The sequence below is a fragment of the Carica papaya genome, chromosome 9 (assembly GCF_054855325.1).
Source record: "Carica papaya isolate Zhongbai chromosome 9, ASM5485532v1, whole genome shotgun sequence".
Lineage (NCBI taxonomy): Eukaryota > Viridiplantae > Streptophyta > Magnoliopsida > Brassicales > Caricaceae > Carica > Carica papaya.
Genome location: NC_142317.1, coordinates 5,709,862 through 5,810,873, shown reverse-complemented (window position 1 = coordinate 5,810,873; position 101,012 = coordinate 5,709,862). Strand labels below are relative to the sequence as shown.

The 101,012-nt window shown below is 37.3% G+C and overlaps 8 protein-coding genes across 13 annotated transcripts; 3 read left to right on the top strand and 5 right to left on the bottom strand.

The window, feature by feature from the left end:
• Positions 1–443: 443 nt before the first annotated feature.
• Positions 444–26,865, bottom strand: LOC110820366 (uncharacterized). 3 transcript variants are annotated; one of them, XM_088212186.1, is made up of 10 exons: positions 20,173–26,865; positions 18,294–19,722; positions 13,693–18,203; positions 12,786–12,840; positions 12,587–12,660; positions 12,366–12,467; positions 1,252–11,651; positions 1,010–1,118; positions 840–893; positions 444–709 (listed from the first exon to the last, which is right to left on the bottom strand). In XM_088212186.1, the coding sequence occupies exons 4-7, from the start codon at positions 12,792–12,794 to the stop codon at positions 11,585–11,587; spliced, it is 252 nt and encodes an 83-aa protein (XP_088068312.1). In that variant the 5' UTR covers positions 12,795–12,840; positions 13,693–18,203; positions 18,294–19,722; positions 20,173–26,865; the 3' UTR covers positions 444–709; positions 840–893; positions 1,010–1,118; positions 1,252–11,584. The 3 variants fall into 3 exon arrangements, with proteins under 3 accessions (XP_088068312.1, XP_088068310.1, XP_088068311.1); XM_088212184.1 differs by having other exon boundaries at positions 1,252–12,467; positions 12,587–18,203; positions 18,294–19,561; ... (2 more) ...; positions 20,384–20,457; positions 21,471–26,865; XM_088212185.1 differs by having other exon boundaries at positions 12,786–18,203.
• Positions 26,866–27,006: 141 nt separating this feature from the next.
• LOC110820383 (Protein kinase superfamily protein) lies at positions 27,007–30,358 on the bottom strand. Its single transcript, XM_022049831.2, is given in 6 exon segments — positions 27,007–27,511; positions 27,513–27,610; positions 27,710–27,821; positions 27,972–28,060; positions 28,139–28,280; positions 28,411–30,358. Coding segments are annotated over 6 exon segments (1,938 nt in total). The 5' UTR covers positions 29,829–30,358; the 3' UTR covers positions 27,007–27,432.
• Positions 30,359–31,349: 991 nt separating this feature from the next.
• LOC110820361 (O-fucosyltransferase family protein) lies at positions 31,350–34,167 on the bottom strand. Its single transcript, XM_022049807.2, has 5 exons — positions 33,408–34,167; positions 32,839–33,007; positions 32,540–32,629; positions 32,072–32,355; positions 31,350–31,977 (listed from the first exon to the last, which is right to left on the bottom strand). Exons 1-5 carry the CDS (start codon positions 34,061–34,063, stop codon positions 31,476–31,478), a joined length of 1,701 nt encoding a protein of 566 aa, XP_021905499.1. The 5' UTR covers positions 34,064–34,167; the 3' UTR covers positions 31,350–31,475.
• Positions 34,168–46,593: 12,426 nt separating this feature from the next.
• Positions 46,594–57,620, top strand: LOC110820360 (Zn-dependent exopeptidases superfamily protein). The gene is made up of 11 exons (XM_088211112.1): positions 46,594–46,772; positions 46,935–47,070; positions 47,438–47,516; positions 47,638–47,840; positions 54,547–54,616; positions 54,824–54,946; positions 55,050–55,205; positions 55,514–55,687; positions 56,408–56,482; positions 56,567–56,707; positions 57,257–57,620. The coding sequence occupies exons 1-11, from the start codon at positions 46,679–46,681 to the stop codon at positions 57,476–57,478; spliced, it is 1,473 nt and encodes a 490-aa protein (XP_088067238.1). The 5' UTR covers positions 46,594–46,678; the 3' UTR covers positions 57,479–57,620.
• Positions 57,621–58,612: 992 nt separating this feature from the next.
• ADK1 (adenylate kinase 1) lies at positions 58,613–62,417 on the bottom strand. The gene is made up of 6 exons (XM_022050099.2): positions 62,182–62,417; positions 60,952–61,097; positions 60,705–60,824; positions 60,425–60,592; positions 59,844–59,933; positions 58,613–58,960 (listed from the first exon to the last, which is right to left on the bottom strand). Exons 1-6 carry the CDS (start codon positions 62,291–62,293, stop codon positions 58,862–58,864), a joined length of 735 nt encoding a protein of 244 aa, XP_021905791.1. The 5' UTR covers positions 62,294–62,417; the 3' UTR covers positions 58,613–58,861.
• A 15,433-nt stretch (positions 62,418–77,850) lies between these two features.
• LOC110820498 (uncharacterized) lies at positions 77,851–81,689 on the top strand. 2 transcript variants are annotated; one of them, XM_022049980.2, is made up of 3 exons: positions 77,852–79,529; positions 79,678–79,801; positions 81,301–81,689. In XM_022049980.2, the coding sequence occupies exon 1, from the start codon at positions 78,077–78,079 to the stop codon at positions 79,439–79,441; it is 1,365 nt and encodes a 454-aa protein (XP_021905672.1). In that variant the 5' UTR covers positions 77,852–78,076; the 3' UTR covers positions 79,442–79,529; positions 79,678–79,801; positions 81,301–81,689. The 2 variants fall into 2 exon arrangements, with proteins under 2 accessions (XP_021905671.1, XP_021905672.1); XM_022049979.2 differs by having other exon boundaries at positions 77,851–79,801.
• Positions 81,690–93,701: 12,012 nt separating this feature from the next.
• LOC110820410 (Leucine-rich repeat protein kinase family protein) lies at positions 93,702–97,716 on the top strand. Of its 2 annotated transcripts, XM_088211114.1 has the most exons (8): positions 93,702–93,972; positions 94,092–95,636; positions 95,818–95,951; positions 96,058–96,301; positions 96,513–96,724; positions 96,820–96,845; positions 97,004–97,115; positions 97,259–97,716. In XM_088211114.1, exons 2-8 carry the CDS (start codon positions 94,331–94,333, stop codon positions 97,478–97,480), a joined length of 2,256 nt encoding a protein of 751 aa, XP_088067240.1. In that variant the 5' UTR covers positions 93,702–93,972; positions 94,092–94,330; the 3' UTR covers positions 97,481–97,716. The 2 variants fall into 2 exon arrangements, with proteins under 2 accessions (XP_088067240.1, XP_021905551.2); XM_022049859.2 differs by having other exon boundaries at positions 93,702–95,636.
• A 192-nt stretch (positions 97,717–97,908) lies between these two features.
• LOC110820411 (putative adenylate kinase 7, mitochondrial) lies at positions 97,909–100,724 on the bottom strand. Of its 2 annotated transcripts, none has more exons than XM_088211115.1 (5): positions 100,247–100,724; positions 99,615–99,755; positions 99,374–99,455; positions 99,220–99,296; positions 97,909–98,268 (listed from the first exon to the last, which is right to left on the bottom strand). In XM_088211115.1, exons 1-5 carry the CDS (start codon positions 100,619–100,621, stop codon positions 98,125–98,127), a joined length of 819 nt encoding a protein of 272 aa, XP_088067241.1. In that variant the 5' UTR covers positions 100,622–100,724; the 3' UTR covers positions 97,909–98,124. The 2 variants fall into 2 exon arrangements, with proteins under 2 accessions (XP_088067241.1, XP_021905552.1); XM_022049860.2 differs by having other exon boundaries at positions 99,220–99,260.
• Between the last annotated feature and the right edge of the window lie 288 nt (positions 100,725–101,012).

Genomic DNA, 101,012 nt, shown 5'->3' with positions numbered 1-101,012 from the left:
AATCTAAAATAAAAATTAAATAAATACAGTCTCAAAATGTAGAATTTCTAAACTCTCATAGAATTTCTATTTCTTGCATCTTCATCTTCTGTCTTCTGTGTAAGTTTTGGTTTTATTTTATTAAATTAAAGAAAAAACTTAAATTGTTGAATACAAATGCAACAAAAATATTATGATTGTTCTATATATTAAAATCTCAACACAGATTATTTCATACATAGAGTATACATTAAGCAATAAAAAAGCAAAATAAAATTATAAAAAAAAAAAAGAAACATAAGAAAAATGAAAAACAGGAGACTAAAAAAGTTGTGGAAAACATGCAGTTAAGAGGAAATAGTGTAAAACAAGACTTCTCTTGGTAATTTTTCAGTTTTAATAAAAAAATTATGAGACAAAATACAATAATTATACTGTAATTATATATACATATTATAAAAAAATAATATAAAATCTATCTATCATTTTATATATTTATCAGATGTTCTACACTGTTTAGTATTTTTACATAAACAGTGCAATCCAACACTATATTAAATTATTTTCACATCGTTTACAACAAAATATTCAACTGCTAAACTTCAATCAATTCTCAACCAGTTTGTAACTTGTACGTGATTAATAAAAAAAAAAAAAAAAATTCCCACTTAATCGAGACTTCCGTCTGCCCTTTCTTTTTCCTTCTGGCTGGTCTTACATGATTCCTTTCCTGCAAGTCCAAGCAAAAGATTAACGGATTTCCATAGCCGCATCTAACCCACATAAAATTTTACTGACAAGAGCAAAAAGATAAAAATAACAACCCAAGTAATTCAAGGAAAGAAAAATTGTGCACATACAGAGCTGTATAAAATTTCTCGTAACGTGAACAGTAATTAGCTAACCATTTGTTCCTGCAAATAGAATTAGTTAAACAGCTTAGCAAGTCATCGTATACCAGGGTAATGCACTACACTGAACTATTACAAAAGATATAGAAGCAAACCATCTATAGCTTAGTTAGACGAACCTTTTGCAGGCTCTTTTATTTACTGACCAGGTTCGAACAAAGGGGCATAAGAGAATGCCGGTCAAATGGCTTAAACATCCAATATATGCATTGCGGCTTGAACCATATCCTATGTATAAAAAAAAAAAACTAACACAATAAGATCAAAGAAAGGATGTTATCGAGGGAACCGCCAGCAGAAAACTTATCAAGAGAAAGGCAATATGAAAAGCTGACTAAACATGTTATATAATCTCACCCACATCTTAATATATCAACAGCACACCAGCAAAGAATAAAAGGATCTTTTACTTTTATCGGGCTCCATCAACACCTACTATAGGGAGAAGAACATATTCCTTGGAGCAAACGGAACTTTTCGCTGCATTCTAAGCATCTAATTCTTCCCCAGTTGATCCGGCTGCCACACGAATCACAAGCAAAATGAAAGGGAATCAGCGTTTAATTGGTAACAGAAAAACTTCTCGTCATGAAGTGATTCCACCACCTTCAAGTATCTAACTCGTTTGCTATCTCATAAAGCATCTTCAACGGCAAGGTAATTCTACACTACATCATTCATGTCTTAGCTGGAACCAATTTTGGACTAAAGGAATTTCATCTTTTCTAATCCACCATTTAACTAGATCTCCTCGAGCAAACACATGAAGTAAAGAGCACCAATGGCATAATAGGCATGCCAATCAAAATGGCTTCATCCTCGAATGTATGTAATAATATCTAAACCTAACCAATATTAAAAAAAAAAAAAAAAAAAATCAAGGCAAACAAGATCAAACTAAAGATATCAGTGGAACACCCTTCAAAAGTGCGAAAGAGAGAGATATTATAAAAGTGAACCTTCAGGAAATCAAAAGAGACAACTGTCCGGATTGAGCCAAAATACAATATACTTAAAACCAGTCCTCTGAATTCCAAATCCACCTACCAGCTATTAACTTATCACGAGAGACAATTATAAAATTGACAGTAATTGGTTGTTATAATCATACCAACAGTAACAACATAACCAGTCACCACCAGTACAGGAATCTTTTATTTGTATCACCCCCTCTCCATCGCACTCAAATCATTTGGGCACCATCAAATCATTCGCCAAAGAAAATATCATTTGGGTCGAATTGGACAAAACCGATTTTTTATTTTTTTTTATTTGCGAAAATAAAAAGTGTAAAAGTTGGACAAAGTAGATTTTAGAACTGAAATAAACGAAGAATTTGAAAATGAATTGTAAAGTGGAAAAAATTCAGATATGAGATATTCAATAAAACTTAGAAAGACTTCCTTCTAATTTCAACCTCTGCTCTTCAATAAGTTTGGTTCACTGTACTAGAGCAACAAACAAAATGAAAGAAAAATAAAGGGTTTAGTCGATGATAAAATAACTAGCACAATATTTTAAGCAAGGGAAGAAATTGATTACAATTTAAGCATTGAATTCATGCCTCTATAAGAGGTTCAGTTTTCTCCACCATAAGCATATTTTTCCTAAAGATTTCGCTGCAGCAAGCGTCACAAAGAAATTGCGAGCAGAATTAAGGGTGATAAGATCACAGAAAAAACGCCTGAGTTAGCTCAACCGAAGGGGAAGGCATTGATGAGAAACTCATGTATACCTATGAAAAACTCATTAAATTGTTGATCTAGATGAAATCATAAGTTTTAACTTAAATCATAAAGGAAAACAAACTCCTAACACGAGATATTCGAGTATAATTTAGAACATCTTCCTTACTTAGAGGTCTAGCGTTTCAATAAACGGTTCAGTTTGCAACAATATATGTAAGCATCTTATTCTTCCGCAATGATCTGACTGCAGCACAAATCATAAACAAAATCTGAATCACAAACAACATGCAAAGAGAAGAAGGGTTAAATGATCATAAAACAAGTAGCAGAATCCATTCAGCCAGAGGAAACGCATGAGCAAATCCAGGAAACCAATTAATTTCTCATCATGCTAAAAGTGATGCAGCTGAGTATTTTGTTCCTGTCCACACAGTTTGCCGTGTTAGCTGGAACCAATTTTCAACTACACTGTCATCTGGATACGATTAATTGAAACATACACCGAAAATTTCTCAAGCTTTATCTTTTCTATCCAACTTCTAATTAGATTCGTCAAGCAATTGCACAAAGCAAAGGGCACCAACAGCATAATAGACATGCCAATCAAAATAGCTTAAACTTTAAATATATGCAATAGTATTTAAATATAATCAATGTTTTCGAAAAAAATTTGAAGCAACTAAATCAAATTAAGGGTATCCATAGAACAAGTCTTCAAATAAAAAAGAGGGAGAGATGATTAAAGTGACAATTCAGGAAACCAAAAGATATTAGAGACAACTGTCCACATTGAGCCCAGCTGCTCACTATACATTTAAAACCAATCTAACGTACTCCAAATACCACCAGCTACTAACTTATCAATAGATTTATAAACGTAGTTTTCCCAATCTCATCAAAAATTAAAAACATACCAATCAACCAAGTGAAGAGGAATTTCTTATCTCTGCCATCCCTCCACCGCCCTTGATCAGTTGGTATCATCTAATCATTTGGTAAAGAACATTTCATTTGGGTTGAACACGACAAAGTAGATTTTAGAATTAAAACAAACGAAGAATTTGAAACTGAATTGTAAAGAACTAAAAAAAAAAAATACAATATGATATATCCACTAAAGCTAGTTAAGTTCAATAAGCTCAAGTTCTGTTCGCTTCATTATCCCACTTGATTTGGCTCCACTAGGTGAGAGCAACAAATTACAAAAAAAATTAAGGGGACTAGTAGATGATAGAAAAACTACCAAAGTCAATTCAAGCAAGGGGAGATACTGATATAATTTAAGAAGCATTCTTCTCATTTCCAGCATAAGAAATTGACTATAATCTAGAAACTCTCCGCTTCTATTGACTCCCTGCTTCTATCAAGTTCAGTATCTGATTGAGAAGTTCAGTGTGTCCCAGCATAAGCATCTTTTTCTCCCTCAATTATCCATCTGCTCTCTGCAGCACGAGCAACAAATAAATTGCATGGAAGATAATGGGTGATAAGATTATAAGAGAACTACCAGAGTCAAACCAAGACAATTGAATGCACGTCAAACCCGAAATGATCAAATCCACATGCTGCTTAAATTTCCAATCCAATTGAGAGAGAGAGAGTTCAGAATGTGTTTCAATAACTTGTAAGCATCCGTGGAAAACTCAAACCTAAAAGAAACCAGGAGTCTAACTCGAATCATAAAGGAAACAAGCTCCCAACATGTGTGCCTTCTCTATTTGAACTCCAGCATGTCAATGAAAAGTTCAATTAGCTGCAATACAAGCATCTTATTCTTCCCCGATGGTCTGGCAGCACCATGAATTAAAACAAAATGCAGAGAGAACAAGGGTTAAATGATCATTGAAAAATTACTAGAATCGATTCAAGCAGACGGATGGCCTGAGCAAATTCTGGAAGAAAAATAAACTTCAATCATAAAAATTCCCGCACCTAGAGGTATCCAACTAGTTTCCCGTGTTATGCATCTTAAACCACGAGGTACTTTTACAGTACAACATTAGTGCGTTATAGGTGGAACCAATTTTGAGCACTGTCATCTGGAGACCAAGTAACTAAAACATATATCCAGTTAAAAGCTCACTTCTTAGGCTTTATCTTTTACTTTTCAGCGTCTAATTAGATTCCCCAGCAAACAAATGAAGCAAAGAGCACCACTGACATAAGAGACGCGCCAATGATAATCACTTAAACCTCAACCTCTTACCTAACCAATGCATAAAAGAAAATCGAAGCAATGAGATCATTAAGAATATCAATGAAAAAGTTCTCAAAGTAAGAGAGAAAGATAATTACCGTGAACCACAAAAGATAGGAAGACACTAGAGACCACCATCCACATTGAACCCAAACATAATACACTCGAAACTAATCTGCTGATCGCCAAATCCACCAACTAGCTACTAACTTATCAAGAGATAGACAATTATAATATCAACTATTAGCAATATATCAGTCACCACATGCGCAGAAATCTTTTATTTCAATCATCCATCCACCACCCTCGATCATTTGGCACAATATAATTATGGAACGAGGAATATTTCGTTGGTTTGAATAAAAGAATAAATTTGGACCTAAACGAAATGAAGAATTTGAAAATGAATCATAAGGCAAAAGTTCCAATTATGTTATATTTAGTAAAACTTAGAAAGCCTTCTTTGTAATTTGAACTCCTACACCTCGGTAGGATCTGTCCTCTCCAATATAAGCACCAGTTATCCTCTATCTGATTCCAGACAAATTGCAACAAAAATAAAGGGTGATAGAAAAACTACCAGGCTAATTCAAGGGGAGATATTTAGTAAAATTTAAGAAGCGTGCATCTTATTTCCGCTTGTGCCTCTCCGTGTCATAAAAGATGCTGCAATTAAAATAAAGGTTGATAAGATCAGAGCAAAATCACCCGAGTCAGCTTGGTTGAAGGAAAGGCATGTTGTACCCAGATCAATCAACTCCAGCTAGCAGTGTAAATTTCTCATAATATAAACATATAAAGAGTGGAAAAATGACTGGATATGAAAACTAACTCCCAATATGAGACAGTACAGTGACTGTAATTTAGAAACTCTGTGCTTATATCAACTACAGTATCCGGTTGAAAAATTGGTTTGTCCTCGTGAAGTAAGTATCCCCTTCTTCCTTTATGATATGTCTGTTCAATGAAGACGAATTCCCAAACAAACCGAACGTAAAAAAATGGGGAATAAGATTGAAGGAGAACCACTAGAGTCAAACCAAGCAAACAGACCACATGTCGGATCCAAAATGATCAAACCCGGAAGTTTCTGATCAGATGAGAAAGAGAGAGTTTAGAAAGCCTTCTGATTCTGTCCCACGTAGATCCATGAAAAATTCAATAAATTTGTGACCTACAAAAAAGCCCCAGACACGAGATTTGAATGAAACATTGAAAGCCTTCCTCATTTGAACTCTAGCAATTTAGTGAAAAGTTGAATCTGCAGCAATATAAGCATCTTATTATTCTTCCCAACGATCTCGCTGCAGCACAAAACACAAACGAAATGCGACGGGAATAAAGAGGAAATGATAATATGACAACTACCAAAGTCCATTCAAGCGCTGAAAAGAGCTGAGCAAATCTGGGAAGAAGAGTAAATTTCCCATTATGCAAAAAGTAATCAATCATTGGTTACCGAGCGTGCAAGCATCCAACAAATTTGTTGTGTCACAGTGCACATTTCTCATACTTTTTCTTTTTCTTTCCAGCATCTAATTAGACATCCTCACACAAACACAAGTTAACAGCACCATGGCATACGATATGGCAATGAATATGCCAAAAATTTTGCCTACATATAATATAATCAACGTCCTAAAAAAGTTAAGGCAAAGAGATCTAATCAAGGATATGTACAGAACAATTTCTCAAAGTACGAGAGTGCAAGAGCTGATTAACATGGACCATCAAAAATCGAAAGATTATAGAGACCACCATCCACATTGAGCCTCGACACTACACCTGAAACCAGTCTCCTGAACTCCAAATCCACCCACTAGCTACAAAATTATCCAGAGGCAGACAATTAAAATTTTAAATTAATTGATTTTCATAATTTTATCAACCATTAGTAACATACCAGTCACCGAGTGTACAGGGAATCCTTAATTTCTATCATCTTTCCACCGCGCTCAATCACTTGTCGCCATCTAACTATTCAAGAACAAAACACATCATTTGGGCTAAACCCACCATGTAAATTTTAGACCTAAAGAATTCATGAATTCAAAATAGAAGCATACAGGAAAAGGAAAAGGACCCAATATGACTTATTCACTTAAAACTTAGAATGCCTTCCTTCTAATTTCAACTCTTGTACTTCAACAGGTTCTGTTTACTCAAACATAAGCACTGTTTATCCCATTTTATCTCGCTGCAGCAGGAGTGGCAGAAATATTGCAAGAAAAATGAAGAATTCTAACTGAAGATAGGAAAACTACCAAGGTTGATGCAATCAAGGGAAGATAAATCTACCAAAAAAGGCTTCCTTCTTACTTCGATTTCTGCCTCTCTAGGAGTTAAATTTGCTCCAATATAAGCATCTTTTTTCCACAAAGCTTATGGCTGCAATATGAGTCACAAAAGAACTTGCAAGGAAAACAAAGGGTCACAAGATCACAGAAAAATCATCCAAATCAGGTCAACCAAGGGAAAGACATGTTGTATCCATATTGATCAACATCAGCTAGCAGTGTAAACTTCTCGAGATATCAAGAATATTTCAGCAACCTATTATAGCCATGCGCCCAGAAGTTCTCAACTTGCCTCCCATACCAAACTAGGCTATCTTGAACGATCTCTAGAGCTTTAATAATATTGCATCATTCACGTGTTATCTTAAAATAAATTGTTAACCGTATATGATTAAGAACAACCTGACATACAAGTCCAGTGAACCTTCCAAAGTTCCCTCCCTTTTCCTTCCCGAATTAGACATTTGAACATGTCCAACAAAATCAAGAAGACCAAAAAGCAGAACCACCAAGTAAGATGTGTCTTAAACCTCCAATTTATGCATGGTGGTGCGTAAACAATAACCTATATACAATTAAAAAAAATTTACAAAACAAAATTATTTAAGAATTTCCAAGGAATCATTTTACAAGAAAGGTATGTAAACAATAACCTATATAAAATGGAAAAAAAAAATGACAGAACAAAATTATTTAAGGATTTTCGAAAAATTATTAGAAAAAATGATAAATCTACAGGTATATAAAAAGAGAAAGGAAAAGTTGAGAAACAAAAAGCCGATATACCACTCAGTTGAAACCAGCCTCTGATTGAAAGTAATAATTAGCGGAAGAATTATCATTATGGATGAGTAAATGCAAAACATATAAAGAGTATCAGATTGAATGAATAGGAAAGAAAAATTAACCCCCAATATGAGACATTGACAGTAACTCAAACTCCCTACTTATATATAGTATAGTATATGAGTGAAAAGTTTAGTTTGCCCAATGCAATAAGCATCCCCTTAATCAATGATATATCTGTTCTATGAAGCATGATTCCCAAACAAATCAAATGGAAAGTAATGGGTAAGGTAAGATTATAGGAGAACCACCAATGTCAAACCAAGCATATGGGCCGCACATCAGATTCAAAATTATCAAAACCAGAAGCTGCATAAGTTTATGATCAAATGAGAGAGTTTAGAAAGCCTTCTAATTACACCACCTATATATCCATGAAAAATTCAATAAATTTGTGACCTAGAAGAGAACTCCCAACACAACCGATTTGAGTTCAATTTTGAAAGTCTTTCTTATTTGAACTCCAGCGATACAATGAAAAGTTCAGTTTGCAGCAATGTAAGTATCTTATTATTCTTCCCCCATGATCTGGCTACACCACAAATCATAAACAAAATGCAAAGGGAACAAAGATCAAATAATATGAGAATTACCAGAATCCGTTCAAGCAGAGAAATGGCTAAGCAAATCCAGGAAGACGAGTAAATTTTCCGTCATGCGAAAATGACCAATCATTCATTCATGGGCCTGCAAGTATCAAACGGGTTGGCAGTGTCATAATGCACATTTCTCAAGCAGACACATGAAGGAAGACCACCAATGGCATAGAACTTGCCAATGAATATGCCTTAAACTTCACCTAAATGGAATAAAATTAATGTTTTTTTGAAAAAAAACAACAACAATAAGATCTGATTAAGGATACCAATGGAACAATTTCTAAAAGACTGTGTGCGAGAGAGAGAGAATTGATTAACATTGACATAAAAAATGAAACGATATTAGAGACCGCCATCCCTGCTAAGTATAGACACTATACGCTTGAAATCAATCTCCTGTAACTCCAAAATCCACTCACCAGCCACCAACTTATCAGGAGGTAGACAATTAAAAGTTGAAATTAATTGATTTTCATAATTTAATCAACCATTAATAGCATACCAGTCAAGGCGTGCACAGAGAATCTTTAATTTCTATCAACCTTCCACCGCCCTCAATTATTTAGCACTATCTAATTATTCACGAAAGAATACATCTTTCGAGTTAATAGCATACCAACAATGTAAATTTTAGACCTAAAAGAAATGAAAAATTCAAAAAGGAAACATATAAGAGGGAAAAAAGGACCCAATATGAGCTATTCACTAAAACTTGGAATGTCTTCCTTATAATTTCAACTCCTTTTTTCAATAGGTTCCACTCGCTCCAATATTAGCACCATTTATACCTATTTGAATTCACTGCAGCAGAATGGCAGGAAAATTGCAAGAGAAATATCATGTTAACTGATAATAGAAAAACAAGCAAGGTCGATTCAAGCAAGGGGAGATAATCCAACCTAAGAGTTTCCTTCTTATCTTGACTTATACCTCTCTAGATTCGCTCCAATATAAACATCTTTTCTGCCAAAGCTTATGCTGCAGCACGAGTCACAAAAAAAGTTGCAAGGAAAATAAAGGATGACAAGATCACAGAAAAATCACCGAAGTCAGCTCAACCGAAGGGAAGGCATGTTCTTATCCAGATCAATCTACTCCAGCTAGTAGTGCAAACTTCTTGTAATGTCAACAATATTTCAGCAACATATTATAGTCCTGCACCTGAAGTTCTCAACTAACCTGCCATACCAAACTACACGATCTTTAACAACTCTAAACCCTTAACAGTACCGCATCATTCACGTGTTATCTTAAACCAAATTTTAACTGCTTATGATTCAAAGAAACCAGACATACAAAGTTCAATGAACCTTTCAAAAGTTTTCTTTCCCAGTGGTCTTAGTTTGATTCTTCTAACAAAATCAAGAGCAAAGAGAAGAACCACCAGCTAAGATGTGCCCTAAACATCCAGTTTATGAATGGCGGTAACTATAAAAAATAACCTTTATACACCAAAAAATCACAGAATAATAATAAAGGATTTACGAGGAACCATTATTCAAAATGATAAATATACAGGTATATATATATGTAGAGAGAGAGAGATCAACAGAGAGAAAACTACATGAGACCATCTTCCACATAAAGCCAATGCACCATACAGTTGAAACCAACCTCTGAATTTGACATCTGCATGCCAACTACAATTATTATGAAATGGGCAACAGCAAGCAACAACAAGAGATTGACGATGCAATCAAATAGTTTTTATCATCCTATCAATGTTTCGATATACTTACTAACAGCACACAAGCCACGTGCATAGGAATCTTTTGCATCCATCAACCCTCCCCCACTGCAACCATTTGATAAAATGTAAATAATTTTTGGAAGAATTACGAATTTGGATGAGTAAAGAGTGGAAAGATGAATCGGAAAGGAAAACTAACTCCCAATACGAGATTGATTGTAATTTAAGAACTCCCTACTTATGTCAACTATGGTATCTGATTGAAATGTTTAGTTTGTTCCAATGCAGTAAGCATCCTTTCATTCAACCACGACCTATCTGTACTACAAAGCACAAGTTACAAACAAATCGGAAAAAAGTAATGTGTGATAAGATGATAGAACTACCAGAGTCAAACCAAGCATCCTTTCATTCAACCACGACCTATCTGTACTATAAAACATGAGTCACAAACAAATCGGACAAAAGTAATGGGTGATAAGATGATAGGAGAACAACCAGAGTCAAACCAAGCATACAGAATGCACATCAGATCCAAAATGATCAAATCCAGAAGTTGTGTAAGTTACTAATCCAATGAGGGAGAGACAGAGTTTAAAAATCCTTTTAATTTCGATTCCTGTATATCCATGAAAATTCAATAAATTTATGAATTACAAAAAGCTCCAGACACGAGAGTAAAATTTTGCAAGTCTTATTTGAACTTCAGCAATTCAATGAGAAGCTTAGTTTGCAGCAATATAAGCATCTTATTATTCTACCCTCATAATCTAGCTGCAGCAAGAATCACAAACAAAATGCAAAACGAACAACCATCAAATGATGCTATGACAACGACCAAAGTCCATTCAAAGGCAAAAGAAAGGAATGAGCAAATTCAGGAAGACAGATAAATTTCTCATCATGCAAAAAATGAACAATCATTCATTCCTAGGCCTGCAAGAATCCAAATTTTGCCGTGTCATAACGCACTTTACTTGTACTTTATCTTTATCTTTCCCACGTCTAATCAGATACCCTCAAGCAAACACATGAAGCGAAGAGCACCAATGGCATAAGACATGCCAATCAATATACCTTAAACCTCACCTACATAAAATATAATCAACATTTTTAAAAAATTTAAGACAGAGATTTTATTAAGAATAGTTACAGAACATTTTCTCAAAGTGAGAAAGAGAGATGATTAACATGGACCGTCAAAAATCGGAAGATATTAAAGACCACCATGCACATTGAGCCTAGACGTTGTGCACTTAAAACCAATCTCCTAAACTCCAAATCAACCCATCAGCTACAAACTTATCAAAAGGTAGACAATTAAAAATTCAAATTAATTGATTTTCAAAATTTTATCAACCGTTAATAACGTACCAGTCATTGTGAGCACAAGAAATCTTCAATTTCTACCATCCTTCCACTGCCCTCAATCATTTGGCACCATCTAATTATTCAAGGAAGAACACATTATGGGCTAATACCGCAATGTAAATTTTAGACCTAAAAGAACTTATGAATTCAAAGAGGAAGCATACTGGAAAAGAAAAAGGACCCAATATGAGCTATTAATTAAAACTTAGAAAACCTTCCTTCTAATTTCAACTCCTGTACTTCAATTGGTTCTATTTGCTCCAACATAAGCACCATTTATCCCTATTTCATCTCGCTGCAGCCAGAGTGGTAAAGAAATGCAAGAGAAGTAAAGCGTTTAACTGAAGATAGAAAAGCTATCAAGGTTGATTCAATCAAAGGGGAGATAATTCTACCTAAGACACTTCCTTCTTACTTAGACTTCTGCCTCTTTAGAAGTGCAATTCCCTTTAGTACAAGCATGTTTTACCCCAAAGTTTAGTCTGTCATACAAGCCACAAAAGAACCAGCAAGGAAAATAAAGGGTGACAAGATCGCAGAAAAGTCACCATCAACCATGTTGTATCCAAATTGACCTACTCCAGCTAGCAGTGTAGACTTCTCGAAATGTCAATAATATTTCAGCAACCTGTTATAGTCCTGCACCCAGAAGTTCTCAACCAGCCTTCCTTGCCAAACTACACTATCCTGAACAACCTCTAGAACTTTAATAGTATTGCATCATTCATGTGTTATCTTAAACCAAATTGTTAACTGTAAAGTCTGTCGTTTTTCCTTCCCGACTTACATTTGACCCCTTCCAACAAAATCAAGGCGGCAAAGAGTAGAACCACCACGTAAGATGTGTCTTAAATCTCCATATTGTGCATGGTAGTACGTAAACAATAACCTGTATATAGTTAAGAAAAAAAAAAAGACACAACACAATTACTTAAAAGGATTTCCAAGGAAACATTACAAAAAACGGATGAATGTACAGGTATATAAAAAGAGAGTGAGAGGAGATACAAAAAGCTAAGAAAACCACTGTCCACGTAAATCCGATACACCACACAGTTGAAACCAGCCTCTGAATTCAACATCTGCACACCAGCAACACTTATTACAAAATAGGCAACAGAAAGCAAAAACAAGAGATAGATGACTATAAATTGCAACCAAATAGTTGTTATTATCTTATCAATGTTTGAATATACGAACAACACACCAGCCACATGCCTAGGAATCTTTTCCATATATTAACCCTTCCCCGCTGCCACCACCTGAGAAAATGTAATAACTAGTGGAAGATATGAGACATTGACAGTAGCTCAGAAACTCCCTGCTTATATCAACTATAGTATCTGATAGAAAAGTTTAGTTTGTCCAATGCAGTAAGCATCCCCTTTTTTCTCAATGATATGTCTGTTTTGTGAAGTACAAATCCCAAACAAATCAAACAGAAAGTAATGGCTAACATAAGATTATAGGAGAAGCACCAGTGTCAAACCAAGCATAAGGACTGCACATCAGATCCAAAATGATCAAAACCAGAAGCTGTATAAGTTTCTAATCAAATGAGAGAGAGTTTAGAAAGTCATCTAATTCTGCCTCCTGTATATCTATGAAAATGTCAATGAATTTGAGACCAATAAGAAAACTCCCAGCACCGAGAGATTTGAGTACAATTTTGAAAGTCTTCCTTATTTGAACTCCAATCATTCAATGAAAAATCAGTTTGCAGCAATATAAGCATCTAATTATTCTTCCCTCATGATCTGGCTGCACAAACGAATCACAAACAAAATGCAAAGGAAACAAAGATCAAATGATAATATGACAACTACCAGAGTCCATTCAAGCAGAGAAATGGCTAAGCTAATCCACTAAGGCAAGTAAATTTCCCGTCATGCTAAAAGTGACAAGTCATTCATCCTTGGACCTGCAAGTATCCAACTGGTTGGTGGTGTCATAATGCAAGTATTTAATAGATTCTGTTCGCCCCAACATAAGCACCATTTATACCAATTTGATCTCACTGGAGCAGAGTGGCAGAAATATTGGAAGAGAAAATCGCATTAATTGATAATAGAAAAACTACTAAGGTCGATTCAAGCAAGGGAAGATAGTCCTACCAAAGAAGGCTTCCTTCTTATCTTGACTTCTGCTTTTCTAGAAGAAGTTTGTTTCGCTCCAACATAAACATCTTTTTCCCCAAAGCTTAGGCTGCATACAAGTCACAAAGAACTTGCAAGGAAAATGAAGGGTGACAAAATAACAGAAAAATCACCCAACTCAACTCCAGTGAGGGAAAGGCATGCCTTATTCAGATCAATCTACTCCAACTAGAAGTGTAAACTTCTTGTAATGTCAATGATAATTCAGCTAGCCGGCAAACAAAGTTCAACCTTTCAAAAGTCTCTCATTTTTCATTCCCGGTGATCCAATTCGATCCTTCCAACAAAATCAAGAGCAAAGAGCAGAACCACCAGTTAAGATATGCCTTAAACATCCAGTTTATACAAGGCGGAATATAAACAATAACCTGTATACCAAAAAAAAAGATTGACAGAAAAATATATTATTCAGGATTCCTAAGGAATCGTTACTCAAAATGATAAAAGTACTTTTGTATAAATAGAGAGAGAGAGAGAGATATAGACAAAGACAAAGCTGCATAAGACAATCATCCACATAAAGCCGATACACCACATAGTTGAAACCAACCTCTGAATTCAACATCGGCATGCCAGCTACACTTATTTCAAAATGTGCAACAGCAAGCAAAAACAAGAGAGAGACTATGATAAGTTGCAACCAAATAGTTTTTATTCTATAATCAATGTTTCAATATACCAACAATGTACCAGCCACGTGCATAGAAATCTTTTGCATCTATCAACCCTCTCCCGTTGCCTCCATCGGACAAAATCTAATAATCTGTAGAAGAATTTATCAATTTCGATGAGCTAAAAAACATAAATTTTAAGAGTAGACATATGAAGAGTGGAAAATGAACTGTAAAGGAAACCTAACTCCCAATACAAAACATTAAGTGTAACTTAAAAGCTCCCTGCTTATGTCAACTACAATATCTGATTGGAAAGTTTAGTTGGTTCCGAAGCAGTAAGCAATTTTCCATTCAACAATGAACTATCTATACTATACAGCACAAGTGACAAACAAATGCGATGGAAATAACAGGTAATAAGATGACAGGAGAACTACTAAGGTCAAACCAAGCATACGGAATGCACATCAGATCCAAAATGATCAAACCCAGTAGCTGTGTAAGGTATTGATCCAATGATGGAGACAGAGAGTTCAGAAATCCTTCTAATTCCAACTCCTGTATATTCACGAAAAATTCAATAAATTTGTGAATTACAAGAAGCTCCAAACACCAGATATTTCAATAGAATTTTGAAAGTCTTCATCACTTGAGCTCCAGCAATTCAATGACAAGTTCAGTTTGGCAGCAATATAAGTATTTTATTATTCTTCCCCCATGATCTGGCTGCAGCAGACATCACAAACAAAATGTAAAAGGAACAATGATCAAATGATACTATGACAACAACCAGAGTCCATTAAAAGCAGAAGAAAGGGTTGACCAAATCGAGGAAGATGAGTAAAAAGATCAGTCGTTCATTCCAGGGCCTGCAAGTATCCAACGGATTTGCCATGGAATAATGCACATTACTCGTACTTTATCTTTTTCTTTCCAGCGTCTCATTGGTAACCTCAAGCAAAAACATGAAGGGAAGAGCACCAACAGCATAAGACATGCAAATGAATATGCCTTAAACCTCACCGACATATAATATAATCAACATCTTAAAAAAAATTAAGGCAAACAGATTTACTTAAGGATATCAAAAACACAATTTCTCAAAGTGAGAGAGAGAGAGAGAGAGAGAGATGATTAACATGGACTGTCAAAAATCATATATTAGAGACCACCATCCACACTGAGCCTAGACACTATACACTAAAAACAAGTCTCCTAAAATCCGAATCCACCCACCAACCACACACTACCTAAGAGGTAGACAATTAAAATTTCAAACTCATTGATTTTCAAAGAATTATTCAACCATTAGTAACATACCAGCCACCGCATGCACAGGAAATCTTTAATTTCTACCATCGTTCCAATGCGCCCAATAGTTTGGCACCATCTAATTATTCAAGGAAGAACACATCAATTGAAGTAATACTGCAATGTAAATTTTAGACGTGAAAGAATTGATGAATTCAAAGAGGATGCGTACAGACGAAAAAAAGAACCCAATATGAGCTATTCAATAAAACTTAGAAACACCTTCCTTCCAATTACAACTTCGGAACTTCAATAAGATCTGTTCACTCTAACATAAGCACCAATTATCCCCATTTCATCTTGCTGCTGTAGGACTGGCAGAGAAATTGCAAAAAGAGTAAAGCGTTTAACTGAAGATAGAAAAACTACGAACGTTAATTCCATCAAAGGGAGATAATTCTACCTAAGAAGCTTTCCATCTTATTTCTACTTCTGTCTCTCTAGAAGTTCAATTCGCTCTAATATAAGTATCTTTTTCCCCAAATCTTAAGCTGTTATACAATTCACAAAAGAATTAGCAAGTACAATAAAGGATGACAAGATCACAGAAAAATCATCCAGATTGACCTGCTCCAGCTAGCAATGTAGACTTCTCGAAATGTCAACAATATTTCAACAACCTGTTATAGTCCTGCACCCAGAAGCTCTCAACCGGCCTCCCACACTAAACTACACTATCTTGATTTACCTCTAGAACTTTAATAGTACTGCATCATTTATGTGTTATCTTAAACCAAATTGCTAACTGTATATGATTAAGAAAAGTCCGACATATAAAGTCCCTTGTTTTGCCTTCACAAATTAGACATTTGACCCCTTCCCACAAAATCAAGAAGAACAAAGAGCAGAACCGCCAAGTAAGATGTGTCTCAAACCTCCAGAATATGCATGGTAGCACAGAAATAATAACCTGTATATAATTAAGAAAGAAAAAAACATAACAAAATTACTTTAAGGATATTCAAATAATCATTACAAAAAAAGATGAATGCACAGGTATATAAATTGAGAGACTGAAATGTAGAAAAACAAGAGCTATAGAAAACCATCGTCCGAATAAATCCGAAACACCACACAGTTGAAACCAGCATCTGAATTCAACATCTGCACAGCAGCTACACTTACTACAAAATGGACAACAGCAAACAAAAACAAGAGATAAACAACGACAAATTACAACCAATACAGGACATTGATTGTAATTTAAAACTCCCTGTTTATGTCAACCACGTTATCTGATCAAAAAGTTTAATTTGTTCCAATGCAGTAAGCATCTTTCCTTTCAACAACGATCTATCTGCACTACGCGGCACAAGTCATAACAAAATCCGACAGAAGTAACGGGTAATGAGATGACAGGAGAACTACCGGGGTCAAACCAAGCATATGAAACGCACTTCAGATCCAAAATGATCAAATCCAGAAGCTACGTAAGTTACTGATCCAATGAGGGAGAGAGTTCAGAAATTCTTCTAATTCCAACTTCTGTATATTCATGAAAAATTCAATAAATTTGTGAACGACCAAAAACTCCAAACACGAGATATTTGAGTAAATGTTTGGAAGTCTTCCTCATTTGAACTCCAGCAATTCAATGACAAGTTCAGTTTGCAGCAATATAAGCATCTTATTATTCTTCCCCCATGATCTGTGGCTGCAGCAGAAATCAAAATAAAATGCAAAGTGGACAAGGATAAAATATACTATGAGAACAACAAGAGTCCATTTAAAAGCAGAAGAAAGGGTTGACCAAATCGAGGAAGATGAGTAAATTCTCCATCATGCAAAAAAGATCAGTCGTTAATTTCAAGGCCTGCAAATATCCAACGGATTTGCCGTGTCATAACACACATTACTTGTACTTTATCTTTTTCTTTCCAACATCTCATTAGATAACCTTAAGCAAACACCTGAAGGGAAGAGCACCAACAGCATAATATACCTTAAACCTCACCTACATATAATATAATCAATGTCTTAAAAAAATTAAGGGAAACAGATCTAGTTAGAGATATCAAAAGAACAATATCTCAAAGTGAGAGGAAGAGAGAGATGATTATCATGAACCGATTAAAATCGATTGATATTAAAGACCACCATCCACAGCTATACACTTAAAACCAGTCTCCTGAAATCCGAATCCACCCACCAACCACACACTACCCAAGAGGTAGACAACTAAAATTTTAAATTAATTGATTTTCAAAGAATTATTCAACCATTAGTAACATACCAGCCACCACATGCACATGGAATCTTTAATTTCTACCATCCTTCCAGCGCGCTCAATAATTTGACACCATCTAATTATTCAAAGAAGAACACATCAATTGGAGTAATACCGCAATGTAAATTTTAGACGTCAAATAATTGATGAATTCAAAGGGGATGCATACAGAAAAAAAAAAAAAAAAAGGACCCAATATGAGCTATTCACTAAAACTTAGAACACCTTCCTTCCAATTACAACTCCGGCACTTCAATAGGATCTGTCTGCTCCAACATAAGCACCATTTATCCACATTTCATCTTGCTGCTGCAGGACTGGCAGAGAAATTGCAGAAAGAGTAAAGCATTTAACTGAAGATAGAAAAACTACCAACGTTGATTCAATCAAAAGGGAGATAATTCTACCTAGGAAGCTTCTTTCTTATTTTAACTTCTGCCTCTCTAGAAGTTCAATTTGCTCCAATATACGCATCTTTTTCCCCAAATCTTAGACTGTCATACAATTCACAAAAGAACTAGCAAGAACAATAAAGGGTGACAAGATCACAGAAAAATCATCCAGATTGACCTGCTCCAGCTAGCAGTGTAGACTTCTCGAAATGTCAACAATATTTCAGCAACCTGCTATAGTCCTGCATCCAGAAGTTCTCAACCGGCCTCCCATACCAAACTACGCTATCTTGAATTACCTCAAACTTTAATAGTACTGCATCATTCATGTGTTATCTTAAACCAAATTGTTAACTGTATATGATTAAGAAAAGTCCGACATACAAAGTCCAATGAACCTTCCAAAAGTCTCTCATTTTTCCTTCACAAATTAGACATTTGACCCCTTCCCACAAAATCAAGAAGAACAAAGAGCATAACCGCCAAGTAAGATATGTCTCAAACCTCCAGAATATGCATGGTAGCACAAAAATAATAACCTGTATATAATTAAGAAAGAAAAAAACATAACAAAATTACTTTAAGGATTTTCAAAGAATCATTACAAAAAAGGATGAATGCACAGGTATATAAATTGAGAGACTGAAATGTAGAAAAACAAGAGCTATAGAAAACCATCGTCCGAATAAATCCGAAACACCACACAGTTGAAACCAGCATCTGAATTCAACATCTGCACACAGCTACACTTATTACAAAATGGACAACAGTAAACAAAAACAAGAGATAAACAACGACAAATTACAACCAATACAGGACATTGATTGTAATTTAAAACTCCCTGTTTATGTCAACTACGTTATCTGATTGAAAAGTTTAATTTGTTCCAATGCCGTAAGCATCTTTCCCTTTCAACAACGATCTATCTACACTACGCGGCACAAGTCATAACAAAATCCGACAGAAGTAACGGGTAATGAGATGACAGGAGAACTACCGGGATCAAACCAAGCATACGAAACGCACTTCAGATCCAAAATGATCAAATCCAGAAGCTGCGTAAGTTACTGATCCAATGAGGGAGAGAGAGTTCAGAAATTCTTCTAATTCCAACTCCTGTATATTCACGAAAAATTCAATAAATTTGTGAACGACAAAGAGCTCCAAACACGAGATATTTGAGTAAATGTTTGGAAGTCTTCCTCATTTGAACTCCAGCAATTCAATGATAAGTTCAATTTGCAGCAATATAAGCATCTTATTATTCTTCTCCCATGATCTAGCTGCAGCAGAAATCACAAACAAAATGCAAAGAGAACAAAGATCAAATGATACTATGAGAACAACAAGAGTCCATTTAAAAGCAGAAGAAAGGGTTGACCAAATCGAGGAAGACGAGTAAATTCCCCATCATGCAAAAAAGATCTGTCGTTAATTCCAGGACCTGCAAGTATCCAACGGATTTTCCGTGTCATAACGCACATTACTCGTACTTTATCTTTTTCTTTCCTGCGTCTCATTAGATAACCTTAAGAAAACACATGAAAGGAAGAGCACCAACAGCAAAGATATGCCAATGAATATGCCTTAAACCTCACCTACATATAATATAATCAATGTCTTAAAAAAAAATTAAGGCAAACAGATTTACTTAAGGATATCAAGAAACACAATTTCTCAAAGTTCTCTGAGAGAGAGAGAGATGATTAACAAGGACTGATAAAAATCGATTGATATTAAAGACCACCATCCACACTGAGCCTAAACGCTATACACTTAAAACTAATCTTCTAAAATCTGAATCCACACACCAACCGCACACTAATTAAGAGGTAGACAATTAAAATTTTAAATTAGTTGATTTTTAAAATATTATCAACCATTGGTAACATACCAGCCACCGCATGCACAGGGAATATTTAATTTCTACGATCCTTCCACCGCCCTCAATCATTTGGCACCATCTAATTATTCAAGGAAGAACACATCGTTTGGGGTAATACTGCAATATAAATTTTAGACATGAAAGAATTGACAAATTCAAAAAGGATGCATACAGGAAAGAAAAGGTCCTAATATTAGCTATTCGCCAAAATTTAGAACACCTTTCCAATTTCAACTCTTGTACTTTAATAGGTTTTGTCCGCTCCGACATAAGCACCATTTATCCCCATTTCATCTTGCTCCAGCAGGAGTTGCAGAGAAATTGCAAAAAAAGTAAAGCGTTTAACTGAAGATAGAAAAACTACCAACGTTGATTCAATCAAGGAGAGATAATTCTACCAAAGAAGACTTCTACTTTTGACTCTATTCATTAGCTCCAATATAAGCATTTTTTTCCCCAAAACTTAGACTGTCATACAAGTCACAAAAAAACTAGCAAGGAAAATAAAGGGTGACAATATATTTCAGCAACCTGTTATAGTCCTGCACCTAGAAGTTCTCAACCGGCCGCCATACCAAACTACCCTATCTTGAACGACCTCTAGAACTTTAATAGTACTGTATCATTCATGTGTTATTTTAAGCCAAATTGTTAACTGTATATGTTTAAGAAAAACCCTGCATACAAACTCCAATGAACCTTCCAAAGTTTCTCCTTTTTCCTTCCCGAATTAGACATTTGATCCCTTCCAAGAAAATCAAGAACAAAGAGCAGAACCACCAAGAAAGATGTGTATTAAACCTCAAGATTATGCATGGTAGTACGTAAACAATAACCTCTATGTAGTTGGGGAAAAAAAAAACATAACAAAACTATTTATAGGATTTCCAATGAATCATTACAAAAAGAGATGAATGTACAGGTATATAAAGAGAGAGACCAAGATGCAGAAAGACAAAAAGCTATAGAAAACCATCATCCAAATAAATCCAATACACCACAAAGTGAAACTAGCCTCTGAATTCAACATCTACACGCCAGCTACACTTACTACGAAATGGACTACACCAAGCAAAAACAAGAAATAGACGATGATAAGTTGCAACCAAACTAACTCCCACTACGAGACATTGATTGTAATTTAAAAACCCCATGTTTATGTCGAATACGGTATCAGATTGAAAAGTTTAGTTTGTTCCGACGCAGTAAGCATCCTTCCTTTCAACAACAATCTATCTATACTATGCAGCACAAGCCACAAACAAAGCCGACATAAGTAACAAGTAATAAGATGACAGGAGAACTACCAGGGTCAAGCCAAGCATTCAGTTCGCACATCGGATCCAAAATGACCAAATCCAGAAGTTGTGTAAGTTACTGATTCAATGAGGGAGAGAGAGCTCAGAAATCCTTCTAATTCCAACTTCTGTATATTCATGAAAAACTCAATAAATTTGTGAATGACAAGAAACTCCAAACACGAGAGATTTGAGTAAAATTTTGAAAGTCTTCCTCATTTGAACTCCAGCAATTCAATGTTCAGTTTGCAGCAATATAAGCATTTTATTATTCTTCCCCCATGATCTGGCTACAGCAGAAATCATCAATAAAATGCAACAGGAACAAGGATTAAATGATACTATAACAACAACTAGAGTCCATTCCTGCAGAGAAATGCCAAATCATATCCAGAAATGGGAGTAAATTTCCCATCATCCGCTAACAACATACCAATCACCATGTGCATGGAGGGATCTGTTACTTCTACCATCCTTCTGCCGCCCTCAATCATTTGGCAACATTATTCATATTTGATTTGGCTGCACTCGGAGCGGCAGGACAAATTTAAAAGAAAATAAATCGCTTAACAAATGCTAGAAAAATTATCGGGGTCAGTTGATGCAAGGGGATATAATTCTACTTAAAAGAGGGATCCTTCTCATTTGCACTCGTGCCGCTCTAGAAGAGGTTCAGTTTCATCAATTATAAGCATCTTTTTCCCCCAAAAATTTGGCTGCAGCAGGAGTCCAAAAGGAAGTTGCAAGAAAAAGATCATAGAAAGATCACCGGAGTTAGTTCAACCAAGTGGAAGCCATGTCATATCCAGATCAACCAACTCCAGTTTGCGTTGTTGATCTATTCACATTAATTTCTCATAATACGAACAATATTCAGCAACCTATTTTAGTCATGTACCCAGAAGTTTTCAACAGCCTACCATTGGTGCATCCTAAATCCAAATAACATATTATTCACGTGTTAGCTTCTACCAAATTGTTAGCTGTATGTGATCCACAGAAAAAATATGCAAAATTCAATGAACCTTTCGAAATCTTTCTTTCTCTTTTACTTTCCAGAAGGGATTGCATTGAACCATTAAGGAAAATATACTTCCCAAGACATTGAGTAGAATTTGGAAAGCTTTTCTTCTTATTTAAGTCCTGCATATCTAAAGGAAAATTTCAGTCTGCTGCAATTTAAGAAATGATAATAGGAAAATCAACGGTCCCAAAAAAAATGTAAAGAAAATCAAGGGTCCATTCAAGAAATGATAATAGGAAAAACTACCAGTGTCCATTCAAGAAAAAGAAAGGCATGACCAAATATAGGGATCTGTATAACTCTCATGTATCAAGAAATGATCAGCTGAATTGTTCGTCCCTGCACTCACAAGTATCCATTGGATTGCGATGCCATAATACATCTTAAACAAAAGAAATCTTATAATACATCATTCACATGTCAGCTTAAACCAATTCTGTTGTCATCTATGCACGACTAAGAAAACACATACCTAGTTACACGATCATTTCACAGGCTTCATTGTTCTTTGGCTATCTAGTTTTATTCTCTCGAGTGAACTCAAGAAGCAAAGAGCACCAACATGGCTAATCACTGTATCAAATAGTATCTAAACCTAACCCACGTATTTGAAACAAAACACAGACAACCAAAATGAAATTAAAGATTTATGAGGACGACAAACTCACAATATGACGCGGAATGGTTTTTAGAAAGTTTCCTTCTTATTTGAACGCCCACAGTTAAACGAAAGCTTTAGTTTTCTCCAATTTTCTTCCACTATGATCTGGCAGCAACATGAGTCACAAAAAAATGCACAGAATGAATGTAGATAAAATGGTAGAAAAACTAAGTCTTGAATCATGCGAAAGGAAGGCACGTTAAATCCAGAATTATCAAATCCCACAAAGTCAATAAATTTCTCATGATGTGAATATTAGCCAACAATTATATTGTTGCACCCACAAGAACTCCACTGGCTTGACATGTGTTCATGCATCGTAGACCAAAACAATTATGAACCATCAGTATGGAATTATTGACATCCTTGACATGTTAGGTTAAACAAAATTTGGACCAAACATATTCTGGACATGATAAACCCAGATATTTATTCCATTCAATTCATTGTAGTAAATGCAGGACGCAAAGACCACAAACAAGCTTAAAAAACATGCAAGACAAATTGCTTAAACCTCCAATATATGCATTGTGGTCTATCTAACCTACTCATACCACAAAATTTGTTACGATAATTCCAAGAAATAAAATTGAGAGACTTTACAGGATGAGGAAGCTATAGAAGATCACCATCCAACTAGCCGAGAAACCCTATACAAGTGAAACCAGCCTATTGAACTCCATCCGTAAGCTACTAATCAAGGGTTAGACAACCTTTGCCAACAAACTTACCAGGAAATAGAAGATTACAAGTTGCAATGGAACAACTTTTGCAATTTTATTCCTTTTCTGAATATATTAACAAAACATACTAGTCATCTACACAGGAATCTTTTTCCTCTACCGCCTCAACAATTTTGCATCATCTGATTATTTAGGCAATCACATTCAAGGCATGTAGAATTTAGAAACCCTTCTTTCTTGATTTAATTTGTGCATATCAATGTTCCGTTTGCTTCAATATAAATTTTCTTCTTCAACGATTAGCTGCAGCACGGGTCACAAACAAATTGGAGAGAAAATATAGGGCTACAAAATGAAAGAAGAGCTATCAGAATCAAATCAAGCAAAAGGAAATTAATCGTAATTAGCTGACTACTTTGTTGGTGCCTACACAACTGGCTTGGTATCATGACGTAATGCTAATCCGATTTGTATAGAATACTTTCCAGAGCTATAGTACTACATCATTCATGAGTTAGCTTGGACCAATTTGGACCATATTATCATCTGTATCAGTTCATTCCTGTGATCTAATTTGATTACCTACAAGCAAAGAGCAGAACAGTTTGCCCTAGTCAAATGGGTCAAATCTCCAACAATGAACCATGATGTGTATAACCCATAACCTGTTTATTAACACAACTTGACAAGATCAAATTTAAGAATTTCAAATGAAAAAAAGAATGAGGGAGAGACCTCAGGGAACTGAACCAGAAAAGACCACCGTCCACACTGGGATGAAACAGAATACACTTGAGACCAGTTGCTCGAAATCAACCTTCACCCCCGCACAGAGGCTGCTTGTATGTTGCAATTAATAATCTTATTGACATGTAATTAAAAGAACATACCAGTCATACACATGCTTTGCTTCTATCACTCCACTCCTGGTGGGACGTCATATGCATTGATAAATCAACATAAATTTCAACCTAAAGAAAATCAAGAATTTTACCGGGAATCATGAAGGAAATAAACAGCATCTAAGACATTGAGTTGAGTTTTGATCTTATTTCAACTTGTGCATCTCAATGAGAAGTTCAGTTTGCTCCAAATAAGCATCCTTTTCTTTCCCAACAATCCGGCTACAGCACCTCACAAACATATTGCATGGAGAATCAAGGATTATAAGATAATAGAAAAAGTACCCGAGTCGAATTCAAGTAAAATGAAGACATTACAAAACCATAATTATCAAATCCAGCATGCTGCCTAAATTTCTTGTGGTGCAAATAGATGGTAACCAGCTGATTATTATGATCGGGCACCAATAAGTACTCAACTGGTCTGCCATGTCTTCAAATTCAACATCACCCACACGATAACCTCAACCAATCCTTGACCAAATTGTCATCCTTACATGAATTACAAAACACATAAACAGTTAACAAAAGCTTTCTTCTTTTCCCTCCACAGGTCTACTGCAATTTCCTCCAGCAAACACAACAAGTATCGAGCACAAACTGGAGAACCTATCCATTGCATGGCGGCATCTGCGGCATAACTTATCTATTGCACAAAAGTTGACACGATAAATTCACAAAAAAAGGACAGGATACTCAAGGAACCCAAAAGCTATAAAAGACGAGCATCCACATGGAAGTAAGACACCGTAGTGTCGAAATCAGCCTCTAAGTTCACATCCACCCACAAGTCACTAACCCGTGAAGTGATAAGCAACCGCCATCAATGAACTTATCAAGAGAGAGCCATTCTAGGTTGCAACTTAAAACAATCTTACCCTCATTCTAACATATTAACGTACCTGTCAGGTACATAGGAATCTTTCACTTCTATAGCCACTCCCTTGTCCCCACCGACTGGTATATCTAATCATTCGGCAAAGAACATATTTCAATAAATAAAACACCACAATTTTCAGATGTTAAAGATATTAAGATTCTTGATCAATGCAAGTATTTCTCGTTTTCATTTTCGGCATTCATATGCATTTTATTCACAAAATAAACACTAAAGAGAACACTGACGAGACAAGAATAGAGTCTAAAAAATTTAAAAACCGTTCTTAGTGATTTTTAGGATTTTTAGGATACTACTATGCTTCAACTGTACTTATTCTATGAATATGCAATTCTTACATATTTTCATACATAAAGATATGTGTTTCTTTTATAAAATGAGAATTAAAAATTAGATTGAAACATAAAGAAACTAAACCCCAGAATCACACATCGACCAGAATTGAGAAGGATAGCATCATTCCAGCTTCTGCATCTCATTAAAAAGTGTAACTTGCTCCATATATGCATCTAGTTCTTCAATCATCTACAGCATGAACCTTAACAAAAAGTGTAACTTCCTCCGAGATGATAGAAGAGCTAACAGAGTCAGTTCAGGCAAAGTGAACGCATAGGTTATGTAGAATCGAGACACGATTAAACCCTTGAAATTAACAGGGGAAGAACAGAGTCATAACGAGAGTAAAAATTTAAACATACAGAACCTGCACCAGCTACGAGCAATGTAATTAACCTCTTTCTATTTATAATACTCATTAAGCAATGTATGCCTGCAGGCAAAAGATGGAACTTAAATTTCTGGAGGTCAAATTGATAGATAGTATCATATCCTAGTATGTCACCATTAATATAATCTGGAAATACTTTATTTTTAACAAAGATTTCAGTTTAGTTAGATCTTGCACTTGGCTATGACCAGCTACTAGTAACATATTAAACCTGTTCTCAAGACAAGTTCTCAAGTTGTTGGATGCTATACTGTACACCTGCAGACCGCTGAGGAACTTAGAAATTTCCTGTACGCCTGTGATGATAGAAATTGTTGTATTCTCCAGACTGTATGTGAACTTGAAATGCTTCAGACACACGACTTAAATTTAAAAAGATTTGGAGTTGACTAGTCATTAAATGACACCAATGTTGTGACTGGATGTTTTTTTGTCAAGATTTGCATTGCGCAAAGAACTAAAATGTAAATAGCCCATCATTCATAAGAATAAAGAGATTGATATTAACCATCATAATGAACTTATGGAGATTCTCAAGTCAAAGTACCTTGCATCTGTAATTTCCATCCATTGAGAGGGAAATCAAAAGAGATCCTCATTTGTTCAGATCAATTATCTCTTGCAAATAAGGTGGAAAATATTTAAAGAAATAGAGTGAATAGAGTTCATTGATATAAATGAATAAATAGGTAAAGTTGTAAAAGTCGAGCATCTCCTTTTTCCGTTACTGAGAATATTTACAGAAGTTACAACTGAAACCAACAAATATTGGACAAAAGAAGATATCAAAGAGAAGACCCCACACCTTGCAGCTTAAAGGACCATAAGCATTTATGGTCCACCATAGCAGGCTTAATAGATCCTGGAATTTGATCTCCATGCAACAAGCACATCATCTATGTGCCTGCCAAGACAGCATAATATCTCGTAATCCCTTCCCCTTTTTAAAAATCATTCTAAACATTAGAAAACAATATGCCAACAAGCAATAATAGCAATGTGAAAAAATGTTGGTGACTTCCACGAGCTGCCAAGACTTTCTCCTAAAGGTAGTTACGAAACAAAATGTCAGAGCGCTATGGTGCAAAGTGAGAAAAAACGCTGATGACTTCCCTGAGCTGTTCAAGGCTTCTAGCTACTCTTCTACCTTTTTCCGGCATGCCTTGGTGGAAATGTAGGCATGAACTCTTTGGCTTTCGGAAGAGGAACCTCACGGAACCAATCATGATCAAGAGCAGCATCTGCTGTTATTCGCTGCAAGCAAATGATAAAGCTTTTCATTAGCATAATTGCCTTTCACAATCAAATTATACACTAAAGGGAAAATACAAGCAACTAGAGATCATTGATTACCTTCTCAGGGTCATAAGTAAGAAGTTTGTTTAACAAATCCAATCCCAAATCAGATAGAACTGGAGAGCCAGTGAAAGAAGTGAGAGGGAACTTCTTGCGCAACATATTGTACCTGGATCCAAAGAGAAAGAAAAGAGAAGGATCATCAACAACTGAATATTGGTGTAGAAACTTCTGTCCAGGTAGGACAGATACTGATGATCTGCCCATCATGAGTCATTTCATGACCAAAAAAATATATGGTTCTTTATGTAATACTCACGGTTGCTTAACAAAATTAGCTTTGATTCCTGGTAATCTTGATAACCCAGGCCAAATCATTTCATTTGGTGTGCCAAGAATTGCAAAAACCTGCAACAGTTTCAAATGACAACATGATCAGCAAGAGAAAAGGACCATAGGTACCAGCTCAAGACAACCAACAATTACCTTATGAAGCTGATCAATTTCACTTCCTCCTTTTCCTTGGAACAACGGTTGTTTATATAATAATTCAGCCATTATACAACCAACTGACCACATGTCAATCGCTGTTGAATACTGTTTTGCTCCTAGTAGTAGTTCAGGTGCCCTGCAATGTTAACATAATTACATCAGCAAAAAAAGTGCAAAGAAAGTACATTTACACACTAGTTTAAGCAATATTTGCCTAATCCAGGCTACTTAAATCGACAAAAATAGTGTAAATCTCAGCATCTTACCTATACCACTGTGTAACCACCAACTGTGTATAAGGCTTGAGTGGACTCCCATACTGACGTGACATGCCAAAATCGCATATTTTCAACTCGCCCTTGTTGTTAAAAAGAAGATTTGATGGTTTCAGATCCCTGTGAATGATCCAATTATCATGAAGATATTTTACACCCTCCAATAATTGTAGCATTAGGCATTTGACTTCACTAGTACTGAAAGGCTGCTTCATTGTCTCCATTATCCCCTTAATATCATGTTCCACATGCTCCATGACCATAAAAACAATATCAGAGTCATCCACCACCACTTCTTTAACATTCACAACCACAGGATGATTAAAGGACATAAGAATGTTAATTTCCCTCAAAGAAGTCAATGGAAACTCATATTCCATTTCCTTTCCAATATTCATTTTCACCTTTTTCAGGGCCACAATTTCTCCGGTCTTCTTATCCCTGGCTCTATACACAATTCCATAAGTGCCTTCATTTATTTTATTCAACTTCTCATATTCAAATACACTTCTACTACCATGCCACAAATTTCTATCTCCCTGACTAAGAGCAGTAGCTTCTTCTGCATTTGAGTCTGACTCGTCAACATAAGTACTCTCCCCCTGTTTATCATCGGTATCTATAAGATTTCCACTCTCAAACTCTGAGTATTCATCTCCTGCAGATGAATCCCTTTGATAAGATCCAGATGATCTGGCCCTATGTCCTTCAGAGTCCTCCCTCAAAAACTCCCCACTCTCAGGAGTGGAACTCCCCCTGCCCTGTTTACTATCAGATGAAGATATTTCTTTTGGAGAATCAATCTCCGATGCCCACCTTGATGTCACAATATTAGGTACCTGAACTAGCTCTTCTTCCTCCATCTGATCTTCAAATTTATCAACCGCATTCTGCTCCTGATGCAATGGAGATAACACAAGTGCCAACGACTCAGGGTCATGAGGCTTAACTGATTGAAGCACCTGATTCTCTAAGACTGGACATTCGAGACGACCCTCGTCTGAGACAATGTCCACCATACCACCATCCGGTCTTGGTGGGGACAAAGTGGCACTTGAAGATACAAGCATGTTCCTAGAAGAGATTCTGACTCCTTTGTCTTCCAAGTCCCATATAATTGGGGAAAACTTCCTTTTCTTTTGAGGAGGCAATTGAACCTCTCTCTCCGTTTGTGTTTCACCTCGTTGGTAACTGATATTGAGTTCGTTAGGGGAAACTCGGTACCCATCCCTTTCTTTGACACCCAAGTTATGCTCAGGTGGGGATGTATTGAATACATGCTTTCTACCGTTACTTTGCCCCCGGCTTGACTTCAAACCACGAGCACCGTTCGTAAGATGATTGTATTCTTTTTTAGGGTGGCCATAGAAATCACTTCTTCTCAAAACATCAACTCGCCCTGCCGCCATTTGTTTAACAACCACAACTCTTCACAATCAAAAACAAAAAAAAAACTAAAAAGAAAAACAAAAACAAGAACCAAAGAAAACAGATCTCCAAACCCTAAACCCCCAAAAAGATAACAGAAATAATGGACTCAACAACTTTCTTTTAAGTTCCTTTCACCTTCTTGATATTCCAAAGTCAAACCCCAGAAATCTCAGATATCACAAACTAAATCGGTGAATCAAGAAACAACGTACAGATCGAAAAATTCAGCAGAAAATATTCAGAGATCAATCGAGAAAGAATCGCAATAAAGTAAAGAAGTAGATCACAATCAATTAAAACCCTAGAAGAGTTCGACGTTATATTTTCGGCTGCCTCTCCTTGTCTGCTCACAGGTAATGAAAGACCTTACCAGAGAGTAATCTCGAGAAGAAAAGAGAAGATTCGCGATGATCGAATTGAATCGACTCGACTCGACTCGGAAGAACGAACGGCTTCAATGTTTCTCTCGCCGAAAACGCGTATTGTTACGTGTGCTGGTACCTCTCTCGATCTTATTATATATAGACGCACTAACTTTAGTCGGTTCCCAATTCCGTCGTCTTCCAGAATACAAAGACGCGTTTTTCTTTCTTTTTTTTTTTAATCCAATATTTCCTCTTTCTTTGCTATTTCCGATTTAGCCATTTTACTTCCTGGCCCATTATAAAGGCCCAGAAAGACTGGACATGTGTTATTACAAAGACCAGCTTGATCTTATCATAATATTTATAAGTTTCTAAAATATTTAAGTAAAATTTTTCCTTAACTATGTTTAAATATAATTTAAATCTCTATTTCTAATATTTCATTTTATTCACTTAATTATAAATTCAAATTTATATATATTTTATTTAAAAAAATATAAACTAAAAAATAAACCTAAATTTAATTATAAATTCATAAATTAAATTAAACTGAATCAACGGTGGAAGTCGTTATAACGTGAATGAGATGGCAATAATTTGTTAGAAACATGAGAGAAGTTTACGTGGCAGTTACAATTTTTTTCAAAATTAATTTAGATACCCTTAATATGTCGTTGAAATTTGAAATGTTTTAAATTTTATCACATTTAAAGAGTTTATTACAATGTAAATTTATAGATTTAATTTCTGTGTATGGAAAGAGTTTCATCATTACAATACATATACACACTTTCTATTATACTTTGATATAATATTAAAATTTAGAAATTTATTTTAATGTACCTTTTTACAACCAAAATATTGAATGAAAAATTAATTGAAAATGCATACACTAAAAATATCTATTAACAAGAATGTTCTTGCAAGAAAGTTCTTTTTTTTTTGGGGGGGTTGTCAAGCTTCAACTACACATTTGCCATTTGCAGGAGACTTAGTGTGGCATGAGAGAGAAGACATATTAAATCTCTGTATTTATTTATTTATCCTGTTTTTATGGTTAGCATAGATATATATTACTATTGTTTGATTAGTAGAAATATAAAGTAGGTTTTACCAAGATCAAAGTAAAGGAGATGGTCAATAGACATTTCTAATTAGGCAAAATCAGTATTGCACTATACAAACATCTTCAAAAGAATTTGGTTACATGATTAGAACTGTAATGAAATATGTAGAGACGAGTCCAGTATAAGCATATACTCATCGAATTGCATTTAGAATGCCTTTGTCCCGCTTACAAATGCACTCAGGCATTGGATATGCAATCACATCTCGGTCTCTCTTGTTATTCCTTGGCTCAGGCTGCCCCTGATATTTGTTGTGTAGGTTTTTGACAACATATCTGAACTCTGGTTCAGAAATGGAGTCATCCTCAAAGAATGGAAACATTGCTCGCTTGTTGGGCCTTATGAATTTCCTATGACCAACATAAGCTCGGTGACCCTGCATGGCTCGAGCCAGGTTTCCGCCATGGGAAGGTATAAACACATTGCTGCTCAGCGAAACAATGTAATCAATGGCAGCCAATGCAGAGTTCTTATTGGCATATGGTAAGAGTTCTCCATTATGTGCCAAGATTTCCTTTGTGACTAAATTTGGGAACTCCTTAGCAAGTGGTTCCAGAGCCTTAGCCCCTCCCAATGGCTCTCCTCCAGCGATATATACTCGTGCACTGCTTGGTGCACCCAGACCCTTCAATAGCCTGCATTAGAAATCACATTTTACAGTATTCCAACTAATGTTTATTAATTTTAGATTGAGAAATTGGACATTTGGAATCCATCTTCTAAATTTACCTGGTCATTTCTTGCGTGTTAAGTGGACAAAGTCCAGCAAATTTACGCTGAGCATTGCTCATGTTTACTCTTCCAGTGAGGTATTCAGGTTGAGATTCTCTGGTCCTAGTGATGATTCCATCATAATCCAGTCCTAAACCGGAGAGACATCCGGTTCTAATCCACACATCTTTCTCTAAGCGGAGATGGAGAGCGATATAAGGTCCCTCTATCCACATTCTTCTCGCAAGTTTATTACCGAGCTCAAGAATTGGTGCTGCAAATCTTAATGCGTGGAAAGCTACCTGCAATATGAAGTGGGAGAACCAGAAGATTAAACTTATCAAGCCAACCATTTGTAATTTTTAAGAAGACTCTATGAATGTGTGAGTGGTATAACTTAAAAGTGAATCAAGTATATTTATGGGTTCTTCCAATATATGGATCCTTCGAATCTGACATGGGCTGTTTTTTATTTTGGGAATATACCTTACATTTCAGCTTCTGTAAGTCAGGTGGAAGATTCTTGGAGAGTTTAGAATCCAACCCTTTCATTACCAGAAGACCCTCCTCATTTAGCTACATGGAACAAAAAATTGAAATAGCCATGAGAAAATATGATTCTCTCCATAATTCTACATCAAGTCTAGTATATCTTCAACTTGAAGCTTTCATGAAAAACAAACTGAAAGCTTTCTTGATAAGCCAAATAGAGTTAACTTTTTCCTGATTTCAGGCAGTTTACAGTCACATGAAAGTGTACTAATCAAGCTTCTCCTTTGACTTACTTGTCTGAAGAATCTGGCACGGATCCAAAGCGGGGAAACATCATAAGGAATCTGGTTTTCCACTGATTGCTTTAACGTCAAATGTGTGGAGGGAAGTGATGATACAACTCGTATATCAGCTTGTAATGTCCGTTTGAAGTGTTCAACATCAAATATGTCTGAGAAGTTACTGCAATTTCAACAAAGAAGACAATAAGCTGGTGTTAAATTACATAGTAGTTTTTTCTACTTATTTTATATCTTCCAAATTTCAAACCCAGAGGAAATACCAAATGAATTTTCATTACACGCCCATAAAATTTTCTAAGAAACCAAACAAGACTTTATTCATCTCCATTCAAATATGTCTGAGAACTTACTGCAATTTCAACAAAGAAGACTATAAACTGGTGTTGAATCACAGTAATTTTTTCTACTTATTTTCTATCTTCCAAATTTCAAACCCAATGGAGATACCAAATGAATTTTCAGTACACGCCCATAAAATTTTCTAAGAAAGCAAACAACACTTTATTCATCTGCATTCAAAGATAGTAAACCCTTTTTTGTGTCTGGTTTTTTGTTTTTACCTATGATCTTCCCAAATCATGTTAACCTGCAAAACTGGAACAACCAACGCCGCTTCAAGAATTCTCGCAATAACAACAGCATCAACAATCTGATTCCTCTGCTGGTACAAACCCCCAGAAGCCAACACCATCAAGAACCTCCTCTTCTCCTTCACAATCTTCGCCGACCTTTTCCGATACCCAATACTGAAATCCAAGGACGGTGCGTACCCTCCTCCCCCGTCTGGCTGCCGCCAGAACTCTTTTTCTTCCTGTGAAACATTCCCTACAATCACGTGAGCAGGCAATGGGATCATTGCGCTGTTTCCCAGCTTCGGCTTATTCTCGTTGGAAGAACCAACTGCAGAATGCGAAGCGAAGGCAATCGAAGAGTAGGAATCCGATGAAGGAGATATGAGAGAGCATGGAGATGAACGTTGAGATATGGTTGTGAAGCTAAGGACTGAAATTCCCAAGAAAGTGAAGGAAAGTAGGAAAGATAGGAAGAAAAGAGAAAGGGCTGGTGGAATGCAGAGTTTATTATGGTGCGTTCTAGGGCTTCCCTTCTTGGGGGAGAAGAGGAGTGAGGAAAATGGGGAAGAGGTGAAGAGGTAGAAGAATGGTGGCGGGGTGATTGTGAAGAAAGGGTTCTTGATGCTCTTGTTTGATCTCGCCATGGAAGCGCTTGCTTCTTCTTCTTCTTCTTCTTCTTCTTCTTCTTCTCTGCGACTGAAAATTGCACGTGTTGTATACTGAGTGATGAAAACAGAAAGCTGGCGGTTGGTTAGTTAAAAAACCGTTTCATTTTTTCCCGGGAAAAAAAACTGTTGATGCACTGATGCCTGCATGCTAAAATTGCAAATCGAAAAACGACAACGGAAAGTGAATTTGATCCGTGAAAGTGAAATTATTTTTTTAATTAACTTTATTTTTAAATTTGTATGTATTCAATTCACAAAACATAAAAATTAATTAATTAACCTTTAGAAACTTATTTCTGTTCATATTTGATTATTCTGAAACATATTTTAACCAACTTATAATTTATACATATAAAAAATGGTCAATATATAAATTTAACTCTTATATTATTTATTTCTATTCAATTTCATCTTTATCTCAATTTTATTTCAATTATTTCATACTTTTAAATGGTGTTTATATTAGTCTCTTATCATTATTAATATTTAGCGCATGTTAACTTTAGATATCACATATAAAGTCTGTGATATATATTTATAAGTCATTCACTCATGTTAAATGTCACGTACTATTTAATATGATAGAAAAATATTTATATAAAATATTTTTATATGTGAATCAGTTTAGATTTATTCGTATTTTAAATATATATATATATTTCATGTTTATTTATTCTATCTACCGGTTTACATTAAATTATGTAAACGTTATATCTATAATTATTAGTTCTTCGGTTAATCAATAAATACCCACGCCAAGTACCAAACTACCATTCTATCACTCAACTATAGTGGCCAAATTTTTTTATTCTTAGCTCTCAAATTTTGGATTTTGACAGTCTATTTTACCAACTTCACCAACTTTTATAGTGGATTATGCAATCAAATTTTTAGCTCTCGTCTATTAAGTTGGATGACACATTAAAGAAAATATACTAAGTTTAATCCGAACGAGAATGAGATAAGAAAATTTTAGGTTTGGAGATTTTGGTTGCTTGATTGCTTTGTCATAAAATTTAGTTAGCTTATACCTTTATATGAACCAAGGGTCCTTAAGAATCTTATTTTATCGATGGTAATCTAAGTTTTGCATTCATATTAAGGAGATGAGAGATTAAACACTTAAGATCTTGAAACATCCACTTGAAAAATCAATACTCGATCTCATATATATTTTTGTACATTGACATAAGGTTTGGACCATTGAAGGGCAAATATCTGTCATTTAAAATGACGAGGATGACATGTCATGACCATAAGGGTATGTACCCATCCAAGATGGACTCGAACCGGGTTGGACCTGGACCAAAAAACCCCTAATCATGGGTCAAAAACTTGGTTGTATTAAGTTTGGTTTAATCTAATTTTAACTGATTTTTTTTAGTTAGTTTCAGTTTGGATCAAGTAAACTGAATTTTTTTTTTTAAAAAAATATCAATTAGAATTATAAATAATTTATACATAACTTAATAAAATATTTAATATTATACCATTAATATAAATAATTAAACAAATATATACAAGTATTAAAAGAATAAAGAGAGGCAATTCTAAAGTAAATTAATATAAAATTTAATATATGTTGTTGATTCCTTGAATATTCATCCATAAATCATGTACATTAACTCATATCAATAATGAGTTATAGAAAAAAATAATTAATTATATAAAATTATATTTCACAATTCATATTATTTAAAATTCTTAAACTTATATGATTTATTGTCTTTAATATCACATAAGTTGACATGTTACAAAGGGTGTAGATGAGATTATTCAGTTAGATTCAATTGAAAAGGACACTACGGTTGAAGCTCAAAAATAAAGCTCTTTATGAAAAGATAGAGATAATGAATTAAGTGGACATATTTTTGTTATTTAAACTAGACCAGCTTGAATTGATTCACATGCAAAAAAATTTTCTACTATGTTAGATATAATGTAACATCTATTATATTATCTGATGTGGATTTGGTTGTTAGAATATATAATGTGTCAAAAAATTTTAAATATGAGATATGTAATTTATGGTATTATTTGTTAAAAATAGAGAGAGACCAATTTAAATATTACTTGAGAGTATATGAAATAAATTAATAAAAAAATTAGACAAATACCAAATCAAAAAATAAATAGTTGTAGTAACTGAAGAAAGAAAAAAAAAAGAGGGGGGGGGGGGGAACGACGTTGTTTTGAGAGGCATGTGAGGTATAAATAGGAGACGGGAAAGAAAAAAAAGAGGAAAAAAAAAAGGAAAAAGAAATGAGAAAACAGAGAAGGGAAAGAGAGCGGGGAGGAAAAAGAAAGAGAAAAGAGAAAACATAGAAGAAAGAGAGCGGGGAGGGAAAAGAAGGTTTGAGAAAGAGAAAGAGAAGAGTCGAAGCAGAAAGGAACGAAAAGGGATAGAGAAGAAGAAAGAGGATGGTGGCAGTGCGATCAGCAAGAGAAAGGAAGATGGAAATGGCAGGTACGGTAATTTAAGTTTTCTGTTAGTGATGTGGATTTAAAAATTTGCTGTAGGTGGACGAGTTGTGTGAATGCAAGTGGAGGCATATGGAGGAGGTTAGACCGTGGAATGAGAGAGAAGAAGAAAGATGGCGTGGAAGAGAGGTCTGTGAAGGAGAGGTGAGGTCGTGTGTGAGTGGGGGCATATGGAGGAGGTTAGGTCGCGGGAGGAGAGAAATGAATGAGTGCGGTGTGTGTGAGTGCAGTCTGTGAGGGAGAGGAGCTGTTGTGTGTGAGTGAGGGTGTATGGAGGAGGTCAGGTTGCGGAAGGAGAAAAATGAAGGAGTGCAGTGTGTGTGAGTGTGGTCTGTGAGGGAGAGGAGTTGTTGTGTGTGAGTGAGGGCGTATGGAGGATGTTAGGCTGTGGGATGAGAGAAAGGAAGGAGTGCGGTGTGTGTGAGTCCGGTCTATGAGGGAGAGGAGCTGTTGTGTGTGAGTGAGGGCGTATGGAGGAGGCTAAGTCACGGGAGAAGGGAAGGGAAGGTGTGTAGGGTGTGAGTGAGGTTCATGAGAGGGATGAGATGTTGTGTGAGTACAAATTGAGGTTTGCGGAGGGGACCACGGGAGGAGAGTGAGGTGATTTCGAGATTTGAGAGTGGAATATCTAGGGTAGGCCGTGGAGGGGGGGAGAATAAGAGATTTGGTGAGTGAGGTAAATATGTGTAAGGGAGGAAGTAGTGCGTGTAGATGTAGAAAAATTGGGAGGAGGAAAGAGAAGCCATAGACCGTGGGAATGAAGTGTCGGAATAGAGGTGTGGGGGTGTCTCTGTGTAGGACGAGGGGATGTGTGGTGTAGCTGTGTGGTGTGAGGGTGTGGGTTGTATATAGGTTGGTATAACTGCTGTAAATTTGGTAGTTAGCAAGGGAACACAGGTGTGAGTGTGTTAAGTGTTAGTGCATGTCTTATGGAGAGACGAGTGTAGTTTAGGTACACAGGTTAAAGGTATAAGAAAGTTTCAAGATAAGGTGGGGGAGTATGGACAGGATGATATTGTGTTGAGTCGGTAGCATCGGGGGACACCGATATTGGTTGTCGCTACCTAGAAAAAGTAATTCGATCGCCGATGGTGGTGATGGTCGGGAGCCTCTGACGAAAATGAATTTGGCTGTTGATATTAGTGACGGTAAAGGATGGTATCTGTGTGTGTGTGTGTGTGTGTGTGGCTTATTAGGGGTCGAAAGATAGGTAGTTTATTGATGATCGTCGATACTGGTGACTGGTGTGAATATTTGTACGCTTGGGGTGACGTTGGGGGCGGTCACACATGGTATGCATGATATTTAGGATATTGAGGTACGTTTTAATCCTGCGTAGTCCCATAATGATAACAAGGTAGGCTTAGGTTGGGTGACGGGGTACATGTAGAAATATTGGATTTCATATTTGTGCATATCATATTTGTAACTTAATTTTTAATGTACTGAGTTATTCAAACTCACCCTCTATTATTCACAGATGATGTAGGAATGAAGTCGGGATCGGAGTTGCTGGTTTCCGAGCCTAGCATATAGAGCAACAGAATAAGGATCTTTATTAACAGAATTGAATGTGTAAAAGTTAGTAATAGAGTTGATAGTATGTCTGTTGATAGTATATACGGTTGTATTTCACGTGATGTTACATGTATGATTGTCGGTCTATCCTAACTCTAAACAATAGATTTTGATAGTGTTTCTATGTGCATGATTGACTTGAAATGAAATTTTCGTATTTGATCATGGATTTGTTGTAAACTATACCATTACAAAAAAAAAGGCGTTACAGTTGGTATCAGAGCAAATTAAGAATATTACTAACGGGTGTCACTATTCTGCAGGTAAACCAAGGGAGGTGACGAAAAAGGGGGCCGACCCCGTCGTGAATCTGCTATGGGGGCACAGGGCTCACTAAGGGCCCCATGACAAGCACTAGGGTTTCCCTAGGTGCCACTCGCTATATTTCAAGGGCCGCCCCCGTACCATGTCGTGCCTCCTCCCGCACAGTCGAGACCCACTACTGGTCCATCTGCAACCCATGTGGGGCAGTCCAACGTGCAACAAGAAGACTTTAACCGGCTATGCAGAATAGTTGAGAGCCTAGCCACTATGATCTGGGATATAAAATTTAACGGGCGGAGTCAACATCAATGCCACAATAGGGGATTCACCTAGGTGTAGTGGATACAAGCAACATTGAGAAATACTGAAGGCTAAACCCTCTTGCCTTCAATGGGGGTTCTGACCCGTTGGTGGCAGACAATTGGATAAAGGAAACAGAAAAATTATTTGAAGTGATAACTGTGACCACGGAACAGAAAGTACAACTGGCTGCATTTATGTTAAGAGGATCCCCCGAGTGCTGGTGGAAATTGAAAAGAGGAGCTCTGATCTCCCCAATCACTTGGGAGGTGTTTCTAGAAGCATTCAATGTGGAGTACTTTCCAAATTTTCTGAGACAACAGAAGGAAGAAGAGTTTACTGAATTGAGACAAGGAAGATTATTTGTGGTGGAGTATGCCGAGAAATATACAGATTTGGACCGGTTTCTATCGGAGATTATGATGAATGAGACCAAGAAAGCCAGGAGGTTCGAAAAGGGGTTGCAGTCGGAATTGTATCACCAGGTTGCTATGTTTGCATTACCTACATATCAGATGATATTGGAAAAGGCACAGTTAGTAAAGGCACTGTATAAGGAACATGTTAACAATAATAAAGGACTTTCCAGTTATAGATGACCACTACCATCATCCGACCAAACAGAAAAGAGGCAGAGAACGACACAAGATGCAGCCCCAAGTCATCATATGGCTTTGAGTAACTCGATTTGTACGCGGTGCGGTAAAAACCATGGGGATCGGCCATGTATGAGTGGCGGTCGGGGCTGCTATCGGTGTGGGAACACTCAACACTTCGTACGGGATTGCCCCCTGCCGAGAGAGCCTGGTAGACCTGTTCAAAGACGGGTATTTACCATAACAGTTTTGGAGGCAGCCGCTACCTCGGAAATAATACAAGGTATACTTTATATTTCAAATATTTCTACTAGAGTACTAATTGATCCCGGTGCCACACATTCATTTGTATCGCCTAGGTTCGCATCTAGGATAGGGATAGAACCTCGGGTGTTAGACCAGATATTGGTAATATCTACACCAACTAATGGCGCTTTATGTATTGATGTAATGTTTAACTCCTGTAGAGTAGAAATAGAGGGAAGAAAATTAAAGGTAGATTTAATTTTACTAAACATTAAAGACTTTGATGTAATACTAGAAATGGATTGGCTTGCTGCCCAATATGCTCATGTAAATTGTTTCCGCAAGAGGGTAGTGTTTAAGATTCCTAACGAAGAACCTTTTTCTGTATGGGAAAAATCAATGAATAAATAAGTATTACGTTAAAATAATGTGTTAAAAAGAATATATGCATGAATTACAACGTTATCTATGTCTTTGATAGGGAGCAAGGGTAAGAGGCTTACACTCTAAGAGATACCAATGGTGAGAGATTTTTCAGAAATATTTTCAGACGACCTTCCGAGACTGCCACCCAATAGAGAGGTCGAATTCACTATAGAACTCCAGCCCGGCACCCAGCCAATCTCTAAGGTTCCATACAGGATGACGAGGTCAAAACTAATGGGGTTAAGTAGACAGTTACAAGAGCTACTGGATAAGAAATTTATTTGGCCGAGTATGTCACCATGGGGGCCCCAATACTGTTTGTTAAGAAAAATGATGGGACTATGAGAATGTGCATTGATTATAGGGAACTGAATCAAGTGACAATAAAGAATAGGTATCCGTTACCCAGGATCGACGACTTGTTTGATTAGTTACGAGGGGCACAGATATTTTCAAAAATAGATTTGCGTTCGGGGTATCATCAGCTACGGGTTAGAGCAGAAGACATCACTAAGACGACGTTCCGCACCAGGTATGGGCATTATGAATTTATGGTGATGCCTTTTGGGTTAACGAATGCTCCTGCAGTGTTTATGGATTTGATGAATCGGGTGTTCAAACCCCTGCTGGATCGTTATGTCATTGTCTTCATAGATAACATATTGATTTATTCAAGAGATTCGGTAGAATACGCGGAACATCTGACAACTATACTAGAGATTATTCGAAAAGCCAAACTGTATGCAAAGTTTAGTAAATGTGAGTTTTAGTTGGATTAGATAACATTCTTGGGCCATATTGTGTCGAGAGATAGGGTATCAATAGACCCAGCGAAAGTAGAAGTAGTGGTAAAGTGGGAAAGGCCAAAGACTATAACAGAGATCAGAAGTTTTTTGGGGTTGGCGGGATATTACCGTCGGTTTGTGCAAAGGTTTTTGAGTATTTTGGCACCTCTTACCAGGTTGAAAAAGAAGAATGTGAAGTTTGAATGGGATGAGATGTGTGAGGGTAGCTTCCAAGAATTGAAACACAGACTGACTACTACCCCAATATTGGCCATTCCGTCGGGAGAATGTGGTTTTGCAGTGTATAGCAACGCATCTCATGTTGGATTGGGTTGTGTATTAATGCAACAGAGGAAGGTTATAACGTATGGGTCTCGACAATTAAGGACACACAAAAAGAATGATCCAACCCATGATTTGGAGTTGGCTGGAGTGGTCTATGCCTTGCAGCTGCGGCAACATTATTTATATGAGAAAATCTTTGAAATTTATACAGATCATAAAAGTTTATAGTATATGTTCACACAGCGGGAATTGAATATGTGGCAGAGGAGGTGAATGGACCTGTTGAAAGATTTCGACTGTAGAATCAGGTATCACCTCGGATGAGAAAATGTGGTGGCAGATGCCTTCAGTCGTAAAAGTACTGGGGTGCTAGCTCATTTGATGGTGTCTGAGTGGTGTTTAGGAGAAGCCATGCAACAATTATGTATTCAGGAAGGGGACAATGGAAGATATGTGGCTAGTTTGAGGGCACAACCTACCTTGGTTCAGAAAATCATAGAGGGACAGTTGGTGGACACCGAGATGCAGATGATTCAGAAGGGAGTAGAACAGGGGACAGTGAGAGATTTTGGGGTGAAAGATGATGGGATACTCATATTTAAAACCAGAATGTGTGTTCCCAATGATCGCACGATACAAGAAGAAATACTCAGTGAGGCACATGATACCAAATTTTTCATACACCCGGGGAGTATTAAAATGTATAAAAACTTACAGAAAAGTTTCTGGTGGAAGGGTATGAAGAGGGATATCGCAGAGTATGTGTCAAGGTGTTTGATATGCCAGTAAGTGAAAGTGGAACATCAGAGGCCTGAGGATTTATTACAGCCCTTACCCATACCTGAGTGGAAGTGGGAACATGTCTCTATGGATTTTGTGACCGAGTTGCCAAGTAACTGTAAGAAACATGATAGTATTTGGGTGGTAGTTGATCGTCTAACTAAATTTTCTCATTTTTTAGCAATGAAGGTAACTGATTCAGTGGAGCATTTGGCCAGACTGTATGTCAAAAAGGTAGTAAGGTTACACGGTATTCCCGTATCGATTGTTTCTGATGGGGATTCCCGATTCACCTCCAGATTTTAGAGAGGTTTACAACAGGCTTTGGGTACTAAATTGAGTTTTAGCACAGTTTTTCACCCACAAACGGATGGGGAGACGGAGAGGACGATACAGGTATTAGAGGATAAGTTGAGAGCTTGTGTCATCGACATGAAGGGAGATTATGAGGATATACTGCCTTTAATAGAATTTACATACAATAATAGTTATCACACCAGCATTGGAATGACTCCTTATGAAATTCTGTATGGTAGACCCTGTAGGTCGTCGGTGTGTTGGAGTGAAGTGGGAGAAAAACAGTTGTTGGGACCGAAAATGGTAGAGGAAACTACGGCTAAGGTGCTGATGATACGACAGAATTTACAAGCTGCCCAAAGTAGACAGAAGGGGTACGTAGACAATCGCATGAGAGATTTGAGCTTTGAAGTAGGGGATCATGTGTTCCTAAAAGTATCTCCCATGGAGGGTTTATTGAGGTTTGGGAAGAAAGGGAAGTTAAGTCCCCGTTTCGTAGGGCCGTTTGAGATTCTGAAGAAGGTGGGGGTGGTTGCATACAGGGTAGCGTTCCTTCCTCAGTATAGTGGGGTTCACAATGTATTCCACATATCCTTATTACGAAAATATCACCCAGATCTGAATCATATTATAAGGTATGAATCGTTACTATTAGAGAAAGACTTGTCTTATGAAGAGGAACCTATCCGGGTTCTCGAGCGACAAGAAAGGAAGTTGAGAAGTAGGGTGATACCTATGGTGAATATACAATGGAGACATCACGTGACTAAGGAGGCAACATATAAACAGGAGGACGAGATGAGACAAAATTATCCGAAACTGTTTAGAGCTAAGATAACAAAATTTGATGGACTAAATTTTTTTTTTAGGGGGGAAGTATAGGTAGTAACTGAAGAAAGAAAAAAAAGGGGGAAACGACGTCGTTTTGATAGGCATGTGAGGTATAAATAGGAGACGAAAAAAAAAGAGGGAAAAAAAAGAAAAAGAAAAAAGAAAACAGAGAAGGGAGAGAATGGGGAGGAAAAAGAAAGAGAAAAGAGAAAACAGAGAAGAAATAGAGTGGGGAGGGAAAAGAAGGTTCGAGAAAGAGAAAGAAAGGAGTCGGAGCGAAGAGGAACGAGAAGTGGGAGATAAGAAGAAAGAGGACGGTGGCAGTGCGATCAACGAGAGGAATAAAGATGGAAATGGGAGTTACGGTAATTTTAAGTTTTCTGTTAGTGGTGTGGATTTAAAAATTTATTGTAGGTGGAGGAGTTGTGTGAATGCGAGTGGAGGTGTACGGAGGAAGTTAGACCGCAGAAGGAGAGAGAAGACAAAAGGTGACGTGGAAGAGAGGTATGTGAGGGAGAGGTGAGGTCATGTGTGAGCGGGGGCGTATAGAGGAGGTTAGGTCATGGGAGGAGAGAAAGGAAAGAGTGCGGTGTGTGTGAGTGCGATCTGTGAGGGAGAGGAGCTGTTGTGTGTGAGTGAGGGTTATGGAGGAGGTTAGGTTGCAGAATGAGAGAAATGAAGGAGTGCAGTGTGTGTGAGTGCGGTCTGTGAGGGAGAGGAGTTGTTGTGTGTGAGTGAGGGCGTATGGAGGATGCTAGGCTACGGGATGAGAGAAAGGAAGGAGTGCGATGTGTGAGAGTGCGGTTTGTGAGGGAGAGGAGCTGTTGTGTGTGAGTGAGGGCGTATAGAGGAGGCTAGGCCGTGGGAGGAGAGAAAGGAAGGAGTGCGATGTGTGTGAGTGCGGTCTGTGAGGGAGAGGAGCTGTTGTGTGTGAGTGAGGGCGTATGGAGGAGGCTAGGCCGCGGGAAGAGAGAAAGGAATGAGTGCGGTGTGTGTGAGTACGGTCTGTGAGGGAGAGGAGCTGTTGTGTATGAGTGAGGGCGTATGGAGGAGGCTAGGCCGCGGGAGGAGAGAAAGGAAGGTGTGTAGGGTGTGAGTGAGGTTCATGAGAGGGAGGAGATGTTATGTGAGTACGAATGGAGGTTTACGGAGGGGACCACGGGAGGAGAGTGAGGTGATTTCGAGATTTGAGAGTGGAGTATCTAGAGTAGGCCGTGGAGGGGGAGAGAATAAGAGATTTGGTGAGTGAGGTAAATATGTACAAGGAAGGAAGTAGTGTGTGTGGATGTAGAAAATTTGGGAGGAGGAAAAAGAGGTCGTAGACTGTGGGATTGAAGTGTCGGAATAGAGGTGTGGGGGTGTCTCTGTGTAGGACGAGGGGATGTGTGGTGTAGATATGTGGTGCGATGGTATGTGTTGTATATAAGTTGGTATATCTGCTGTAAATTCGGTAGTTGACAAGGGAACACAAGTGTGAGTGTATTAAGTGTTAATGCGTGTCTTATAGGGAGACGAGTGTAGTTTAGGTACACAGGTTAAAGGTATAATAAAGCTTCAAGATAAGGTGGGGGAGTAGGGACAGGATGATATTGTGTTGAGTCAGTAGCATCGGGGGACGTCGATATTGGTTGTCGCTACCTAGAAAAAGTAATTTAATCGTCGATGGTGGTGATGGTCGGGAGCCTCCGACGGAAATGAATTTGGCCGCCGATATTGGCGGTAAAGGATGGTATCTGTGTGTGTGTGTGTAGCCTATTATGCGTCGAGAGATAGGTGGTTTCTTGGTGGTCACCGATACTGGTAACTGGTGTGAATATTTGTACGCTTGGGGTGACATTGGGGGACAGTCACACATGGTATGCATGATATTTAGGATACCGAGGTATATTTTAGTCCTACGTAGTCCCATATTGATAACAAGGTAGGTTTAGGTTGGGTGATGGGGTACATGTAGAAATACTGGGTTTCGTATTTGTACATATCATATTTGTAAATTAATTTTTACTATACTGAGTTATATGAACTCACCCTCTATTATTTACAGATGATGTAGGAATGTAGTCAGGATTGGAGTTGCTGGTTTCTGAGCCTAGCATATAGAGCAACAGAATAAGGATCTTTATTAACAGAATTGAATGTGTAAAAGTTGGTAGTAGAGTTGATAGTATGTCTGTTGATAGTGTATACGGTTGTATTTCACGTGATGTTACATGTATCATTGCCGGTCTATCTTAACTCTGAACAATAGATTGTGATAGTGTTTCTATGTGCATGATTGACTTGAAACGAAATTTTCGTATTTGATCATGGATTTGTTGTGAACTACGCCATTAGAAAAAAGAAATGGAGCGTTACAATAGTACATTAACAATATTTATATTTTAGCATATACAACAAGTGAAATTAATAATTTTTTTGTTATCATCTTGACACAATTAACAATTTGTAAGTTATATATTTTCCACGCATGTAAATAGATGAATACTAATTTATAAATTAATGTTAGTCAAATACTTTAACAACTTATGTCTAAAAAAACTACATCAACTTTGACGAACTTTTGAGTTATATAGACCAAGTGGAGTGATGGGACAAATGATGCACTTGTACTCTATTTGAATGATTTTTGTGATAGTTAATTAATGTAAAGTAATGTATGGTAAATGTGTAGAATAGTAATTGATATGTTATGACATATTTGGAAAGATTATATATTAATATATGGTAATGTCAGTTATTTTGTTTGAATTAAGAGATTGATATTGTTGTATATTAAGTTAAATTATCTAATTGTTTATGTCTTAATGAATGTAATATTGAAGAAAAAAAGCTCTAAAATAACCATACCATCGGTAAACAAATATGATTTTGTTAGTCTACTACTATATCATACATTAATAAATCATATTTTATCATAATCCAAACAGAGGGTTGAAGTTTTAACCATGAAATAAAGTTGAGTGAAGATTGTCCTATTACTTGAATATAGCGATTAAGGTTCTCTGCCTGCTACCATCCTTTAATACGGAGCAAATGAATGTAAATTCCTAAATTTATAAGTTATATTGAATAAAATTTGATGAATCAATTAAAAAAAATAAATTTAGTATTATAACTTTTTTTAAATAATATTTAATTATATAATATATATTTACATCATGCCTAATAAATAAATGTAACAAGGGGGTAGATAAGAAGTTTTTCTATTCACTTTTTTTTTTTGTTAGAAATTACATAAAATAAATAAAATTTCTTTTATGTACTACGTAATGTACTTAATCTTAATCATAAAAAGTAATTATTTTTTTTGTCATTTTCTTAAAATTTAAATTGTAAAACTATAATTTTATCAAATTCTTAATAACATATTAAAATACTAGCAATTAAAATAAAGATGACCAACAAAACAATTTTATCTATTAACATATCTATATTTATTTTTCAATTTACATGATGCTAAAAAAAATATATGAGAGAAAATATGGAAAATAAAATATATTTTTTTTGAAAAAATTCAAACGAAAGAGTTGCGAGTAACAAAAGCATTCTTCACGGGGCTCTTTTGGGCCGGGCTCTGAAAATCCGAAGTACGGCAGGTTGCTCATTCTCATTCCTCCAAAGAATTATTTTGCGCATAAAAAACATCGGAAGGCGGAACACAAAACTACAGGCCGAAGTAGACAGTTAAGCAGGGAGGAATTTGAATTATCGAAGCAAAAGCCATGGCGAAGGCACAAGCAGAGATTGCAGTAAGTTCCGTGGTCAATGATCTTCTCACCTTCCTGAACGCTTCTCCTACTGCTTTTCATGCCGTTGGTAACTTATCCTTTTCTTCTAATGGTCTCCATTTATTTTTGGTTCCTGAATGCATCTTTAAATTTTTTTCTCGATGCTTTTTTTTTCCTTTTCTCACCACATTAAAAAGAGAGATATGCGGAAATGATCTTGGAAGTGATGTCGAATTTTCTTTGATTGCAGACGAGGCGAAGAAACGTCTCCAAGACGCTGGGTATGAACAAGTTTCGGAAAGAGAAGACTGGAAGTTAGAAGTAGGGAATCGATATTTCTTTACCAGAAATCATTCCACAATCGTTGCCTTCGCAATTGGTAAAAAGTATGATCCTCCAATTCAATAGCAGTCTGATAATTTTACGTTTTTTTTTTTTTGTTTGTAAATCTTGTTTCCTTTGGTTCTTTTGGGATAAAATGGAGGAAAAAGAGGTCTATATTACTTGACTACTACTTGATTAATTTGGAAAGAAAAAGTAGCTTGAGATGGTACCCTTCTTTTTTTTTCTCCTTTGTGTACTTGTTTATTTCTTGCTTTGCTTTAACATCCACTTCTGTGCAAGGGATTGAAGAATCTATTAGAAGGCAATTTGTGAGGCAGTAGTTGCAGAGAGAACTTTGCCGTTTAATGTTGATTCGTGCTTGATCTTCTCATCTAGGGTTGTTTCTAATCATATTGAAATTTTTATTAGGTATGTTGCTGGAAACGGATTTCATATTATTGGTGCTCACACTGACAGTCCTTGCCTGAAATTAAAGCCTGTTTCAAAGGTATATGAGATGCGCTCATTTTTTTTTTTTATTTGCAGTGTCAAACTATTGTTGTGTCTCCTATTGTCTACCTTGTTATTGAAATCATTGAGTTAATTGAAAATCTGGGTCAATTGACAAGGTAACAAAAGGTGGATACTTGGAAGTTGGTGTTCAGACATATGGAGGTGGGCTGTGGCATACATGGTTTGATCGTGACTTGACAGTTGCAGGGCGTGTAATAATAAGAGAAGAGAAGGATGGTTCTGTATCATACTCACATCGGCTAGTTAGGATTGAGGAACCCATAATGCGAATCCCTACCTTGGCAATTCACTTAGACAGGTTTCTTGCTAGATAAATTACTTCTTTGGTTGATTGTTCATGAAGTAGTTTTTAGCTGCTTAGCGGTTTTTCTAAATCTTATTATCATTACTATTTTGAGATACAAAGAAGAAATGCCATAAATATGCACCCTTTACAAGAACATGTTACAACAATCAGAAACCAATATAAGAATGAGGTTCCCCAAGTTCTTTCCATCAAGGATGGGCTGCCCTGTTAACAACATACTCAGGATTGGAATTAATTATCTCTGAGAAGAGCAAATACTACAGGAAAAAACAAAAGACGAGGGAAGGGATATTGGACATTTCTAAAAGAAACAATTATTTAGTTTTATTAAACTTAAGTAAATTAAAAAAAAAGCAGCTTTTTTTTTAATGAAGAAAACTTGGGTGATGTAGGATACACTTCCACAATTTTACCATCACTAGTAAATAAGGTATTGAACAACATTTTCTTACCAAAGAATAAGGTGGAAATAGAAGCGATTGAGAGAGGAAGAGAAAAGATAAAGATGAGAGGAAAAGGGGGAGGGGGAGGGGAAGAGGAAGAAAGGAAAAGAAGAGTTAGAGAAAGGGAGAGAAACCAGAACTTAGAGAATGCTTCAATTCTGTTTCAATAATAATGTCATCCTCATTACACTAGACTTACTTATATAAGTATATAAGCAAAAAAGAGGATAAAACAGGCAATAGTAATTTTGGTAGTTATATAAATTAGCCACTTGAAATTGCTATCATTATCTATCCAGTGAGAGGTGGGGCAAGTTGGTAACTTCACGCGTTAACAACTAGATGTCGTCAGTGCCTTTGATCTAGACCTATGAGACGGCACAAGTTGGTAACTTATGGTTATGACCTTTGGCTACCATCTTGGCTCATTAGAGGGCACAAATTGACAACTTGTGATTGCCACCTCATTTTCAGAACATAGAAGGGGCCCTAAGGGATATTATTGTCCTATGAAATTAGAGTAAGAGCGAGTAGATTGGTATAGGCGTTGCATTGAATGTCTTGTGCCTAAAATGTAGGGTGGTTTATTTTAGTTAAGTGTTTACTTGTATAGCAAAGGGGGAGGGTAGCAAAAGATGAATTGTATGGAATGATCTTGAGAAGACTCATGGTAGATGAGATTTTCCTTGGTTGGTTGCAAATGACTTTAACATGGTTCTTGTTGCCTAGAGATGGGCATTGGAGCAAGTAACTTGTTAAATTCGCTCCAACCTACATTGAATGTTTAGATAAAAATCCGTAATTAGCGGGGTGCATATGGCATCTCTATGGATAGAAAATTATAAACCCGAAACGAATAAGGGGCAAGTATGGATTTAATGATTTACTTGCTTTGCCCATTTTGATATATACTTATAATGTTAATTGATACTTGTTATGGATTACTATATTCAAATAGTATTTTAAATTATATCTTAATTTTATTAATACTTAATATTTTCTAATTAAAATTATTTAAATATTTTATAAGATTTTTTAAAATTAAAAGTTAGATAAATATGGCAGGTAACCGGTAGAAAGTTTTATCCATGGGACAGGTAGCAGGAAAAAAACCTTCTATTTGTTTAATATATGGTTGGGTATGTTTTATGTTTTTATTAGTGGAATGGTATGGAAATTGATGTACTCGGTCCATAACTGCTCTGTGCCCATCCCTATTGCTAGCCACAAGAGATGGAGGAAGTCTTTCTCTAGGGCGTGTATTGAGGGTTTAGGAGGATTTTGGACAATCTTAACCTTACTAAGCTTCCTCTAACAGGTGATAGATGGAATTGGTCAAATTAGAGGAGAGGGCCCAATTCTCTAGAATTGATAGATTTCTTTTTTTTCGTCTTTTTTATTCTTACTCGGGTTTGATCCATGTGTCTGGAAAGTGGAGGTGTTAGATGGGGGCCCTATTTGCTCCGACTTGAATAAATGGCTTTGGGCTCCATGTTTCTCGAATTCGGTCAAGAATGATAGGAGGAGCCTCAGCGGGGCAAGCTTGTTTTAAGATTGTGAAGAAGCTTTCATATGTGATCTTCAAAATTAAATAATGGTGCAAGGTTGAGCTTGGAGATTCTGAAGCTAGAAAAGAACCATTTAATGCAAGTATTGGTACGCTTTGACAAATCGAAAGGGGAGAGAGTATGGTCTTATGAGGAGCAAGAGTTAAGACAAGGTCATGGTAGATCTAGTAATCAATTGTTTATGGAAAGCTTGGAGATTCTGAGGCTAAAAAGAACTACTTAATGCAAGTTGTGGTGCACCTTGACAACTCAGAGGAGGAGAGGATCTTGTCTCTTCAGGAGCGAGATAGTGGGGACCAGGTCATACTTCTTTTTTGAGAAGAAAAAAGGTGTAATATATTTAACAGCACTAAGGACGTGCAAACTCGTATATAAAGCATTTACATATCTAATAAAATATCTATAAGGTATCTTAAATCTCACAAGAATAAAGATGATGATTCTTATTTAAAAAGTTTAGGATTTGGAACCACGAGTCTTAATCAAAATTACCCCTTGTACCTTCAAAAACTCTCATGCTTCTTTCTTTCCAGATTACCCAAAAGGTAGCCAGCAGAATAAGTCTTGAAGATTGTTTATCCTTGTGTCTAAGCTCAAATCTCCTCCCTCTCTAAGCCCACCACCACCTAACTTATCCCCAGAAGACTGTACCTTAAGGTCCACAGATGATATGCAAATGGGCACTGCAGGAGAATATAATTACAGGATTCTGCCTCCTTTTTTACACAAGAAAGATCCATTAATCAAGATTCTTCCCTTTCTTTTCAATTTTGTCCAGAGTTAAGATACATTCCCTCGCTGCTTCCCAAGCAAAGAATGATCCTAGGTGATGCATTAACTTTCCAAATTGGTAATCTACTGATGGTGGAGAGTATCTCTCAGAGACAAAGATCAAAGGGCACATGGTTAAAGGATGGTGTTAGAAATACCAAGTTTTTCCATAACTTTGCTAACATTGTAACTATATCGAGAAAATGGAAGTCGACAGCCATGTTGAGAAATTTTATGAGTAGCTTTCTGCATGGCAGTGGAATCTTAATGGCCTGAACTTTTACTCTCTCGGTGAGTAGGGAAAGGATTGCCTTGAGAGATCTTTTTGTGAAGAGTAAATTTTTGAAGTTCTCATGAGATGTAGAATGTTGCTCTACTGCTTTTCTTGCAGAACAATTGGGGGGGACATTGGAAAAGATTTTGAAGCATTTGTTCTTTTTTTTTTTTGTGAAGGGACATTTTGTCTTGAACCTCAATTATGCATTTTTGGTCCTTATCCTTGAAGTTGAAAGTGCTTCAAGTATTAAAAAAACTCAAGACCTATTAGCTTGGTGAGCTATGTCTATAAACTGATTGTAAAATTCTTAACTAAAAGATTGGTTTCTGGTGAGTAAAGAGGGGGCTGAGTTTTAGCATGCTTTTGCAGAGGATAGAGAAATCATGGATGCAACACTGATTGATTGTCACCGCCAAAAATTAGTGGTTGTTGGAGGAGTTGGTGGTGGTGGTGGTGGTCAGGGGGTGGTGGTCCGAGGAGGGGGAGCAGGCAGTAGAGGTAATCCACCTTTTTCTGATTAAACTTTGTTATGTTACAGGAGTGATTGGGATGCCCTACTTATTGTTAGGTGTATTTTCCATTGCTTTCAAGCTATTTCAGTTTTAGGCCTGAAGATCTGCTTGTCTAAAGCAAAGTTGGCCTGGATAGGGGATTGGTTTATTCTGGTTCCCTTGCTGCCATTTTGTGGAGAAAGCTGCTAGTTGGAGTCCTAAAAACTTGGGGCTTCTGCTTGGGATCAAATTTAAACACATTGCAGCTTTGGATCTTATTGTATCTGGATTCGAGAAAATGTTTGTTGGTTAGAAGCCTGGCTGTCAATCTAAAGTGAGACAACTCACTCTCATAGAATGCAATTTGTCCAATTTGCCCATGTACTATATTGCTAATTCCCGATTCTGGCTAATGGGATGAAAAGGTTGGAGTCAATAACAATGTCTCTTTCATTGGGCTGGTAGCTTGATATTGAGACTCGAGATGATTCCATTTGATGGCTTGGGATATGGGGAAACTCTTTCTGCACTAATTGGAGGTCTTAGGATTAGATCTCTTTTTCTAAATAAAGCTTTCTTGGGGAATGGCTTCGGGTATTTGTGAATGTTAGGAGTAATATATGGTAGAAGGTTTAGAGCTTAGTTTGGGGTGATTGGAATGGGGAACCGGATATTCTAGAGCACCGCATGGTTTTAGCTGGAATAATATTAATTCTTGATGGAGATAAGTTCTGCAATTGCATTAGGAGGAGAATTAGCTATGGACACAGAGTGATATCTGGCATGAAGCTTGGAATGATTAGGAGGCGCTTTCTCATTGTTTCCTCAATGTTTTCTCTCTTGCTAGAAGAAAAGAACTAAGAAAGTAAGATGTTCCCCTTTTCTTCTAGCCAATGGGCTTGGGCCATCGGTTTCCTAAGAAATTTGAATAATTGTGAGGTCAATGAATGTATCATACTCATGCAACACCTTTCCCACTTTAATGATCAGCCTAATTGAACCAATGAACTTGTTTGGAACTTGGATGCTTTCGTCTTTTCGCCAGTGAAAACTTTTTAAATGCATTTTGTTTATTTTGGCTTGCCTTGCAATGAGGTCCCTAGAAGTCTATTTGGAAGCTTAATGTGACCTTAGGATTGTGCTTTTTTCTTGGGAGACAGTCAAAGGGACAATTATCACCTCAACAATCTTAAAAAGAGGGGAAAGATTCTAGGTAATTGTTGGTACTTGTGCAAGAGGGGTTGAGACACCACAACATCTTTGGTGTTGCTCTCTCCCTTCACCTTCTGTGTGTTGCCATGGTTTTTCTTGGCTTGAGATGGGTGATAGTATGCTTTATAGCTAAAGAGACTTACCTATGACAGTGAATCAGTCATCGAGCACAGGGGAAAAAACATGTATCTTTTGTCCCTTTGGCTACTACCTCGGCCATTTTGAAAGAAAAAAACAGTAGAGCTTTTGAGAACTTAAATTTTCTTTTTATTTTTATTTTTTGAAATATTTAAATTATCCTTTTGCTAGAGTTAGAGATTCATGGTTCCGTACCTTGGATTATTAAGGGTCATTCTTTCTTCACTGATGAGGAATTTGGAGGACCTGTTTGATATTTTAACTTACTTCAAAATTTTTGTATCTCGATTGGGCACTTGCCTCCTTCCTTGTTTATGTATATTATACCTTTTTCTTTTAGAAAACTGCCTTGATATCACTCGATGTAGGATGCACTTTCACAATCCACTTTCACAATCACTAGTAAATAAGATAATAGAAGATACTATTTTATCAAGGTTTAAGGCAGAAAGAAAAGCCATAGCTTATGGGTTAATGGAGATCAGTTGGGTGATGACTGGTTCAAGAAGGGAAGAGATTTGGGGCTCGAGGGGTATTAATAGAGAGAAGAAACTTGTGAGTTTCATTCCCCTTACTATCTTTCGGATAGTGTGGATAGAGAAGAACATGAGAGCTTTTAAGATGGTGAAAGATGAATTTGACAGGGTCAGAGGTAGATGGTTTCAGACCCTAGATTTTTTAGTTATGGATCATCCTCTTTCTGAAATGGTGGATTTTTGGGATATCATTGATATTCTTATTAACATATAAATGCTTTTTTGTACATGGATTGACACCACCTTGGTGCTTGTGAATTAATAAATTATACCATATTTTTTATTTCAAAAAAAGAAAAAAGAGTGGTGGTCAAAACTAGAGAAGTTTCTAAACTCTGGAAACTGAAGCTACTACACGATACTAAAAGAAAAAAAAATAGATATTGGTCAAGAACAAATACTACAGAACATTTATAGCGGGGTTCCTTGATTTTTTTCGAAGCGGAAAGAAAACTCAAAATACAACCTAATTATACAGGACATTTTCTATTAAATGGAAAGACTATGAACTCAAAATTGAACCTAATCATATAGAATATTTTCTATTAAATGGAAAGACTACGTAGGAATATCGTATTATTGTGCAATGTAATATATCGAGAATATTCCTATTCTCTAATGGCTCCCAAACAGCCTCTTGTTTCTTTCCATCCAAGTAACCTCAAAGGTGAAAATAGGAATTAGATAAAAGATTCTTTTCTTTACCAGCTCCAAAGCCCAACCAAGCCCAAACTTCCTCTGCTACTAAGCCAGAAATAAGCGAAGATAAATTTAGGAGTCCTAATGCAGAATCCTAAAATCTCATGATAGGAGATAACATCACAAAAATCCTCCTATTATTTGTACTGTTGTATGAAATCCTCTTCGTGCTTTCAATCACTTAGATAGCCTCATGGATTTACGAGATATGTCAAATAATAACATGAGATGACAAAATTAACCCCTATAAAGAATACTGGTTTTGTTCAAGAGCATATTAGTAATTTCAAAACCACATTTTTGTTTTGAGTGCACAAGAGTCATAAATTCTTCTCCTTTTGGTTCGTTCCATGGTGCTGTTTGGTACATGTTGTAGATTGGCTAACTTAATTTAATTAAAGCACAAAGACGCTCTGATAAAAAAAATTAGGATTATAAGGAGGGAATATGATATTCAACCTATTATTGTTCTTAATATGATCACAATTTGGGGTTGATCTGTAATTTTCTGCTGGATTTGGCACTATTAGGAAATTTACATGCCATTGTGTCATGTGAATAGGGGTGTTAATGATGGCTTTAAGGTGAACACACAGAATCATCTTCTTCCTGTATTGGCAACATCAATCAAGGTAATCTTGGAGTTCCAAGCACTTTTTATGCTATTGAAGAGATGACAGAAAACTTAAATATTCTTCCTTTGAACTATATCAATGCTTTACTTCGACTACAACTGAAGATTAAAATTTAGTAGGTCACTGGCTGATATGAATTATTGCTGTGTTAATCATTGAACCTTTTTTGGTTCATCAAGGTTTCTTCTTTTCTATTTGCTACAGGCAGAGCTTAATAAGGTAGTTGTGGTAAATGGTCCAGTTGAAAATGAAGTCAAGACCGAAGGAAAGAAATCTGTTGAAAATATTACCACAAATAACTCAAAGCATCACCCACTTCTTTTACAGGTTTACTGGTTTAGTAATTTTTGAATTTTTGCCACTCCATGCCTTGTTCTCAAGTTGTATACTTTATATTTTTGGGTCTCACAGTTTTTCTTCTTTCTTCCAGATTATTGCAAGCCAGCTGGGCTGTGAACCAGATGATATATATGATTTTGAATTGCAAGCATGTGACACTCAACCTAGTATAGTCGCTGGTGCAGCAAAAGAATTTATCTTTTCAGGAAGGCTTGATAATCTCTGCATGTCATTTTGCTCTCTGAAGGTATGAGTTGTTGCATATTTTATTTTCTCAAATGACATTTGGCGTTGTCACAGGTTTGAGTTTAATATGGGAAATTCAACTTTAGGCATTTTCTTTTCTTTTGCAGATAGAAGTGGTTTTGTGTAAACTAACAGTGATTATCATCTATGAAATTTCCATGGCAGCTTTTGCAGAAAATATATTATATATCTCCAACTTATGAATTTGGTTTTGTGCCTACATGTCTGTGATACAGTCAGGTTTAGTAAAAACTTTAATACGAGTCTAATGCAGTTGTTCAGCATTTGTCATTCTAATTCGTATTTCAGGCATTGATAGATGCTACATCTTCTGATAGCAACCTTGAGGATGAGAGTGGTGTTAGATTGGTAGCATTGTTTGATCATGAAGAAGTTGGATCTGATTCAGCACAAGGAGCTGGATCGCCTGTCTTGGAAGATGCTTTAACAAGAATAACATGTTCCTTTCACTCAGATTCTAAGGTGATAATATATTCACTGCAAATGCGGCTACGATATTACCTTGATGGTTATTTAAGCTCTCTTTTTTGAATCCTTTGCAGACTTCCGGACTAAACTAAGCTATGTAGTCTACTTCTTATCTGCATGAATTTTTTCACCCTTTAGGAAAATATATTTTGTGTAACCCTGCTTTTCAAATTGAGGTTGAAACATGGTGCTGCAGTTAGGAGAAGACGTTTCAACCTATATTCCTGTCCTTTTTCTTTCTCTCCATCCCTTTTCCTGTTGAGAAAATATAAAAGAGGTTAATACAAATTACATTTGTGGTTTTGGAGAAGAAACATTTTCAGAAGTATGCTTGCATTTTGAAGCTTGAGTTCCTGCCCTTTTTTCTTTCCAACTCTTTTTGTCTTATTGGATGTGCCTTTTGCCACAGCAGATAGTAGGTGAAGGTCAACATGTAATCATTTGAGAGGACGCTTAGTAAACAGTGTTAACATCTAGTTCGTGGAATTTTCTGAAAAATATGTATCGAAATGCTCCCAAAATGGAGTTTTAAAATTTCTTATTCAATATCAAGGATTTAATGTGGGCTCACTTTCTCTATAACGATAGTGTCGATGGGACTTGCTTAAATTCACTCTGAGTGCCATAAGGCACTTGCAATAATCACCCTCCATTTGATATTACTCTTCCTTAGATGTCTTTTCATCTAAAAATTTTATCAATTTGTTGCTTCAGCTGCTTAAGAAAGCAATCCAGAGGAGTTTCCTTGTATCTGCTGACATGGCACATGCTTTACACCCAAATTACATGGTATGTTGTATTTCGTACTTTAATCTTCTGTTCCAATTTCCAGGTAATATTTTATCACTGTGCTCGTGCTGGATTCTTTGTCAGGATAAACATGAAGAGAACCACCAGCCCAAGTTGCATGGTGGCCTTGTCATAAAAAACAATGCAAATCAACGGTATGCAACTAATGCAGTCACTTCCTTCATATTCAGAGAAATTGCTACAAAGCATAACCTTCCTATCCAGGTCAGTTTAATCTCTACTCTGAATGAAACAATCCTAGAGTACATAAGATGGAAAAAAGAAGTGCACTAGTTCATTTTATTGTGTTTCATAGTAGCAGTTAAAACTTTTCAAAGTGACAAATCCATTTATTTAACATACTGGTAACGTCCTTCTGTTTTCTCTAAAAATAAAGCCAAACTAGAGGGTCGACGAATAAGCATATATAAGGTCTTTCAGCGGGTCAGAAGTCTTATTGGAAGACGGACTCAACGAGTAAAGTTAGTCTTTATATAATCATTGTGGCGTAAGTTGCGCATGCAGGTTGGTAATTTGGAGTCTCTCTCGTCCTTTTATGTATGAAAGAGAGAAGATAGCACTTGCTAACACGTTGAGGGGCATATGATATTGTGTAGGAAGAGTAGTAGAATGAAAGTTGTAAGATGAATTGAATGGCAGAAAGACACATTGAAAACATATTTTGGTTTTTCGATGAATCGAACTTGAAAGACTAAAAAGATCAAAAGTAAAGCTGTATAGGAACTAATGGGGTGGATGTGAATTGAATGACAGGATTTTGTGGTCCGCAATGACATGAGATGCGGGTCAACTATAGGTCCCATACTTGCCAGTGGTGTGGGGATTCGTACAGTTGATATAGGTGCCCCTCAGTTGTCAATGCACAGTATCCGAGAAATGTGTGCTGTTGATGACGTGAAACATTCGTACGAGCACTTCAAGGCCTTCTTCCAAGAGTTCTCTCATCTTGATGCTCAGATTACAGTGGACATGTAGGGGTCTCAGCTTGATTCCACACTTTCTCTAAACTCTATATAGAATTTTATAAAACATGGTTCATTGCTGGGTTACAGGATTAGTTATATGGTACTAAATGACAAACAAATAAATAACGAATGAAATTCTCCTTTTGGAATAATTGAACTTCATTTGGATAATCTTTTTTAGAAATTTTATTTGTTTGTTAATGATTTTAAGGTAATCTTTTTTTCTTTTTTAAATAAAATAGTAAAGATCAACCTCTTGAGATTTTTTTTTTTTTTTTTTTAATTTTTGAAATTTTACTGGGACATTAATTTAGACATTTTTAATTAAATAAATATAAATTTGACATGATTTATTTTTTTCAACATAAATAATATTTAAATTGCAACTGAATTCCAATACATAAAAACAATTTACCTTTACTGCCAAAGTCCTTGGGTTTTATGTTCTTCCATTTGCACTGACTGCTTATTTGTTGTGTTTTTTTTGTCCCCAATACAAATGACAATTACTGCTTATTTAAAAATATTTTTAATAAAAAATTATTTAATGTTGAATAAAAATAACAGTAAATAATATAGTTCTACAGACACAAACTTTGTCTTTAATGAAATTAATTTTTTTTAAAGGTTAAGTTTATATGAAGTTGATATTATTTTTTTCAAATTATACACTAATTTTTTATTTTAAACTTATTAAAAACAAATTTTTAACTCTTGACTATTAAAAAGAACATTTTATATTTTAATCATATAGATACATATGTACTTCCAAACTGCAAAAATCACAATCAAAAGCTGCATCACCCGGATTATCAGTTTATTTCTTAATCATACTTCAATCAAGCAGAGAATCTAGCACTGATAGTAACTGCCTCAAGTCTATTGTCCATTGTTAAACTGAAGGTTCCCTTCCTCCAAAATCAAGTGAAAAAGCGAGCATTAGCACTTCAATCCCTTCTTTCTTTACTTTCAATATAGCCTAATAATGCCTTTGCTTGCTCCTTCACATCCACCTACTCACTCACCTTTGTTTCTGAGCAACATCTGGGGTTCCCAGTACCCAGAAAGCACCCAATAAACAAACCAAACCTTCTATCAGGAAAATGCAGAACCTAAAAGTTCTGCCAAATTATGTGAAAGAAAATGTCAACTATAAGTACAATATCATTCTCCTTTACCATCTGGTATCTCAATCAGGGATATAATTATTTAAAACATTAAACTCAGAAACACCAGGGATGATGGCTGAAATTCGCAGCCCATGTAGCAATTGAAAAAAAACCAATTCATCAGAATGTTTCTGACTATATCTGATACAAGAGCAAAACTCAGTGAAGTTCTCAAAAAATCAAAGTTGAACTTAATCTGCCTAGGTCCGCGGAGTGCATCACTTTCATGAAAGTACTTTCTGCACCTCAGCTGTGACTTCTTTAGGAGGCTTCTCTGCATGAAGATGTGCAACAAGTCCCTTCTTGTTATAATAATCAATTACCTGCAATTGGATATCCCCATTAGTGACACCAGTGAGCAGTCTAAGGCAACGAAAAATTTTATGAAAATTCAGTCCAAAACCAAAGGAAATACCAAAATCGTTTTGATTTACCTAGAAATATTGCCCAATAAAAACTATAATGGAATGAATTTTAGAAGCATCGGCATCCAAAAAAGATTGGGAAGATATATAACTTAGTTCTTTCTTAAGATAAATTTAATATTACTGGCATTCAGCTGCAAATTCACACTTAATTTAACTAAAAAAGTGTGAAAATACTTTCTAGAATAATAAAAATTAACCTCACATGAATGTGTCCCATATTTCATCAAACCTGACGGAAAATTTTTATCCTTAGATATAATTTAATCATCTCCTAGTTGCATGATGCGTACATTTACAAATGAATTCCACAAAATTTTGGGACAAATTCCAAACAAAACCTAAAGAGGATGAAAATACCAACTTACAAATGTGACAACAATAATTTAAAAATGGCAGAAATGAAGCCACACTAAATGGAAGGAAATAAATTTTTATTCTCTTCCTATATGGATAAAATGGAGCCCAAGAATTACCATCCTATTAATACCAAAATTGGCTCTAAGGAGCACAACTGCACAAGGCACTTGTTCTAAGAATAAAAAATAAAACAAACCATTCAATTCATGCTGACTTTTCATTTTTATTCTAGGTCCCATCCCCACCTTGAAAAAAGAAATAAAGAGGTTGTACAACTGTTATGTTGATCTATTTCATGTCACTAACTTCAGTATAAACTCCACAAATACTTCTGATAATTAGATCAATTAATCCCAAAAAGAATTATTGCAGAAACAAGCTTATTTTAAAATGATAGCATGAAAAAAAATAGAAATCATACTGGTTCAGTTTGCTTGTGAAATGCCTCCAGCCTCGATTTTAGAACAGCAGCAGTATCATCCTTACGTTGAATCAGGGGTTCACCAGTTACCTTTTAGGAAAAAATTCAACAAAATGATATCTTAACTTCAGAAGAACAAAGATGTCACCAGTAGGAAGGTCAACAACGTGGTCATTAGGTGTAAGGGAGCAGGTGAAAAAATGAGAAGAAAAACAGGCAATTTAAGCTACAAGTTGGACACAGAAAGATCATGAATTACATTGTTAAACTCTGCCACGGGATATCATATATCTCATTGAAATTTTTACCAGGCTGAAGATAATATGTGGCTATAAATAAACAAATCCATGGCCTTATGGATCAACTTTCTATTCTCCAGTAATTCATGTAATCAACAACTTCATATAAGTGGACCCTGTGTTTCACAAACTATTTTTACATTTTGATTTCACCCACAATCAAGAAAAAAAAAAATTCACTTGATATCCTCTCAATGGATTTTCTGCAAATATAGAATAGATATATTGTATATGATATTTTTGCAACAAAAAAACAAAAAGGAGAATAGTCCCATTTCTTACATCATCAATTCCCGGAACTTTAGGAGGTGCAAACTTTGTGTGATAGGTCCTGCCACTTGAAGGGTGGATCCAGCGGCCAGTAATCCTTTCCTCCAAAATTGCATCGTCAATTGCAAAATCAATAACTTTATCAATTTTAGCCCCTTGTTTTTTCAGCATCTCATCAAGCTGCAAATAAAAATTATAACATAGTAAGGATAAGAATCTCTTTCTTTAAAAAGGAAATAAGCTGGGATAAAATCAATAGTTTCGAAAGAAAAATTAAAACTAAAAAAGAGACCTTTTCTGCTTGAGTGACAGTCCTGGGGAACCCGTCAAGAATGAAACCCTTCTCACATGAAGGTCTCTTCATCGCTTCATCAATGATGCCAACAACCAAGTCATCAGAAACAAGTTCTCCCTGGAAAACCATTACAGAAACAGCGCAAAAGACACATATCAGTGGAAAGCCATGTAGATAAGACATGAAATTTTTTTTTTTTCAAGGTAAGTAGATAACACATGAAAACGTAATGAGAAATTTGGACCTTGTCCATAGCCTCCTTGGCCTTAATTCCAAGAGGGGTTTTAGCAGCAACAGCAGCTCTTAACATATCACCGGTAGCCAAGTGGCACAAGCAGTATTCTTCCTTAATGATTGGAGATTGAGTACCTTTCCCTGATCCAGGTGGACCTGCAAATCACATGATTTTTAGCAACATTCAATAGATAACCATTATAGATAAAATCCTAAGCCATAGATGAAATGGATAAAATTACAAATTTATTTAGCTCATTAAATTAGAAATAATGAGAAAAAAATATTTTTCTTCTCAATTTTCAACAATCAAACATCCCAAATTGCAAGGGCCACCACGTTCAACCACTAAAAGGTAATATTAACAAATAACATTAGTAAGGGATATTAACAAATAACAACAGTAACCTCCTATAACCTAAAGATGGACAAAGTAAAGAGGCAATATCATCCTTGTTACAAAATGAGTTTCCTTTGACATATTGAACACAAAATCCAGATATAAGAAGTATAATTAAGTGTTCTTTTTTCATACCCAAAACTGAATTCTTCCCACTAAGCAAACAAACATCAGAGAAGATGGACACACACAGACACAGAAATGTACCACCCAAAGTGAGGAGAAAAGTAATGCAAATTTTTCTTTAAATCCTATACTTCCTTTATAAATACCAAGGGGAATTAGAATTACTCTATCTACTTTTTTCTTGAATAAGCTTTCAAAAAGCACCTTGAAAATCCATTTTCTGATATCAAATGGAAATTCCCGGTGGTCCAATAATAAGCCTCCCGTACAAAATCAAAGTTGACCATAATCTGCATAATTGCATGTCAATTCATTCCCCACCCCGGAACTCCTCTTTTGATGCCATGAAAAAGTATGAAAATAAAATTCACACACTAGAAAATGAGGGGAACACATTTCAACAACATTAGAAACAAAGCCCCAAAATTTTCTTCACTGCTATGATTGGCTGCTAAAAATAAGCAGATAAAGTGATAAGAAATGCGAAAGCTTTCATTTTCGTAATACCCATGGACTCATTGTTAACAATTCTCAATCTCAAGGCACAAAGCTTCAACCTTTCTTATCTCCTGACATCCTAAACTTCCCGATAACCAAACAATACAACAGGAAACCCCCTGGATCTGGGGGTTCCAGCTGAATTTCACAACAAAACCCAAAAACTCAGTTTTCATATAAGGGTATAAAACATTAGCGTGTAGATGGTGTAAGTACCAATGAGAATGAGACGTTTGTTGGGCTTGGGGGCACATTTCATGCGACGAAGAAGCTCAGTCATGAGATCCACAGACGGAACATCCTCCAGGTTCGCCGAACTGCTCGCCATTGTGAATTCCTTCTTAGGGTTTTCTCCCTCTAGGAAACAGTGAGAGAGAGGGAGAGATTTGAGAGAGTCAGCGCAGGGGGGGTTGGTGAGCTCTGTTGGGGTTTCGGGTTGGACTGAGCTCTCGATGCTTGAATGAATAAGCAGTCTTACCAGGTTTCTTTCAATTTACCGTAATGCCCCTCTCATAATCCAAAAACGACGCCGTTGTGATTCGCTTTTTGGTTAACTCGGTTCTTGTGTAGCCTACAAATATTCCTAAATTTTCTCTCTTGCTTTGCTTGAGGCGGAAATAAAGCGTGTAAAATGCTTCAAATGGAATAAAGGTTTAGTACCCTAACACTCTATTTGGCAAAGAATGAGATACTGTTATTTTTGTCTTTTATTTTATAAAGAAAATAATGAATAGTGTAAAAATTATTTCAAAAAATAATGAATTAGCAAAGTGTTACACGGTTATGAATCACGGACACTCCCATCCCTCATACTATAAAAAAAGTTTTGCATTTAAGATCATAGTACAAATGTCATAATTATATTATAATTATGATCTATTTATAATTTTTTATAATAAAATTTTATAAACTATGTTGTAATTCTAATTTTAATTATTTCTTATAAACTTTACAACTACGATAAAATTAAAGATTTAAACTACATAATTTTTTTAACTTTGATATTTATTTTTAACATGCCAAAAATTAACATTTGAGTTTTGGCTTATCTATTATACTTCTTTTATCAATATCTAAAATGTTGAAAATTCGAGTTCTTTAATAATTTTTTTGTTACTTAATTTTTTTTTAGTAATTTTACTGCTCGATTTGAAATTTCTTCAGTTATTAGAGTTTTAAATGTTAGAGAAACAATTGATTCCGTTGACCTTAGAACATATAACTCTCTCTACTCTCTCGAGTATTTTTGTTTATTCATTTATTTTACAAATAATAACTACACTTAGTTTTCACACTTAGCCATGAGTATGTTTTTTGTTTATTTTTTTCACAACATTCTCTAAAAAAAAAATCAATAAGAATTAAGGAATCTCATGAATTCTCTCACTTCCTTGCCTCCAAAGCTTTTACGACGTTTCTTTACAATAATCTAATTTAAATTTTAATTTAGAGTTATTTAGTGTTCAAGATTTTCTTGCAAAATTTCTAAACAAGTAGCAGACAGATCTCAAGGTTAATATTAGGAAAGTTAAATTTTACACCAAATATGTAACGGCCTCGGAAATTCAAAAAGAAATACATATAATAATTTGAGTGCGGAAACGAAATAAAAGATTAAGGTTAACATCCCTTACACAATAACTTAAAAGTACTAAACAATATCACAAAATAAGTTCTCTGAAAGAAATACGAAAAATAAGAAAAAAAATAAAAGAAATTATAAAATATCTAGGGTCTACTCGTAGCCTTCTTGCGAATCGGGCTCGAGGACCGGGTCCTCCTGATCTGAAATGGTTAAATAAGGAGTGAGTTACACTAGCCCAGTAAGAACATCATAATATATTACCGTCACAGAAGTAAAAGTTAGTAGAAAACCAAAAACAACCAATAAAGCACAAATTTTCAAACGAATTCATTTATCAATAATAAAATCATTTATCGTCCACTTACAGCAGTGAGATTTATAAAAATAACTTATGAAAACAATAACATTATAAATATTATGATTTCATATATAATCTGCAACATAACACATATTGTAACGACCCCAGAAATTTAAGTGAAGATGTATGTATTAAAAATTTTAAATGTGGATGCGAAATAAAAATTATGATTAACATCCCTTACACAATAACCATAAACATATTCAACGTATGAAAGAATAAGCTAATTAAAAGAAATACTCGAAATAAAAAAAACTATAAAATCTTTAGGCGTCTACCTCGCCGTCTTCCTGTGGAACGGGCTCGGGAACCACGTCTTCCTGATCTGAAATGGTTAAGTAAGGAATGAGCTATACTAGCCCAGTAAAGACATCATACTATCTCACTGCCACATAAGTAAATGTTGGTAGAAAATAAAAACGACCAATAGAGTATAATTTATAACAAACTCATTTATTAATGATAAAAATATTTACTGTCACTTACCTCGGTGAGATTCGAGAAAATATCATATGAAAATAATAACATTATAACCATCATAAAATCATATACACTTTGTAACATAACACATGTTATACTTTTGCACATCAATATCATACAACAAATTTCCTCTTTTACCAACCTACTAGTATCCATGGGGATCCATAGGGGGTCTCCGTTATACGTGAACCATTAACATTAATAATCTGATTCCAGGGCCGTCCCCATACCCCGTCCGGTACGGGCGCCAAAACCATGAACCTCAATACCCCGTTCGGTATGGGCGCCAAGACCATAAACCTCAATACCCCGTCCGGTATGAGGGTGAAACGGGCTGTCCCCATACCCCGTCCGGTATGGGCGCCAAAACACATAAGGTCTCTATACCCCGTCCGATATGAGAGACCACGTTCCCAGTAGGGTTCCCTACGGATCCGGTCCGTCCACCATCTCTCAGGATATCTAGTCAGGCTATCCACATTATCCATTTATCAATTCACATAACTTTTTTCTCATTTTTCTTGGTCTTAATTATCCAATCATACACAAACACGTAAACCAATAATGAACACCAAACAAAACAACACAACATCGGGTTCACCATAATTCAAACCATAATAAAAGAAACCATGATTCATGCATACGAAATCATAAGATAAATACATCAAAAACCATACTGCATTTAAAACTATAAAATAGATCAAATAACAACTGACCGACAATATATCATATTTGGGCTCCATTAGCAACCTTAATCAATTATACATATCTATTAAGTCATAAAATACCGTTTTATCATTTATTAGACTTTAATGTCGTGATAGGAAATACGGTGAGAGATCCTTACTTGTTTCAGGGTCTGAAATCGGCTCTACAATGCGCCTACGGGCTGTCCTTAAATTCCCTGAATTTTTTTTAGAAAACTGAAACGCACTACCGGTACCTGTACGTGTCCTAAAAAATTCTAAATCAAACTCAGGGCCCCTTTTCGGCCAATATCAAAATTCTGGCACGGCGGCTCCGGCGTCGGCACCGCCGCCCGCGGCAGCGATCCGCCTCGGGTTGGCTATTTTCAGTAGAATTCGACCAAAATTACATTAGTTCATGCGATAAAACAACCCTAGGGCCCTTGGTGGGCCAAAAAATCATGAAAAATCGAGACTTTCTGGCGACGGAGCTCTCGGGTGCGGCGGCTTCTCCGGCGCGAGTCGCAGTTTGATGTTTTGCTCCGGTCAACCTGTAGAGAAAAAGACGGTGATCACAGTAGTGTAAAAATTGCATCGAACGGAAACCGGAAAGGGCCTCATCGGAGGTAAAAATCGAGAAAAGCCGCCGCGGCGCCGCTGGACTTCGTCGGTGTTTTTCGGTCAATTGGCCGGTTGTTTGGCTCCGATTTGACGATAGGCGAATTCAGCATCGAAAAACGAGCCAATGGGATAAAATTTACCTCGTTTGACAGTCGGAAAACCCTCCGGTGCGGTGGCGGGTGGCGGCGGTCGGCTCCTCTGGCGACTGGTTCTTCTTCTCTGGTGAGGGTACTAGCGGCTAGGGTTTGGGGTCGGGTGTGGGTGAGGTTATTTATAATCTTCCCCTTTTAATCTCAGCCGTCCATCACGATTTAATCTGGGTCGTCCGATCGCGATTAAAATGAGAATAAATATGGATCGTCCATCACAATGCGATTTGGGCCGTCCGTGCGTGATTCAATCTGGGCCATCCGTGCGCGTGAGATCTGGTCCGTCCACACGCATGAGATCTGGACTGTTCGATTGCGTGCACGCGGATCGCTCACGTGGCTCCGTCCCACGTGGTCTCCCACGTCAGCTTCTTTGCCACGCGACGTGTTCTGGTTGGCCGAGGCTGTTGACTGGGATGCTGACGTGGCTGTTGACGTGGCACAACTTTTTAAAATTACGTTTTGACCCCTGGTTTCCGATTTTCCTTTCAAAAACACCCCTATAATCCAAATTTTCACCCTTTTTTTCCAAAATCAATTTCAATTAAATTCCAAAAATAATTTTACCCTATTTTATCATTATTATTATTTTTATTTTTATTAAATTAAATTAAATTAAATTAAAACCTTATAAATTAAATATTGAAAATTTAAACTAAAATTTTATTATAAATTAAAATAAATAAAAAAATAAAAAAAAATAAATTTGGGTGTTACACATATTACACTTTTATATTCAAATCATCATACAATAATTGCCATTTTTTATCAGCCTACTAATATCCATGGGGATCCATAAGGGTGTCCCCGCTACACGTGAACCCTTTCTATTAACAATCTTAATTTCAGAGTCGTCTCCATACCCCATCCGGTATGAGTGCCAAGATATTAAACCTCAATACCTCGTCCAGTATGAGCGTGAAACGGGCCGTCTTCATACCCTGTCTGGTATGGGTGCCAAATGACTAAGTCTCCATACCCCGTCCGGTATGAGACAACATTCACGGTAGGGTTCCTTATGAACCCGGTCCGGCTACCATCTTCTAGGATATCTAGTGAGGCTGTCATCTTATCCGTTTATTAAATCACATCCCTTTTCTGTTTATCTTTAATCTCCGTTATCAAATTAAATACAATCACATAAATAATAAACGTGTACCCGGTAATACAATCATATCTTACATTCCAAAATCACACAATGTCATGTAAGACAGTAATACATACATTTTAAGACCATAGAATAGATAAACCATATACCATAATGCATTTAAACTGTAATATAAATCAAACAGGAATTGATAAAGAATAATGTCTGCTTCGGACTCTATTAGCAACCTTAATTAATTATGCATATCTATTTAATTTGTACAAAATACAATATTATCATTTATTCAAACTTCAATTCCATGATAGAAAATAGGGTGAATGGTCCTTACTTGATTCGACGCCGAAAACTAAATGGTTACTGCACCTACGGGCGGTCCCTAGGTTCCCTAAATTTTTTTCGGAAACTGAAACGCGTTTACGGTACCTACAAGTGTCCCAAATAAACCCAAAAATCAGACTCAGGGCCTACCCGACCAATTTTAAAATTCTGGCACGGCGACGATCCGCCTCGGTGGACCGAAAAAATATAGAAAACCGAAACTCACTAGCGGTGGGGCTCTCCGGTGCGACGGCTCCTCCGGCTCACGTTGCGGTTGAGTGTTTTGCTCCGGTCAACCTGTAGAGGAGGAAACGGTGATCACAATAGTGAAAAAATCACATCGAACAGGAATCGAAAAGGGTCTCATCGGAGACAAAAATCAAAACACCCCGCGGCGGCACCGCTGAGCTTCGACAACGTTTTTTGGCCAATTGGCCGGTTTTTTACTCCAATTTGGCCATGGGTTGGTTTGAAATCAAATTCTGAGCAAATGATAGAATTTTTACCTTCTTTAGCAGCCAGAAATTGCTCCGGTGTGGCAGCGAGTGGTGACGGTCGGCTTCCCGGCGGCTGGGTTGTCTTCTCTGGCGAGGGGCTCTGGCGGTTAGGGTTTGGGTTTGGGTGCGGATGAAGTTATTTATACTCATCCGCATTTAATCTGGACCATCCATCATATTTAATCTGGACCGTCCGATCGTGATTAAATAGGGAGTGAATATAGGTCGTTCATTGCGATTCAATTTTGGTCGTCCGTGCGCGATTCAATCTGGGACCGTGTAACGGCCCCGGAAATATTAAAATGAGTATTTAAATATATCAAATGCGGAAGCGAGATCAAAATTTCAGTTAACATCCCTTACACGAAAAACCAAAAACGTACTTAAAATATAAAAGATTAAACTAACTAAGAGAGAAACTCGAAAATAAAACTATGAGTATGACTACAGAGTCTCTAGGCATCCCCTTCGTCGTCCTCCTGCGGAACGGGCTCGGGAACCATGTCTTCCTGATCTGAAATGGTTAAATAAGGAGTGAGCTACACTAGCCCAGTAAGAACATCACGATATCTCACCGTCACGGAGGTAAAGGTGGGTAGAAAACACAAAAAGACCAATGGAGCATAATTTACAATAAACTCGTTTATTAACATGAAAACCTTTACCATCCACTTACCTCGGTGGAATTTATGAAAACAATATAAGAAAAATAATAACATTATCATAATCATGGGATAATATAAGCTGTAAAACATAACACTTATCACGCCTCTTGTAATTCAATCATTGTACAACATATCCTTTTTCTCATTTACCAGCCTACTAGTATCCGTGGGGGTCCATAGGGGTTCCGCTACCCGTTAACCTTTAACATTCATAATCAGTTTCCAGGGCCGTCCCCATACCCCGTCCGGTATGGGCGCCAAAACCATGAACCTCAATACCCCGTCCGGTGTGAGGGTGAAACGGGTCGTCCCCATACCCCGTCCGGTATGGGTGCCAAAACCATAAACCTCAATACCCCGTCCGGTATGAGGGTGAAACGGGCCGTCCCCATACCCCGTCCGGTATGGGCGCCAAAACCATAAGCCTCAATACCCCGTCCGGTATGAGGGTGAAACGGGCCGTCCCCATACCCCGTCCGGTATGGGCGCCAAAACCATAAGATCTCCATACCCCGTCCGGCATGTGAGACCACAATCCCGGTAGGGTTCCCTACGGACCCGGTCCGTCCACCAACTCCCAGGATATCTAGTCAGGCTAACCCCATAATCCAATTATCAGTCTACACAATCTTTCATTTTCCTTTTCCTCAATAAGCATCATCAATTCACATTTAAGAAAGCAAATCGTAATTCATGCCAAACAGACAACATACAGTATCAGTTCTTCAGTCTTTCAACCCATAAATAAATAAAACAGTAATATATGCACTCGAAACTATAAAATGAACACATCAAACCTCATAATGCATTTAATGCTGTAAAACAGGCCAAATAACAGTAAATCATAAATCACACTAGACTCGGGCTCCATTAGCAACCTTAAGCAATTTCACACATGCGTTAATTCAAGAAATACCGTTTTATCATTTTGAACTTTAATACCGTGATAGGAAATAGGGTGAGGGGTCCTTACTTGTTTTCGGGATCCGAATACGATTCACAGTGCGCCTGCAGGCTGTCCCTAATTTTCCCTGAATTTTTTCCGGGGAACTGAAACACACTAACAGTACCTGCACGTGTTCCAAAAAAAAATCCAAATTAGGCCCAGGGCCTCTTTCGGCCCAAATCGCAACTCCGGCACGGCGGCTCCGCCGTGCTCCGGCGACGGCGCCGCCGCTGGCGGCGGCGAGTCGCCTCGGGTTGACTGTTTTCGGCCGTTTTTGGCCGAATTCGGCCACACTCGCATTGGTCCTTGTCAGAAAACAACCCTAGGGCCCTCGGGGGGCCAAAAAATTACGGAAAAGCGGAGCTTACCGGCGGCGGCGCTCTCGGGTACGGCGACTCTCCGGCGAGGTTCGTGTTTTAGTGATTTGGCTTCGGTCAACCTGTAGAGAAAAGAATGGTGATCACGGTGATATAAAAATTGCATCGAACGGAGGCCGGGAAGGGCCTCGTCGGAGGCAAAAACCGAGAGGGGGCGCGGCGGCGCCGCTGGGCTTCGGCCGCGTATTCCGGCCGTTTGGCCGGGATTTCGGCTTCGATTTGGCCATAGGAGGAATCAGTGGGGAAAAACGAGTCGGGGGTATGAAATTTACCTCGATCGGCGGTCGGAAATTTCCCCAGTGCGGCGGCGAGTGGCGGCGGGTAGCGGCGGTCGGCCTCTGGTTCGTCTTCTCCGGCGAGCGGCTGGCGGGTAGGGTTTGTGGTCTGGTGTGGGGGTTCTATTTATAACCCCTTGCCTTTTGATCACAGCCGTTCATTTCGTTTTAATCTGGGCCGTTCGTTTTTGATTGAATCTGGGCCGTCCGTGCGTTTGAATCTGGACCGTCCGATCGCGCGATTGATCTGGGCCGTCGGATCGCACCCACGCGGATCGCCAACATGGCTCCTTTTGGAGTGACGCGATCTTGCCACGTGGCAGGCCCCGGTTGGCCGGGACTGCTGACGTGGCTGCTGACGTGGCCCCTCCCCCCCCCTTTTTTTTTTTTTTTTTTTTTTTCTCCTCCTTTCCGGGTGCTACAACTCTCCCCCCCATAAAGAAATTTGGTCCCCAAATTTGCCTCATTACTCTTGATCAAACAGATGAGGATATTGGGCCCTAAATTCTGATTCCAGCTCCCAAGTCGCCTCCCTAGGCGTGTGGTTCTGCCACAAGACTTTTACAAATGATATTTCCCGGTTACGGAGTATTCTGCTTTCTCGGTCCGTGATACTGACCGGTACTTCTTCATAAGACAAGTCCTCTCGGAGTGAAAGCGGTTCATGAGCCACGACATGAGAAGGGTCCGGATTGTACTTGCGCAGCATAGATACATGAAACACATTGTGAACCCGGGAGAGCTCAGGGGGCAGTGCAAGTCTGTAGGCAGTGGTACCAATCTTGTCTAAGATTTCAAAGGGTCCAATGTATCTGGGGTTTAATTTTCCCCTTCTGCCGAACCTACTAATTCCCTTGAAGGGGGTGACTTTAAGAAACACACGGTCACCTTTCTCAAAGGCCAGGTCTCTCCTCCGGGTATCAGCATAGCTCTTTTGCCTACTCTGAGCTGTCTGGATGTTCTTCTTGATCTTAACTATCTTGGACGTGGTTTCTTCCACTAAATCCGGGCCAAACAATCTTCTATCGCCCACTTCCTCCCAACAAATCGGTGACCTGCACGGACGCCCGTATAGCGCCTCGTATGGGGCCATGCCGATGCTTGCTTGGTAACTGTTGTTGTAGGCAAACTCTATCAGGGGTAGATGGTCGTCCCAATGGCCTCCGGAGTCAAGGACACAAGCTCGGAGCATATCCTCCAGCGTACGGATTGTCCTCTCTGATTGTCCATCGGTTTGGGGGTGGAAGGCAGTACTGAGGGACAGCTTTGTTCCCATAGCTTGCTGGAAACTATTCCAAAACCGAGAAGTGAATCTGGGATCCCTGTCGGATACCACTGTTACTGGGGCCCCATGCAGTCTGACTATTTCCCGGACATACATCCTTGCCAATTTGTCCAACGAATCAGTCATTCTGATGGCCAGGAAGTGGGAAGACTTAGTGAGTCGGTCAACAATTACCCATATGGCATCGTGTCCCGATCGTGCCTTGGGTAGTCCCGATACGAAGTCCATGGTGATGTGTTCCCACTTCCATTCTGGAATCGGTAAAGGCTGAAGCAACCCCCCTGGGCGTTGATGTTCTGCCTTGACCTGCTGACATACCAAGCACTTAGATACAAAGTCGGCTATATCTCTCTTCATCCCATTCCACCAGAATCGGGGTCGCATAGTTTGGTACATTTTTGTACTTCCTGGATGCATGGCGAACCTTGAACTATGGGACTCTGTCATGATGTCTCTTTTTAATTCATTGTCGTCTGGGACACACATTCTGTCCTTGAAACGAATCAATCCGTCGGCAGAGATCTGAAATTCTGAGTTCACTCCCTGTTCTGCATCCTTCTTGCGGTTTACTAGGGCGGGGTCGATTGACTGGGCTTCCTTTATTCTTTGGATTAACTCGGGTTGGGCTGCTAGGTGGCTCAAACATGTGGCCCTCTTCAGATCTTGCAGTCGAACCTGCTGCGTAGCCCCAATGGACCTGCATTCCGAAACCATCAGATGGGCTAGGGTGCCTGCACTCTTCCTACTGAGGGCATCGGCTACTACGTTGCCCTTACCTGGATGGTATAGGATGTCACAATCATAGTCCTTGAGGAGTTCCATCCACCTTCTCTGACGCATGTTGAGATCCTTCTGAGTGAAGATGTGCTTCAAACTCTTATGATCGGTGTAGATCTGAAAGGTCTCTCCATACAAATAATGGCGCCAGATTTTCAAGGCGTGTATGATTGTGGCAAGCTCCAAGTCATGGGTAGGATAGTTCTTCTCATGATTCTTTAGCTGTCTAGACCCATATGCTATAACCTTTCCATGCTGCATCAGGACACAACCCAGGCCCAGATAGGAGGCATCACTATAGACTGTATACCCTCCTGATCCACTCGGTAGAGCCAGCACGGGTGCAGTAGTCAGTCGCTTCTTCAATTCGGAAAAACTCCTTTCGCAGTTCTCATTCCAATCAAACTTTGCGTTCTTCTTTGTGAGTCGGGTTAGAGGGGCCGCTAGACTGGAGAACCCTTCGACAAACCAGCGGTAATAACCCGCCATCCCTAGGAAACTGCGAATTTCCTTAACTGTTGTCAGCCTTTCCCAACCAAGTACCGCTGCAACCTTTTCGGGGTTCACCGACACCCCTTCCTTCGATATAACCTGTCCTAGGAAGGCGGTTTGCTCGAGCCAAAATCCACACTTGCTCAACTTTGCATACAACTTCTTTTCCCTGAGCACCTGGAGGACTTGGGCAAGATGATGAGCATGTTCTTCTCTACTTTTTGAGTAGACTAAGATATCATCGATGAACACGATGACAAATTTATCCAAAAACTCTCTGAAGATTCTGTTCATTAGATCCATAAAGATGGTCGGGGCGTTGGTTAGCCCAAACGGCATAACCAGGAACTCATAGTGTCCGTACCTGGTTCGGAATGCCGTCTTGGGGATGTCTTCTGCTCTCACTTTTACCTGATGGTAACCTGATCGTAGATCTATTTTAGAAAAGACCTGTGCACCCTGCAACTGATCGAAAAGGTCATCAATCCGGGGGAGAGGGTACTTGTTTTTAATTGTTACCTTGTTTATCCTTCTATAATCAATACACAGTCTCAACGTTCCATCTCCTTTCCTTGTAAAAGTAACCCCGGCACCCCATGGGGAAATGCTGTGTCTAATGAAGCCACTGTTTTGTAGCTCAGTGATTTGTTTCCTTAGCTCTTCCATTTCGATGCGGCTCATTCGGTAAGGAGCTACCGAGATGGGTTGGGTTCCTGGCTATAAGTCTATGGTGAACTCGACCTCCCTGTCCCTTGGTAGACCGGGCAGTTCATCCGGAAATACGTCTGGAAAGTCTCGGACTACTGGAATCTCTTGGATACAAACTTCTTTCTCGGGTTTACCATGTACCACGTCCGGGTCTGCGTCGGCATCCTTCTGGGTAAGATTGTAAACTCTGCCCTGGATTGGAGGCCTTCTCTGATTCTGGTTCCTGGGGCATTCCTTTGCATAGTGCTGGGCACTATCGCATATGCGACAGGTGTCGTTGAGGCGGTAGCAGGGTCGGTCCCCGTGATCCCTGCCGCAGTGCTGGCAGATCTTCCCACGTGCTGCCCCCATAGCCTGAGGAGGAGCCTGAACGGCAGGCCTGGGCCTCTTACTGGGTTGGACAGGCATGGTAGGCGCTGGCCTGCGGAGCGGGGCTGAGGGTCGGGGACTTCCTGCTAGCTGAGGGCGGGTGTCGAAGCTCCTTTCTATGATCTGCGCCTTTGCCAGGACTGCCGAATATGTCTCGAGCTCCATCACCAATAAGTGCTGTCTGATCGCCGGGCGGAGGCCCCACTGGAATTTCCTGGCCTTTCGGCCCTCATCCAACAATGTCTCCGGCGCATGTCGGCCCAGCTCCAGGAACTTGTGGGCATACTCCGACACTATCATATTACCCTGGACCAATTGAGCAAATCCCAATTCCTTTAAATGTTGGATGTGTTTAGGGAGATACTCCGCATGGAAGGCCGCTAGGAACTGCTCCCAAGTAACTGGTACAGGCAGGGTGGCCCGCTTGAGCTCCCACCAGCGTACCGCTTCCCCTACCAGCATGTAGGAGGCAATGGCAGTCCTCTGCTCAGGAATTACTCCCAAGGTCTCGAAAGCTCTCTCAGTCTCTGCCAGCCAGTATTGGGCTTCTTCGAACGAGGATCCCCCTGAGAAGGTAGAAGGGTTCAGTCTCCTGTACCTCTCTATGAAGCCGGGGTCGATCAAGGAAGGAGCAGGGTCCCGGGGTGGAGGGACTGGGACCGGCTGAGGGTGAACTGGGGGACCTTGTGGTGGAACCTGCTGATGTGGTGGGGGTACTGGAATGTGCTGTGGCGGCGCCTGCTGGTACCGTGGCTGTGGTACAGGGTCGTACCGCGGCTGTGGCGCCGGGTGGTACTGTGGAGGAACAGGCTCCTGCCGGGGTGGCTCGGGATCAGCCTGCTGTAGCGGGGGCTCAACCTGCGCTAGCGGAGGAGGTCCGGGTAACTCCCTTCTCTCCTCTTGCCTTCGCTGGGCAGCTACGAGAGCCTCCACCATCTCATACAGTCTGTCAAGATTCTCCCGAAGCGAATTATCCTGAGCCGCTCGGTTTAGTGGGGGCCTTCCTCTCCTCATTCCCGTGTACTTGCATTCATAAGGAATGATTGAGTAACGATATATCGGTGAGTATTTATCTAAGGTCCGTCCACCATCTCCCAGGATATCTAGTCAGGCTGACCCCCATAATACAATTATCAGTCTACACAATCTTTCATTTTTCCTTTTCCTCAATCAGCATCATCAATTCACATTTAAACAAGCAAATCGTAATTCATACCAAACAGACAACATACAGTATCAGTTTTTCAGTCATTCAACCCATAATTAATAAAAACGTAGTACATGCACACAAATCTGTAAAATGAACACATCAAACCTCATACTGCATTTAAAGCTGTAAACAGGCCAAATAACAGTAAATCATCAATCACACTAGACTCGGGCTCCATTAGCAACCTTAAGCAATTTCACACATGCGTTAATTCAAGAAATACTGTTTTATCATTTTGAACTTTAATACCGTGATAGGAAATAGGGTGAGGGGTCCTTACTTGTTTTCGGGATCCGAATACGATTCACAGTGCGCCTGCAGGCTGTCCCTAATTTTCCCCTGAATTTTTCCCGGGGAACTGAAACACGCTAACAGTACCTGCACGGGTTCCAAAAAAAATCCAAATTAGGCCCAGGGCCTCTTTCGGCCCAAATCGCAACTCCGGCACGGCGGCTCCGCCGTGCTCCGGCGACGGCGCCGCCGCTGGCGGCGGCGAGTCGCCTCGGGTTGACTGTTTACGGCCGTTTTTGGCCGAATTCGGCCACACTCGCATTGGTCCTTGTCAGAAAACAACCCTAGGGCCCTCGGGGGGCCAAAAAATCACGGAAAAGCGGAGCTTACCGGCGGCGGCGCTCTCGGGTACGGCGACTCTCCGGCGAGGTTCGTGTTTTAGTGATTTGGCTTCGGTCAACCTGTAGAGAAAAGAATGGTGATCACGGTGATATAAAAATTGCATCGAACGGAGGCCGGGAAGGGCCTCGTCGGAGGCAAAAACCGAGAGGGGGCGCGGCGGCGCCGCTGGGCTTCGGCCGCGTATTCCGGCCGTTTGGCCGGGATTTCGGCTTCGATTTGGCCATAGGAGGAATCAGTGGGGAAAAACGAGTCGGGGGTATGAAATTTACCTCGATCGGCGGTCGGAAATTTCCCCGGTGCGGCGGCGAGTGGCGGCGGGTAGCGGCGGTCGGCCTCTGGTTCGTCTTCTCCGGCGAGCGGCTGGCGGGTAGGGTTTGTGGTCTGGTGTGGGGGTTCTATTTATAACCCCTTGCCTTTTGATCACAGCCGTTCATTTCGTTTTAATCTGGGCCGTTCGTTTTTGATTGAATCTGGGCCGTCCGTGCGTTTGAATCTGGACCGTCCGATCGCGCGATTGATCTGGGCCGTCGGATCGCACCCACGCGGATCGCCAACGTGGCTCCTTTTGGAGTGACGCGATCTTGCCACGTGGCAGGCCCCGGTTGGCCGGGACTGCTGACGTGGCTGCTGACGTGGCCCCCCCCCCCCCTTTTTTTTTTTTTTTTTTTTTTTTTTTCTCCTCCTTTCCGGGTGCTACAGACCGTCCGTGCGTGATGCAATCTGGGTCGTCCGTGCGCGTTTTTGATCTGAGTTGTCCGTGTGCGCGGGAACGGATCTCAGTCGTTCGATCGCACGCACGCGGATCGCCCACGTGGCTCCCCCTGCGTCAGCATCTCTGCCACCTAGCGCGTCCTGGTTGGTCGAGGCTGCTTACCAGGCAGCTGACGTGGCGTAACTTTTCTAAATTGCGTTTAAAAATACCCTTAGAACCCAAATTTTCACCCATTTTTTCTAAAATTATTTTCAATTAAATCTTCAATTATTTTTTCACTCTTTTTATTATTATTATTACTATTATTTTTATTTAATCAAATTAAAATAAAATAAATTCAATTCAATTCAATTAATACATATTTATATTTATATAGAAATAATAAAAATAAAATAATAAAAAATAATTGGGTGTTACAAAATAATTTTATATTTTCAATAAAAAAATGTATAGCAAACTTAAACTTATATAGTTTTATTTTATATATATATTTATTTATTTGATATATAAACGTTTTAAACAAAAATATTGTTTAAAATTTTTATGATTTCTATAAAATAAAAATTTCAAAAATTTTATTCATAAAACATGTTATTCTATAGAGAAGCTCATAAAACTCAATTAAACCTTTTTGGATCCTCAAGGATATCCACCTTTCAAGAAATGATTAAGAAAGTTTGGAATACTTTAATACAAGTTTAGACAAAGTGTTGGTGCTCAACATAGTTTTTTGGTTAACAATGGTGTATCCAATTTGTTAAGTTCGAAAAATTGATTGAACGACAACTTTTGCTTGTATTCGCTGGTGCTTTGGTGAGATTGTCAGTAAAGAGATTAAATTTATATTTAATCTCACAAATTTGCTATTTGTTATAATCGTTTGATCAAATATAAATTATACATAAGATATATCAGGAGTGAAAGCTAAAAATTTTTAGAAATTTTGATTTTTCGAATGTTGAAGTTTATTTGATTTTTAAGTTATAATTTATGTGTACCATTTGATTAAAAAAGAAGTGATAGTATCTATTTATATCTATTTATTTATATATAAAAGTAAAACTAGAAAAGTGACATGTGTCAATTTTTAATTTTTAAAATGATTTTATATTTAATATTATAATACATGTAATATTGATATGTTTAAAATATAAAAATATAAAAATAAAGATAATAATTATATATTTATCTAATTAAAAATATATAATTACTATATATTTAAATAGAATAAAATTAAGAATTGATACGTGTGATTTTTTATTTTGTCTATTTAATATGATCAACATATATAATATTTACTTATTTATTTAATATAATAATATACGATTATTATTTATTTAAATATTTAAAATATAAAATATAATGAGAAATATAATAATATTATTAAATGGTTAATTTCTAATTAAATTATAAAATTTGATATACAAAATTTTACACTTATTTTCTCCATACTTACTATTTATTTTGCAGATATTTTACTAAAAATTAAAATATAATTATTATTTTTTTGTATTGTTATTAAAAATTTTATACAATTTTATTCATATAAATAGGGTTTATATTTTTATGTAATTACAAAATTAAATTACGAGTACAGTTTTAAATCTAATTTTAAATAATAATAGTGAGAATAGTCTTACATCATTTTGAAGCAACACGGACTGCCTTAATCTCATGTTTATACGGTGCAGAAGACGAAATCTGCCTACAGTTCGGTCATTTCATTTTTCAATTTCCTTCTGCTGCTACCTGCTAGGGTTTAAATCAAATCAAGCGCAGACACAGAGACGAATAGAAAGAAACTGAGGTGTGAGGCAAATCCCCAACAGGTGACTCTTTCTTTTTCTTCCGTAGTTTTCAATGCGTTTGTTAAAACTTTGCTTGGAACTTCCGCAATTCCGGCCTACAGCTTCTGCAATTAGCTATGGCTACCTCTCCACTCACAAATGCCACAAAGAATTCTCAACAGTCACGGATTCACAACCACTCACACTTTCTTACCTGCAAAATTCCTGTGGATTGCCCTTAGAATCGGCCATTTTAGCTTCTAAAAAGCTGCGTATTTACGCCACTCATAACCCCGATTCGGTCTTGAACTTACTCAAAAGTCACGGGTTAACCCAGAGCCATATCAAAAGCTTGATTACAAATCGTCCGTCCTTACTTTTGGTTGATCCGGATAAAACCTTGAAGCCCAATTTGGAGTTGTTTAGGACTCTGGGGTTTTCAACCACCAGTCTCGCCAAATTGCTGAACATGCAACCTAAAGTTCTTGAGGTTGATGCTCCCGCAGTTGTTGACTTTTTTAGAGCCAGTAATTTTGCAGAAAAACAGATAGCGACTTTAACTATCAAGCGTCCTGCTTTGTATTTATTTAATGCGCAGAAGAAATTTAAGCCGAAGATAGAGTGTTTCGAGTCTTTGGGATTTTCAGCAACTGAAATCTCAAAAATTTTATCCACAGAGCCTGCTATTCTAGAGAGAAGCCTAGAAAACCAAATCAAACCTTCCATCTCCATACTTAGGGATATTCTTGGCAATGACAAGGACATTGTAGAAGTAATTAAGAAAAACTACAGGATACTTGAAATCAATTTGGACGAGGTGTTGGTGCCCAACATATCATTGTTGGTTAGCCATGGTGTACCCAAAGAATTATGTTTAAAAATTTTCTTGATTGAACCAAAGTCTTTGCTTGTAAGGGGTCCTCGTTTTGGTGAAATTGTAAATGAAGTAATCAATTTGCATTTTGATCCGAATAACCTGCTATTTGTTTTAGCTGTTCGATCCATGGCAATTATGAGTAAAACACTTTGGGAGAAGAAGTTGGAAGCTTTTGGAAGTTTTGGTTTATCTAGGGATGAAATTTATTCTGCATTTAAGTTGCAACCTATGTGTATGATTTGTTCAGAGAAGAAAATAAGAAAATCCATGAATTTCTTTGTGAATAAATTGAGTATAACTCCCTTAACAATTGCCAAGAATCCAAATCTTCTATTGTTAAGCTTGGAGAAGAGGATTATACCAAGGTGTTCAGTGCTGCAAATTTTGATGTCAAAGAACTTAATTAAGGAAAATATTAGCATCATCTATATCTTCAGAATGGCAGAGCTAAAGTTTGTGGAGAAGATTGTGACTAAGTATCAGGATCTGGTTCCTAACATTGTTGACGCACACCAAGGCAAGATAGAATTCACAGGATTTCTCACTGATCCGAAAGTATAAGATCTATGACACATCATGTGATTGGGATGCATAAAGTTGCTTTGAGTTTGGAAAGAGTTTGTCTTGATGGAAACAGGCCATTGAACAGGTCTATTTTTATTTTATACTTCTATCATTATTCATTGACCATAACATGAAAATGGTTTTTCAAGGAATATAAAGCAGAATTGTGTATGTTCATGATGAACATAGATCATCAGCTTCTTGACAATTTGCTGGTACACTACTATTGGCAGCTTGGCAATTTGTAAGGAAGCAATTTTGCTATCAAAGGAACCAGCTTGAGGTCTGAGATCGTTTTAGGAATCAAAAGTCCTATGGCCCTTATTATGTGTTATTGGTGGCGTCAAGGAAGTTCAGGTGTGTTATATAGGGTTTAATTGCATACATTTTCCTTTTGAGTAATAGCTCACTTTTATCTTAATTAAAAGGAAGTCCAAGATATTTGTGAAATGTTTTTATTATGCAACACTGATTAGTCTTTAGTGCAGTGCAATGGAACAATGCATTTATACACTTCAGGACTAATCCTAAATTGTCTCTTTTCGGCTTGTACATCTATTTAGTAATCCCTAGTGTTTAATCTCATCATGCACTTGAAAGGGGCTGGTTGTCTTTGGTAATGATGACCTCTGACTTGATTATAGAAATGAGACAGATTGCAATATCATCATTCTTTCTCATAAAATAACAAATTGACGAGTGAATTGTTATGTTTTATCGTGAGGCTTAGATTCAGATGTGTTGTATTGGCCTTGCCTGAATCAGTTTTCACTGCAATTTTCTAGTTCAAATACTGGAACTTCCACATCGTGTTCATATCTGTCTATTTTAGTCTGTGTCACCAGCTTTTGTTGTTTACAAGTGTTTCGTCCAAAGAGTACCTTATGTGATCAAATCCTTCTAACCTTTTCTATCTAATGTATACTTTGAAACACTTCATGTTGCAACCAGTATTTTCTTTTTTGATGTTGAATTTTGTAATGCACATCGGGGTTTCTATTACCACATCATCATCATCTTCTCTCTTTCTCTCTCTTTCTCTTCCTTTTCTTTTCATCTTGCTTGCATAGAACACGTGTTCTCTCGTGCCTATCATCACATGCTGAAGTTAGTTATTCAAGTTTTAGTTAGTACACTTATAACCTAATATTTTCATATTTTCACATTGTCTTTTCAAATGTAAGTTGGTTTTACAAATCCATATTTTTGTGTTTAGAATTATTCTAAATGACGGATTTCATTTTGAATGAACTTTGTACAGAGATGAATTTAAGATGCTTGAAACATATTTTCTGCCTGTTTTTCTATTTCTCCAAATGTAAGTGAATTGACTTTGTGAAGTGCTTTAAAATTATTAAATTTAGTTCAAATATCAAAACTTCCTTGCAAAAGAATTCTTTGTTCAGTTCGTTTACAAAAATAAATTTTCGTTGTTCACCATAACTGAGTACCTTGCAATTAGATAATGAAAATCTTCTAAACTACCAGAAGTCAGTGCAAAAAATGTGATTCACTAAAAGTGGTCTCTATAATATCAGCACGAATTTTATTGTTTTTAAGATTTTTGCTCAATTGATGTTCCCTGTAAAAAATTCTTGTGAGCTGGTTCTGGAACCTTTATTACAAGAATATACATATTATGGGAAGCTGCAACCTTTGTTGGAAAGTCAATACAAATTGGATTCTTATTGCCTGTGAAGGGGTTTTTTTTTTGTTTTTTTGTTTTACCCCCCGAAGGAAAGAACTGATCATGATAATGTACTAGTATAAATAGATTCCACAGTTGGCTTCAGTTTTTAACTAATTATCTCTTTACATGCGTATAAAGTTTTTTATATAATCCTTCGTAATTGTAGGTTTAGTACTTCTGTACTAGTTTTTTTAGGGGTGAGAGTGAGTAAGGCTACCAGATAAGACATCCCGGTTGTCAGGAAACTCGCTGGTATGTCATGACTGTTTTGATCATAAGGCTACCAAATAGGGATGCTGTCAGGCCCAAATTTGGCCCGAAGCTTGATTCAAAGGCACATGAAGTTAAAATTCAGTTTAAAATAAAGGTGGAGTTAAGGAGCAAAGCTTGAATGAACTCAAATTCAAACTTGAAGAAGCTCAGAGTTGGACAAAATCAAATTTGGTGAGTTTGATAATATTTATGTTTTAAATTATTGTACATATTAAATAACATTCCTTGCATGCTTTTATCTAAATTTTATAATGTTTTTAATGAAAACGTGTTCATATGTTATTGAAGTGTTATTCGGAGCGAAGCATAGCTCGAGTTAAGTAGTGGGCATCTAGAAAAAAAATAATTATACTATGTGTATTCTATTGCTAAATTCACAATGAAGCATTTGACTTTTGGGTCAGGTGGTATTTTTTTACTTTTACAAAAATAAAAAAAAAGTTAAAAGTGGTACTTTTTTTTTTTATTTAAATTTTATCTTTACAAAAAAAGTTTAAATTTTATCTGTTAAAAAATAAATATATATTAACGTTATATTAAGAAGAGAACATAGATGGTAAAATTAGGAAACTATAAGTTTTGTCTCGTTAGTCTTAAATTTATATTAGTGATTTAGTATTAAACTAAATAATTAATAGTAATTTTAGCTCGGCAATAGTATTCTGCCAATGATAAGAAGTCTGTCTTTTGGGCAGATCTTTCATGAAATCTGCACCATGCTTTTTTCATCGTTGCAAATTTCTTGTTGATGGGGCGGCCATTATTTGAAATCATTGTGAAAACCCTTGTATATATATATGTGTGTGTATATACATACTTATGTTTTTAAATTTAATATCTAATATTTTATTTTTATATTAAAAAATGGCGGTGATTTTCCTTTTGTAAAACTGACTGGCATGATGAGGAGGGACATGATATCTCAACCACATGAATTGTTTTGACAAAGAAATGGCATGATGCCAAAAGCTGAATTCATGGATGATGGATGGCATCTCTGGGTTTTTGTTTTCTTCTTTTTAATAATTTCCAATATATATATATATATATATATACATATATTCACATATACTCATATATATATGTATATGTATTCACGAAAAACATAATTAGAGGGTGACTAAATTGAAAAGTGTTAAGACGCGTGACCTAAATGCAAAAATCATCATATGGTTCACTTTAGTATGATTTGAAAGTGTCATCATTATTTTGTATGTCTATTTAACCATTAAGTTAGGTCTTTCTTAAATTAAATTTTATTAAAAATAAGTAGTTAATAAAATTTTGATCATAAAATAAATAGTTATTTTTATAACGTTCCAAAAGAGTGATAAAGACATAAATTGAATGTGGAAGCAAAATAATAAAATTAAAATTAAAATTTCTTACATAATAATTTAGAATACACAATAGGGTTACGAGAATGATATTTCTAAAAGAACAAACGAAAAATTAAGAAATAAAAAATTAAATATCTTAGGACGACCTTCACTAACTTTTAAAGGGAGTCCGGGTGGTGAACTATTCACAACTCCATTATTGAAATAATTAATTAAAGGGTGAGTTACACTATCCTAATAAAAATATTACACTACTTACTGATATAGAAATGAAGGTAAAAATCATAAAAAAAAAACTAATGGAGTTCTTAAATTAACTGAATTCATTTATCATAAATAAAATTATTTATTGCATACTTACCGTAGTAAGATTTTCAAAACTGACCTATAGAGACAATAACACAAACAACATCATAATCTCATATTTAATTAGGTAGAACAACTTTTCCTTTTTTATTTGCTTATTAGTATTTCTGGAGTTCCATAGGGATGTCCCACCACGCGTGAACCCATAACAAAACTTATAAACTAACCGGTCGTCTCCATATCTAGTCCGGTATAAGCGTCAAAAATATCATCCCTCAATACCCTGTTCGGTATGAGGGTGAATCAAGCCGTTCCTATACCCCGTCCGGTATGAGCACCAAAAATACCATTCTTCGACACCCCGTCTGGTATTGGGTAACGTTCACGGTACGGTTCTCTATGTACCCGGTTCGTCCACAATCTCCAAGTATATCTAGTAAGACAACTGTTTTATTAATTCATTTAATCAAGTAATTTTTCGTTATATTTAATTTTTAGTTTCACAATTTAACTGTAAATCACGCCAAACAAGCAATAAATGCATTAAGAAAACACAATTGAATCATCTTACCAATTCTAGTATATTATCATGCATTTAAAATTGTAAAATCAAACAATAAGTTAAAATATGACAAACAGTAATAAATAACTAGTTTCGACTCCGTTAGTAACATGTGATTAATTATCGAAGTTTTCTAAATTATGCAAAATACCGTATTATTTATAATTAGACTTTAATTCCATAACAAGGAATAAAGTGAGAAATTCTTACTCGAATCAGTGTTTGAAACACCGAACTTTCAGCTGCGCCTAGTGGCGGTCCCTGAGTTTTCTGAATTTTTCTTCAGAGGTAAAAACAGGTTTCATGTACCTAAAAATACATTAAAAAATAAAAAATTGGTGTTAAAAATCTTTTACAACTAATTTTAGAATTCTGGCATGGCAGCATCGCTGTGCTCCGGCGACGGCACCGCCGCCTGTGGCGGTGGTTTACCTTGGACTGGTTATTTTCGGCTAGTTTTGACCGATTTTGACCGATTTTATATCTATCATTGCGAGAAAACACGTTAAGGGGTCTCAGTTGGCCTAAAAAAATCGAAAAACAAAAACTTATTTGCAGCTGAATTTTTCGGTGTGGCGGCTCTGCCTGCTCACCCTCGCGGCTGGGCCTTTTTCTTCTGTCAACCTGTAGAAAACAGAATAGTGAACACAATGGTAGAAAAATCGCACGAAAGGGGAAACAGGAAGGGGCTTATCCGAGGCGATTTTTTATTTTTTCCGTGGTGGTACCGCCGGACTTTACTCGCGATTTTCGGCTCATTCACTGCTCTTTTTGTTCCGATTTGGCCATGGGAGTGTTCAACGTCAAATTCTAAGCGAATAAGAGAATTTTTACTTTTTTTTAAGGTTGGAAGTAGCTCCGGCACGGTGGCAGGCGGCGGTCAGCTCTTTTCTCCGGTGACTGGTTTTTCTTCTCCGGCGGGAGGCTGGCGGCTAGAGTTTGGGTTTGGTATAAAGTGAGATATTTATACATGTCTTTCTTAAATCTGGATCGTTCATCACGTTTGATCACGATCGTCTGATCGCGTTTAAAGAGAAAATGAATATGGACCGTTCATTTAGATTTGATCTTGACTTTACAATCGTGTTTAAAGAGAAAGTAAATTTGAATTGTTCATCGCGTTTAATCGCAATCGTTCGATCGTGCCTGCGGAGGGAACGGATCCGGACTGTCTATGCGCGCGGGAACACATCCATATCGTCCGATCGCGGGCACGCAGATTGCCAGCGTGGCCTCCTACGTGACACCGAGTCAGTGTTCTATCCACGCAACGCGCTCTAATTCGTTGGAGTTGCTGACTAGGCGGTCTTAAGTGACATATTTTTTTAAATTATGTTTTGATCCTCAGTTTCTAATTTTTCTTTCAAAAATACATCTCGAACCCAAATTTTCAACCATTTTTCTAAAATTATTTTCAATTTCATCATCCACTTATTTTTTTCATAATTTTATATTAAATAAAATTTATAAATTTAAAAATTATATATCTATTTTAATTTCAAAATTAATCCCGAGCCAAATTTCGGACCCGTGTATTACAATTCTCCCCTATTAAAATAAATTTGGTCGCTCAAATTTGTCTCTCTCTCACTCAATCACACAGTTGAGGATAATAAGCTCTGAAGTTTGATTCTAGCTCCCATGTGGTCTCTCTCTGTATGTGATTCTGCCATAAGATCTTAACAAAGAGAATTTTTTAGTTGCGGAGTACTCTGCTTTTTCGGTCTACAATATTCACCGGTACCTACTCGTAAGACAGATACTTTTGGAGTGAAAGGAGTTCCTGGCCTAAAACGTGAGAGGGGTACGGGTTGTACTTACGTAGCATGGACACATGAAACACATTATGGACCATGGATAGTTCTGGAGGTAGTGCTAGCCTGTAGGCGGCGATGCCAATTGTATATAAGATTTCAAATGGTCCAATAAATCGAAGATTTAGTTTTCCTATTTTGCCAAACCTACTGATTCTCTTGAAAGGAGTGGCCTTAAGGAACACCCAATCACCTTTCTCAAATTCCAAATCCAACAGCCAGATATCCGCATAACTCTTTTGTCTGCTCTGAGCCGTCTGAATTTTCTTAATGATCTTAACTATTTTGGCTGTAGTCTCATCCATAAGATTGGACCGACCAATTTTCTATCACCCACCTCTTCCTAATAAATTGACGATTTGTATGGGCGCCATATAATGCCTCGTACGGAGGTATGTCAATACTTGTTTGGTAGCTGTTATTGTAAGCGAACTCTATTAAGGGTAAATGATAATCTCAATGACCTCCAAAGTCAAGAACACAAGTTCGGAGCATATCCTCAAGTGTGTGGATTGTCTTTTCTGATTGTCCATCGGTATAAGGGTAGAATGCGGTACTAAGGGATAGTTTTGTTCCCATGTCTTGCTGAAAACTAGACCAGAACCCAGAAGTGAACCTGGGGCCCCTGTCGGATACTACTATCACTGAGACTCCATGTAACCTGACTATGTCTCGGATATACATTCTTGCTATCTTGTCTAAGGGGTCGATCATCTTGATGACCAGAAGTGAGAAGACTTGGTGAACCGGTCAACAATTACCCAAATGACATCATATCCCGAGCGTGCCCTAGGTAATCATGTCACGAAATTTATTGTGATGTGTTTCTACTTCTATTACGGAATTGGTAATGACTGAAGTAGCTCACATGTGCGTTGATGCTCTGCCTTAACTTGCTGATATACCAAATATTTGAAAACAAAGTAGGTCACCTCTCTTTTCATCCCGTTCCACCAAAATCGGGATCGCATATTTTGATACATTTTTGTGCTTCCGGGATGCATGACAAACTTTGAGTTATGAACCTCTGTCATGATGTCCCTTTTCAGCTCACTATCCAATGGAACACATACTATGTCTTGAAATCTAAGCAACCGATCGTCAGAGACTCTAAATTCTTGATTTACTCCCTATTCTGCATCTTTCTTGAGGGCGGCTAGGGTGGAATCGACAGATTGAGCTTCCTTTATTCTCTGGATCAATTCAAGTTGAACAGTTAAGTGAGCCAAACATGTAACTCTCTTCAGGTCCTGAAGTCGTACATGTTGTGCGACCCTTATTACTCTGCATTCTGAAAGCATTAGGTGAACTAGTATACCTGTATTTTTTCTGCTGAGTGCGTCAGGTACCACGTTGCTCTTACCCGGCTAATACAAGATATTGCAATCATAGTTCTTGAGGAGTTCTATATATCTTCTCTTACGCATGTTAAGATCCTTTTGAGTGAATATGTATTTTAAGCTCTTATGGTTGGTATATATTTGAAAAATCTCCCCATACAAGTAATAACACCAAGTCTTCAAGACGTACATAATCGCAGTAAGTTCTAAGTCATGTGTGTGGTAGTTTTTCTCATGACTCTTCAACTGTCTTGACTCATAAGATATAACCTTCCCATGCTGCATCAAAATATAATCCAACTCTAGGTAGGAGGCATCATTATAAACTGTATATCTACTTGTCCCGTTCGGTAAAGCCAACACAAGTGTAGTAGTTAACTATTTCTTTAGTTATGAAAAACTGTTTTCACAGTTTTCGTTCCACTCAAACTTGACGTCTTTCTTTGTGAGTCGAGTTAAAGGAGTAGGTAGGCTAGAAAATTCTTCGAGAACTTGCGGTAATAACCTGCAATCCCCATAAAGTTACGAATCTCCTTGATGGAGGTCAATTTTTTCCAACCGAGCACTACTTTAACTTTTTTGGGATTCACTGACACTCCATCCTTTCATATGATGTGCCCTATGAAGGTAGTCTGCTCGAGTCAGAACCGACACTTACTCAACTTTGCATACAACTTCTTTTCTCTAAGAACCTGCAAAACCTGAGTCAGATGGTGAGCGTGTTCCTCTCTGCTTTTTGAATAGAGTAGGATATCATCGATAAATACAATGACGAACTGATCTAGGAATTATCTGAAAATCCTGTTCATCAAATCCATGAAGATGGCTAGTGCGTTCGTTAATCCAAATGACATGACCAGGAACTCATAGTGTCCGTACCTGGTTTGAAAAACTGTTTTAACAATGTTTTCTATCTTGATTTTTACCTGTTGGTAAGCTGAATGCAGGTTTATTTTGGAGAAGACCTGAGCACCCTACAACTAATCAAAAAGGTCATCGACTTTGAGGAAGGGGTACTTGTTCTTGATCGTGACCTTGTTCAGTAATCTGTAGTCAATACATAACCTTAATGTCACATTTCCCTTCCTTACAAATGTGACTTTAGCACTCCAAGGGGACACACTATGTCAGATTAATCTACTATCTTGCAAGTCATTAATCTGGTTCCTCATCTCTTCTATCTTCATACGACTCATGCGGTAAGCGGCAACCAAAATAGGTTGGGTGCCTAGCTGAAGATCTATGGTGAATTCAACTTTTCTGTCCACTGGCAGTCCAGGTAGTTCATCTAGAAATACATTCAGGAAGTCTCGAACTACTAAAATCTCTCGAATATAAATTTCTTTCTTAGGTTTGCATAATTAGATAAAACAGTCGAGTTAAAACACTTAATAATAGAAAAAATTACCACGAGCGAATAATGTTTAAAGAATTTTATTAATTTGTAAATGACTTTTCATTAGGAGGGTTGAATACAAGTTTCTTATTAAAACAATCTATGGTGGCTTGATACACTGCTAGCCAGTTCATTTCTAGAATTACATCAAAGTCTCTCGTGTTAATCTCTATTAGATCTACACCCAATATCTTATCTACTATATTTATGATACATGCTCTGTATATAACCTCGCTCGATAGTTTCTACTATCAAGAGTAGACACAAACAATATAGAATCAAGTTTTTTAGGTAATACATTCAAGTTTGGTGTAAAAGCATGTAAAACAAATGAATGTGAGACACCAGTATCAATCAAAACATGTGCAAGATGATAACAGATAGTGTACGTACCTTGTATCATGTCTGGATTGACTTCTGCATCTTGCTGAGTAAGGTTGTAAGCGTTGCCTTGAATAGGAGGTCTGGCCTGGTGCTGATTTCTCGGGAACTCTCTCGCGTAATGCTTTGCACTTTCACATATACAACAAGTATTGTTGAGGCGATAACAGGGTCAGTCACCATGATCCTTGTCGTAGTGCTGGCAAGGTCTATCACGTCCTATTGTCAGAATCTGAGGAGAAGCCTGAGTCATTGGCTTAGATCTCTTGTTTTGTTGAATATGTGCAATTGGTGCTGGTCTGCGGTTTGAAACCGATGGTCTGAGGTTCCTTACTGTTGAAGAAAAAATACGAAAGTTTTTCTCCACTAACTGTGTTTTGGCCAAAACGGCCGAGTAAGTACTGAGCTCGAACACATACAACTGCTGTCTAATATGAGGACAAAGGCCCCACTCGAACTTTCTTGCCTTTCTGCCTTCATCCATCATGCTCTCAGGAGAATACTGGTCCAACTTTAGGAACTTTCAGACATATTCTGATACAGTCATATCACCTTGAACTAGGTGTGCAAACTCCGTTTCCTTCAGATGTTGGAGATGCTCTAAGAGGTAGTTTACATTGAAGGTTATCAAGAACTGTTCTCAAGTGACTGGAATGGGCAGAGTGCTCTACTTGAGTTGCCACTAGCGACCTGCCTCTCCCACCAACATGTAGGTGGCAAGTATGACTTTCTGTTCGGGAATTACCTCAAGAGTCATGAAGACTTTCTCTGTCTCAGTTAACTAGTACTCAGCTTCTTCAAAGAAGGATGCCCTTGTAAAAGTAGATGAGTTTAGTCTTTTATACCTCTTAATATAGTATGGGTCCATCATGAGAGGAACTGGGTCCCATAGAAGAGGGACTGAATTATGTTGGAGATGGACCGGATAGCCATGTGGTGGTAGTGGATGATACGATGGTGGCATCGGTTTGTACTATGGTGGTACCAGGTAATGCGGTTGGGACACTAGGCTATACTGTAGTGGTGCCGGGTGATGCAGTTGGGGCATCAGACCATACTGTGGTGGTACCGGATGATACTATAGAGGAGCAGGGTCAAACCAGGGTGACTTAGGATCATCCTACTGTAGGGGTGGCTCAACCTGATGCAGCGGGGGAGGGTCAGGTAGCTTTCTCCTTTCCTCCCGAGCCTGCTGGACAGTGATGAGTCTCTCCAGTATTTCAAATTATTGGTCAACATCCTCTCAAAGCGAACCCTTCCAGGCTGCTCAATTTAGTGGGAGTTTTCCTCTCATCATCTATCTGTACCTACATTTCATAAGCAATGGTTGAGTGATAATTCATTTTTTTTTTGTATTTTCTAAGGTTTTTGTGTAAGGAATGGTTCCGAGAAATGCGACTCTGATACCAACAATAACACTCCGAAATTTGAAAAGGAGATAAAGACGTGAATTAAATGTGGAAGTGAAATAATAGAATTAGAGTTTATATTCATTATACAATAATTTAGAATACCCAATAGGGATCAAGAATGACCATTCTAAAAGAACAAGCGAAAAATCAAGAAATAAATGAAAAGTAAACAATTAGGTATCCTAGGAAGACCTTCACTAGTTTTTGAAGGGAGTTCCGGTAGTGAACTATTCGCAACCCCCTTATTGATCGAGATCTGGATCTTGGTCCTCTTTATCTGAAATGGTTAATGAATGAGTGACCTACACTAAGTTAGTAAAAATATCACACTACTCACCGATACAGAAATAAAAGTTGGTAAAAATCATAAAAACAACTAATGGAGCTCTTAAATTAAGTAAATTAATTTATCATAAATAAAATTATTTATTACGTACTTACCATAGCGAGATTTTTAAACCCGATTTATAGAGTCAATAACACAAATAACATAATTATCTCATATTCGATTAACCAGAACAACATATTTTCCTTTTTTATTTACTTACTGGTATCCCTGAGGGTTCATAAGGATGTCCCACCACGCGTGAACTCATAATAAAACTTATTAACTAACCGGCTGTCCTATATCCCGTCCGATATGAGCGCTAAAAGTACCATTCCTCAATACCACGTCTGGTATGATGGTGAATCGGACTGTCCCCATACCCCGTTCGGTATGAGCGCCAAAAATACAATTTATCGGCACCTCGTTCGGAGGTAACGTTCACAGTAGGGTTCTCTATGTACCTGGTCCATCCACTATCTCCTAGAATATCCATTAAGACAACCATTTTATTAATTTACGTAACCAAACAATTTTTCGTTTACATTTAATTTTCCTTTCACAATTTAACTGTAAATCACGCAAGACAAGCAATTCATGCATCAAGGAAATACATTTAAAATTGTAAAATCAAACAATCAGTTAAAATAGGACAAATAGTAATAAATAATCAGTTCCGACTCCATTAGTAACTTATAATTAATTATCGAAATTTTTTAAAGTACTATTTATAATTAGACTTCAATTCCATAACAAGGAATAAGGTGATAGATTTTTACCCGAATTGGTTTTCGAAATACCAAACTTTCAGCTGCACCTACTGGCGGTCTATAGGTTTTTTAAATTTTCTGCGGAGGTAAAAACATACTTTACATACCTTAAAATACCCCAAAAAATCCAAAATCGATGTTAAAAATCTTTTCTAACTAATTTTGAAATTCTAGCATGGTGGCATCGTCGTGCTCTGGCGACGACACCGCTGCCCACGGCGGTAATTTTCCTCATACTGGCCGTTTTCCGCTAGTTTTGGCCAGTTTCGGTCAGTTTTATACCCATCTCTAAGAGAAAACACGTTAAGGGGTCTCAGTTGATCGAAAAAGTTGAAAAACAAAAACTTACCGGCAGTGAAATTTTTTGGTGCAACGGCTCCACCAGCTCACCTTCGCGGCTGGGCCTTTTTCTTCGGTTAACTTGTAGAAAATAGAATGATGAACACAATAGTGAAAAAATTGTACGAAACAGGAAAAGAAAATGAACTCATCGGATGCGATTTTTGATTTTTCCTGCGGTAGCGCCACTGGGCTTTACCTACAGTTTTCGACTCATCCGCCGCTCTTTTTGCTCCGATTTTACCATGAGGGTGTTCAAAATTAAATTCCAAGTGAATAAGAGAATTTTTGCTTTTTTTGGCTGTCAGAGGTGGCTTCGGTGTAGCGGGCGGGCGGCGGTCGGCTCTCTTCTCCGGCGACTGGTTCTTCTTCTTCGGTGGAGGGCCAGCGGCTAGGTTTCGGTGTGAAATGAGATATTTATATCTGTCTCCCTTAAATCTGGACCGTTCTATCGTATTTAAAGAAAAAATGAATATGAACCGCTAATCGCGAGTTGATCTTGACCGTACGATCGCGTTTAAAGAGGAAACAAATTTGGATCGTTCATTACGTTTAATCACGACCGTCCGATCGCGCCGGAGGAGGGAACGGATTTAGATCGTCCACGCACGTGGGAATGCATCCGGACCGTCCGATCGCGAGAACGCGGATTACCAGCGTGGCCTCGCGCGTGGTACTGAGTCAGCATGTCTTACCACCAGTGTATTCCGGTTCATCGAGACTGCTGACTGTGCAGTTCTACGTATCCCCCAATTTTTGAATTTTTTTAAAAAACACCGCGCGAAACCAAATTTTCACATGTTTTTATCAAAATTATTTTCAATTTCGTCATTGACCTATTTTTTTCCTCTAATTTTACATTAAATAAAAATTGATAAACTTAAAAATTATATATATATTTTTTTAATTTTAAAATTAATTCCGACATAAATTTTGAGTCCGGATATTACAATTTTTATTAAAAAGATAAAAATATATTTATTTATCACAAATAATTTACTATTTACATTGTTTTATGTATATATATATATATATATATAGTTAATCTTAAGAAGATATCAAAAGATTAATTAAGTTATTAGATAGATAAAAAAATAAGAACTCAAACGTTAGGATTATGGTGTTTATTTTTTACATTCATTATAAACATATATATATATTTTTTTGTTTAAAAGAGAAAAAAAAAAAAGAAAATAAATATACTTCCATCACCATGACACCACAGATTACCCCAAGAACAGTGCAAGTTTGGCCTTCACATCTTAAATGCTATTTACTCCTGTAACCTACCCTTAATTCAAAGGTCAAACTACCCTAAAATTTGAAACGACATTAAATAAATATTGATATGGATAAGCGAATCTTCCCATGTCAGTCCTACTCATCTTTGGCCCTACCAAATTGCTTGCTATTTTATGGATATGAAGCTCCACCCTACTCAATCATCTCTCTTCCTTTCCTCAAAGCTGGAATCACTACAAACCAAACACCATATTATATCTATACATATACATATAAGGCATCTAAATCAACGACAGTAATGCATCATTCATCAACTTGACTCATTTATTAACCAAATTCCCCATTGTTCATGGTCTTATGAGTCCAGCACAGCAGCCAACCACATGGTTTTCTTTTAAAAAAAATTAGTATGGACCATGTAAATATTTGTTCTCAAATAATATTTAACAATTTTAATACAATATTTAAACTATATAATTTTGAACTGTGAAGCTAAGTGCTCTTAGGGAAAATACCCTTTTAACTGCCTGTTAAAAAATTAGGTGAAGAATTAATTATTAAAAGTTAAACAGCTTATTGACCAGTAGTTTTACTACATCAATGGATGGGTTTGTTAAGGATTTGATGTTTAAACAGATCTAAGAATGATTTATGCCCACCAAAAATACACAGTTCATATGGGGCCCATTCGAAAATTAATAATTAGAAAATGATCAGTACGATAATGAATCTATATTAAAAAATAAATAAATCTGGGGATGGTGGGAAGTAAATCCAAACAATTTATAATAATGATAATAATAATTATTATTAAATGAACTGTCATTAGTGTGCTAATACTACTAAATTATTGAAAATATTATGCTTACTCATAAAAATGGAAAATTATTGGTTTCTGACTTACCTGCAAAATAAGGGAGTATGACCATTACTACGAGGCTGCCATTATGGGTGAAGAGAGGAATTCAACAAATTATTCTACTGCTTACTAGTTGAAATGGTGACAGAATTGTTATGGGTGTTTCTTGATTTTTTATGCTTGCTAACTGTTAATCACAACTCTCAAGGACTCTGCATTTTCAGGCCTCCCATTGCTCCTTCTTCCACCTTTTTACATGATTAATTAATTTCTTTCATACCCAATAAATAATTAAGATTCTACTATTCAAGACAAGATATTATAAAGAATCAATAAAGATGAGGAAGGAGATCAAAACCCAGTTCAGTTCCTTTTAGAAACACCATACGTACACTTTCCTAGCTGCTAACTGTAAACTCCTCAAGGACAGAAATTCCATTAATGTTGGAGAGAGCAGCATGTGGGAGCATTAAGTCCAGGTACCCCACCTTTCAGATTTTTAGCTTCAAACACAGCACTCAGCTTTTTTATGTTATGCTTAATACTCTTGCTGTTCTTTTTTTGCTCATCTGCCTCCTCAACAATCCAATGAAAACAGCTTCTTATGGGATTTCATCACTCTTATGACTGAATTCCCCCTGCATGTTCTTCGTTTCCGCTTGATGGTGCTTTGCACCTTGCTTCAAAACCAAACACTCTGGCAAGTTCCGACTTCCAGATTTTGAATCCAAGGCTTTGCACATCTTCTTCATAGAAAATAACAAGAACCCAGATCTTAGTTTATTCTGGTTTTGATTTAATCAGACAAGCAGACACCATTTTACTTTCTCAGTAAAAATGAAAAGGGAGAAGTTGATGATGGGGACTTTTGGCTTGGTTTTGTTATTGTGTCTTACATGGAATATGTTCCTGTTGGGTACCTGCCAACTCCAATCCTCTCAAGCACAAGTTCTTCTTCAGCTTAAAAAGCATTTAGAATACCCAAAGCAGCTAGAGATGTGGTATGATCGTCGGACAGATTTTTGTTCTTTGGCTTCGTCGCCACACCTAAACATCACATGTAATTTCAGCTCTGTGACAGGACTCAGAATCATGGGTGATAAACATGTGAAGCTGAGTGAACTTGATGGTTTTTCACTTTCAAACCAGACACTATCAGAGAGATTCTCCATGGATTCCTTTGTCACTACTCTATCAAGACTGACAGGGCTAAGAGCTCTTAGTTTGGTGTCTTTGGGCATATGGGGTCCCCTTCCTGATAAGATTCATAGGTTATCTTCACTTGAGTATCTGGATTTGAGTTCTAATTTTCTCTTTGGTTCCATTCCTCCGAAGATTTCCACAATGGTGAGACTTCAGACTGTTATATTTGATGACAATTTCTTGAATGACACGGTTCCTGGCTGGTTCAATTCCTTATCCAATCTGACAGTTCTTAGTTTGAGGAACAATAGGTTGAATGGCCGGTTGCCTGATCTTAGTAGCTTAAGTAAGCTTCGAGTGTTGGATTTGAGCAGCAACAATTTAGATTCTAAGTTACCCACATTGCCTAAAGGGCTACTCATGGCTTTCCTTAGTAACAACTCCTTCTCAGGAGAGATTGATCAGAAGCAATATAGCTGGCTAAGTAAGGTTCAACACATAGATATTTCCTCCAATCGACTCAGTGGAACACCTCCTGCAGCACTTTTCTCACTGCCAAATATTAGCTATTTGAATTTGGCATCAAATATGTTGAGTGGTTCACTTCCAAGTGATCTACAGTGTGGCAGCAAACTTGAATTTGTCGACATATCAAACAATAGGTTCACAGGAGAAGTGCCTTCTTGTTTGAGCAGTGAACCTGGAAAGACAGTTGTTAAGCTTGGTGGAAACTGTCTATCCATTGACATACATCATCAGCATGCAGAATCATATTGCATAGACACGGACACAAAGGGGAAACATTCAGGGGGAAGAAACATTGGGGTTTTAGTGGGTTTGGTTGTAGCAATCTTTGCTGTTGGGGTGCTTTTGGCTTTTGGCTTCCTCGTTGTGTTTAGAAGTTATTGCGCACGAGGGATATCAGAGCAGCATTTGCTGCATAAATCAGTGCAAGATAATTTAGCAGCAGGGTTCTCTTCTGAACTCCTAACAAATGCAAGTATGTTATCCAATAACGTATTCTTGTTTCCTCATATTGGCAAACTGCGAATATTTTTAAGTTTTTAAGTTGCATTTACTCCAACTCGGTTCTATTCTCATTTAATTCCTAAAGATTAATTACTTAATATATAGAATTTAGTTGTAATTTACATATAAGGTAAATATATTTTTCACTGCAGGGTTTATCTCCGAAGCAGCAAAGATGGGTACAGAAGGTATCCCAGCATGTAGGCAGTTTACTTTAGAAGAGTTAATGGAAGCCACAAACAGTTTTCATAACTCTACCATTATTGGTGAAGGATCATATGGAAAGGTATCATAAGAAACTGTGACCTTTAGGCACAGTTTAAAACATATTTAGTTTCTAGCGTAGTAGTGAATCCATTCATTCTCACCCAGTCTCTTCTTTGCTTTTTCAGCTTTACAAAGGAAGATTGGAGAATGGGACACAAGTTGCTATAAGGTGTCTACCCTCGTCAAAGAAATTTACGATTCGAAATCTGAAACTCAGGTTGGATTTGCTTGCAAGGCTTCGCCATCCGCATTTGGTTTACCTTCTGGGACACTGCATGGATAATGGCGGACGGGATGATTACAATGTGAACAAAGTTTTTCTTGTATACGAATACATGCCAAATGGAAATTTCAGCACTCATCTTTCTGGTAATTTGGAACAAATTAATAAGCAATTATTTTCAAAACTGTGGCTTCTTTATTTTGCCAAATGGAAATTTCACCACTCAGCATATACTTTCTAATATGGTTCAGTCATTCTTTAAGCTTCTGACTTATAAAAGCAACAGCTCTATGCAACATTATTGTATGAAGAACCATAAAGTTGAGAATTCTAAGCACAGAAGGGTAATTTGTGCAGAAACTAACCCAGGAAAGATTCTTAGTTGGCCAGAAAGATTGGCAGTCTTACTGGGTGTTGCTAAGGCTGTGCACTTCTTGCATACTGGAGTTATTCCTGGTTTCTTCAATAACAAATTGAAGACACATAACATCTTGCTCAATCAGCATCAACTGGCAAAGTTAAGTGATTACGGGCTTGCAATAATTTCAGAAGATAATAACCATCATGAGGTAAAGTTTGTTCTTTAAGTATCATTTATTTTTAAATCACAGCATTCAGCAGAGTTCAAGGAACTTACAAATGATTTTTTGTTCTTGGTTTGTAGGCAAAAGGAGACCACCTCAATTCCTGGTAAGGAGTATTCTTCTGGTAAAATTGTTTCCTGTAACATTGTATAGATTTTAAAGGTCTAAAGAAATTGTGGCTGACAATCAGTTAAGAAAAGGATTTTACTGCTTAAAAAATACAACATAAGCTTGTGTCTAACAATTGAAATGGCATGTTTTCAGGCAAATGACCAAGTTAGAAGATGATATTTTCAGTTTTGGATTTATATTACTCGAGTCTCTGGTTGGACCTTTAGTCTCTGCAAAGAGAGAGATGTTTCTGCGGGATGAATTGGTAATTCTCAAAATTCTGGATCAAAGCAGATTAAACTTAGTTTCTAGTTATCATAACTTATCATTTGCTTCTAGTTTCCACATTTTGAAGGTTGGATGAGGTAATATATTAGAGGTTATGAAACAAGATATTGCATTTTACAGGCATCCTTCGACAGCCAGGAAGGTCGAATAAAAGTTGTGAATCCAACTGTTCTGGCAACTTGCTCACAAGAATCTCTGTCAATTGTGATATCCGTAATGAAGAAATGCATTGTACCTGAGTCGAGTCGTCCTTCCTTTGAAGACATTTTATGGAACTTACAGTATGCTGCTCAGATCCAGGCAACAGCAGATGGTGACCAAAGATTCAACAATGCCTCATAATGATAGAGTTCTACATCTTCAAAGAATCACCTAAATCATCTACTCCCTTTCCTTCTTTCTTCCTTCGTAGTGAGGAAAGTAGATAGCCTAGCAGCAACTGTGAGAGTTCTTGTCAACAAATGGACAGTTACAAATTAGTATCATCATTTCCATTAAGAACTCATTGTATATATAGGCTCTTGTTTTGCATCAACTGCAAATTAGACAACCAATTAATGGGAAAGAAAGATTTTCTATGCCTTTTGAGCATCCTGAAAAAGTAAAAACACGTTGACAAAAACTAGGAGCTAACAGATAAGATTCTCTCCTGTTTCTTCATGTTTTTAGAAGTGACATGGTTCCTCGATATTCTAATACAGATTACCCAAAATAGTTTCTTGTAGTTTTTCTGCGATTCTCAGAATCTCTAATCAATCCTACTTCATGTCTGCAAGCAGAAAGAGAAATCTTTTCTCTATGCATTTTAACCATGTTTCCATTACACTTTTAAAACAGGGAAATAGGGGAACTCTGTCAAACTGACAATTCAATTCTCAACACATTATTTACAGCAATTTACAGGTCTATGGTACTTGTATATACAGCAATCAATTCATGAATACACCTTCCAGAATAGGAAGTTCATGGTAAACTAGATCCCGGGGTCAAGTTTGTGAATCACAGGCAGCATCTACATATCGTAATCGTAATGCGGTCAAGAGGCCTTGCCATGTTTCCTTAGGTGCACTGCTAACTTGAAAGTCAATAAGTTTTCTTTGTTTCCTGTAATACTCTTCAACTGCCTTACTCTGACACAAGAAAAAGGGAAGTGATTTGAATAAATTAGCCATCAAAAGCATTCTTTAATATAAAAATCATATAAACAGGAACAGTTACATCTACAATCCATTGGTAAGAATCAAAACTAAAATTTACACACATCATCAAGCAAAGTTTACATGAAATTATTTGTCCTGGTAAAATTCTCACACTCCAAGAGACTCAAAATATCACAGTATGGAAGGATAAAAAGTTTTGAGCTGTGTGCTTAAGGACAAAAGGCTGAATAATGCCAAATTAGTTTTTTCAACAGGAACATCGCGTTTTGCCATAGAGGTGTTGGGTCTGTGCTTAAAAACAGAGGTAATATTTAATAATTCAGAAAAAACATGGGGGATGCCGAATAAAGGTGTTAATCTTCAAATCTACAGTCCCAAGTCCTTAGCAGGGCAAACTTAAACTTAAGTATCTTTAGCTTCATGCTGATGAATTTTTCTCCTCCTTTTCATCACGTATTTGGAGGAAAAAAATTTAGAACAGTTACTTCAAGCATCGAATTCTTAGGAAGACATCCTAGGATTTAAAATATATTATAAAAAATAGGAAAGGATCAACGAAAAAAAGAACTGGTAAAATGTCTTACCCATTCAGCAGAAACAGAGTGATCCTTCAGATTCCAAGTTTATGTTGGAATTCACATTGATGCAAATAGACAAAATGATGTGAAAGACAATTCATAAACGAAAGCAAAGGTACTTTAGCATGCTGTATAAATGATTAAGCTGCTACTAGAATGGGATTAATAATTGTTAACGTTCACTTATTCCATAAGTAAAAAACCTCATGACCCACCCTAGTCTGACAGTTAGGATGTCACTTTTAAGGAAGAAGAGAGGTATTCAAGAACAATATCAGGCTAAACCGATAAAATATAAAAAATAACTTAACAAAAGAGGGGGAGAACTTGGAAAGATTAATACCTGTTTAGAATAGGCTTGAAGCTTTTCCTTCCAGAAATTTTCTGCAACAGCAGTTGAGAAATTTTGTTTTGGAGATGCTATGCAGGCATATCAGAAGTCATACAATAGGTGAGGCATATCTATCTAGATTATGCCAAAAGGGAAAGAACAATACCTCCATAGTTTTTCATCAAAAAGTCTTCTGTGCATTTAAAATTCACAACCAGATCAATGTCAGCAAACTGGTCAAGAATTTCCTATAGCAGATGAATAGGGGGAAAAGGCAAAAACAAAGAAGATATTTTAGTAAGAGCATCTCTTTCCCGATAGGATTGTATATCTGATCTCCTAAAACTTAAAAACCTGGAGATTACTGCATAAGAAAAAAAAACTGAACTTAGAAACAGAAAACTTACAGCTTGGATCTGTGTACGAGGAATTCCATCCAGAATAAACCCAGACTCGCCTCTGTAGTACCCATCTTTTAACCTTTCTGACAACAATGCAAAAATTATATGCTCTGGTACAAGTTCTCCATGATTTAGCGCGTTGGCTATCTATACATATTGAAGCCAAACGTGCATAAATAAGGAAAGGAGGAGTTAAACTAGGTCTGTCAGACAAGAAAAATAAGAAGTGGAGATAAAAATGAAGCTATTAATATATGATAAACTAGCCTATAAAAAATCTCCGTTATAACATATTTGGGGGGAAAATTCAGTATGCTTAAGAGAATGGATTGATGTTTCTGAAATTAGGAGCTCGTAATCTGCTAATAGGATGATGCATTGGCGTTCTAATTGAGTCCACTTCCAGAATATATCATAATAATGTGCTACGTGAGTCCATGGCATTCCATGAATGACCTAATAACCGCTGAATCCCTTCGAATCTAAAAGAAAATACACTCTGAATGATCTCAATCCTCGACAAGCAAATAGGAGAAAAGAACAACACAGACTAGCTAATCACTGTAAGACAAATTCAAGAAACAATTCTTCACCAAAATAACCAAAGAACATGGACAATAGTTCGAAGAAGATAATACCTGTTTATAAACAGAAGAACGGGGACTAAGTTCTTGACGTACAAGACTTGCCATAGAAATGTGAGGAACCTGTAGAAGCTCTGAAAGCATCTCGGCATAGACGTGCCTGTTGGCGCGTGGACTCCCAATAAAAGCCCACTGAACTCCTCTATCCGGCACCGAGCCTTCCGTTTCAGCCATTGGAGTCAGTTCAAGCCGACAACCAGAAGACGTGCTATCCTCATCGTAGAGATAGTAATCCGGGTTCCGCTGCGGCTGCGCTGCGACCAAAGTGCTGTATAACCGGCTCATAGAGACACGAAGAAGTTGATAGAGAGCGGGAACCGCCGTTACAGCGGCGGTGGAGACGCTGCCGAGGTGGCTCAGTGCGATCATAGCAGAGAAGAGAGCGTGTGTGCGCGTGTGATTAGTTCGTTGAGAGGAAATGAAGTCGAGGATGGAGGGTTTTGGTCGTTAAGAGGGACAGAGGGAAAGAAAGGGAGGTTTTTTCAAGCTTCTGCTTTTTATTATTTTACGAAATTGCCACTCCTCTTGCTTGCCACGCAATTTTTGCCTTGATACTCATTTCTATTTCTTAATTTATTTTTTTTAAAAAAAGTAAATTACCCAAATATGTATTGAAATAAATTTTGTCCAATCAACCATTCGCTTACTCAGTTCATTTCTCCACAAAATATTGTATGTTTGAGTAAAAATGTGTTTTTGCGTATATTTTTATTTAGAGATTATTTGTTTTATATTATAATTAATGTATGTATATTATTTA

What these genes read in the sequence shown, in the direction of transcription:
- LOC110820366 (XM_088212184.1), bottom strand. Translation starts at nt 20,442, where the DNA reads ATGGTGCTTATGTCGGAGCGGACAAAACCTATTAAAGTACAAGAGTTG. An exon ending in CAAGAGTTGAAATTGGAAAG is followed by an intron (nt 20,243 to 20,383) that starts GTGTTCTAAATT and finishes TTGAATAATTAG; the next exon opens with ATGGTGCCAAATGATTGAGG. An exon ending in CCCTGTGCATGCGGTGGCTG is followed by an intron (nt 19,723 to 20,172) that starts GTATGTTACCAA and finishes GGATACTTGCAG; the next exon opens with GTCCTGGAATTAACGACAGA.
- LOC110820361 (XM_022049807.2), bottom strand. Translation starts at nt 34,063, where the DNA reads ATGGCGAGATCAAACAAGAGCATCAAGAACCCTTTCTTCACAATCACC. An exon ending in ATGATTTGGGAAGATCATAG is followed by an intron (nt 33,008 to 33,407) that starts GTAAAAACAAAA and finishes TTGAAATTGCAG; the next exon opens with TAACTTCTCAGACATATTTG. An exon ending in TACAGAAGCTGAAATGTAAG is followed by an intron (nt 32,356 to 32,539) that starts GTATATTCCCAA and finishes TTCATATTGCAG; the next exon opens with GTAGCTTTCCACGCATTAAG.
- LOC110820360 (XM_088211112.1), top strand. Translation starts at nt 46,679, where the DNA reads ATGGCGAAGGCACAAGCAGAGATTGCAGTAAGTTCCGTGGTCAATGAT. An exon ending in GCCTTCGCAATTGGTAAAAA is followed by an intron (nt 47,071 to 47,437) that starts GTATGATCCTCC and finishes AATTTTTATTAG; the next exon opens with GTATGTTGCTGGAAACGGAT. An exon ending in AGCATAACCTTCCTATCCAG is followed by an intron (nt 56,708 to 57,256) that starts GTCAGTTTAATC and finishes ATTGAATGACAG; the next exon opens with GATTTTGTGGTCCGCAATGA.
- ADK1 (XM_022050099.2), bottom strand. Translation starts at nt 62,293, where the DNA reads ATGGCGAGCAGTTCGGCGAACCTGGAGGATGTTCCGTCTGTGGATCTC. An exon ending in CAAACGTCTCATTCTCATTG is followed by an intron (nt 61,098 to 62,181) that starts GTACTTACACCA and finishes TGTGATTTGCAG; the next exon opens with GTCCACCTGGATCAGGGAAA. An exon ending in CTGTCACTCAAGCAGAAAAG is followed by an intron (nt 60,593 to 60,704) that starts GTCTCTTTTTTA and finishes TTTTATTTGCAG; the next exon opens with CTTGATGAGATGCTGAAAAA.
- LOC110820498 (XM_022049979.2), top strand. Translation starts at nt 78,077, where the DNA reads ATGCGTTTGTTAAAACTTTGCTTGGAACTTCCGCAATTCCGGCCTACA.
- LOC110820410 (XM_088211114.1), top strand. Translation starts at nt 94,331, where the DNA reads ATGAAAAGGGAGAAGTTGATGATGGGGACTTTTGGCTTGGTTTTGTTA. An exon ending in TTTCAGCACTCATCTTTCTG is followed by an intron (nt 96,302 to 96,512) that starts GTAATTTGGAAC and finishes TAATTTGTGCAG; the next exon opens with AAACTAACCCAGGAAAGATT. An exon ending in TGTTTCTGCGGGATGAATTG is followed by an intron (nt 97,116 to 97,258) that starts GTAATTCTCAAA and finishes TGCATTTTACAG; the next exon opens with GCATCCTTCGACAGCCAGGA.
- LOC110820411 (XM_088211115.1), bottom strand. Translation starts at nt 100,621, where the DNA reads ATGATCGCACTGAGCCACCTCGGCAGCGTCTCCACCGCCGCTGTAACG. An exon ending in GTTCTTCTGTTTATAAACAG is followed by an intron (nt 99,756 to 100,246) that starts GTATTATCTTCT and finishes CAATATGTATAG; the next exon opens with ATAGCCAACGCGCTAAATCA. An exon ending in TTCAAGCCTATTCTAAACAG is followed by an intron (nt 98,269 to 99,219) that starts GTATTAATCTTT and finishes TTCTTGTGTCAG; the next exon opens with AGTAAGGCAGTTGAAGAGTA.